Source organism: Suncus etruscus, chromosome 6 (genome assembly GCF_024139225.1).
Source record: "Suncus etruscus isolate mSunEtr1 chromosome 6, mSunEtr1.pri.cur, whole genome shotgun sequence".
Classification (NCBI taxonomy): Eukaryota; Metazoa; Chordata; class Mammalia; order Eulipotyphla; family Soricidae; genus Suncus; species Suncus etruscus.
The window spans coordinates 1340635-1481680 of NC_064853.1; the positions used below are offsets into that span (position 1 = coordinate 1340635).

The 141046-nt window shown below is 53.3% G+C and overlaps 3 protein-coding genes and 1 long non-coding RNA gene across 5 annotated transcripts; all 4 read right to left on the reverse strand.

Annotated features, from left to right (window-relative positions):
* Nucleotides 1-222: 222 nt before the first annotated feature.
* Nucleotides 223-10461, reverse strand: NADK (NAD kinase). Its single transcript, XM_049775805.1, has 11 exons — nucleotides 10423-10461; nucleotides 7079-7282; nucleotides 6422-6505; nucleotides 5532-5661; nucleotides 5327-5435; nucleotides 5128-5213; nucleotides 4954-5056; nucleotides 4357-4523; nucleotides 4020-4277; nucleotides 3827-3909; nucleotides 223-1139 (listed from the first exon to the last, which is right to left on the reverse strand). Exons 2-11 carry the CDS (start codon nucleotides 7246-7248, stop codon nucleotides 989-991), a joined length of 1341 nt encoding a protein of 446 aa, XP_049631762.1. The 5' UTR covers nucleotides 7249-7282; nucleotides 10423-10461; the 3' UTR covers nucleotides 223-988.
* A 1535-nt stretch (nucleotides 10462-11996) lies between these two features.
* On the reverse strand, nucleotides 11997-85141 carry GNB1 (G protein subunit beta 1). 2 transcript variants are annotated; one of them, XM_049775428.1, is made up of 12 exons: nucleotides 85039-85141; nucleotides 40609-40665; nucleotides 29964-30058; nucleotides 26742-26780; nucleotides 26025-26131; nucleotides 22440-22503; nucleotides 19893-20055; nucleotides 15836-15902; nucleotides 14695-14896; nucleotides 14093-14309; nucleotides 13411-13526; nucleotides 11997-13296 (listed from the first exon to the last, which is right to left on the reverse strand). In XM_049775428.1, the coding sequence occupies exons 3-11, from the start codon at nucleotides 30018-30020 to the stop codon at nucleotides 13420-13422; spliced, it is 1023 nt and encodes a 340-aa protein (XP_049631385.1). In that variant the 5' UTR covers nucleotides 30021-30058; nucleotides 40609-40665; nucleotides 85039-85141; the 3' UTR covers nucleotides 11997-13296; nucleotides 13411-13419. The 2 variants fall into 2 exon arrangements, with proteins under 2 accessions (XP_049631385.1, XP_049631384.1); XM_049775427.1 differs by having other exon boundaries at nucleotides 11997-13299.
* Nucleotides 85142-86624: 1483 nt separating this feature from the next.
* On the reverse strand, nucleotides 86625-122496 carry CFAP74 (cilia and flagella associated protein 74; the record flags this gene model as incomplete). The annotated part of the gene is made up of 38 exons (XM_049774558.1): nucleotides 86625-86726; nucleotides 86843-86977; nucleotides 87112-87263; nucleotides 87461-87602; nucleotides 87725-87879; nucleotides 87976-88114; nucleotides 88624-88779; nucleotides 88863-88982; nucleotides 89060-89115; nucleotides 89192-89301; nucleotides 89390-89515; nucleotides 89790-89960; nucleotides 90047-90102; nucleotides 90195-90293; nucleotides 91035-91284; nucleotides 93018-93151; nucleotides 94195-94368; nucleotides 94717-94804; nucleotides 95705-95833; nucleotides 97487-97608; nucleotides 101761-101883; nucleotides 102280-102356; nucleotides 106890-107044; nucleotides 107103-107122; nucleotides 108416-108565; nucleotides 110251-110340; nucleotides 110680-110746; nucleotides 112371-112489; nucleotides 113284-113457; nucleotides 114012-114173; nucleotides 114828-115023; nucleotides 115438-115595; nucleotides 116032-116134; nucleotides 116616-116722; nucleotides 117513-117690; nucleotides 119003-119107; nucleotides 120499-120597; nucleotides 122423-122496. Coding segments are annotated over 38 exons (4773 nt in total), but the record flags the coding sequence as incomplete, so codon positions are not given.
* A 5-nt stretch (nucleotides 122497-122501) lies between these two features.
* LOC126011480 (uncharacterized) lies at nucleotides 122502-125499 on the reverse strand. The gene is made up of 3 exons (XR_007496768.1): nucleotides 125420-125499; nucleotides 122680-122743; nucleotides 122502-122563 (listed from the first exon to the last, which is right to left on the reverse strand). It is a non-coding gene; the product is annotated as an uncharacterized LOC126011480 (long non-coding RNA).
* Nucleotides 125500-141046: the final 15547 nt, after the last annotated feature.

Below are 141046 nucleotides of genomic sequence, written 5' to 3' on the forward strand. Positions count from 1 at the left end.
CCCAGCCTGCTGGTCCGGAAAGCCAAACAAAGCAGCTCTTCACCACAGCTTTTTTTTTTTTTGGTTTTTGGGCCACACCCGCGGTGCTCAGGGGTTACTCCTGTCTGCTCAGAAATAGCTCCTGGCAGGCACGGGGGACCATATGGGACACCGGGATTCGAACCAATCACCTTTGGTCCTGGATCGGCTGCTTGCAAGGCAAACACTGCTGTTCACCACAGCTTTTAAACAAGTCTGTTTATTGAAAGAATCAGAAAATAGTGATAAAGCTTTTCAACATCGAACAAACTTTCGAGATATTGACAGTGTGGGCACAGAGTGCTGGGCCGTGGACGCACTGGGGGCCTGCGCACTTTCTGGGCGAGGTGCAGGCAGTGGTCGGCACGCTTGGAGTGGGGCTGGCTCTGCTGACCCCTGACCTGTCCACCCGAATCGGGCGAAGACAAGGGCCCTCCTGGGGCACCCTGCCTGCAGACCCAGGGTCACTGGTGGGTAAACCCGCCCGGCGGGGCCCACAGCAGCTCTGGAAATGTGGTCTCTGCTAGGCCCCAGGACACATGTGCAGACGTGTGCTCCGTGGGACGAAGGGAGCCCCAAATACCTAGCACCCGGAGAAGAGCATCACTGACCAACCAGCCTTCAGCACATTGCCTTTCCCAGGAGCCCTTGGGGCAAGCAGGCGGCAGCCATAGCCCCGGACCTGTCCACCTCAGATCGCTCTGGTGTCAAGTCCTTCAGCACCCCTCGAGTGGCACGAGGGGGGTGCAGGTTTGGGGTATCATCGTAGTGGTAGGAATTGAGGCTGAGTTTATTCTCCCACCACAGACAGCCCGAGCCCTCAGATTCAATAGACTGATTCAAAGAAAAGACTCTGGGGGGGTGGGGGGCACAGAAGCTGCAGCTCCTGCTGGCCTGACCCCTCACTTAGAAACGCAGAAAGTCAGATCTCAAGTGCTAAGGAGCCGCTGTGGAGATGGGCAGCCTCCAGCTAGGCCTCTTCCTCCTCCTCCTCCTCGAACTGCGACTGCTTCTTGCGCACGTTCCAGTGCAGACACTGGGCCAGGCTCTCGAACCAGTCGCTCACAGGGTCCCGCACGCAGATGGAGGGCAGTGGGTAGCAAGACGTGGTGATGCTGATGCTGGGAAGACAGCGGGCAGACTGGTGACCCTAGACCCTCAGACTTAAGGTGGGTGGGCTGTGTGGTGGCCCAAGCTGCAGTGTCAGACCAAAGGACGTGGCCTCCACAGCCTGTTATTCCCTGCACAACCGCTCCTCAGACTTGCCTCCTCACGTGGCGACCTCTGTGTAAGGAGCCCTAACCTAGAGCCCATGGCTAAGGGAGGGCACTAGGCTCAAAAAAGTCTTTGGGTGCCTGTACCCACAACTGCCAGAAGATGTTTAGGGTAAAGGCGATATTGACAGAGGTCGTGGCATGAATTCGCCCCTCTCATTTGAGACAGTTTTCTAGCATCCTAAGGACATCTCTGAGCCCCTCTACAGACCAAGACTTCTGTAAATCAAAACCGTTTCAGGGTGGCCAAGTAAATGTGCCGAGGCCTGGTTATTCCAGACCTTCCTTATCAGTAAAGGAATGCAATAGGGCAGTGATGGCTGCTAACCTTTTTGAGCCCGAGAGCCCAAACTGCCACACAAATCCAAAGAATTTCCTCAAAGTGCCAGCACGTCAATTAAACCTTAATAACAAGATTTTAGTATCTGAAACCACTTTATAAATTTTGTAAATTTATTAATTGTGGACCTTCCTACGTGCCAGTTGCAAGATCATCGTGTGCCACTGCTGGCACGCATGCCATAGGTTCGTCATCAAGGCTATAGGGGATAAGAATGTGAAAAGTGGGGCCAGAGAGATAGCATGGAGGTAGGGTGTTTGCCTTGCATGCTCAAGGGCGGTGGTTCGAATCCCAGCATCCCATGTGGTCCCTGAGCCTGCCAGGAGTGATTTCTGAGCCTAGAGCCAGGAGTAACCCCTGAGCACTGCCGGGTGGGACCCAAGAACAAAAACAAAAAAGAATGTGAAAAGTGGGGCCGGGCGGTGGCGCAAGAGGTAAGGTGCCTGCCTTGCCTGCGCTAGCCTTGGACGGACCACAGTTCGATCCCCCGGCGTGCCATATGGTCCCCCAAGCCAGGAGCAACTTCTGAGCGCATAGCCAGGAGTAACCCCTGAGCATTACCGAGTGTGGCCCAAAAAACCAAAAAAAAAAAAAAAAAAAAAAAAAAAAAAAGAATGTGAAAAGTATTGATGAATCAGAGCATCGGCCCTGAGCTGTCTTTTTTTTTGGTTTTTGGGTCATACCCGGCCACGCTCATGGGTTACTCCTGGCTCTAGGCTCAGAAATCGCTCCAGGCAAGCTCAGGGGACCATATGGGATGCCGGGATTTGAACCATCAACCTTCTGCATGAAAAGCAAACGCCTTACTGCCATGCTATTTCTCCGGACCCCTGGCCACTTGGTTTTAAAGATAATCTTTTGCGTTGTGTGCACGAGTCAGAGAGAGCACAGCGGTAGGGCGTTTGTTTGCCTTGCATGCAGCTGACCCGGGTTTGATTCCCAGCATCCCATATGGTCCCCTAAGCCTGCTGTGATTTCTGAGCGCAGAGCCAGGGGTAACCTCTCTGTGCTGCTTGGTGTGGCCCAAAAACCAAAACCAAAACCAAAAAAAAAAAAAAAAATACCCTATGCATCAAAACTACACCCAATTTAGGCATGCAGTAAACAGCTGCACAAAAGTCCCCCTTCCCCCCAAAAAGAGGAACTGGGCATTCAAGTCACAAAGTAGATTCAGCAGACTTAGAAGACTTTGGGAAATTACAGGACTGTTAACTCCTAGGCCAAAAATAAGTCTCTGGCAAAAATCACTAAGTACTGTGATCACTGAATTCAAGAGGATATCCATGAATCCTATAGAATGTTTTGATGATTCCACCTCACAGAAGGCTCGTTTTCCTGTTGTGCAAACGATGGGTCACCTCCTCCTTCCTTGCTAACTCAGCATGACTTGCTAAAGTAAATGTATAAAAACCCCGAGACACTCTTTTGTGTGTGTGTGTTGGGTCACACCCAGCGGCACTCAAGGGTTACTCCTGGATCTGTGCTCAGAAATCATTCTTGGGGCCTGGAGAGATAGCACAGTGGCATTTGCCTTGCAAGCAGCCGATCCAGGACCAAAGGTGGTTGGTTCGAATCCCGGTGTCCCATATGGTCCCCCGTGCCTACCAGGAGCTATTTCTGAGCAGAGAGCCAGGAGTAACCCCTGAGCACCGCCGGGTGTGGCCCAAAAACCAAAAACTAAAAACTAAAAAAAAAAAAAAAGAAATCATTCTTGGCTGGCTCTGGGGACCATATGGGATGCCGGGATTCGAACCACTGTCCTGGATTGGCTGTATGCAGGCAAACATCCTATGGCTGTGCTATCTCACCTCTCTGGCTCTGCAACACTCTTTGAGTGAATAAACGGGCTAGAGCCAAACTTCTCTCCTAGTGTGTGGTCTAGTCACAATTCGCCAACTCTGGTGCCCTCTCTCCTAGAGCAAGTCACAGCTGTTTCTCTGTTCATTCAGCGCTCCTGCCCAGCCCGAGTGGCCCGTGACCACCTCAGACCTGCTTCCCCTGCCCACTGCCTTCCTCAACCTGTCCCATCACACCTGCCTCAACACTTGGCCCCTCAGACACGTCCCTTAAGTCTCTTTCTTCAGACCTGCCCCCCCACACCAACTCTCTCACCTGCCTCCTCTTGCCCTGTCATACCTGCATTGTATCCTCACACCTGTCACACCTCACCCTCGTCCCTGGCCCTGCCACACACCTGTCTCCATGGCGTATCTCCTGTCGCTTCCGTCCGTCAAAGGACACCCAAGCAGTGTTCCTTGCTTCTGGGGACAACATGATCTGAAAAGGTCGAGCAGAACAAGTGTGGGCGCTCGGCTGCCGGGGACTATGTTTACATACGTGGCCAGACGGGCCCAGGCGGGGACAGCCTAGTGGTGGTTCCAACCGACCTTAAGCTCCACACCGGCAGGGACCACGATGGGCCGGAAGGATAGCGAGTGCGGGCAGATGGGAGTGATCATGATGGCTGGCACGTTGGGGTGAATCATGGAGGCACCGGCAGCCGCCGCGTAAGCCGTGCTACCCGTGGGCGTAGACACGATCACACCGTCGCCCTGTACTGTGGTGATGAGGTGCCCATCCAGGTAGACGTCCACATTGGACAGATAGGAGGAGGGGCCCCTGTCGATCACCACCTCGTTCAGCACCTGAGCAGGGAAGCGAGAGGCTCAGGGATGCTGTCCAGCATCACTGGGCCCCTAGCTGTCCGAGGCGGAGCGTACGCACCTGGTACTGCATCACCTGCTTGCCCAGCTCCACATCCAGGGTGGCCGCCAGCGCCCTGTGATCACCAAGGTGCTCGCCCAGCCCATTGGAGACGGCTGCGGGCTTTGCCCTGAGCTCTTTCACCACACGGACCTTCAGGCGGCTCCGCAGAACCACTGCAGCATTCCCTGGGGATCCACAAGGGGAGTTCAGTCAGCAGGGCTTGGCCCACTTCCACCACGCAGGACCCTGTGATTCCCCCAGAATTTCGTTTTTTTTGTTTGTTTGTTTGTTTTTGTTTTTTTGGTTTTTTTTTTGGTTTTTGGGCCACACCCGGTAACGCTCAGGGGTTACTCCTGGTTATGCGCTCAGAGGTCGCTCCTGGCTTGGGGGACCATATGGGACGCCGGGGGATCGAACCGAGGGGATCGAACCTCGGTCCGTCCTAGGCTAGCGCAGGCAAGGCAGGCACCTTACCTCCAGCGCCACCGCCCGGCCCCTCCCCCAGAATTTCAAAGCCTCCTGCCGAGCGCAGTGTGAACCAAGGCAGCCAGGAAGTGCCTCGCATGGCCACAAGCGGCCGACGGGTAGTGCTAACGTGTAGGTAGGGTCACTCACCCTGGATGACCTGCATGACCTGTGGCTGGAAGTCATCGAAGCTGAAGGGCGTCAGGAAGCCCAGGGAGCCCAGGTGGAAGGCCATGACGGGGGGCACACTGCCCTGTGGGATGGGGGTGAGGGTCAGGCTCTTGACCGCACCCCGGACCCCCAGCCCCCTGGGGCTCCCCTCACCTGGAAGAGGGAGGAGGCGTAGAGCAGGGTGCCATCGCCGCCCAGGCAGATGATGAGGTCAATCTGGTTGGAAATGTCGTCGTAATCTGAGGACACAGGTGTGCGGGAGTGACGTGACCGCACCTACGCTTCCCGAGAGTGTCCCACAGCGCACAGCCCCGGGGAACCTGCCTTCTCGGGCAGCCCCGGGGGAACCTGCCTTCTCGGAAGGTGCAGAACTTCTTCTTCACTGGCCCAAAGTGGTCGTCGCTGACGATGGCGGGGTCCTCGAGCACTTTCTTCTCTACATACACGATCATGTCGTTCTCCTAGAGCGAGGTGACCTGGAGCATCCAGCCCGGCCCTGCCTGCGGCCCGGCTGTGCGTTCCCCACTCCTCCCAGCCTGGGCCTGGGCCTGGCATACCTCCGTCAGGTAGGCACACAGCTCCTTGAAGGGCTGCAGCAGGCTGGAGTCATGGAGCTTCTTCACCACCAGCACGCTCTTCGGGGGCTTGTTCCAGGCCAGCCGCTGGCTCGCAGGGTCCTGGATATGCCTTAAAGGAGAGGGGTGCTCAGCGGGTCTGGGCCTCCTCTGCCCTCCCAGCCACGAACAAGGCACCCCTCAACGACACCCGTCCTCCCCACTCTGAGCTTCGGGGATCTGGGGAGGCCACGCTGGAGAGACAGGGCAGCAGGGAGGGCGTCTGCCCGTGGCTGGCCCAAGTTCAATCCAATGGGGACCCCAGCCCACCACCTAGGAGTGATCCTCCATGAGTGCAGCCAGGAGTCTATCCTGCGCACAGCTGGGTGTGGTCTCCAAAAAAAAAAAAAAAAAAAAGGCCAGGGAGCAGGGCAGGGCAGTGAGTGTGTGTGTGGGTGGGGGACCAGCATACCCCTGACAATACACGAGACAGGGGTCACAAGTTGGGCGCCAACGGCACTCCCAGCCCCGCCACCCATGACTGGAGGTGTAGGTGGGTGCCGGTCACCCTGCGGGACTTCAGGGAGCAGCTCCCTGGGTGGGGTGAGGTCACTGGGTAGCGGCCACTGATCCCGGGCCAGCAGAGGTCACTGGTTAGCAGAACTCATGGGGAGGGGCCAAGGCACGCTAGTACAAACAGGAAACAGGTCCGGCCCCGCAGGGCAGCAGTGTCAGGGGCACAGGCAGGTGGCCCCTGTCCGGTCAGGAGGACAGACAGGAGCAGTACCCACACTCAGCCAACCCGTCCCCCCTCCCCCTCAGTCATCTGGAGTGTCCCGGAAGAACAAGCAAAGCCCCCGAACCCTAGTAAAGCCCAGCTTGGGCCAACTCACATGATGGCCTGGGGGTTCTGCAGCACACAGGCCTTTGGTCCAAACGTGGTCACTGGGCTGGGCCCGTGCAGCGACCGGGTCCTCCTGGGGGAGGGGAGCAGACGGCACCAGGGATCAGGGCCGGATACCAGCAACTGCCACCTGTCTGCCAACAGTCCCCGAACACTCTGCGCCTGGGGGAGGTTGTGGTCCTGTCCTGAGGGTGGTGGGACACTTGCCCACATGACCAGCAGCCGGAGTCCAACTCCAGGAAACGCTGCCCAGCTTGGCTTCCACCCCGTCACCAGCTCACACACGCCCCTCACGGAGCCTGCTCACACGCCCAGAACTTTCTTCGCAGCCACAGACAAGGCCCCCAACCGCCCCTATCCCTCGCTGGCCTGCGTGGCCCAGAGACATCCACAAGCACTCACCGCAGGACAGCCCCAGGAAGCGGAGTGGCCCCCTCAGGTTCCATCCCGCGCCTCGCCAGGCAGGCAGGCGGCTCTCAGGAGCTTACTCAAGCACGTTGTGCAAGAACCCGCACGGCTGGTGGCTGGGAGGGGCCGGGCCACACGGGTCCTGTGACCGCCCACCCCTGCACCCACGGCCCTGTGAGGTGAGGCAGCGGGACACTGGGGAGCCAGGGAGAGGCCTGGAGGGAGGGGCGGTGCCTACCTGAACTCCTTGGTGCCAGCAAGGGCGGGCGAGGCCGACAGACTGCGGCACTTGGGCCGGCCGCGCACAGGGTGGCCCAGAGCCCAGTCCTCGGCCCCATCGCAGGCGGAGCAGCGGTAGGCAGTGGCCGCACTCAGCTCTTTACTCCCGCTGAGCCGCTCTCGCTCCATCTCTGCAGCCGACGTTTGGGAGCTCAGGGGAGACCTTGAGGGATAAAATGGGGGTCAGCATGGATAGGGAGACAACCCAAGGCCCTGATCCCACAGAACTGGGCCAGATCCCCAGTACCCAAGAGGCCCAGCACCACTAGGGGTCAGTCCTGAGCACAGAGTCAGGAACAGCCCCCTGCACCCCACCCTCCCTCCGCCCCTACAATGAGCCTAGAAGAGGTTAGTGAGGCCCCGAGACTCCAAGCACCACTCCAAATTGCCTTTGTTTGTTTGTTTGGAGGATTTCGAGGCCTAGTTGGGGGCACTGGAGTACATCTGGTCTCCTGCCATCTCCCCACGGCCAGTTCCCAACAGGAAGGGGCGCTGGGGTCAGGGGAGGACAGGAGGCCCTTTCCTTCAGACGAATTTACTTAAGCAACAACGACCACAAAGCACGGAGGCTGGAGAAACGTATTTTCTGTTCAAAACAGTCAAAGCAGAAAAAAAAACAAATGGCTGTCTGAGTGTGGGGAGGCTCCGAGGGGATGCAGAGAGGCAGGGGTGGAGATACAGGGCCGGCACTGGCTTCGAGCGAAGTCTACGCTGCTATAAAAGGAAGAAACATGCCTCAGAAAAGCAGAAGAGGCGATAAAAATAGCCGCGAAACTGGAAAAAGCAGAGTTTGGAGAAGACGGAGACAAAGAACTTTTATTTTGGGGTTCATATGCATTTCCATCTGCGAGCCCTCACCTGCATTATGACACCCCCCATGGAGCAAAGTCCAGATCTCCAACCCAGCACTGCAGCTGGAGGGAAGGGGAGGGGCAGACCAGGGGCTCGAACCCATGACTGCCGCCCAGAGACCATTAGACTGTAAATTCACTGAGCTACACACAAGCTGAGAAACTGGGAACACAGAGCAGCTCACTCTCCCACGCTCTGTTTTTTTAGGCCATGCCTGTGGTGCTCAGGGATCACTTCTGGGTCAGTCAGCCACCTGCCAGGCCCATGCCATCTAACAGCCTCAGAGGACAGGTGACCCGCTGTGGGCTGACCACACCGGCCTGGCGTCCCTGGGGGAGGTGTGGCTCCCGAGGGCTGAGGCGGCAGATCAGGTGCCCAGAAGCAGCAGATGGTGGCAGGAACAGGTCAGTCTGAAGCAGGTGACCCTGACCCAAATGCCAGCCACTTCACCAGGCAGCACCTGAGCACAGAGCTGAGGTGCCCTCGAGCATGTCTGGCGTGGCCCCAAGCGCAAAGCAAAAGCCACAGAATAGGAGAAGGGCAGACGGAGTGACACTGGACAGAAGAACCGCTTTCAACCCAACACACGCAAACCAGTGAAACTTGGGACCCAGCTCGGGACAGGCAGGGCTCAGACAGGGCAGGGGACAGACCATGGGCTGAAATCTCGGGCTGCCAGGAGCCCACGCTGTCTACCACGTCCCGTGCCATAACTGAGTGGCAGTGGCCCACACTCGGAGGTGCCTGGGACTGGCCCCGGGTGGGCTGCGGTCCCTGGCCCCCCTCCCCCCACCCCAGCTCAGACTTCTACGGCCACAGCGGCAGAGCGCTGGCCCTCAGCTACCAGACAGACACCAGGTACGGAGCAGAGGACCCAGAGGTCCGAGCAGGATCTGAGCTGTCTCTGCAATGGCCAAGTATGGAAGGCTCTAGGTAGGCGTGCCCCCCAACACCTCCTCCATGTGGTGGGCCAGTGACTTCCGGCCAAGACACAGGGGAGTGTGGGGCCCAGCACTGGAGGAGCCATCCAGCCTGAGAAGGGGGTGAGACAGAGCCTCGGGCCGGGCGGTGGCGCTAGAGGTAAGGTGTCCGCCTTGCCTGCGCTAGCCATGGACGGACCGCGGTTCAATCCCCCCGGCGTCCCATATGGTCCCCCAAGCCAGGAGCGACTTCTGAGCGCATAGCCAGGAGTAACCCCTGAGCGTCACCGGGTGTGGCCCAAAAACCAAAAAAAAAAAAGAGACAGAGCCTGCAGGAAACAAACATCTGCCGCCACAGTCCCTGGTGATGGCCGAATTCCATTCCCTTCTCCCCCTACCGGTCCCCACGCAAATGAACCAAGGAGGAGGATGCTGGACGCCAGCAATGTAGTTCCTTCTGGGCGTTCGGTCACCCACAGTCCTGGTGTCACATGTCCCTGTCTTTGCTGCCTGTCCTTGCTAAGGGACCCCACTGTCTACAGCACACACACGCTTTGTCCACTGAGCCGAGGGCTTCAGGGCCCAGGCGAAGTCAAAGTCGTGGGGAACACGCCCCAGCAAGCCTGGCCCTGAGAGCCGGAGCAGTAGGGCAAGGGAGGGGGGGCGCGTTTGCAAGCTGGTTGGCCCTCTGCAAGGCAAGTGCCCTACCCTCTGTAGCACCCACCCAACCCCCAGGACTCACTTTTTAATTTTTTTTCGAGTCATATCCAAGTGCTCACGGGTCTATACTGGTGGTTCTTGGGGGAACAGATGGGATGTGAGGAGCCAATCCAGGTCCGCAGAGCGCAAGGCCAATGCCCTAGCCTAGACCCTATCCTCTCCTCTGTGTTACTTATCGCTTTGGCCCCCAGGACTCATATCTCATTTAAATTTGGCCGGTATGTCTGGCATGCTCTGGGGCCACTCCCAGTGGTGATCAGGGGTCACTCCTGCTGGGCTCTAAGGGGTTTGTCAAGGGCAAATGTTTGTCAGGGGAATGTCCTACTGGATAAGCCTAAATGTCTTGCTGACTTACTTATTTCGGGGCCACACCTAGCGGTGCTCAGAGGACCTTGGGTGGTGCTGGGGACTGGACCTGGGCGGGCCAAGAGAAGCCGAGCACGCCGCCTTCCGCCCCAGGCCGTTCAGCTGCCGGGAAGGAAGGAGGAAACCGAACGGCCACAGAAACAGACTCCGAAGGAGAACAAGCCGCCCCGAGCCAGGCGGGTGCTGCTGCTAGGACCCGGGGACAGCGGAGCACTGGGCAGGGGGGACGGGAGGACGGGCACGCCAGCAAGCGCGCCCCGCAGAGCCCGGGGACCCCGGGGACGTCGACCACGAGCCGCGCGGGGCCGAGGGCAGGAAGGGGCCTGCGGGCAGTCAAGACGGTCGGGCAGGTCCGCGGAGACGCCAGTCGGCCCAGACCCGCGGGGCCCGGAGGCCACGTCGCCCGGACGGCCCGGGACCCGCTTCCCCGGCCCTCCCCACTCACCGCTGGCTCTGGCGGGCGCCCGCCGGGCCGCCCCCGGGCCGAGTCGCGACCCCCAGGGCCGCCGCGCCGCCGCCGCCGCTCGCCGTCCTCAGCCGGGCCCCGCCGCCGCGGCCGCCCCCCGCCCCATGGCCGCCCCTCGGGCCCGGACCGCGGCGCCGGCGCCGCCAGCGGAGATGCGTCCCAGTGCGCAGGCGCGCCCCGCCCCGCCCCGCGCAGGCGCCGTCCAAGGCGCTCCGCCCCCCGGCACGCAGGCGCCGCCGAGCAGCGCTGCTAAGTAGTGCGCAGGCGCGTCGCACCCACGCAGGCGCAGCTCAGAAGCGACGTCTCCCCGCCGCTCCCGTCCGCCCGCCCGCGCCGCCGCCGCACGGGCGCGTCCTGCCGCTAGCGCGCGCTGTCGAGCCGCGCCGCCGCCCAGGGCGCAGGCGCCGCTTCTGCTTCTGCTTCTGCGCCGGCGCCCTGCCCGCGCCCTCCGGCCCGCGCCCTCCGTCCCGCGCCGCTCCAGGGTCCCGCGGCAGCAGCCCCGCCCGGACTCGGGACGGACACCCACGCGGCCGCGTCCCTGGAGCGGCCCCGGCTTCGGACACGGGACGGCGCCAGGAGCTGGCCACCGCGCGCGGAGGGCCTCTTCCTCCCGCGTTCCAGGCCAGCGCCCCGGCCACCGACCAACACCGACCCGTCGCCTTTCCCGGTGCCCGGCAGCGCCTGGAAATGAAATGGCACCCTTGCTCCCCGGCCCCGTTCCCCGCCTCCCGCCTGCAGCGCCGAGACACGGGCAGGCGCCCTGGAAGCCCCTGGGGCGGCCCCGCCAAGGGGAACTTGCACCTACCTCCCTGCCCCGGCCTCCTGCGGAGCTGCCCCTTCCAGACGAGGAAACGGCGCCCCGCCGTTGCACCCATTGTGCAACTCCTCCCGGCAGGCCCCGGGGCGGGCCGGCTCCACACCCAGCCACCGGGGCCACTGGGAGTGGACTCCCGGAGCGAGCTGCCGGGAGGGAAAGGCGGGGACGGCTCTGCAAAGGGGGTGCCGACACTTGTTGGCAAAGCTCTGGCCCCCAGCACCCAGGGTGGAGACGGGACGGCGGGGTGGCGTAGAGAGCCAACACTCACCCAGGGCTGAGTGCTCGGGCAGATGCTGGCCCGTCCACTGAGTGCCCTGGCCCTTCCCTTCCCACCTGCACTTGCGGGGCTGCGTTGGGGGCCGAGAGCAACAAGTCTCCCAGCCAAGTGCCAGATGCAGGGGAGCCCTGCAGAAAGGTGGGAACACCAGCTGTGCCCTGGCCTGGGCTCCGTGTGAAGTTAAGCACAGGCCTCTGGGAAGGGAGGCAGGGGAGCCATCAGGCAGGGGCAGGGGCGAGGCCCACCACTAGGCTCTTGGCTCAGAAGGCTGGCACAGCACTTTGGTCACTTGGTCCCTGGGTCTGGGGGCAGTTGGTAATGACTGGAGTGTGGAGGCCAGAGGAAGTAGGTGGTCATGAGCTGGAATCCAGGGAAACTGGCGTTTCTGGCTCAAGCAATTTGATGCAGCCGGGAGACAGGGGCCCCCGCCACCCCCCAAGAAGCAGCCGCACCAAGATCCCTCATGTCAAACTGCTTTATTACGTCTTAAATAACAGTACAGTTTTATATAGATTCTATCCGGCATCCAGCTTCCTTGAAGTACACTGACTTTAAAATTAAATACCAGAGTGAAAGGGACAGGGCGCAGAGCTACAGAGGGAGGGGTGGGGTGGGGATGCGACGGCTTGGGCGGTTCCTCCCTGCCAAGTCCAGCACAGTTCACAGACGGACAGAAGCCACTACTGTTGCTGCTAGGGAGAGGCCAGGGCTCCCGGGAGCGCCACCTGGTCTCCACACCCCTTCCCAGGGTCACCGGGACAGGGCTTGTCTGAAAGGAAAAGGAGGTGCTGCACAGGGCAGCTGTGGGTGAGCCGGGGTGGCTGCGGCCTACAGGGGGTTCAGAAAGGAAAGAACATCAAAGGACTGAGTCCTATATGCACTTGGAGCATTTCTACAGCATGCGATTCTAAGAATAAACCCACCCATATGGTAAATGATCCAATTTGTAAAATTTAACTTAGAAAGTGTGAGATTGTTATTTCCAAAACATTGATTTGTACATGGTTCCATACACAAGGACTGACAACCAAGCACAGGAAAGGCGCCTCCCTTCAAGGCAGAGGCTGGGGGGTGGGTAGGGACACCGCACCACCGAGTGTCAGGCTGTCCCTGTTCACTTCCTCTGACTGTGCAAGGAAGCCCCAGCAGAGACTGAAAGGGAAGCGTGTGGGGAGGTCGGAGAGACGGGGCTGGGCGCAGTGGGCACCAGCATACAGGACCCACAGGCCCGGCGTCTCCGGGACACTCGGCAGAGACCAGGCTATTGCAGCGAAGACCATAGGGCGGCTGCACTGGTTTCTCTGCTCACTACACAACAGAAAGGGTCTGTCTGCAAAAGGAAATACGGGGGCTCTGCCATACTCCCACACGACCTGGAGTGGAGACCCTCAAAGGCTATAAAGCCTTGGCTGTTAGCAGGAGCATCAGAGCAGGAGCGGGATCCCAGTCAGCTGACTAGTAGTAGAGAGGTGTGTCTCTCGCAAGCACACTCCGGCTACCTGCTGGTTAACATGTTTATTATAGTATTTCCTTTTCAATTCTTTCAAAACAAAAAGAAAACAAGACAATGGTCCCGGAAGGAATGCACAATTTTGAGTTGACAGCACAGAGATTCTTCTCGTCGTGGGAATTGTGCTCTTGGTTTCAGCAGTAAGTGGAGGAGAGGGCGGCCCTTCGGGAGTTGGAGGAAGAGCAGGTCGGCCACGTTAGTAGGGGTGGAAATGCTATCATTGACGCTTCGGGTCGTACGGTCCTCCAGCTGCTGTGTCAGAGGCAGAGAGGGGTGAGTGGGCAAGTCGCCAGGCAGGGCGCTCTCCCCACACCCAGACACTCACAGGGGAACTGCAACATGGGGCTGTGGCTACTCTCCTACCTGTGGGCCTCAGTTCCAGATCTTGAGGAAGCTGTCCCAGGACCCCGTGGCCACAGCCATCCCATCATCGGTCACACCGAGGCAGCTGACACGGTTGTCGTGCCCAGCCAAGACACCTGGAGGGACCACAGTACAGGAGTTACAGGGGCAGAGCAGGGAGAAAGAAAAGTTTCTGAGGAGGAGTGTGTGTGTGCATACACCTGCCTGTAGCAGGGAGGGGAATATGATGGATGGTGCTGGACAATCACCAGCCAGAACAATCTGCAATTCCCCCAGCATCTGAGGGCCACTTTGGGGAGCTGCTCAACTTCCCCCCTCCCAGGACAGCCAGGCTTGTTGAATGCCTAGTAGGCTTCATCCAAAGTGAGGCAATATGGCCATAACTAATGTAGGTCCCCCCTTTGGGACCAAGAAGAATCAGAGAACGTGACAGGAGAAAGATAAAGGAGAGGATGTGCAGAGATTAAGGCAGCAGGTTCAGATCCCTTAAATCCCCAAAGGCTTCCTAAGCCTCCCTCCCAAAGGCAATGAAGCTGGGGAAGAGAAGAGCAGGTAGGGTGCAACGCCTAGCAGGCATCCTTGAGCCTTGGGCAGACTCAACCCAGAGCATGTCAGATGGCCCGGGAGGGCACCCCCAGGCCCCGCAGGATGGTACTCATACTCCCACAGGACAGACGCTCACCTGCCCGGTCAGCCTTGAGTGCATCCCAGACGTTGCAATTGAAGTCGTCGTACCCTGCGAGGAGGAGGCGGCCACTCTTGGAGAAGGAGACGGAGGTGATGCCACAAATGATGTTGTCGTGGGAGTAAGTCATCAGCTCCTGGTCAGCGCGGAGGTCAAACAGCCTGCAGGTGGCGTCATCCGAGCCAGTGGCAAATGCATTGCCATTGGGAAAGAACTGGAAAGGAGGCAGGCACAGGAGTGGGCCAGCGGCCAACGAAACTAGGACTGCAGACCCACTGCAGGCAAGCACTGGCTGGAGACGAGCCAGGCTACGACCCCTAGTCCAGCCACGGGGAGGGGCCCCAGTCACAGGCTGCCACCACTGGCTAGGGGTCAAGAAAAAGGAATTTTCCAGCCTTGTGGGGCTTGGGGGAGAGGAGGTATGCTCAAAGTCAAACCACAGAGAACAGCAACAACCCCAGAAAGGAAGGGGACTGCTAGGATGCGGTTATGAAAGGCAGGGGCTGGTGGGACTTGGCAGAATGCAGGTTCTGGGCTGCTGATGAGACCCCTTTTTGAGGGCGGGGCTGGCAACCCTGCAACCATGCTGCCCAACTCACACAGATGGCGTTGATGTCCGACTCGTGACCGGTGAAGGTTTGCCGGCACATGCCTTCCCGCACATCCCAGAGTTTGGCCGAAGCGTCACAGGCCCCCGAGACAAAGAGTCTGGTGTCAGGAGCAAGGGACAGGCTCATGACGTCCCCGGTGTGGCCAGTGAAAGTGGTCGTCTGCTGGCCTGTCTCGATGTCCCACAAAGCACTGCAGTGGGGGCACAGGACAGGCCCAGTGAGGGGACACAGCATCTAAAGCCACAGGGATCCTCGATGTGTCCTTACAGGACACGGATGGCAACATCAGGGCCTCTGGTCTCAGGGGTGGGTAAAGACACACTACTAAATGGTAGAGTTTCAGGGGCCTGGCAGGGCCCAGAGAGCAACGTCTAGGATGGCCTTTCAATGCTCAGAGTTGGGCCCAATCTGGGGCTCCATCCAGGGGCTCCAGAAAAAATGCCAGTAGAGTGGAGACTCGGGCAGAAACCAGCTCAGAAGTGGCCACAAATCTAAGTTCAGCTTGGTCAGAGCATAAAAGTGCACACTGGAAGGGTGCCTGAGCACCCTGAGGCTGACTGAAGAGGTGGGACCCTCCCCCCAGTACTCACAGAGGCAACAGTGCCCGCCAGTGTTCGGCTTTAAGTCACCCAGTTCTGTCTCGAGAACAAGAAACCACATGTGGGCTGGAGACAGGACATTGGGGAGACATTTGCTTTGCATGCAATGCAGCTGGCCTGGGCTTGATCCCCAGCATCCTATGGCTGTATCTGAGTATCACCAGAAATGATCCCTGAGAGCAGAGCCACATGTGTAACCCCTTGCGCAGCACCAGGTGTGGCCCCATGAAACAAAATGAGATGGGAACCCACAAGGACCTCTAAGCTCGCCGAACGCACCACTGATCACCGTCAATCAGGAGCTTTGGAAAGTGTATGGAGCTGCCTCAGATTTGTGACCTGGCGTCTACGGTGAGGCCAATGGGAGGATAACTCGGCCTGTCTAGCACAGAGCTTCCCTCACAACATTCTAGACCGACTGGCAGATCAATGTGGGGAGGCCCATTTCCTGGGCTATGGACAGGGGCCAAGAAGCCAGACAATGATGGCAGGTACAGGCCTGGAGTCCATCCCGGGGCGCAGGAACTCACCAGGTGGTGTCTCCGGAGCTGGTGACGATCTGATTGTCATCCAGGAAGCGGCAGCAGGATAAGTAACCTGGCAAGGACAAAGCCCCTCCATGAGCCACCTCCTCTGTGGCATGACTATGAAGACTACATGGAGGCTACGGGCACACCTACAGGGTCTGCTGCAGTGACCCATATCAATCAATGATGGCATCTGATGATGGCCCACATGAATGTGCATGCATGTGCAGCAAGGTGGACATGGAGAAGGGGTGCTCGCCTGGGCATATTAAATTCTAATACCCAACCCTGACACACGGGGCATCTCGGAGTCCCCCAAGGCTGCCTGCAGCCAGCACAAACTACCCAATGGCCTGTTCAGGATGCCAGGACAGAAGGCCATCCCCAGTCGGCACATCCACATGGGCAGAAACTGGGCGGAGGGGTGGTCCGAAAAGGTTCTACAGAAAACGTCTCACAGAGGTGACATGAATGCTCAGCTCAGCTAGGAAAACCCAGAGGGTGGACAATGAGCAACAGGACTCACTCAAGCTTCTAAAGACAATGTGAGGTCGGGATCTGAGTCCCACCTGGATGCACAGGTAATGCAAGGCCAACTGACTGGATATTGAAAAGCCGGTGATGGATGGGTCTGAAGGGAGCCACAAGACATTTTTTTTTTCTTTTTTTTTTTTTTTTTTTTTTTGTGGTTTTTGGGTCACACCCGGCAGTGCTCAAGGGTTACTCCTGGCTCCATGCTCAGAAATTGCTCCTGGCAGGCACGGGGGACCATATGGGACGCTGGGATTCGAACCGATGACCTCTTGCATGAAAGGCAAATGCCTTACCTCCATGCTATCTCTCCAGCCCCACTTTTTTTTTTTTTTTTTTTTTTTTTTTTTTTTTTTTTTTTTTCAATCCCTACGACCACATATGGTACCCCAAGAACCATCTTGGGCACAGAGTCAGGAGTAAGCCCAGAGCATTACTGAGGTGTGTGCCCCATACAAAACAAAAATCTTTTTTTTTTTTTTTTTTTTTGGTGGTTTTTGGGTCACACCCGGCAGTGCTCAGGGGTTATTCCTGGCTCCAGGCTCAGAAATTGCTCCTGGCAGGCACAGGGGACCATATGGGGTGCTGGGATTCGAACCGATGACCTCCTGCATGAAAGGCAAACGCCTTACCTCCATGCTATCTCTCCGGCCCCACAAAACAAAAATCTTAATGATATAAGGGGAAACTATTTCTCAAACATTCCTCCTAACACTGATGTTATTTTTTGTTTTGACAAATTAATTTTCTATCTTTAAGCAGGTGCATCACCTAGAATGCTCAAGCCAGAATATGATGCTGCAAATCCAACTCAGGTCTTTCCAAGTGCCAGCTATGTGGGAACTCAGGTTGGCTGCATGCAAGGCAAGCACCTACCTGCCGTACTATTGCTCCAAGAGCCAAAAATAATTTTTTACCCAAAAATTTAAGCTGCAGGGCCGGAGAGATAGCATAGCAGTAGGGCATTTGCTTTGAAGAAGATTCGATTCTCTGCATCCCATATCCCCAGAGCCTGCCAGGAGTGATTTCTGAGCGTAGAGCCAGGAGTAACCCCTGAGCACTGCCAACAGTAGCCCAAAAGGCAAACCAAACCAAACCAAAACAAAACAAAAATCTGAGCTGCAAAGAGAGCATAAAGATTAATGTGCTCCCTCTGCATGTGCCTAACGGTAGCTTAATCCAGAACACTGCCATGGTCCCCCAAGCACAAACAATAAGCCCTGAATATTAAGCAGGAGCAGCCTTCAGCACCACAGGAGAGGACAGCCAAGGCCTGTCCACACCCACTGCTTACTGTGACAGGGAAAGAGCTACCTAGTCTCCCAGCCCCTGGGGAGTGACCACTCCACAGAAATCACTGCTCAACCAATGAAAAAAATTGGACATGATTGACAAGAGGATGGATATGGCCCCAGAACAACGTAAACCACGCTGGACATAGACAGGGGGTAAGACACCAGCCTCACATGTGGCTGGGCCACACTCTACCCACAAATGGGCTCTTGAGCACCACCTGCAGTGATACCAAAGTGCAGAGCCGGGAAACAGCCCTGCTGGGGATGATACCAAAAGAAACAACATAAACAAGCAAAATCTTCACCAATCTAAAAGCTAAAGTCAAGCTTATGAGGCAAATTTATGGGTTACCTGATGCTTAGACCTGAAATAGAAGACTAAAATTCCAAGTTACATCATTAAAAAAAAAATAGGTTTGGGGGGCCGGGCGGTGGCGCTAAAGGTAAGGTGCCTGCCTTGCCTGCGCTAGCCTTGGACGGACGTCGGTTCGATCCCCCGGTGCCCCATATGGTCCCCCAAGCCAGGAGCAACTTCTGAGCACATAGCCAGGAGTAACCCCTGAGCGTTACCGGGTGTGGCCCAAAAACCAAAAAAAAAAAAAAAAAAAAAGGTTTGGGGCCAGAGACAGGATGAAGATAAAGCATTTGCCTTGCATGCAGAAGGACAGTGGTTCAAATCCCGGCGTCCCATATGGTCCCTGGAGCCTGCCAGGAGCGATTTCTTTTCTTTTTTTTTTTTCTTTTTTTTTTTTTTTAGTTTTTGGGTCACACCCGGCAGTGCTCAGGGGTTACTCCTGGCTGTCTGCTCAGAAATAGCTCCTGGCAGGCACGGGGGACCATATGGGACACCAGGATTCGAACCAACCACCTTTGGTCCTGGATCGGCCGCTTGCAAGGCAAACGCCGCTGTGCTATCTCTCCGGGCCTTCGATTTCTGAACGTAGAGCCAGGAGTAACTCTTGAGCGTTGACAGGTGTGACCCAAAACCCAAAAACCAAAACCAAAACAAACAAACAAACAAAAAAGAACTAGGTTTGGATTAAGAAGGTATTTGTCCTCATGGGCTATAGGTAGTGATCCTGGTTTGAACCCCACCATCTCACAGGGGCCACACAGTTAGGGGTTACTCCTGAACACAGAGGCAGAAGTACTCCAAAGCAGGGTGGTGGCAGGCCCCAAACCAAACCAAAGTCAGAGGGTGAAAAGCCAGAAAATTCAGAAACACCGGAAGGAAGGAAGGAGCCAGGCCGGCGTGGATGCAAAGAACCCTCAAGGAACACTGCTCGGAGGAAGTGTGGTGACTGCACTCCAGCTCAAGGCTCAGCTGGCACCTGGTGGCAGGAGTCGAAGTGAGGCTTGCTATGTTTCTAGCAATGAGATCAGCAAGAGTGGGGAATTGGGCTGAGTCCCTGAGTGGGCCTACTCCATCAGAACCCATCCGGAGGGGAACAACTGAGTAGAGCTGTTCAAGGCGGTGATTGTGGGGCCGAAGGTTTAATCCTCGTCTCTGACAGTCTCACTGAACAGGCCTTTAAGGCCTTGCCTGGACTACTAATGCTTACAGAAACTGGCCATTGCTGCCCCGATCTCATTAACAGAGATGACTGAGAAGGAAATGACCCTTGTGTCAAGCCACATGGCCACCATGCCAATGACCCAGCTTCACTGCTTTACCACAGAGATGCCTAACCGAGCAAAACTCTAGGTATGCCAGGATCTGGGCGAGAAGCCCTGCACCCAGACATCCCACAGTGACTGCCCTATCAGCCACAGAACCTGAAATTCCTGGAGTGTGTGGCCACATGTGACCATATGACACCTTCAAATGGTTAAATTGACACCTCAGGAGGAATGCATCTAGTAAGATGTCAAAGGCTGACAAACACAACAGTAACAATGATCAACTAGCAACAAACTTAGTAAACCTCCAGAGAATGACTTAATGACCCCGGTGTGGGATATCATCATTTCCACAAATTCTTTTGTGCTAAAGTTTGTTCTTCTTTTCTTGTGTGATAATACCATGACCACTTAGTTGTACCTATGCTATATAAAGTAAGATATTTTGTACCTGCCAAGGGGAAGACTTGGGGGTGGTTAGAATCTGGGGACAATGCTGTGTAGGGTATTTTACAATGATGGGACTGGTGTTGGAACACTGCATACCAGAAACAGATGTTTTCTGAGTAACTATGTAAACCAAAATAGTAAAATAATTAAAAAAAAAAAATTACCTGTGTGTCCGGCCAGCTCACGACTCACACGTACATTCCCTTCACGAGTCTTCAGGTTGTAAATGGAGCAAATGTTGTCCAGACCACCACAGGCCACATAGTTCCCAGAAGGTGCATATGCACAGGTCATGACCCACGAGGAGCGCAGGGGGATGGCATGGACCTGGATAGAACACAGGCGATGAAAACTTGCACAGTTGCCAACGATCACAGCCAGGGCTTCTACTTCCAGCCTCCAGCCCTGGCTACAAAGGTACAGAAGATGAAAATCACGGCCAGAATTATCTTAGCATCACTTCCTTTTTCTTCAGTACTGGGAGTTGAACCCAGGGCCTGTACCGCGCAAGATAAGAGATATGCTGAACCACATCTCTGACCCTCAGAATGACTGTGTGAAATCTCTGTGTGGCCACTTGTGTGAAGCAATCAATTAAAAACAGGGTTGCACACCGATGTAACATGGTTTCTTTAAAGTAACAAGTTACAATTAGGTAGACACCCAAGCAAAACTTCCTCACCCAAAGAGAAATCTTCATCACCTGATTGTGATGGCCAGAAATGGTGTGAATTCATTCACAAAACAAACCTTCCTTTTCACTGATGGTGCTGAATCTGTTGCAGGTGATAACTGTGGTTTCTGCTTTCTGCACAATCAGCAATTTCCTGTCAGGTGCCCTGCCACAGAGTTGGCACGAGGCCTGAGCTACATAGTTTGGGCAGCTGCGTCTCGAAGCTTTCTACACACTGAGCTGCGTGTCTCCATCTCAACCTCTCACACAGCAGGATTTGCTCTTTGAAGGAGCCACTCCAACAGCCGATGCCCATTCCCCCCAGGGGCCAAGCCTGGTGGCCATGTCGCAGCACGGATCTCTCAGTAAGGAGGCCTCAACAGGCTCAGTGGTTCCCTGCCCTGGCCTGCATCCTCACCCTGGTCTTGAAGTTTGTGGTGAAGTGCCAGCAGCCTGAGGAGGAGGTATTCAGTGCCAGGTACCAAACAAGCTCACTTGCCCTTGAACCCAAAATATTTATGGGGGAGGGGGTCACAACCCAGCTCAGGTATTACTCCTGACTCTGTGCTCAGAAATTGCCCCTGGCAGGCTGGGGACCATATAGGATGCTGGGATTCGAACCACTGTCCGTCTGGGTCTGCTGCATGCAAGGCAAACGCCCTACCATTGTGCTATCTCTCTGGCCCCTTGAGCCCACACCGCTGTGCTATCTCTCTGGCCTCAAAATAAAAGTACTTTTATTTACATAGCCAAACTAGACTTTTTATTGTGAGGCTTATTTTTGTTTGTTTGTTTTTGGGTCACACCTAGCAGCGCTCAAGGGTTACTCCTGGCCCCATGCTAAGAAATTACTCCTGGCAGGAATAGGGGACCAAATGGGATGCTGGGATTCGAACCACTGTCCATCCTGGATCAGCTTCTTGCAAGGCAAACACCCTACTGCTGTGCAATCTCTCCAGACACTGTTTTGTTTTGTTTTTGAGCCACACCTGCAGTGTATACAGAGCTGACTCCTTGCTCTGTGCTCAGGGGGCCATAAACACTTTCAGGATCTAAACAGGAAGTAGCAACAAGCATGGCAAGATCCTTAACCTCAGTGCTATCTCACAGGCCTTCAAACTAGATATAAAAATGAGAACTATTGGGGCCAGAGTGATGGCACAGCAGGGAGTGTTTGCTTTGTATGCAGCTGACCTGGCTTTGATCCCTAGCATCCCATATGGTTTTCCAAATCTGCCAAAAGGGGCCAGAGCGATAGCACAGTGATAAGGCATTTTGCCTTGTACACAGCCAACCCAGAACAGTGGTTTGAATCTGGCCATCCCATATGGTCCCCCGAGCCTGCCAGGAGCGATTTCAGAGCAAAGAGCTAGGACCGCGGTTCGATCCCCTGGCATCCCATATGGTCCCCCAAAGCCAGGGGCAATTTCTGAGCGCTTAAGCCAGGAGTAACCCCTGAGCATCAAACGGGGGTGGCCCGAAAAAGAAAAAAAAAAAAAAAAAAAGAACCAGGAGTAACTGCTGACCCAAAAACAAACAAAAGAAACAAACAAAAAACCAAATCTGCCAAGAGTAATTTCTGAGCAGAGCCAGGAGTAATACCCGAACACTGCCAGGTTTGCACCCCCCCCCAATAAACTAGAACTATTTTTTTATGTGTTTTTTTTTGGGGGGGGGTCACACCCGGCAGCATGCAGGTATTACTCCTGGCCCTATGCTCAGAGGTTGCTCCTGGCAGGCTCGGGGAACCATATGGGATGCCGGGATTCAAACCACCGTCCTTCAGCATGCAAGGCAAATGCCTTACGTCCATGCTATCTCTCCAGCCCCAAATTAGAACTATTATTTTAAACATAATTCTGCTACTGAGCACCCTGAATTTTAGATAGAGTTGGTTCACAATGAATGATGCTCAGCGACTTGTAATCCTACTCATTTGCGGCTTTCACAAACCAAATACAACAGTCCGTCCTAGAGAAGCAGACATGAACCCCATCTTCCCAGGGTGGGTTTAGAGGAAGGGGGTTCTGTGGCCTACCTTGTTGGTGGTGTAGCTATCCCAGATGATCAGTTTACCATCCTGCGAGGCACTTACGAGAAGCCTAAAGGGAAGAGACACGAGCTGCTTAGTAGGCCTGACACCTGCACACAGGAATCAGAAAAGGCCCAGGATGGCAATAGTAGCCACTCAAGCTCTGTTCCTGTCTCACATACCTAAAAAAGGGATGCTCACTGGATCAAAAGTAAAGATTTTCTTCTCAGAGTAGACTGGCAAGTGAGAGGGAAAAAAAGTGGGGAACATGTGTGCGCGCGTGTGTAAGGGGGGGGGTGAACGGGAAGGGGGCAGTGGGGGGACGGACGGACGGACAGACAGACAGACAGACAGAGACCTCCAAAGGGCTGGAATGGCAGTCAGGGGCTTGCCGTGCATACTCCACACATGATTCCCCAGAATGACTAGGGGTCGCTCCTGAGCAGCCCTGGGAGGAATCCAAACAGGACACACCCTACCCATAGCACTGAGTTCCGGCCAGCAGGGGCCTCACATGGGGACCACACCACACTCAGAGCCTCTGACTCACTCATACCAGGGGCCTTCCCATACCTTGTCATAAACTGCATCTCTGACAAACATGGCCTTAGTACAGCAGGCAGGGTGTTTGCCTGAGGGACATGAGCCCAGGTTTAACCCTTGAGCACAGAACCAGGAGTCAGGCCTGAGCACTGCCTGGTGTGGAGCAAAACAGAAGCCAATCAATAAGCAAAGTACCATTCTGATATTTAAAAAGTCCAGATACAAAGGAATGACAATATTTCTAGACATTTCTCACAAAAGTCCACCAAGTGCTACATACTGAGCTGAAGCTGCAATCCAGGGTAAGAAGATGACCCATCCCTCCTCCCACTGCTGGATCCAAGGGCTGGGCAGGGCAAGGCGGGCCGGGCCTATTCAGGGCGGTCAGAGAAGGTGCAGCGTGGCACCTCCTGAGACAGAGATACACAGAAGGAAAGCCAGAGCCATAGCACAAGTTCGGTCCCAGCATCCCACAAGGTCCCTAAGGTCCGCCAAGAGTGATTTGTGAAAAAGGAGTAAGCCCTAAGCACCATGGGCATAGAAAAGGAGGGTGGCATGAAAAGGTTCAGGACCCCGAAGGGACAGTGGCCTGGAAATACAGGACAGGCCTGTCTGAGACCCACACGGCTCCACAAGAGAAAAGATGTGGTGGTGAAGGAGAGTGGGGCTTTAATTTCCCAAGACTTCTCAGAACACATTTCCACCACAGCACATCTGCCTTGGAAACTGAAGAAAAACCTGGGGCAGCACTCAGGGGCCAGGCCTGAGGCAACTCAGTATACATAGGAAGCCAGGCTCGGCCACCCAGCATCAGCAAACCCAAATTCAACTCCCTAACATGGCCGGACGCCTTTGATCCAGTGTCTTTGAGAGGGCACCCAGCGCCCAAAGCTCACGGCGCAAAACACAGCAAAGCACAGGCCCCAGAAAGGCAGGTCTCAAGATCCACTTCTCGGTGCCAAGCTGAGCTGAACTGCGAATAGCTGTGGGCAGAGGCTGGTGCCAGGATTGCGCTGCTGTGGCCAGCCCCCCCCCCCCCCGCCCCCGTAGACTCACAGCCCCTGAGGGTCACCTCTGGAAAGGCTCCTGTGAGGACTTAAGAGCTGCTGACTCGCCAAGGAGCCAGGGAGTGCTAAGCCGGTCACTGATCCCTGGGAAGGTGAGAGAAGACACACCTCGTAATCTCAGTCAGGAGGCCCTGCGAGCCCCACGGAATGGGGACCCACTGCTCCTACAGACTCCCAAACTGAGCGGAACAGAGCCTAGCAAACATCTGACAGTTGAGCCCTTTTCATTTTTGTGACTGCAAGGTCCTCATGTTCCAGAAAGAACTTCTGGTGGAAGGACACTTCCCAACACGCAAGTCTGGAAAGAAATTATGGCTGTTAGCTGCGGCAGCCTGGGAGCGGCCATGGGTGGGCAAGCAGAGGAGCATCAGGGTCTTTCCTCCAGAAGAAATGTGAAGGGCATCGGTGGAAGTGCACGCAGAAGTGCTGCAGAGACAGGTGGTGGGTAAGGCGAGGAACAATAGATACAGAGCACGTGCTTTTCCCAAGGAGGTTGGTTCAACTTTCCAGCACCATCCATGACAGAACAAAACCAATAAAGACGGGTGGGTATAAACAATGATTGTGCTCAAGGCTTACTCCTGGCTCAGGGATCACTCATGGTAGGCATGGGGGACCATGCCTTGGCACTCGAGTGCAAGGCAAATGCCCCCCCCCCCCACTGTTCTATTACTCAAGACCTGCTTTAAATACATAGGTTTTTGAGTCAGACCCAGGGGGTGGCTCAGGGATTGTTCTTGGCTCACAGAAATGACTCCTGGCAGGTTGAGGGACCATTTGGGATGCCTGGAATAGAACCTGGGTCACCCATGCAAGGCTGAATGACCCCACTGCCCTATCTCTTGGGCATGTATGACTCTTGAAACACTGATGTGCCTACACAGCAAACACGTGTGTTGAGGCATCTCAGGAGAGGACAGCTAGGGTGCTCTTTCCCGTTTCGGCAGACCTTGGAGCCTGTGAGTTGTGAGCCTTGCGCACAGCCCCCTTTCATCCACTCACCACTATGCTGCCCTCCTGCAGCAGTGAAGGGCAGGGGTTCATCCCGAGGGACAAGAACGCCCCAAATGCAAGGCTGTCAAGGGTCTGAGACCCAGAGGGAGGAGAGCCTCAAGGTGCTGAGATGTACTTTCCCTGGCTGGACACAGCACTTGCCCATGCATTATTCTTGTTTTCCTATCTCTTTTGTGCTTGTTCTGATTATTGAGCTAATTGAAATGCTTGGAGCTGGCTCTCATTTGCATCTGGAATTGTACGGGATACTGTATAGAACAAAACTAAAGATAGCATCCTTTGTTCAGAGCTGTTTACACCCTAAAGCACACAATTTTACGAACAAAGAAAAAAAACCAAGCTGAAAATTCCTCTCAACAAAGACAAAAAACATACTACTCAAACAAAGGCGTCTGACAATGCCAGGGCAGGACTCAAGAGGACACAGGAGCAAAGTCACTCACTGGGCATTTCCGTTCTTGGCGGGGGACCTCAGAGGGACCAGGAATCTGTGCAGGGGCAGAGGGGAAGGGAGGCCAACCTGGCAGGTGAGACCAGGAAGGCAAGAGATGCCCCACGGGATCCAGAGTCCAGGAGAGTGAAGTTCGGGAAGAGGTGGAGGCAGAGAATTATCGTCTGTGGGCACTGCTCATGCTTGCCCAGCATGCATGCACCTAGCTCATTTCTAAGTATTTTGTTTTTTTCCTTTTCCCTTTTTTTTTTTTTGCCACACCTGGGGAAGTTCGGGGGTTACTCCTGGCTCTGTGCTCAGTAATCACACCTGGTAGTGCCTTGGCCTTATAAGATGCTGGTATGGAACCCACGTTGGCCGCCAGCAAGGCAAGCACCCTCCCCATTGTGCTACTGCTCTAGACCTATCAAGGCTTTTCTTAATAAGCCATAGCAAAGCAGCTCAGATTAGTTCCTTGAGAAAATAAACCAAAATCAGATGCAATGTACGAAGCACCGGCAGCTCGTGCCCACACACCTGGAATCTGTGCCCCAGTGCATGGCATAGATCTTAGCCAAGTGGCCCCTCAGCGTCCTCCTGGTACGCATCTGGATTCTTCCCACTGGGTCGATGTTGTTTGTGATCTGGAAGACCAAAGAAGCAGGTGAGGGAACTCCCAGTGCCAAGAGAACTCGCCGACCTTGGCCTGACCTCATTACAACCCCCCTGCATATTCCACTAAGCCCACCACAAGCACCTGTTCTTCGAGGGCTTGTTACTCCCTCCCCCAGCCCTGCAGCCAATGCAGAGGCCAAAAGCTCCTGGCTGGCAGCCCCGCACTCCGGATCTCAGAAGTGGTCTCAGGTGGTCGCAGCCCGGCCCAGGAAGGCTCCCTAAGGAGTCTAGAGCATGAGGTCTAGCACATGAAGATTCAAACACAAGAACTCTGGACAGCGCTTTTCTAGAACGAACTGTTCACCCCAACAGCGCTGGAGAGGCACCACAGGCGTAGGGCACATTTCTCTACCTTCCTGTGAGCTCTGCCCAAAGGAAGACACTGCGCCTTCACTCCATTAGCTCCTGTAATGACCAATTCCCAAGAAGCCGGCTTTCCTGTCTGCCTTCCTTCCCTGAGCTCAGCCCACTTTGGGTGTCTCCAAGGGAAGCTTGCAAGCGCCCTGCCCCCACCCACTGGCACCCTTTGCCCTGAGGCCCTCCCCCCACCCTTTGCCCTGAGCCCCTTCCCCTGCCTACCTGAGAAAGAGTGGCATCTGCGCAGGCTTTCCTGGCATCCTAGGGCACGAGAAGAGACAAGCGGGGAGGGAGCCATGAGAGGTGCTCTTGGACCCTGGCATGCAGCCCACAATCCCATGGAACAGGCAGAGAAGCCTACCAGCTGTATACCCCAAGTCATGCAGCCAACCCCCAAGGCCTCCTCTTCAGGCCTCCCTGCACTCTACACTCTGGGCCACCAGGAGGAGTCTGGGCAGGACAGGTGTCACCTCAAGCCTGCAGGGACTGGGATGTGGCGTGACAGTGCTTGCCTCTAGCCTCACATGGTGTGAAGCCCTGAGCTCCATCCCCGGCATTGCCAACAATGAAACAAACAAATATCACAGAGTGCCCTTGATGACTATGGACCAGGAACTAACTAATCCTAACACCAAGCTCCATGGGAAGCAGCAGGAAGCTTGCCGTGGAGACAAGCACATTCTTCCAAGAAGTCTCAGCCACTAAGCCTATTCTCTTACTTCTTTCCTATCAATCCTGATACAAGATAAGGGTGTGTGAAGCAGGTAAGAACTATTAATCAACAGACTACATCTAATCAAAAAGCTTTCAGCGCCCAAAAATTTCAAGGTTACTAGAAAATGGGCCAGAGCAGTAGCACAGCGGCTGACCCAGGTTGGACCACGGTTCGATCCCCAGAGTTCCATATGGTCCTCCAAGCCAGGAGCGATTTCTGAGGGCATAAGCAGGAGTAAGCTAAGCGTCACTGAGTGTGGCCCAAAAACCAAAACCAAACAAATAAAAAAGGTTACTAGAGGGGCCGGAGAGATAGCATGGAGGTAAGGCGTTGCCTTTCATGCAGAAGGTCTGTGGTTCAAATCCCGGCGTCCCATATGGTCCCCTGTGCCTGCCAGGATCGATTTCTGAGCATAGAGCCAGGAGTAAACCCTGAGCACTGCAGGGTTTGACCCAAAAACAAAACAAAACAAAACAAAACAAAAAAGAAAAATAAAAGAAAAGAAAAAGGTTACTAGAAAATGAACCTTCAAGTTTCAAATAAGCCCCTTTGTTTTCACAATAGTGGCAAATTCTGAGAGAAAGGAGACAACAGCTGTTAAGCAGGGTTGAAGTTAGAAATAAATGCAAGAGGGGCCGGGCGGTGGCGCTGGAGGTAAGGTGCCTGCCTTGCCTGTGCTAGCCTAGGACGGACCGCGGTTCGATCCCCCGGCGTCCCATATGGTCCCCCAAGAAGCCAGGAGCAACTTCTGAGCGCATAGCCAGGAGTAACCCCTGAGCGTCACAGGGTGTGGCCCAAAAACCAAAAAAAAAAAAAAAAAAGAGGGGCCAGAGTGATAGCACAGCAGTAGGATGTTTGCCTTGCACGCGGCTGACCCAGGACAGACCTGGTTTTGATCCCCATGTCCCACATGGTGCGCCGAGCCAGGAGCAATTTCTGAGCACAGAACCAGGAGGAATCCCTAAGCAGTACCAAATGTGGTCCAAAACTAACTAAATAAATAAATGCAAGAGTCATTTTAAAGGACATGCTTCCACTGTACAGTTCATCTGGAGGGACTAGAGCAATAGAACAGCGGGAGGATGCCTTGCACATGGCCGATCTGGATTTGATTCCTGTGTGAACTTACCAGGGTAATTCCAGAATGCAAAGTCAGAACTAACAACTCCTGGGCACCACCAGGTTTGGCCCCAAACAAAACAAAACACAATTATAGTTCATTTGGACACATCCCTTTGCCTTTTGATTTTTGGGCCACACCTGGTGATTCTCACGGATCACTCATGGCTTTGCTCTTAGGGCTCACTCCTGATGGGGGTGAGAGGACTCTATCGGGTGCTGGAGATAGAACCCAGTGGGCTGAATGTGAGGAAGCGCCCTACCTGCTCTCCGATGGCTCTAGCCCTGAATCTTTTCAAAATGGCATGGGTCATTTTGAAGACTCTCCAGGGGAATGGACACGTTCTGATGATCTGTATCTTATGAAACTGCTGGAGATGTTTACCAACAGGCAACAGAAGGGCCAGAGATGGCTCAATGGGCTGGAGCACACACCTTGCGTGCAGGAGAGGCCCGGTCTGCTGAGCAGCACTGCGAGATCCTCAAGCGCAGAACTGGAAATAGCCAGTGGGGAATTGAGGGGACTCTGAGGTGCTAGACATGGAACCCAGATTGGCTGTGTCCAAGATAAGAGCCTGGAGCACACAACTATCTCTCCGATACCCTGGCCAGATAGTAAATTCTTCCAGTAAAAGGGTGTTCGGGGTTCTTCTTTGATTGCAGATTTCTCAGAAATCCACCACTTAAGTTCAAAGAAAATGATGCTGATGTTTTCCCCGCCCATTCGATTAGACTTGCAGAACAGAGAGTCAGTGATTTAGAAGGACATAATAAAACTCTGTCCTTATGGTGAACTCAGAGTAAAAACACTACTTGCACGGGCAGAGGATGAGGCGTGTGCAGACCACGTAGGTCAGAGATGCGCTCAATAAGGACAGGCCTCGGGTGTCCAGGACCCGGCTGTGAGGGGAGGAAGGAAGTTGCTCCCAGTACCTGTGTGCACACATCCCTAGGGGATCCCTCCTGCCTCCCCTGCCTGGGGCACCATCTTGGCCCATCCACCCAACCTCAGCCACTGGGCAAACGTGGACAGTTCAGAAGCCAGTGATCCTCTGCACCAGCAGTTCACTCACCGTATCTCCTCTAGCTATTTGCCTGTCAAGCAATCAAAACGACATACAAGGGGCTGGAGAGCTAGCATGGAGGTATGGTATTTGCCTTGCATGCAGAAGAACGGTGGCTCGAATCCCAGCATCCCATATGGTCCCCTGAGCCTGCCGGGGTCGATTTCTGAGCATAGAACCAGGAGGAACCCCTGAACACTGCCGGGTGTGACCCAAAAACAAACAAACAACATAAAAGTGTACAGACACAGAAATCTGTACATTTTATATACAAATGTATAATAAGCACAACCCTGAAATCACGTGCTAGGAGAAATACCAGGGTCTATGATTAGCACGTGCTAGGCCAATGGCAAATCCTTTATTAGTTGTTCTTGTTCTGGGGCTAAACCGAATTGGCACTCAGGGATCCCTCCCAAAGTGCTCGGGTGGGGCCCTGAAGATTTCTTTTCAATCAGAAACACTGGAAACCTTGTTGCCGCTTTTCCTAACCAATCTCCTCTGACTGAAAGGCCAAATGGTTCTGAACCAGGGAGAGTCACATACTCGGATTTGGTTTTTCAGCTGCTCCGCCTCCTGCCGTAACTGGTCGAGTTCACTCATCTTCTGGTCTCAACACTCTTCAATGCCGCCCCAAGAATCTGAAATGAACAAATAGGAACAAACATTAACGACCGAGACCAATAGGGCTGTTGTGAGAACGAGCAATGCTGAAGCCTTAGAAAAAAGAAACCAAAGAGGGGCTGAAGAGATAGTGTGGAGTAAGGCGTTTGCCTTACATGCAGAAGGACGTTGGTTCAAATCCCGGCCTCCCATAGGGTCCCCCCATAGAGCCTGCCAGGAGCGATTTCTGAGCAGACAACCAGGAGTAACCCCTGAGCGCTGCCGGGTGTGGACCCCCCCCCCCCGCCAAAAATAAAAGAAACCAAAGGATCTGGGTTTCGGCAGAGCCCAAGAACAGCTCTCAGAGGATCCAGGGGGTAGTTTGTTCAGGAGCAGAGGTACAGTGGCACCCAGTTTGCCAGTCAGCCTCCCACAGCCTTCAAGTTCAGTGATCCTAACCCTGTGATTCTAGGACTTCCTGAGTGAGGGACACAGACACCCCCCCCCCCAACTAACACTTCAATTTTGACAGGCATGGTGGCGGCAGTGTCAACAGTTGCCGGCAACCCTGCCCAATCCCCAGGAATCGGAGTCTAAGCGGAAGCAAGGGCCAAGCTGGGAGTGACATTTCTGGAACTATGTGGCCCAGCTGCCAGGAGCAAATGACCAGGGGTGGGAAACAGACAGGTTCTGGCTTACAGCGCTTGTCTTGCACATGACCCAATGCCCAGCACCTCTAGGGTCCCACCACCACATCATGCCTGAACACAGGAATAGCCTGAGCTGTGCCAATGTGGCCCACCTGCCTCTACCACCCCTATCCCCCACAGAATACAACACTGGAGCGATGGGGCGGCTCAGGGAAGAAGGGCAGAACTCAGATTCGATACTTACAGGGGCTCCCCCAGCTCTGCTGCGAGTGGCCCCTGAGCACTGCCAGGTGTAGCCCGCAAATATATTTTACTATAAATGTAAATGTTTAATAGCATCTGCCCCATGCAAACACCACTACATTTTCTATGCAAAACATAGGGAAATTCGGAACAAGACAGATTTTGTGTAAGTGTGTGCACATATGCACACGCACACACAAAGTGAGCCCAATTGTTTGAACTGGGAACCAGAAGCCCAGAGAGCTCCCAGAGCAGCTGCAGCAGGAGGATGAAGCTCCAAATGAGGAAAGTGAGGCTCGATCCCTGCACTGCCTAGTGCCGAACCACTAGGAGCCCCCAGCACTGCCTCCAGCCCGTGTGCCCAAAACGCATGAATTCCTACTCAGTGAAGGGACAGGAGTGATCAAGCAGCAGGCGTGACCAATCCAGATGGTCAGAGTGAGCCCTGAGCACCAACGTAGCCCTAACACTAATGAAAAAAGGGTGGAGTTCTTTGCCAGAAAGGCACCCATATCCACCCAGACACCCTCCACAGGATTATCAGACTGCTCAATAGGTCCCCTCAGCAACCAGTAAGTCAGCTATGGAAGCCAACAGGAAGCATACGTCTCTGGCAGAGGCCTTGGCTCAGGAGAATCCTGTTGGCACCTGAGGCTGGGCAATGCCCAGGTGACCATGGCAGAAACCCCTTCTGCCAGCTACTACGGTGTGAAGCAGAAACAGTGCTTGGAGAGTAGGGGCTTTTAAAATAGGAAATTGGGGGGGCCGGAGAGATAGCACAGAGGCAAGGCATTTGCCTTTCATGCAGAAGGACGGTGGTTCGAATCCCAGCATCCCATATGGTCCTGTGTGCCTGCCAGGGGGTGATTTCTGAGCGTAGAGCCAGGAACCCCTGAGCACTGTCGGGTGTGGCCCAAAAACCAAAAAAAAAAAAAAAAAAAAAGAGGAAATTGGGAGTGTGGTCCCTGAACCTTGCCCATACACTTGATGTTCTCACCCACATGTTTGGGTTTACTTACATCTCACATCAGAGAACCCAGGATGCAAGGAACAATTGTATTCAGTCTTTGTAAGACTGTGAAGAATTTACAACCGTTACTTTTATAGCTAAATTAAATGGCTTGTTCTGATCTAGACCTAACTTCTGATCTTAACAAGAACATGAAAAAATAAGACTTATTTTTGGGAAGGGGGCCCATACTCAGCAGTGCTCAGGTGTTACTCCTGGCTCTGTGCTAAGAAATTGCTCCTGGCTGGCTCGAGAGACCCCATGGGATGCCGGGATTCAAACTTCCATCTCTCCTATGTTGGCCATGTGTGAGGCAAACGCCTTAACACTGAGCTCTCTCTCCAGACCCCAAATCAGGCTCATTTTAAAGGATATAACACCAAAAACAAATAAAGATAAAAAAAAAAAAAAAAAAAAAAAAAAAAACCACCACTCCAGGCTGGAGAGATAATATAGCACTTGCCTTGCACATGGTTGGCTGACCTAGGTCAATCCCCAGTGTCCCATAGGGTCCCCCAAGCACAACCAGGAGTGATCCCTGAGGGCAGGGCCAGGAGTAAGTACTGAGCACCATTGGGTGTGCCCCAAAATTAAAACCACGCTTGCTCCTCAGATACAAAAAGCAAGCGCTTTTTTGGAATTTTCCAAATTCCAGTATTAGAAGAGATAACCCGAGAACTTAGATATAATTAAGTCTTTTAAGGATATCTCTGATGCATGAGGGCCGAGTGAAGAGTGTTATCAGTGTGCCTAGGCACTTGCCTTGCACGAGACAGACCCAGGTTCAATACCTGGCATCCCGTGCCCCATGGGAGTGATTCCCGAGCACAGAACCAGGAATAACCCTAACCCATGAGCACTGTTAGATGTGGTCCCAAATCCAAACCAAATCAAACCAACAAACAAATAAATAAAAAGGAAAAAAAGTACATGAAGTGATTTTAAATTTAGAAGCTCCGTTAATTTAGTTATCTCAGAAAATATACTATCAACCCTCATGAACTTCTTTTTTGTTTTTGGGTCACACCTGTTTGACGCTCAGGCGTTACTCCTGGCTATGCGCTCAAAAATCAACCCTGGCTTGGGGAGACCATATGGGACACCAGGGGATCAAACTGCGGTCCATCCGCTTGCAAGGCAGACACCTAACCTGTAGCGCCACCTTCCCGGCCCCAACCCTCATGAACTTTAAACTTTCCTCAGTAAGAAAGCAAATCTGGTCAGTCCATTTCTTACCCATCAGTAAGGAAATGATTGTCAGTGTGGCCTTTGGACAGATTGTCAGAAGAATGGATAGGAAGGGTTCAAAGGGCTGCACAGCACAGCACATGAGTGCCCCAGGAGGCCCAGGGTCGCGGCAATCACAGGCACCACAATGTCTCCTAGAGCAGCAGGGAAACTGCTGACTCTCAGCACCGTGGGGCCAAGATGCCTGTCTGTACCAGGGCCACATCTGAGCCTCAACTAGAGTTCATCACTCTCAATGAAAAGACCTTATAAGACCTAATTCAACCTACAGAGAAAAGTCCTGTGCATAAGAGGGGGAGGGGGCGGGGCATGGTGGAGAAGGCACTCGCTCTTGCTCTGCACATACGATCCACTGAGCCCTCCGTGAGACCCTTGAACATGGAGTCAGGAGTCAACTATGAGATGAGCACAGCCCAGTCCACCCCAAAACCAGTCACAGGAAAAAGAACTGGTTTGGGGAGTCTGTTGGGCATGAATGTGCCTACTACGCTGTGAACACAGCTGTGGTTTAATCCCCACACCATGTGATTCCCCCCAAATAGTGCTGTCAGGTACCGGTGCATGGCTGGGATCCTAGTACCTTCATGCTGCAGTGAAGGCTCCTGACTGTTTGGCCAAGAACCAATAGGAGCACCTGCAAAGCCTCCAGAGTACTGCCTGGGAGTTCTCCCACCTCCAAAGCATCTTTGCACTGCGAAATCATCTTTTTTATCTGTTTGTTTTTAGGTCACACTTGGAAGCTCTCAGGAGACCCTTTGGGATGCCGGGGATTGAACCTGGGACAGCTGTGTGCAAGGTAAATGGCCTTCCCACTACATTATCACTCTGGCCCCACGTGAAAACATCTTTTTCATGTGAGACTGTCACTGAAGCATTGCCTATTATTAAAAGTGATAAAGGAGCCAGAGTGGTGGCGCAAGTGGTAGGGTATGCACGCACTAACCTAGACCAGATAGAGGTTCGATCCCCCACATTCCCATATGGTCCCCCAAGCAAGGAGCAATTCCTGAATGTATAGCCAAGAGTAACTCCTGAGTGTCACCTGGTGTGGCCCAAAACCAAAAAGGAAAAGGAAAAAAAAAAAAAAAAAAAGAATGATAAAGACAAACCTGGTGAAAACCTGGATCACAGTTAAATGAAAAAATTTTTGTTTATGGGGCCAGAGCAATGTACAGCAGGTAGGGTATTTGCCTTGCACTAACCTAGGTCCCCCTAACCCACTAAGAATAATCTCTGAGTGGCGCCAGGATAAACCCTAAGCACCTCCAGAAAAAATGTTTATAATTCTTAGTTATTTTAGAATGTAAGCAAGTATAAAAAGATATTTTAAAACACCCAAAGGCATTTTTGTTAAACGGTATCCTGACTCTGAAAGAGGCAAATCTAAAATTTATATAATACCACTTTTTTTTTTTCTTTTTGGGCCACACCAGGTGACGCTCAGGGGTTACTCCTGGCTATGCGCTCAGAAATGGCTCCTGGCTCGGGGGACCATATGGGACACTGGGGAATCGAACTGCGGTCCATCCTAGGTTAGCGTGTGCAAGGAAAACACCCTACCACTTGCGACACCGCTCTGGCCCCAATATCACATCCTTTTATTAAAAAATAACTGGCGGGGGCCGGCGTGGTGGTGCTAGAGGTAAGGTGTCTGCCTTGCCAGCGCTAGCCTAGGACAGACTGTGGTTCAATTCCCCCGGCGTCCCATATGGTCACCCAAGCCAGGAGTGACTTCTGAGCACATAGCCAGGAATAACCCAAACGTTACCAGGTGTGGCCCAAAAAACAAAAACAAAAAAATAAACAAATAAAATAACTGGCAGGGGCCGAGATAGCATGGAGGTACGGTGTTTGCCTGGCATGCAGAAGGACGGTGGTTCGAATTCTGGCATCCCATATGGTCCCCCGAGCCTGTCAGGAGTGATTTCTGAACGAAGAGCCAGGAGTTACTCCTGAGCACTGCTGGGTGTGACCCAAAACCCCAAAAACAAAAACCTGGCAATATTCTCTTGACTTCTCAAGAGTTTTCCTCGTTTTGTTACTAGAACATCCATTTAAATCGTACTTACATTAAACGAACACTCTTGGCTCCTGTCTTCACGCTATGGGACCCACTACCACCCAGGCTGCCCAGGCTCCTATCGGGCAGCACCCAAGTCCCTGCTAAGCTCCGGCCGTGCTGACGCGGGCCCTTCACTGGCTTAATGCGCTAAGACAAGCCCTGTTAAGAGCCCTACATCTGCTCCCTCTGACCCGCACCTGGGTCAGATGGTACAATGCTGCCACAGGGGAGATCCCAGCACTGCATGGGCCCCCAAAAGTGGGGTGTCCCCTCACCACACGCAAACAAACCACATTTCTATTGAAGTCAGGGGCAATCCTCCTTCTACACACCATCTTTCCTCTATATACCATCCCTGTCGAAGCTCCAAGCCGATGACCTAACAGACCCCTAATCAGCTTTGAAACAGGGGGGATGGGACAGTGTTATAGGACAGTGGCTAAGGCACTTTCCTGGCAAGCAGCGAACTGGGTTTGATCCCCCAAGATCTTCTGAAACAGAGCCAGGAGCATTAAGTTTTGAGCACATCCAGGAGGGATCCAGAAATAAAAAAAGAACAGAAACCTAAATGCATATAAAATACAACAAGAGACCGGAGAGATAGCATGGAGGTAAGGCGTTTGCCTTTCATGCAGAAGGACGGTGGTTCAAATCCCGACATCCCATATGGTCCCCTGTGCCTGCTAGCGGCGATTTCTGAGCGTAGAGCCAGAAGTAACCCCTGAGCTCTGCCAGGTGTGACCCCCCCCCCCAAACAACAACAACAACAACAACAAGAAAATGCTTATTGGACCAGAGAGATAGCACAGCGGTATGGTGTTCACCTTGCATGCAGCTGACCCAGGACAGATCCTTGTTCAATTCCCGGCATCCTATATGGTCCCCAGAGCTTGCCAGGAGTGATTTCTGAGTGCAGAGCCAGGAGGAACCCTTGAGCGCAACCAGGTGTGGCCCAAAAACCAAAAATAAAATAAAATAAAATGTTTGGGGCCAGAGCGGTGGTGCAAGTGGTAAGGCCTTGCGTGCACTAGCCTAGGATGGATCGCAGTTCAATCCTCTGATGTCTCATATGGTCCCCCAAGCCAGGAGCAATTTTTGAGATCCAGGAGTAACCAGGAGTAACCCCTGAGCGTCACAGTGTGGCCCAAAACAAACAAACAAACAAAAAAACCACCTTATTGTGTTATTTGAAAACATGATGTAGTTAAGTGACTAGGGTGCAGACAGTTCAACATTCTGTCTTCAAGGCCTACAAAGTCTCAAGATTTTCCTTCTGTTCAGTTTCTGATAGAATTTGGTTTGTTTTGATTTTGGGGGCACATCCGGCACCGCTTAGGTAGGCTGTATGCAAGGCAAAAAAGCCCTACTGCTCTGCTATGCTCAGACCCCTCTGATACAATTTGTTTCTTTTGGTATTTGGGCCATACACAGCTGTGCTCAGGCGACATTATGTAGTGTTGAAGATGGAATTCAGCCCACAATACTTTATTTATTGGGGGGGGGGGCCTAAACCCAGTGATGTTCAGGGGTTACTCCTGGCTCTGCTCAGAAATTACTGGTGTGCTTGAGGAAGGCCGTACAGAGTACTAGGTGTTGGAGTAATCAGTTTTTACTTTAATCATGATCATTCTTCTTTGCAAAAGTGTTACTCCCACTTGGGCAAAAAGTACCTCTGGATTGGCCCCCACCCCTCTCTGTTCTCACCCATGGGGTTGGTCCTACTCTTCCCAATAAAGACCTCAGTTTTCGGTTTTCAGTCCCACAGCTAGCCTATCTGCCGACTGTACTTTTTGCCTTTTTGCAGAAAGCTTGTGATAGAAATTCCTGAACCTGTTTTTATCTCCCACACCTGTGTGGATTGTTCCCTGTATCAGCGTTGCTTCCTAACCCAATCCACTGGCACTGGGGCTTGAAACTTCCACTACAGCTGGGGACCAAATGAAGGTTGGTCTCATGCAAGATAATTGTCCTACCAGTTGTATCTTTCAAGCACACTGGAAGGATTTTTTTTTTTTTTTTTTGGTTTTTGAGTCACACCCGGCGGCGCTCAGGCTCAGGCTCTACGCTCAGAAATTGCTCCTGGCAGGCTCGGGGGACCATATGGGATGCCAGGATTCAAACCACCATCCTTCTGTATGCAAGGCAAAATGCCTTACCTCCATGCTATCTCTCCAGCCTTAGAAAGAATTTTTTATTTCAAAGAAGTTCAATGTAAATTCCAAGACATACAAATAGCCAAAAGCATATAAAAATTGCTCTACTCTAGAGCCAGAGCAAAATAGCAAAAGAGACTTGTCCGGGCCCGGAGAGATAGCACAGCGGTGTTTGCCTTGCAAGCAGCTGATCCAGGACCAAAGGTGGTTGGTTTGAGTCCTGGTGTCCCATATGGCCCCCAGTGCCTGCCAGGAGCTATTTCTGAGCACACAGCCAGGAGTAACCTCTGAGCACCGCCGGGTGTGGCCCAAAAACCAAAAAAACAAACAAACAAAAGAGACTTGTCCATGGTCAATCCAGATTTAATCCCTTGCACTCCATTTGGTCCCCAGAGCCCCACCAGGAGTGATCTTTGAGTGCAGAGCCAGGAGTCAGGCCCGAGCACTGTTGGGTGGGGTCCAAAAAATGCTCTGCAACACTAACCATCAGGGAAACAAATCCTATCAACTACAAGCTGCCTGGTGCCCAACATGAGGAACCACCACCAAATGTGGACATAGATATGGAGGAGGAAATGGGATGACCCTCATTCACTGCTGTTGGAAATGTTAACTGGTCCATCCTTTCTGGAAAAACATATGAACAAACCTAAAAACAAAAACAAAGAAAAACAAAAGGGGCAAAGAGATAGCGATAGAAGTAGGGCGTTTGCCTTGCATGCAGAAGGACCCCCCAGCCTGTCAGGAGCAATTTCTGAGCGTAGAGCCAGGAGCAATCCCTGAGCGCAGCCGGGTGGGACCCCAAAAAAACAAAAAACAAAAAACAAAATTTCCCTAGGTGTTAAGCTCCTATTTGAGCCAGCAATTCTACTTCTAAAATAACAAGATCAGGGGCTGCTGTGACAGTATAACAGGTAGGGCATTGCACGTGACTGACCCAGGTTCAAGCTTCAATCCTTGGCATCAGTTTGGTCCCCCAAGCCTGCCAGAAATAATTTCTGAGGGCAGGGCCAGGAGAAACTCCTGAGGACTGCCAGGTGTGGCCCAAACAACCCCTCCCCAAAAGAAAAAAGAAAAGGCCCAGGGCCCAGAAGCTTGATGCAGAAAGATGCCTGCATTCTGACGTTTTACAGCAGTCACCAAAATCTAGAAACAGCCCAAGTGCTGAGAACAGACAAGTGGATTTAAAACCTGCACTGTACATACACTGTGGACTACTACTTGGTCAGAAGACAGAATCATGCAATTTGCCGCTCCATGGAGGGGTCTAGACAGTATGAGTAAAGTCATACTCAAAGAAAGCAAGACCGGCACAGAATGAATCTTTCAGATGCAGGATATGAAGGAACATGATGGAGTAACAAAGGCAACAGAAATCAAGAACATGAGAACGGTTCTCCAGTAGGAAGCTTAGGGGAGGGGTGAAGGGAAGAAAACACAGTGGCCAAGAGGGAAGGAAGAGGGCCAGAAAGGTGGTCAAGTGTCACTCAGGCAACCATATCACTAACAGTTCTGGAGGTTACAGTGCCAAAAAAAAAAAAAAAAAAAAAAGCCCTGTGGTTGAAGCAATAGAATAGCGGGGAGGGCGCTCTTCCTGTACAGGCAGACCAGGATTTGATCCCCAGCATCTCATATGGTCCCAGAGCCTGCCAAGTGTGATTCCCCGAGTCTTGCCGGGTGTGGCCAAAAAAAGGTCCATCAGAGGGAGGCAGGTGGGTCGGAAGGTAACAGGAGACAGGGGAAGAAGAGGTGGGCAAGGTGAAGTGACCGGTATTAGAACACTGTGTGCCCGAAACCCAATCATGAATAACTAACTCATGGGGCTAAACAAAATGTTTTTTAATGTTCAATGCTAGATGTCTGTCTTTATAGATAAGACACGATAACTAAGGAATTTGCCTAATTCAAGGTCTCAATGACTTGTTTTCTTTTAAATTTTCTGCTTTTAGATCTTTCCCTAAGATTCAGAGTTAATCTTTGTTTATGATGTAGAGTTCACCGTTTATTTATGGACACCCAACTATTTAAGGACATAATTGCTTCAATTTACTTCACTTTTCCTTGGGTGTGTGTGTTATTGTTGTTTTTATTTTTATTTATTTATTTTTTTTAACTTTATTTACAGATTGATTGGTTTTTGGTCCAGACCCAGTGGTGCTCAGGGGTTACTCCTGGCTGCAGAGTAACTCAGAAATCGCCCCGGGCAGGCTGTGGGACCATATGGAATGCCAGGAAACGGGTTCCTCTGGGGTCAGCTGCATGCAAGGCAAACACCCTACAGCTGTGCTGTCTCTCCAAGCCCGGGTTGTTGTTTTGATTTTTAGGTCAGGCCCAGTGGTGCTCAGACTTATCCCTCACCACTTGGGGGGGCCATATGTGGTGCCAGACGGCTGTGTGCCAGGCAAGCACCTTTACAAGTACTATATCTCAAACTCAAGTTTACAGAGTCTAAAACTGTTTCAAAATTAAAAAGAATAACAAGAGTCCAAATGTTGAGGGATCTCCTCTTGGAGGCTCACACTAGCAATGTCTGTCAAAGGCAGTGCTGGGTCCAAATCCTGACCCTCACACATACAAGCCAAAAGCTCTACCCAACAGAAACTTCTGCCCCAAAACAACAGGTTGGAATGTTTTCTTAAATTACAGGCTTTATCTTTTGACATGTTTGATTTTGGCTACACCTGGCAGAGCTCAAGGGTTATTCCTGGCTCTGTGCTGACAGCAGGCTCGGGGGACCATATCGGATGCTGGGGATCAAACCTGGGTCAGCTGCTACATGCAAGGCAAACACTCTCCCTGCTGTGCTATTGCTCCGGCCCCTCTTTTAACATCTTTTAAAAGTATTCCATTTAGGACTGAGCTTGGGAAAAGGGCTCTCCTGGCTGCTAAAGAACACAGTTGGAGAAATTCTCCAAACCATAATCCGCTGAACATTAATTAGCTCAGTGGTAAGGCACTTAGTCTTGTATGTCATGGATTTTATTCCCAGCACCATAAAATACAAAGCAAGACAAATCAAATTGCCTGTGGAATCAGAGACAGGACAGGAGGGCCCACTTGCCTTGTGGGCAGCCCAGCCATATTTTATCCCTGTAACCCCACATGGGTTCCCCAGCACGAAGATAGGAGTAAGCCCAGAGTACCACTGGGGTGTCCAACAGACCAAACAAAACACAAACAAAAAATAAACTGAAATACATTTTAAAGACTGAGAATCCCTTACCAAATTGCCTTTATTCAGGAGTGCTTCTGGTCTGCTCTCCACTTCATGTAAAATTGTCTGCAAAATAAAGAGGAAAATGTTTCATTGGCACCAAGCGTCAAGTGAGCTCCATCCCAGCCTTTCAAGCAGCATCCCCTGCCTGTAATCCTTTAGGACTTGTTATCAAGCTTAGAATTTAATTGGGGGAGGGGGGCTTACAGCAGGGATTATCTGCTCTTGACAAGCAACAGGTCAGTAAACCCTCAACTACTTCAGGTCCCACTGTGTAATGATTTTCAGATTTTTGTTGTTTTGGTTGTTGGGTAAACACCATGCAGTGCTCAGGGCTTACTCTTAGCTCTATACTCAGGAATCACTCCTTGGGACCATATAGGATGCTGGGGATGAAACCCGGGTCAGCCATGTGCAAGGCAGCACCTAACCCACTCTACTATCTGTCCCTTGGGCCCTTGAAGTATTTTTTAAGTAATTCCATTAGCCATTTAATTGCAACGAACAATAATCAAATAAATTATTTTTAATGGTCAAGGGGGCAGGTTTAAGGAGAGGTGGGAAGCTGGGACAATGGTGGAGAACATTCCACTGATGGTGGAACACTGACTGCCCGAAACAACTATATTATGAACGATTTTCAAACTACAGTGTTTGTTTGTTTCTTTAGTTTTTGGGCCACACCAAGTGATACTCAGAGGTTACTCCTGGCTATGTGCTCAGAAATCGCTCCTGGCTTGGGGGAACATATGGGAGGCGGGTGTGGGGGTTGAGGTGGGGGGAAGGATCGAACTGTGGTCCATCCTAGGTTAGTGCACATAAGGCAAATGCCCTACCGCTTGTGCCACCGCTCCGGCCCAATCCAACCACAGTGTTTAAATAAAAAGAAACACCAGGGACCAAAGCACTAGTGCAGTTGGTAGGATGTTTGTCTTGCACATGACAGTCTGGGTTCATCCCTGGCATCCTATATGATTCCTCAAATACCAAAGGAGTAACACCTGAGCACCACTGATGTGGCTGCTTACGAGCCCAGTAGAAAGCACAAAGACTCAGCTCTGCATAGTGCAGGCCCAATTGAGATCCCCTGAGCATTGCTAGGAGAGACAACCACCCCAACGCATCTACAGAGGTGGCTCCCCAAAGCAAACCAAAACAGAAAAGCTTCAACACTGGCTGCAGAGCAGCAAGCCTGAGAATTGCCCACCCGGCCCTGTACCGATTCCTGCTCTGGCTCTAGAGGCCACCTCCCCTGCAGCCCCACCCCCAGGGAGCCTCGATTGTGGTCTAAAACAAGGCACACCACAAGGCCCTGCTCTCCCTCCCACCACTGCAGTCAGCATCAAGTATGTTGAATTCCAGGTTTCGTCAAAATATCTGTTCTTCCCCAGAAATGAAGTCCCAAACGTTTAAAGGCATTTTTACAATCTCTTCCAAAAGAAACATTGCATAAAAAGAGCACTTTGGAGGGCCAGAGAGTTCAGTGGGTAGGCTGTGGCCCTATTGTCCACCAACTCCCACCAGGAGTGATCCTTGAACACGTATCCGGGAGTAAAGGCCAGGGCACACTGAGGTGTGGCCCTAAAACCAAACCTGATCTCTTTGGGGTGAAAGGAGAGAACAGTGCCACGGATAAGTCAACTTCCAATCCAGGTTCAAACCCCAACATCTCATGATCCCCCAAGCCCCAATAAGTGACCCCTGAGTACATCCAAGAGTGGACAAACTCCGTCCCCTAAAAAGGATCACTTTGGGATGATTCAGGTTCCATCGGCCTAGCTAGTGCAGACTGATGCACACACATCCATCTGGCAGGCAGGAGAGGCATCGACCAGCGGAAGTGTCCTCAATTGAACTGGGAACCAGAGGGTATTTATTCAAGAGAATATTTTTATTTTTGATTTATACTGCTTATGTTATAAGGAAGCACACACTTCTCTGGCAACAAGTCTTGTGGAAGAAAACAGCTGGGTGGTTCCTCAAAATTTCTGCAGGCCAGAGAGATTGTCTTGCATATAGCAAACTGGGTTAATCCTTGGTACCCATCTGGTTCCCCAATCCTCAGTAACTCCTGAGCACAGAATACTGACAACTATTCCAATACCTCTCAAGACCTAGCAGCTGGGGCCAGAGCAACAGCACAGTGGTAGGGTGTTTGCTTTGCACACGGCCAACCCAGGGGATTCGGTTTGGTTCCTGGCATCCCATATGGTCCCCTGAGCCAGGAGCGATTTCTGAGAGCAGAGCCAGGAGTAACCCCTGACCACTGCCAGGTATAACTCAAAATAACAACAAAGACTTAATAAATCCTGGAGACTTAGAGCTAGTTTCTCCCATCAGGCAAGGGTGCTTTTGCTGAGGTAGGTTTCGGGGACCCCAGCCCTCCCTGCCAGCTCCCAAGTTCACCACAGGCTGCGTCAGGATTAGGCGAAGCCACTGGGCCTGCTAGCTTGACACAAAGGCATACATGCCTTTGCCTCAAGTCCAGAATATACCCTTCCCTGACTGGCAGTAACTCAATTTCTCTACTACGAAGACATGCTGAGCAGATCAAATGAAAAGTACAATAGGAATGAGGTCCCCGGGATCAAATTTAGGAAAAGTTATGGGTTAAAGGGACTGTTACATAATAGAGAGGCTGGCCCAGCACTAATCACAGCCCAGTCAATCCTCAGACAGACTTTCGTGAACGCTGTGGAGAGACAACAATCCTTTCAAATGGCCCGTGTGGATCTTGATCTAAGTGCTGACGAATTCCATTTGCTTTTGTGCTATAATAACATGAAGAAAATTTGTGTCTGTGATAGTGCAGGGTGAAGGGTGCTTGACTTGCACAGTCTACCCAGGCCCAATCCTCAGCTCCACATACGGTTCTCCAAGTCCCACAAGGAGCAATTCCTGAGCATAGAGCCAGAAGTAAGCCTTGAGCCCAGCTAGGCATGGCGCCCAAAATTACAAAATAAAACAAACTTAACACAGTACACATTGAGGCTGGATAGTATAGCGGGAGGGCATTTGCCTTGCACTAGGCAGATGCCGTTTAATCCCTGGCATCCCAAATGGTTCCCTAAGCACTGCCAGGAACATCCCCAAAGCACTGAGCAGGGAGCAACCCTAAGCAGTACTGACTCTGGCCAACCCCCTTCCTCACCCACCGGAAAGAGCAGAAAGAAAACCAGCTGGTGGTCTTTAACCCACCAACGTGGGTCAGTGCTCGTCACCAACCAGCTGCTGTTCCCAAGACCTTCTAGGCGTCGCCTTGCTGAAACCCTTGATCATCACCCAGTGTGGTTGTTCCTTCTCATAACTGTGATTCTACGAACTGCAGCAGGATGCCTGTGGCCAACCAAGTACTAACTGAGAGCTGGGCTGAGAGGAAAGGGCAGTAACCCTGCATTGGCCTGACCTGAGCCCAGGACTTGAAGCAGTTCCGGGGGCCTCATTCTCACTAGCCGTGTCACACACACCCAGGCTCTCACCCAGTGGTGCCAAGGGTGGAGGATCTACTGGTGCTGGAGCCATATTCCCAGCTCTGTCCTCTCCACCCTGCTCCTCCCCTCCCCAGGAAACACCAGTCAACCTGAAACATAGGGACTGACCCGGTGCCACGGCTCCGCCCAGGCACCCCACCCAACCCAGAGGGAGAAACTGTCACTGGTACAGCTCCTCCCAACCTTAGCGGCTCCCACAAGTCACATTTCACAGTGAGAACAAGGACCAGTCCCAGGGAAGTACCGGGAGTGGGCCCTGAAGCTACAAGCAGAGCTGGCTGCCCTCTCTAACCATCCCATCCCAGCCCCTTCTAGGCTGGGACACCCCTGTCCTCCCAACCACTGTTCCGGTTCTTCTGTCAGCTAGAGCTTACAGCAGCTGTTTCCTGCCATCAGGGACTCAGATACAAGCACCAAGACATCAGAGTACACAGTAGCAAGCACATCTGCCCTAGTGCTGATGAGATACTGAACCTCCTGGTTCTGTGTCAGCACAGGCCCCCTAAATACTGCACCTGCCCTGCTCCTGGCTTGGCATGCGGGAGCCCACGGGGGCTGAGGGGCCCTGACTTTCTGGCCACTCTCCACCTCAGCCTTCCCTCAGCTCCTCCTGGAGCCCCCACAGGCTGAGGCCTCACTCCTGTGGCACTCACAGCCTTTCCCTCCTCAATCCCTTGCCCTGGCCCCCTGCCCAGCCCCCTTCCTCTGCAAACCAACCCGCTCTACATCGCTGCCACATTCATCTCCCTGACGGGCAGCTGACACCTGACTCCTCCGCTGCAAAGGCTCAAAATAGTCCCACCTAGAAAAAGGGAACTTTCCAGCAATGGCAGTCCCCAAAAGCTCCCCCAGGCCAGCTCCTGAGTGAAGAGGCCCCAGGACATACACTTGGGGCCTCAGGAGCCTTGGCTGCTCTCTGTCCGATGTCTGTCTCCTTGGGGTTGACACCCCTCCCGCTATTCACTCACAAAAAATCCTAGAAGCATGTGGCTTTGACCTAGAATGAGAATGTTTTTAAAAAGCTGCGGTACCCAGTCAAGAAAAGGACGTGTGGGCTGGAGAAGCGGGGAGGGGAGGCTGCCTCTCACGTGGGTGACCTGGTTCAATCCCAGCACCACAGTGTACCTTAAGCACAGCCAGTAGTGATCTCTGAGCACCACCGGATGTGCCCCCTCCCCGAGAATGTTCATGTCCCCAAACTCACAGATCAAAGATCTGATTCTCTACACAAAATTAGATTCCTGGGGCTGGAGAGCATGGACGTAAGGCATTAGCCTTATAGGCAGAAGGACGGTAGTTCAAATCCCTGCATCCCATATGGTCTTCCAGTCTGCCTGGAGCGATTTCTGAGCAGAGAGCCAGGAGTAACCCCAGAACACTGCCGGGTGTGACCAAAACAAAAACAAAAACAAAACAAAAAAGGATCCTGCTGCAGGGCCTGGGCTGGGAGAGCTTGGGACATCCTCGGGCATTCACGAGAAAAAGGACTGACCAGACTGCCTCCTGCCCATGCAGTCTGAGCCCAGATGCACGGGTTTACCTTCACGGAAAGACCTGCAGCAGACTGCCGAGCACTCACAGAAGCCACCCAAGTGGTTCCCAGCAGGGCTAGGCAGACACACGGCACGGTGCCCAAACCCAGCATGCATCAGCCTCACCACTGCAAAGCAAATCTGTGTCGTTTGTAAAGCAAATCAGTTTTATTTAGGAAATGAAAATGGGGTAGGGGAAGACACCCAGAAAGAAATTATGCACCCCAAGTTGGGATGTGGCCAACTCCAAAACAAAACATCTTAAAAAAAAAAACACTCCAGCCCCTTTTGAGGGCAGAATGATAGCACAGAGGGGATGACATTTGCCTTGCACACGGCCGTCTCAGGTTCAGTCCTTAATATCCCATATGGTCCCCTGAACACCACCAAGTGTGATTCGCGTACAGAGCCAGGAATAGCCAAGTACAGTGCTACTAGGTGTGGCCAAACCCCCTCTTTTTTAAAGGGGTGCAGGAGGAAACTAGTACAGTAGGGAAGACACTTGTCTTGAATGTAAGATCCAGATTCAATCCCTGGCACCACATATACAATCCCTGAGCACAGCAAATCCGCTAGGAATGGTCCATAAAAAGAAAACCAACAAGAAAATCCCAGTCAGTTCACCCCTCCTTCACTCACTCAACAGATACTTCCAATCCCAATGCTGAGCCTGGCAGCTCAGGTGCCTCCAGCAAACCTAATGCAGGAAACAAAGGATCCCTCAGGTGCTGTTCAGTGCTAAGATGGGAAAGAACTGTGAGAACAGGACAGGCGGTGGTGAAGGTGCAGGGCACAGCAGGCCCAGGCTCATCTGCCCCCGTGTCTCTGATATATCAGAGTCCCCAAGAAGACGGTCAGGCAGGTACCTGCAAGCAAGACCTGAACTGTCTGTCTCAGCTGCTCACACTAGCCTGGCATTCCTCCAGGGCAGCACAGGGGCTGACCCAGGAGCCCTATTGTGTCCATTCCGAAAAAGCTGCGCCCATCTGCAGTTCCTTCAACCTGTCTCTCCAGTGAAACCTTGTTAGGACAAAGCTCCAGTGGGCCTAGGCCCAGGGCAGGAGGCAGCTCCAAGCGCTGTGCACACACTTCTAGCCTCAGGGGCCTTCCTGAAGCCACATCCAACACTCTGGGCATCCCTAGGTGCAAAATTATACCCACTAACCTCAGAATAAAGAGCCAAGGAGAAGCAAGATCTCCACCCAGGCCTCCCCAAGTGGTATGGGTACTCTTAGGCACAGTGCCAGGAGCCCAGAGGACCAGTGTCCCCGTACCTCTACCCACATCACATAAACCAATCTCTTCAAATGCCACCAGCACTCACCCCAGGCAGCAAAGGGTGTGGCCCACACACACCCTTTAGGGTGCCCTCCCTTCTTCCCCCCTTCTTTCCCCCTCCCTTAACAAGGGATCCAATCCAGGCCCTTAGAGGCAAGTACTTCACAGCTAAGTTGCATCATCGCCCCTTTTCTCTTCAATATATGGTTTTTCCCTAGCTCCAGTTTTAGCTGATTATTAGCAATTTCACGATGTGTTGGACAATCAAGAGTGTAGGGGCCGAAGCCATAAAGCAGTGGTAGGGCATTTGCCTTGCACGAGGCTGATGCAGGACGACCTTGGTTAGATCCCCAGCATCCCATATGGTCCCCCAAGCCAGGAGCGCTTTTTTTGGTTTTGTTTTTGGGCCACACCCAGTGATGCTCCTGGCTATGCGCTCAGAAATCGCTCCTGGCTTGGGGGCCAAATGGGATGCCAGAGGATCAAACCGAGGTCAGTCCTAGGCTAGTGGGGGCAAGGCAAATAAGATGCCTTATTGCTTGCGCCACACCACTTGGACCCCAGCAAAGGTCAAAAAAAAGAAAAAAAGAGTGTAAATTTTGGGACAGGAGAAAGAGCACAGCAATAGGACATTTGCCTTGCACGTGGCCGAGCCAAGAAGGACTTGGGTTGGACCCTGGCATCCTGTATGGTCCCCCGAGCCTGCCAAGCGCGATTTCTGAGCACAGAGCCAGGAGTAACCCAAGTGCTTCCATATGTGGCCAGAAAGAAGATAAAAAAAAAAAAAAAAGAACTTAAGTTTTTAGGCTGGTGTGATAGCATGCAGTAGGATGTCTGTCTTGCATGCAGCTGACCCAGGTTTGATCCGAGCCTGCCAGGAATGATTTCTGAGCACAGAGCCAGGAGTATGTCCTGAGTGTCACTGGCTGTGGCCCAAAATACAAAAGCACACACAAAAATGTAGGGGTCAGAGAGTACCGAGGAGGAGAGTCTCCCTTGCATGTGGTCAATCTCAGTTTGATTCCCAGCACTGCACGTGGTCTCCCCAGGCACAACAGAAGTGGTGCCCTCCGAGCACCGAGTGTGTCTACCCTGAGAACCAAAAATGTTCTGCGAGAATACAAACAATGATGACAGGTGACAGTCCTTTTATTTTATTTTATTTTATTTTTGAGGTTTACTACTGACTCTGCACTCAGGAAATTACTCTTGGCAGTGCTCAGAGAGTCTTAGGGTTGCCTAGGGTTGAACAAAGGTCGGCCACATGCAAGGCAAACATGATTATCTTTTTACCGTCAAAAATAAGGGCTGAAAAGGTGGCAGAGTGGGTAAGGTTCTTGCCTTGCACATGGCAGATGGCAGAGTTTGATCCCTGGCACCCCATATAGTCCCCTGGGCACCAACAGGAGTAATCACTAAGCACCCATGGGTGTGACACAAAAAAAAAAAACCCAAAAAGATAAAAAGTCAGACCAAAAATAGCATCAATTCAGGAAAAAAAGAAGTTTCTGTACTGCTGAGCTTTCTGGTGAACGACTGTCCAGAAAACAATGAGTGAAAACACTCTGGCACATTCTGACTTGTAAGCACTTCCTCAATCAATGGATCAGGGCTACAGAAGTCCACTCCCTGACGGTCATCTCAGCTCCTGACCTCCTTGGCTCTTTGTGACAGCATCAAGGAGACCAGGGCCCAGGAAACTGGACAAAGAGCCTAAAAGCAGGACAGAATAGCTGGACTGAGGAGCTGAGGACAGGGTTCACGATGGTCCAGCACTAGCTCTCTCCCCTCCTCCACCTACAGAGGCCCAGTAGGAGAGTGACAAACATGCCCAAGGGCAAGAGAAAGAAAAGGCAGAAGAGGAGGAACAGGTCTGAGACTTGAGCAGACACTGGTAGATGGTGCGGTCTATTGTCCGCCTCCTGATAGTGAATACTATGGAGCGCTGAATTCACAGTGATTCAATTAAAAAATATTTTTCAGAGCCTGACCCCCACACCCACGGGCTTGTATTCCAGGTCAGCGGCACCAGAGACTGGCAACGAGAACGAGTGAAAGGCCACAGGTGTCCCACCCATGGAACACGCAGACCAGAGAATGATGGGTGTCTCTGCCATGCTCCCAGACTTCTCTCACAAGGTAGGTCACGAAACACCCCTGACTGAGACCTGGCACCACTTTGCTTGAAAAGGATGAGTCATCAAGTATCACACACATGAATCCAAATACATAAATCAAGCAATAATTCAGCTTCCAGAAACATATGGCCGACAAACACATCAGCCTCAAACAAGTTCCCAGAAGACGGCAAGATTTTGTCACCCTGCTTGGCTCTGCTTTCTTGCCCTTTTTTCTGAGGACGGGGCCCACAACCTGCCAGTGCCAGGCCTGACCCGGCTCTGCACCAGGGACCACCCCAGGGGGACTTCGAGATCACAAGGCAAGCGCCCACCCATTGCCCTCTCTCCTAGTCTTCTCAACTATTCCACATGGCACCCACCACTGTGTGTCCAGGTTAACAATGGCAGCAGGGGCCAGAGCAATAGGATAACGGGGAGGGCACTGACCTTGCCACCCAAGGAGTAACACATGAGTAGCACCGGGTGTGACCCCAAAACAAACCAGACAGAACCAAAGGGCACTTTTTGTCACCCAGACACTCAGGCTTGAGCTTACCTGTCCCCTTACAACCATAACCCTTATCTCATGCCCCCATCCAGCACCTTCTCAGCTGCCCCAGTTTTCTGCTTCCATGGAGCCAGTAAGTACTGTGGGACTGAGGCCCCCAAATTGTAGTGCTGCCAACTCAAACTCCTGCTCTCCTGCCTGCACTGACAGTCCTGGGACCCACCCCCCAAGTCGGGACCATTTTTGTTTTTTGTGTATACTATTGCAGCTAAACCTGGGCTCCAGCATATAAAGTATGCACCCCAGACTTTTGAGCCATCTCATCAGCCCATTTTTTTTGTTTGTTTTGGTTTTTGGGTCCCACCGGCAGCGCTCAGGGGTTACTCCTGGCTGCTCAGAAATCACCCCTGGCAGGCACAGGGGACCATATAGGATGCCGGGATTGGAACCACCATCCTTCTGCATGAAAGGCAAACGCCTTACCTCCATGCTATCTCTCCAGCCCCCTAAATTTTTTTTGGCTTTGTTTTTAGGGTGGGGGCAGAGATGCCCAGCTTTGTGCTCAGGGCACTGCACCCAGCCCAGAGAAAGCTGGCTGAGCTCCCCTCTCTCACCAGCTGCAGTCAGCTTGGAAGCAGAATCCTGAACTGCTAAACCACTTTCTACCAAAGTCAGGTAGCAATACTTGGAGTGCTGATGGAGGCTCCCTCCATGTCTCCCTGTTTCTTCCCATCTACTGACAGAACAAAAACTACTGCCTTTTGGAGAAGCCAAGTAAGTCTTTTGGGGCAGGCAAAGAGAGGGTAAGCCCTGAGTGCTCTACCACTCTGGGTCAACTAAGGTTCAATCCCCCGGCATCCCATACGCAGGATCACCGAGCCCGGCCAGGAGTCATCGCTGAGCACTGCTCAGTACAGCCCCAAGAAGGAAGGTGGGCTAGTGGTCCCCACTGCTGTCAAGCTGGGGAGGGGCAGCACACACATACACACACACCCTCAGGGTGACAGACAGGGCTGGTGAGTCACTTCCAGAGGCTCAGGTGGTGCAGAAGCAGCAGCAGGCTACCGCCAGGGTGGGGATGCAGGCCTGTGGACACTCAGCCTGCACAATCTTCCCCATACCACAAAATTTCCTCCGGGGCCAATGCCCAAGGTTTGCAGATGGGAGGCGCTGGTTCAATGGCAGGCACGGCTCCCTGAGCACTACTGAGTGAGACCTGAGCAGGGTCAGGAGTAACATGGGGGGGGTGGGCCCGGAGAGATTAGCACAGCGGCATTTGCCTTGCAAGCAGCCAATCCAGGACCTAAGGTGGTTGGTTTGAATCCCGGTGTCCCATATGGTCCCCCGTGCCTGCCAGGAGCTATTTCTGAGCAGACAGCCAGGAGTAACCCCTGAGCACCACCGGGTGTGGCCCAAAAACAAAACAAACAAAAAAAAGTAGTAACATGGGGTAAGGCCACAAACCAAGAATATTTTACAGTGCACAAGTCTTCATTTTATCACAGGATTTCCACGGTGTCCTCATTCCAGCCACACTATCTTGAGTTCAAACAGAAATGATTCAGTTTTCTCTCTACTAAAATGAAAATGCAGAGACAGGGAAGCGGAGCTATCCTTCAAGTGGGGGTGGTGTTCACCTAGCACAAGGCACACAGAAGTTTGATCTCCAGCAACCCATACCACTGGGTGGGGGAGGGGGGAAGAGACAGAGACAAAACTGCTAACAGAACAGACCCTACGTTTCTTATTTTTGGGGGAGCGTCACACCCGGCAGCGCTCAGGGGTAACTTCTGGCTTTACGCTCAGAATTCGCTCCTGACAGCTGACAGGCTCAGGGGACCATATGGGATGCCGGGATTTGAACCACCGACCTCCTGCATGCAAGGCAAACACTCTATGCTATCTCTCCGGCCCAATCCGATGTTTCTTAAATGGACACCACCGATTCCCCATCAGGTTCAAGATGCTACCCCAGCCATGAAGGAATTCCTGTGAGCTTATAGACCATTAGTCTACTTTATTCCACCTACCTATGCCTCATACTATTATTTCATTTGTATCTAACAATACTCTCCCCCTCATCTTTCTTTGACATTACTCTGTCCTCTCAAATCCCATCAAAGCGAAGTGACAAATTTAAAGTACTCCAGCTTCGGGGCGGGGCGGTGGCGCTGGAGGTAAGGTGCCTGCCTTGCCTGCGCTAGCCTAGGACGGACCTCGGTTCGATCCCCCAGCGTCCCATATGGTCCCCCAAGAAGCCAGGAGCAACTTCTGAGCGCATAGCCAGGAGTAACCCCTGAGCGTCACAGGGTGTGGCCCAAAAACCAAAAAAAAAAAAAAAAAGTACTCCAGCTTCAGTGAATGCTTTACATATGGGAGCCTCGGTAACCCCATACACTGAGTAAAAATTAGCCCCAAAGAGCCACTGAGTGTAGCCCAAAAACTAAACTAAAATACATAGGCATGTAAAACAGGAAAATTGCATTTGTGTTTACTTGACTTTTTGTTTGTTCAGGAACCATACACCGCTGTGTTCAGGGCTGGGTGGGGGGGCAGGACATACAAGATTCTGGGTATGTTCCAAGTCAGCCGCAAGCAAGTCAAGTGCCATTCATACCACTGCACTTTTTGAGGGTAGGAGGTGGGCAACCATTTTACTGGGGGTGTTCGGGGAGAATAGAAAGCTGACATCCAGGCCCGGAGAGATAGCACAGCAGAGTTTGCCTTGCAAGCAGCAGATCCAGGACCCAAGGTGGTTGGTTCAAATCCCGGTGTCCCATATGGTCCCCCGTGCCTGCCAGGAGCTATTTCTGAGCAGACAGCCAGGAGTAACCCCTGAGCACCGCCGGGTGTGGCCCAAAAACCATAAACCAAAAAAAAAAAAAAAAAAGAAAGCTGACATCCTCGGCTGGCCAGGATCTCTACAGCACAAAGCTCACACATTGTGGTTTTTTTCTTTTCTTTTCTTTTTTTTTTTGGGGGGGGGGGGTCACACCCGGCAGTGCTCAGGGGTTACTCCTGGCTCTATACTAAGAAATCACCCCTGGCAGGCACGGGGAACCATATGGGATGCATGAAAGGCAAACAATGCCTTACCTCCATGCTATCTCTCCAGCCCCGGCTTTTTTTTTTTTTTTTTTAATAAGTGTTTTAGTCTAATCACCATGAGAAAGTGACAAAGTTGTCCCTGCTGTCTTTCTATTCCTTAATCTACCTCTTCAATACATCATCTAATGGTTTACCAAAGAAATCTTATAAATGACTTCAACTTTTTTTGGTTGTTGTTTTAAATACAGTCACCATGAAATTACAAAGTTACTCATGACTGGGTATCAGCAGAAACCTTCAACAGTGCCCACTCCTCCACCAATACCCCCACGTCAGTGGCCTCTCCCGACCAATCAGATCCTGGGAGCTAGCGGCACTTTCTTGATCTTTTTCTAAGTTCTTGCACTGTGCTTTGTAGCAGGGTTACTGATAGGGTTTCAAACAAACACGTCACCACCTTCCAGCACCCTTCTTCGTCCTGGCACCCAGCCCCACCAAGCACCAATTCTCATGGCCTCTGTTCCCACGGTCTTTGGGTCCTGTCCCTCTAACTCATGCTTCTTTCTATCTAGCCTGAATATGAGATCATTCTGTGCTGCTGTATCTCCCCTCTAACAAGCTTCACACAAACTGCATGACTTTGTATTTTCTTATGGCCGAGTAATATTCAATTTTGCATACGTACAGTAGTTTCTTTATCCAGTCACCTATTCTTAGACTCTTGGGTTGTTTACAGATTTTGGCTATTGTGAATCAGGTTTTTCTCTTGTTAAAAAGGAAAGTTTTAGGGGCCAGCGCAACAGCACAGCAGTATGGTGTTTGCCTTGCACATAGCAGATCCAGGATGAACCCCAGTGTCCCATATGGTCCCCTTAGCCAGGAGCAATTTCTGAGCGCATAACAAGAGTAACCGGAGGGTCACCAGATGTGGCCCCAAAACAAACAAACAAAATAAGAAAGTTTTAGGGGGCCAGAGATAGTATAGCACATAGGGTGCTTGCCTTGCAAATGGTCTATCCAAGTCTGCTAACCATGTATATCTCCCAAAGTGCACCAGAAGTGATTCCTGAGCACAGACCCAGAAATGATCCCTGAAAACTGCTGGGTATGACTAAAAAAATAATTAAAAAAAAAAAAAAAAAGGGGCGGGCGGTGGCGCTAAAGGTAAGGTGCCTGCCTTGCCTGCGCTAGCCTTGGACGGACCGTGGTTTCGATCCCCCAGTGTCCCATATGGTCCCCCAAGCCAGGAGCGACTTCTGAGCGCATAGCCAGGAGTAACCCCTGAGCGTTACCGGGTGTGGCCCAAAAAAAAAAAAAAAAAAAAAAAAGATAAAGGGCCAGAGCCCTGAGCACTGCCGGGTGTGACCAAAAAAGAGAGAGGGGAGAGAGAGAGGAGAGGGGGGGGGGGGCCGGGAAGGTGGCGCTAGAGGTAAGGTGTCTACCTTGCAAGCGCTAGCATAGGACGGACCGCGGTTCGATCCCCGGGCGTCCCATATGGTCCCCCCAAGCCAGGGGCGATTTCTGAGCGGAAAGAAAGAAAGAAAGAAGGAAGGAAGGAAGGAAGGAAGGAAGGAAGGAAGGAAGGAAGGAAGGAAGGAAGGAAGGAAGGAAGGAAGAGGAAGTAAGAAGGAGGAAGGAAGGAAGGGAAGAAGGGAAGGAAGGAAGGGAAAGGAAGAAAATAAAGAAAGAAAGAAAGAAAGAAAGAAATAGAAAGAAAGAAAGAAAGAAAGAAAGAAAGAAAGAAAGAAAGAAAGAAAGAAAGAAAGAAAGAAATAAAGAAAGAAAGAAAGAAAGAAAGAAAGAAAGAAAGAAAGAAAGAAAGAAAGAAAGAAAGAAAGAAAGAAAGAGGGAGAAATAGTTTTAGGGCGATGGGGAAGCCTCAAAGGGCTGGAGGACACAGTTCACACTTCGAGTGTCTGCACAAAGTGTGAGAAGAGTCTGAGCACCTCTAGAAGTGGCCCAAAACAGGCAGAGACACAAGCCTCATGCTGCCCTAGAACAGCTGTACAGAGACATGCAAGAGGGAGACATTTGTTTCTTGATCCTATCCCCCAAACCAGTTTGGTGCCTAACAACCTTCTCAAATGGGCACTGCCACAGTGAGAGCAGGGTTGAGGCACTTACCTTGCATCTGTCTACTTGTGATGTATGGTCCCTCAGGTACTAACTACTAGGGATCACTTCTGAGTCAGTCAGCAATAGCCACTCAGCATCCCAGGTATGACCAAAAACGCAAACACTTAATAAAAAAGTGAGAGGGGCCAGAAAGACAGCAGCACAGAGGTGAGGAGGTGAGGTAGCTGGCCTTGCATGCATCACATCCGAGGATTCAATCCCCAGGACCCCAAATATTGCCAGGAGTAATTTCTCAGTCTGCAGAGCTAGGAGTTCCCTTGAGCATTCTGGGTGTAGTCAAATTGTCTTTATTTTGGTTTTGGTTTTTGGGTCATACCAGCAGTGCTCAGAAGGGTTACTTGTGGCTCTGTGCTCAGAAATTATTCCTGGGAAGGCTTGGAGGAGACCGTATGGAATACTGGGAATCTAAACCTGGGTCATTGGCTGCATGGAAGGGCAAAACGCCCTACCCCTGTGCTATCACTCTGGGCCCCCAAAATCTCATTTTGAGGGCCATATTAGTGGTGCTCAGATGGGGTGAACCCTGGTCTCTGGCCATGCAAAGCAGTTGCTACTTCCTTTGAGCTCTTTGACCATTCCACAATACTATAAGTTAGTTCCTACTAAGGAATAAGTCAACAAAAGAAGCTGATGCATGTATGCATGAAGCACTGGATCCCATCCCCAGTATCCCCCCAAGGACATGTTATAAGTCCCCACCCCCATTTCCCCAGCAAGGGGCCCAGTCCAGCCCCTCGCCTCATTTGGCTCCTACGCCATGGGACTCGGATCCATCACTGGTTTCTTTCACAGTGCAAGCTCCCTGCAAAGTGACCAGCGCTTGTTTTACCTAATCCTGGGGTAGAGCTTTAACTTGAGCCGGGGACACTGGCGGACAGGCTGACAGGCACAGCCTAGGTTTCAGAGGTGGCATGAGGTCACAGGATGGGGCAGGAGCTGCAGCACAGCTGCACGCTGCCATCTTGGTCATTGTCCCTATTTTCCTTCCCCCGTGAAGCTCTGCCATCTTCGTCACAGAGAATAATGAGCAGGAAAGACGAGGGGGTGGGAGTGAGAGGAACTATTTGTCTAATCACAGTTATTCAGCACCCTCAGAGATGACCCAATTACCCTCCGTATGTCCCTGATTTTGTAAACAGGTCAGTAAGGAGAGCGGTCACCGCACCTGCAGGGCAATGAGACAATCCATCAAGGCTCCAAGGCTCCCCCTCCCGGATGACTGCCCACCCCCCAGCTCTCCCCCCGCTACCACAAGCACTGCTAAGTACAGGGACGGCTAACACTACAGTAGTGTGCTGCTATCTCCTGGAGGCAACGCTGAAACCGTCAGAACTCTATTCCCAAATAGAAAACAAACAAAACTCAGGAATTGGAAACGCTGTGTACCTCACTGTGCTGAGCAAGGAGACTACAGGAGCTACAGGAAACAGCTCGCTTCCAGCACCACCTGAGCAACACCCCTTGTCACTCCTGAGCAGAGGAGAGGGAAGGGGAGAAAGAGAGAAGAGCCACACTGATCTATGGCACCAGTATGAAGGAAGGCCCAGCCCTCTCAGACAGTCGTCCTCTGCCAGCTGCCGTGCTCGGAGACACCAACAGAGCTGAACTCTGGAGCCAGGGACTAGTAACTCCAGAGGTGCCTAAGCGCTGGTTAGGAAAGTGGACACTGGCCTCTGGAATGGGGACGAAGCTAACAACATCCCAAGGATCCAGCTGCATAGTCAGGTTCTGAGATGCACTCAATTAACAGAGGTTGTAGCATGTCCCATTAGAAGCACACACGGGGCTGAGTGATAGCAAATCAGGTAAGGTGTTTGTCTTGCACATGGTCGAGCTGGCTTAGATCCCCAGCACTGTATGGTCCCAGAGCCTGCCATTGAGTAATTTCTGAGAGCAAGAGCCACCGCCAAGGAAGGGATGGGGGGAGGGAGGGAGAGGAAGAGGAATAGGGAGAGGGAGAGAAAGAGAAAGAGAGAGGGGGGAGGGAGAGAGGGGAAAAGAGGATGAGGGAGGGGAGGGAGAGAGAGAGAGAGAGAGAGAGAGAGAGAGAGAGAGAGAGAGAGAGAGAGAGAGAAGGGAGGGAGGGAGGGAGGGAGGGAGGGGAGGGAGGGGATAAACAGCAATATCACTCCAGCAATTACAATTATATTGGGGTGGTGGGTCGGAGAGGCAGCACTTGCTTTTGCTTTTGCTTTGATGGCAGCTAACCCAAGTTCTAATCCCTGGGTACCCACCACATGATCCCAAGCCTGCCAGGAATAAGTCCTGAGGAGCCCCCAGGTGTGGCCCAAGAAACCAAACAAAGTGCACAACAGCCACAACAGCCTCTTTCAGACACATATGCCCTCTGTGTCTACTCAGGAGGCAGCCTCCTTCCCTATATCTATTTCCAACAGTCCAGTCACTTCCCAGCACCGACTTCCTTCCCCCAGCACTTTCCCCACTGCTGTACCCCTAGTCCCCACTGAGGAGCCTCCAGACCCCTCCGCTTCTCCTCTGGAAGGCCCAGCCCTTGGGAGCATATCAAACTGGCACTTCGAGATTGGGCCCAGGGTGGCATGGGTCCTGGAGGCCCACGTGTACCAGGCCCGTCTGTCCACACTGCACATTGAACATTCACAGCACCCACCACCTTCCTTCGTGCTCCAGGACAGTCACCATCAAAGTACACTTCTTCATGACTGGGTCTCAAGCAGTCAACATTTCAACACTGACGCCTACCCCTGTGCCCACTTCCCTCCTCCAGCACGCATCCCCACTGTGCCCTCCCATCCATCTACATCCCTGAGCCACAAAACTGCCCCACCCATTTGCTCTCATCTTAGAGCTGATTCAGTGGCCAAGGCTGGCGAAGACAGCCCTAGTTCAGTCAGTGTTGCAGTATTTTGGAATTTTGAACCCTGAGCCTTCTGGAAATAACCCCTTAGCACCACCAGCTGTGCCACCCAGCCCCACCCCCCAAGAAAAGAATAAACATCAAATTGCAATTACACCCTATGCGTCTGCCCAGGAACTCTGAACAGCCACCGTAAAGAGGGGCTCTCTAAATCCAAGATGGAAGGGGAGCAACTGGAATGGGCTTGCCCCTCCTGACAGTAGGGGGAACAAACGTGTCTTCCTGGTTTGAGGAGCGGGGTTTATTGTTGGGTCACACCAGCTGTGCTCAGGGGTCACCTCCTGGTAGAAAACGAAATGGGTAGTCAGGGATGGAACCCAGGTAGGCCAGCTGTGTGCCAGACAAGCACTCTGCCATAGTTCTAACTCCCCACCACACCCATTGTTCCCCCCCCTTAAGGGCCTTACTTCCACACAGGTCAGTTCTCCTGGGCTCATCTAGGCAAGACTGTAACTAGGTAGGGCCAATAGAAGTCAGCAAAGACGGCCCTGGGGGGACCCCTAATCATGGCTCCAAAAGACAAGCAACTGTGCTCCTGACATCTAGGAACATACACCCACACATCATCCCTACTCACAGCCCCACCACACAATCCCACACCACAAGCACTCCAAGCTGGCGTGCTGAGGGACATTCTTACTTGGGGCCAGTGATAGTCCAGAGGCTTGTCTTTCCCTTTCCCTCCCCTCCCCTCCCCTCCCTATCCTTTTCTTTCCTTTCCTCCCTCCCTCCCTCTCATCTTCTCTTCTCTCTTGCTTTCTGGGCCACACCTGGTTTCCCGGTAACGGTGACACTCTATGCCTTAGAAATGGCTCCTGGCTTGGGGGATCAATATGGACTCCGGGGAATCGAACTGCTGTTCATCCTAGGCTAGCACATGCAAGGTAGACAGACGCCTTACTGCTTGTGCCACCGATCCAGCCCCAGAGGTTTGTCTTGATGTGACGAAGCCAATTTCACAAACTGGTGTATATGAGCTGAGCAGCAACCGTCCCAACAAACAAACCACTGTCCATCAATAAATTCCTTCTTGTGGCGTCTCTCCCCAGCAGGCGGCTGGAGTAACTGGGGATCCCAGTAGGGCAGTTGGCCTATGGCCTATCCACACCGCCTTGGGTTGCAAGCTGAGTACTGGAGCTGACGACGCCCTGGGTGATGACTACCCATGGCCCGCCAGGGAGGGAGGGAGAGACAGAGGGAGGCCCAGTATTGGGGGTCGGCTCTCTAATGGCACCTTCCTCTTCTTCACCACTGGTCCCCCTGAGACAGTGAGGAGGGAAATGCCCTGAACTATTGCTTAGTCCAATGGAAACATCTCACAGAGAGATCCACTTCAACCTCTGCTTCCACCAAAACCCCAACAGGCCAGATACACAGGACAGGAGGAAGACTTTTTTTTTTTTTTTGGTTTTTGAGCCACAGCCCCGGCATTGCTCTGGGGTTACTCCTGGCTGTCTGCTCAGAAATAGCTCCTGCAGGCATGGGGACCATATGGGACACCGGGATTCGAACCAACCACCTTTTGGTCCAGGATTGGCTGTTTGCAAGGCAAACGCGAGCTGTTGCTATCTCTCTGGGCCCAGGAGGAAGACTCTTGGTTTGTATGCAGCTGACCCGGATTCAATCCTCAACAGTCCTTATGGTCTGCCCAGCACTGTCAGGAGGATCCCTGAGTGCAGAGTTAGGAAGAAGCCCTGAGCTCCAACCCATGGTGAACCCCAAAAAACTGAGCAGGTAATGGGGGAGGAGCTCAACACTGCCAGGTGTGACCCCAAAATGAATCACACACATAATTTTTTGCCCAGACTTATAAGTCTCGACAACTTTAGGGTCCAGAGGAATAGGGCAGGGGGGTAGCCCACCTGCCTGGCAAGCATATAGTTGTAAATCCAAAACCTCAGTCTACATGCACCTGAGCACAGTATGAGGACTAAGAACCATTTCTGGCAACACGAGAGCAGGTACATATGTAAGCGCATCCAAAATGGGGAAAGACTCTGGCAAGCACCCCAAATAAAAAGATACAGTGATACCGCAAAGTTTGCCTTCTGACAAGCACATGTGAGCCTAGCTCAGAGGCAAGGAGACCTCCAGCTGGTGTGTAATCTTGGAAACAACACAGCTGAACAGGCAAAAGCCACCTCAGCCACCTCCGAGAGTGGAAATTAAGGAAACAATAATCAAAAAAGCAACTAAGAAACATTTTTTTCAAGTAAGCTTTAGAAAGATCTCTAGATTGGGATTTGGTATAAATTAGGATTTGATTCCATGCCCCATATATGGCCCCACGACTCATCAGGAATGAGTCCTGAGTACAGAGCCAGAAATAAGCCCTGAACAGGAGGGGAGGGAGGGAAGGATGGAGGGATGTGTGAAAGGAGGGGAGGGGGAGGGTAGGAGGACAGAGCAAAGGGAATGGGGGGAGGGAGGCTGGACTAGCATACATACTACTGATCAAGCACATTCTTCTCCCTGTCCCATCCCAGATGCCCTGAAGACTCCCCCACTTCCCTTCTGAGCTCTCTGGGTCCACAACAGACACCCCAACCCACAGCAAGCCCCAGAACCAAGTGCTCCTGCACTGTGGCTAAAGCCCTGACTGTGCTTCCCGCTCACTGGGGAGGCCGAGGGGAGAACCCCGGGTGCAGCAACTGCCAACAGGTGGTGATTAGAAGGTGGGAGCGGGAGGGTGCACAACAGCTGAGGCCCAGGACCAAACACAAAAGCAGAAGGAAGAGCTGGCATTCAACAAGTCAGGACCCAGTAAAGGACAGCATGGTGGAAAGCAGCACAAGGGGACAAGGCGTTTGTGGTAACCCACCCAGCCCAGTTGGGATCCCAAGCACCGCTTAAGTGCTCCCAAAGAGATGGGGGCCTGCTAAGCAGAGCAAGGCCTGACTCAACCACCTCCCCAACTAACAAAAAGCAGCAAAGGAAACCAAGATATGGCTGGGCCCCTAGGTCAGTGAAGCGGGGCTCAAGAACAAGCTCTGATGCACATGGCAACGCAACATAGAGAAAATGGGGGGGGGGGGGAATTACACCATCACCAACAAGGAGCACCAAATCAGAAAATAAAAGCAACAGGTCAGGCATGGGAGCAGACACAAAAGGCATCTCCAAAGAAGTGAGAAGACGGTTAGGGGCTAGGCAGGGAGGAAGAGGAGCAGGAAGAGGGCTGTAGAGAAGGTGGAACTGGGTGGGGCAGGAGCTGGGTCCCCAAGGCCCTTCTCCTGAAAGCTGCAGTTTGTTTGCTTTGGGTTTGCCTTTGTTTGTTTTGTTTTTGGGTCACACCCTGCAGCGATCAGGGGTTACTCCTGGCTCTATGCTCAGAAATCGCTCCTGGCAGGCTCATGGGACCATATGGGATACCATACAGGATTCCAACTACCGACCATGCTATCTCTCTAGGCCCCGGATTTTGCCTTTTTTAACTCACTGTACTATCTATCACTCTGGTCCTTCTCCCTCCAGTACTTACTTCCTTGTCTCTTCAATTTCGCTCCGGAGAAGCTTGTGTGCTCTCTCTTGAACATGTACTTCCTCTCTCTCTCCCCTCACATCTTTCTAAGTTCAATAAAAATGGTCTTGCTTGGCTGGCGATATAGCATGGAGGTAAGGTGTTTGCCTTCCATGCAGAAGGGCGGTGGTTCGAATCCCGGCAACCCATATGGTCCCCCGAGCCTGCCAGGTGTGACCCAAAAAACAAACAAAAAAATGGTCTTGGGGCCGGAGAGATAGCATGGAGGTAAGGCGTTTGCCTTTCATGCAGGAGGTCATCGGTTCGAATCCCGGCGTCCCATATGGTCCCCCGTGCCTGCCAGGAGCAAGCAATTTCTGAGCCTGGAGCCAGGAATAACCCCTGAGCGCTGCCCGGTGTGACCCAAAAACCACAAAAAAAAAAAAAAAAAAAAAAAAAAAGGTCTTGCTTTAGGGGCCAGATAGCATGGGGGTAGGGCGTTTGTCTTGCACGCAGAAAGATGGTGGTTCGAATCCCGACATCCCACAGGGTCCCCTGAGCCTATCAGGAGCAATGTCTGAGCATAGAACCAGGAGTTAACCCCTGAGCGCCGCCGGGTGTGACCCAAAAACCAAAACCAAGACAAAAAAAAACAAAATGAACTTGCTTTAAAATAAAAATTAAAAAGGCAGAGAGAGCAGTACCACCTTGAAACCAGCCAGAGAAACGGCAGCAAGATGGGGACACGCTACACCTGAAGCCAGCCCTTTCCCACACCTGGTCCTATGGTGCTACCAGGCTCCAGACATTTCTGCTGTCATGCGAGGGATGGGCAGAGGGGCACCCAGAGTGCTCAGGCGTGAGTCCTGGCAGAGCTCAGTGGACAATCCAGACAAGCTTCACAAGCTTGGCCACAAAAGGACCGGAGCAGCCCTGAAGCTCTCCATCCACCTGGGACCTGTAATGTAATGTAAGTGACTGGAACAAAGGTCTCTGCCCGGGGAAGTACGACCTAGGAGCCGACCAGGGCAGCCGCAGGGAGGGACACACTGAGATAGGCAGGTGTGGCCGGAACAGGCCACCAGAACCTCGGCAAGGGGGAGGAGCTACTAGTCAGCCTTCCAACTTCCAGCTCTGAAGTCTACAGTGGGGATGGCCCCTGCCTTGTACATGGCTGACCACAGGGTTCAATCCCCCTCCCTGATGTCCCAGAGGGCTGCCCTACTCCATCAGGAGTGATCCCTGAACACTACCGGGTGTGGCCCAAAACCAAACACTAAAAATGAAATGGGTGGGTCGCTGAAGCACACTCAAGCGGAAGGGCCCTCTAGGGCGGGAGAGGGCGACCACAAGGAGGAAGGAGGTGTCATAACCAGAGTCGCAGTCGCCACTACACCTGAACTCGACAGCCGCGAGTGGACCGTTAGGCGTCGGTCGGATTTGCACAACCTCACTCAATCCTCAACTCCTCTACAAGGAGAAAAGGTGATGCCAAGTCGGGAGCCACTTGCTCAAGCTGTAAGAGCAGGCAAGACAGGCAAGACAGTTGTTGCAGGTTAATGCATTTGATGTGCACACAGCCGACTCAGGTCCAATCCCCAGCACCCTACAGGGTCATCTGAGCCCACCAGGAGAAACTGCTGAGTGCAGGGCCAGGAGTAACCCCTGAGCACCACCAGGAGTGGTCAAAAAAGACAGAAAGAGGGGCCGGCACTAGAGATAAGGCGTCTGCCTTGCAAGCACAAGCCGAGGATGACAGAGGTAACCAAGCCAGGAGCGATTTCTGAGCTCATAACCAGGAGTAACCCGAGTGTCACTCGGTGTGGCCCAAAAACAAAAATAAAACCAGAAAGAAAGAGCAGGCAGTAGGGCCAGAGTAAAGCGGGTAAAGTGAGCAACAGGCCCAGTTGAAATGTTGAAAGGCAGGCGGCATTCGGCCTGGGTCTGTCAGCTCCAACTCTGCCAGAACTGAGCCCCAAGCAGCAAAAGCAATGGATAGGGGACAGGGAGAAAACAGCAAGGAGGGACCTTGTCTTGCCTGTGGCTCCACCCCAGCTCAATCCCTGAGAGTCAGGATTAAACCTGGACCACTGCCAGAAGTGTTCCACAGGAAAAATGGTGTTGGCAATAGAACTCAGGCCAACCTCGTGCAAGGCAACTCCCTACCCCCTTGTACTATCTTTCCTGCCCCCACAATGTTTTTGGTGGAGGATCTGGTTCACTTTTGTTTGTGTTCAAGAAAATAGCTGTTTGGGGCCAGAGAAATAGCATGGAGGTAAGGTGTTTGCCTTGCATGCAGAAGGTTGGTGGTTCGAATCCCGGCATCCCATATGGTCCCCTGATCCTGCCGGGAGTGATTTCTGAGTGTAGAGCCAGAAGTAATCCCTGAGCACTGCTGGGTGTGACCCAAAAACCAAAAACCAAAAAAAAAAAAGCTGTTAAAACCCTATCTATAGTGTTTTTGTGGGGAGGGTTGGGCTACATCCAGCGGTGCACAGGGCTTACTCCTGGCTGTGAGCTCAGGAATCGTTCTTGGTTGACTCAAGGGACCATCTGTAATGCTGGGGATCGAACCTGGTCGGGCACATGCAAGGCAAGCATCTTCCCAGCTAAACTACCACCAGGCATCACAGGCTGGAAAGGAGTCGGAACATGGGCCTCACGCACAAACTTGGTCTGGGCTCAGTGAAATGCATCTAAAAGACTGCTAGACCTGTCCTTTGAGCACTGAGTCAGGGAGAGCCCAAGTGCATGGGACCAGACCGACTTGAGCTCGATCCCCGCATCCCATAATTTCCCCCCAAGCCTGCCAGGAGCAATTTCTGAGCTCAGAACCAGGAGTAACCTTTGAGCGCCGCCAAGAGTGGCCCCAAAAAAAAAAAAAAAAAAAAAAAAAGAAGTAGCCCAAGTGCAGACTCAAAACCAAATGGGTTAGAGCAATAGTACAGTGAGCAGGGCATTTGCCTCATACACCAACCCGGGTGCAATCTCCATCATCCCAAAAGGTCCCTCAACCGCAACAGGAGTGATCCCTGAGTAGAGAGCCAGGTCTAAGTCCTGAAGAAAAAAAAAAAAAAAAAACTTGTTGGAAAATTAGTTTTGGTTATTATTTTTTTTTTGGTTTTTGGGTCACACCCGGCAGCGGGGGTTATTCCTGGCTCCAGGCTCAGAAATTGCTTGCTCCTGGCAGGGGGGAACACGGACGGACAACGACCATATGGGGCGCCAGGATTCGAACCGATGACCTCCTGCATGAAAGGCAAACGCCTTACCTCCATGCTATCTCTCCGGCCCCAGTTTTGGTTATTTTTTGGTGTTTGGGCCACACCCAGTATTGCTTAGAAGTTACTCCAGGCTAAGCGCTCAGAAATTGCTCCTGGCTTGGGGGACCATATGGGCTCCAAGCGGATAGAACCTCCGTCTGTCCTAGGTTAGCACGGGCAAGGCCTTACACCCTGTGCTACCACTCCGGCCCCTAGTATTTTTTTTAGATGTGAAGAAAAGTAAATGTGAATTCAGTTCCCGTACATTCTTGCTGTTCAAATTAGCCTACAATCATTTTGTACTGTTTCTTCTTATTTTGGGTTAACAGGGAGTAGGGGCCACACCTGGCAGTGCTCCGGGATCAGCCCTGAAGGGCATAGGGGAGCCGGGATTGAACCTGGTCCAGTCATGTTCAAGGCAAGTGCCCTCCCAGCTGTCCTACTGCTCCAGCCCCCATTTCATCCTTCCTAAAGAAAGTGCGTTCAGCCTTCAAAGAGTAACTAAAGACATGAACCAGTAGCAGCCACTCACTCAGCTGCAGCCAGGCACAGCTGCCTCCCATCAAGTGCTCCTGCCCTCAAGCCTCCAGGGACAGGTAGGCACTCGGCTGGCCTAGAACTAAGCAGTTCTCACCTCACCAAGGCACCCAACTAACAAACTGCTGGTGTGCGGCATGGGGGCTTCAGTCATGGGCCCAGCACAGATGCACCCAGACTACTCTGCCCAGAAGCACAGCCACCAGTGTGTGTGTGTGTGCCCCGGCCATGCAACATCCAAGAGGGAGAGCCAGAAACAAATGACATGACTAAAGTTGTCAAGCAGCTCTAATGGACCCCCAAGTCTAGCTTGTGGTCACACTTGCAAGAATCCAACTCCCACCTGAACAGCAATAAATCTGAAAAACCTTGCTCTATTCTGAGAGTCCCCTCGCCCCCAGAGTACGGGGCTCAAGGCACTTGCCTCGCATGCAGTCTATCCTGGTTTGATCATTGGCGTCACATTCTGTACCCCGAGCAGTGCCAGGAGTAATTCCTGAGCACAAAGGTGAGAGTAATCCCTGAGGGGTCACCAGAGTGACAGTACAGCAGGAAAGACAGGGAGGGGGCGCTTGTGGCAGACTCAGGTTTGACTTTCCAGCATCCCATATAGTGCCACAAACCACCAGGAAAGATTTTTGAGCAGAGTCCAGGAATAATCCCTGTGCATCATTGGGTAGGCCAGAAATAAAAGTCAAAAACAAAATAAAACCAACAAACTTTGGGGCCAGAGCGGTGGCACAAGCAGTAAGGCATCTGCCTTGCTCACGCTAGCCTAGGAGAGGCCACGGTTCGATCCCCCATTCCCCGGTGTCCCATATGGTCCCCCAAGCCAGGAGCGATTTCTGAGCACATAGCCAGGAGCCAGGAGCACACAGCCTGAGCTCATAGCCTGAGCGTCACTGGGTGTGGCCCAAAAACAAAAAACAAAACAAAAAACCCACAAAACAAAATAAAATCAACACACTCTGGGTGTGGCAAAAAAATCTTTTAATGAAATAACAGGGCTGGAGCGATTGCACAACAGGTAAAGCATTTGCCTTGCACATGGCCAACCCAGGTTAAATTCCTAGCACTGGGCGGGAGCGGTAAGGCATTTGCCTTGCACACGGCTGACCTGAGCCAGACCTTGGTTCGATGCCCCGACGTCCTATATGGTCCCCCAAGCCAGGAGCGATTTCTGAGCGCATAGCCAGGAGTAACCCGAATGTCACCAGGTATGGCCCAAAACCAATAAAATAACAAATTCCCAGCACCGCATATGGTTTCCCCCGCCCCAGCCTGCCAGAAATGATCCCTGAGCACAGAGCCCAGATGTAGCTCCCAAAGAAAAAAGAACCAAAGATGAACACCATTGGGCATGCTTGCCACTCACGCCCGGCGCCCCCACTCCAGGGCCTTAGCAGCAGCCAGAGTATAGACGGCTAGAGGAACTTCAGGCCTCCTGAGCATCTTGTGGAAGAGGCTCTTTCCCCTCAGTAAGGACAGTGCATTTGGGAGGATATGGTGCCTGCCTTGCACACGGCCACCCCAGTTTAAATCCCTGGTACATGGTCCCCAACAAGGCCAGGGGTCACTCCTAAGCACAGAACCAGGTGCCCCAGAGCTCCACTGGCCACAGCTCAAAACTACCTACCCGTAATTAAACAAATTCAAAGTCTCTCCACCAACAATGATTCAGTAAATGCAAAACAGGATGCCTGGGGAAAACACCTGTGCCATCTCCTTCTTTCTGTCACAGCATTGCCATCACCATGGCCTTCCTCAGAACCCCAGACCATCATCCTGGTCCTCTCAGAGGTCCAAGCACTAACAAACACCCAACAACGTCCAGAAGGGTCTGGACAGATCCTCTTTATTTTTTGGGGTTTTTTTTGGGGGGTCACACCCAGCAGTGCTTAGGGGTTACTCCTGGCAAACTCGGGGGACCATATGGGATGCCAGGATTCGAACCAATACCTTCGGCATGAAAGGCAAAGGTCTTACCCCATGCTATCTCTCCCGCCCCAGACCCTCTTTATTAAAGCACTTGGAAGCAAAGGTTTCTTCCTGGAGTTCCTGGGTGGCAGTGAAGCTCTTCACGAGTCCGACCACTCTGCACCTATTGTTGCTTCTTTTTCAGGGACATATTAGTGATGCTCAGAGTTCACTCCTGTTAGGGATCAAGAGACCATGGCCTTGGGGTGCTGGGATTGGAACCTGGGTCAGCCGCATGTAAGTAAAGTCCCTATCCCCTACAGTCTCCAGTGTCTCTTCTTTAGTGTGTGTGTGTGTGGGGGGTGTGTGTGTGGATATTTCTTGATTTTTATGGATCTAAATAGATTTTAGAAGTCTATTGATTTTTAGTGTTTACTGCCTAACTTTTCTCTTTATTCTTATAGTTAAAGTGCCAAGTTTGCTCACTTATTCCAGTTGTTGGGCCACACCTGGCAGCAGTGCTCAGCACTTCTTCCCGGCTCTGTGCTCAGGGACACATTATTTATGTGTAAATAGTGTAACACTTATGGTTCTGATGCAGTTTGTGACCCAACTTTGCTGTCCTCCTTCGTCAGACTTACTTCACTTAACATGCTGCCCTCTACTGCCATTCCCCAGTCCCGCTCCATCGAACCGCACAATTCTGTCCCTTCTCACGGCCACTTGTACCCCACAGTGCGTACACAGCGCGCTTTATCCGCTCATCTGTCACTAGACATGTATCGTTTCCATATTCCAACGATTGAACTCAACATCTTTCAGAACTAATGTCTTGGTCTTTGTTGTTTTGGGTTTTTTTTTTTGGGGGGGAGGGTTTTCCCCCCTTGGTCTTAAGAGACAGATGCAGAGTGAACTCAAGAGTCCTGTGGGACTTTGTTTCTTAATCGATTGTCTTCTGGGATGGCAGACCCAGCTGCCCCTCCCAGCAACAGTGGCAGCATTTCTGCCCTGGGATGAGCTGGGCAGTGAGTGGAGGCAGCTCACGGGCTGCTGCTGCATGTGCCCTCACCCCAAGCATGACCTAGCCACCTGCACGCCTTTTGTAAGCAGACAGATTTCAACTGAAGGAACCTTCAGCCCCAAGTTCAGACTCTGCCCCAAATTCTACAAACAGGTGAGGAGTCCCAAGGGTAGGATGTCCCTGCACTCCTCTCTGCATTCTTGTAAGGCCCCTGTCAAAGTCTAGACCAGACCAAACCAGGGCAGCATCCTTTCTACAATAATTGCACATCGGGCCAGAGGGGTTAGGGCACTGCAGAAGACCCAGAACAGTGCCAGAAACAACTACCAAGTACTCCCAAGTGAGGCCTAATACCTACATCCATAAAGATATAGAATTGAAAGAATAATGACAAGTCTGTCCTTCCTCCCTTCTTCCTCCCTTCCTTTCCTTTTTTTTGGTTTTTGGAACACACCCACCAGCACTCAGGGGTTACTCCTGGCTCTGCGCTCAGACACCCCACCCCTAACACCCCCAAATAAAAAAGAAAGCCGAGAGACATGGCTCCAACCACTTCACACAGCTGACAGTACACAGTCCTGGCTCAAACCCCAGCACACAGGGCCCCCTCCCTTCAGCAGGGTAAGGCTCTTGTCTCCCATGACCAACAGCAGCAAGGAAAGAAACAATGGCGGGGACAGGGCTTTGCAAAGGAAGCTGCTGCCTCTGTCTTCATATCCTCAATCATTGTTCCATGGAGCTGAAGGAAGAAAGACCCATTTTCCACAGAACATCCGAGACCCGCTCTTTGCAGACCTGCACCTGCTAAGCAGAACCCAGCCCCGGGAGCAGAATCCCCCACAGGATCAAGATGGGTCCTTGGAAACAGGAGATTCTCTCCTTCTCCCTCCAGGATTTCAGGGATAAAGTCACTAAGGTTGCTGCAGAGTTAACACTTTCTTACCCAATTAGAAAGTGCCTAGAATTTTTTCCAGCTTCATTAACTAGAGTACCTGGACAGGTGATCAGAGAACCAGCCATCCTCTCTGGGAATATGTAATTGCCACGGGGCTGAAGCAGAAGACTCAGATCCACGTAAAGATACAATCAAGCACAAATAAACAAGAACATGTTTAACCATGTTCTTAGCACCGCAGTCCTTTCAGATCAAAGAATATAGTCTTGGGGGTGTGAGCGACAACACACCGGGGTCAACCTGGTTGTCTCCAGCATCCCAAATGGTCCCACAAGCACCATCCAGTGATTTCTGAGTACAGAGCCTGGAGTAACCCCTGAGCATCTCTGGATGTGGCCCAAAAAGCAAAAAAAAAAAAAAAAAAAAAGGGGGGAGGGATGATGTAAAGAATAATAAAGTCTTGAGCAATGACAACCTGGTTACTGTTTTATACCGAGGCCTGAGTATGCTTCCGGCACTGCCTGGTCCCCCCCCCAAAAACAGCCAGGGGTGGCCCCAAAGCAGCGCCACCTGCCAAGTATCTCCTCTCGCTGGAAGGCAGCAGGGATCTCTGGCAGTCATGGTGGCACAGCAGGCTCTGCCACAGGAGCCAGAGGCCAAAGGGCTCAAAAAGCTCTCATCACCCAGATCACCAACTGGTGGAGATCTGCAGCCCATCCGTCCATACAGCTCCTCTGCTCCCTTCTCGGTGGCTAATGTGATGATACTGCATTTCTCTCCTTTATCATTCTGGCCCTGCATCTCTCCACGTAGACACAGAATTCACTGCTTTTGGTTTGGCTGTCGGGCCACACCTAGCAGTGCTCGGAGCTTTCTCCTTCTGGCTCTGCACACAGGAGTCACTCCTGGGGAGGCTCGGGAGATCAGGTGGGGCGCTGGGAGCCAAAACCAGGTTGGCCACATGCAAGGCAGGTGTCCTAACCGCTGTGCTCTCTCCAGGCCCCTCAAAGTTCCTAAGAGTTATAAACTCCAGGACCAGAGAAATGCCCAAGTGGCTGGTGCACACGCTCTGCCTGTGTTCAACCCTTGAGCACTCAAGGCCACTCATGATCCGCGAGCAGACGACAGACACCGAGAGGCACCAGATGTGGCCCAAAAATGTAGACCAAACCGAAAAATAACCCTCCTGGGGCCAGAGCGATAGTACAGAGGAGAGGGTGCTTGCCTGGCAATGCAGCTGGCCTGGGTTGGACCCCTGGGTCGGACCCTCTATGGTCTTCACAGCTCACAAAGAGCGATTCCTGAGCACAGAGCGAGAAGTGAGGCCTGAGCACTGCCGGGTGTGGCCCAAAGCCAAATAAATAAATAAGCCCATATAAAATCAGTGTTCATCACTTTCATCCAGTATTCTGGAATGTCATCTGTAAATTTTGCCCCCCTCATCCTCTACCTACTTCATCAGGCCTTTGGGCAAGTGCATCGGTGATGCAAGTGTGACATCAGAACTTGTAAGAGGGACCTGCGAGGGTTCAGCGGGTGCGGCACCCGTCTTGCAGGGCAGAGCCGGGTTCGATGCCCAGCATCGCACAGGGTCCCCCGAGCCCCTCCAGGGGCGATTCCTGGGCCCCCCAGATGCCAGCACGTGCAGTCCGGCGCCTCGCTGGGCCGACGCTCACTAGGGGTTTCAAACGAGAGGACAGGCCTGTCATCGGGTCAAGCCCGGCTCAGAGAACGCAGACAATGACCAGCCACTCGTGCTAAGGGCCAGTCTGCGGGCAGTTGAGCGTTGAATGCCGTTCAGAGACCGGCACGAGCCAAATCTGAGCAGGGGGGAGGAAGGTGAGAAATAAAACAAAAAGCAGAACGACCCGAGGAAGCGTCTCACAGACGCCGCTGCTTCGGGCCGTCGAGCACAGACGGCGGCGTGGCTCTTGGCTCGGGGGCCGCCGAAGCCTCAGCCCGCTGCGCAGCCCGCCCGGCCGGAGACGGAGCCCCTCGGGCGTCCGGGCTGGGCGGGTGTGGGCGCCGGGAGGGCCGGAGGCGCGCGCCGTGTGCGGGCGGGAACGGAGAGCGGGGAGAAAGCCGAAGCGCGACCGCCGGGGCGAAGGGGGGCTGGCGGCGGGGCCGGGCGCGGCGGCGGCGGCGGACAAAGGCGGCGGCGACGCGCCATCTTGGAGCGCCGGCTGGGGCCGCCCGCCCGCTCCGAGGCGCCGCCGCCGCCCGCGCCCTTTGTTCTGGCCGCGGCAGGAAGGCGCCGCGCGGTCGTCGCAGCCCGCGGCCCGCAGCCCCCGCCCGCGCCCGCCCGCCCGCTCGCCCGCCCGCCGCCGCCGCCGCTCGCCGCTCACCGCCCGCCGCCGGCCCCGCCCGCCGCTGCTCGCCGCTCCGCTCGCTCCGGCCGCCGCCCGGGAGCTCTGGCGCTCGGCCCCGCGCGGCGCTGCTGCGGCAGCTCGGCGACCCGCTGCGCTCGGCTCCGCTCCGCTCCGTGCGCCCCGGCCCCAACGCCGCCGCCTCGTCCGGCCCGCGCTCCGCCGCCCGCCGCCGCCGCCGCCGCCGCCTCAGCCTCAGCCCGCGATGGGCGCGCCGGCCCCTGCCGCAGCCCCGGGAAACCCCACGCACGCCGCGCCACGCACGCACGCACGCCGCCGTGCGCGTGCCCGCGCCGCTTAAAGGGGCCGCGCCCGCCCGCCGGGCCCCGCCGGAGGCTCCGGGCCCGCCGGGGGGGGCGGGGGGGGGGCGCGGAGGGAGCCTGAGCGCCGAGGGAGCCGGGACGGACCCAGCGGACGCCCGACGGGTGAACGGAACGCACAGTCCGCGGAACGTCCCGGAAGCGGAGGGGTCGCGCTCCCGGGGAGACTCAACGGACGCTGGCCCAGGGACCTCCCAGGCCCCGCACACGATCCCACACACACACACACACGATCCCACACACACACCCCAACACACACACATACACACCCACACACATACACATACATGAACCCACACCCCAACACACACACACCACACACACATATAAACACGATCCCCCACACACACACCCCCAACACACACACACACACCCCAACACACACACATACACACCCACACCCCAACACACACACCACACCCACACACATACACATACATGAACCCACACCCACACCCCAACACACACACACCAGACACACATATAAACACGATCCCCCCCACACACACCCCAACACACACACACCCCCCAACACACACACACACACACACACACACACACACACACACACACGGGCTCCTGCTCACAGCACCTGCCCCCCCACCCCCCGCAGCCCCGCAGCCCCGCAGCTCTCCTGCCCTTCCTTCCTTCCTTCCTTCCTTCCTTCCTTCCTTCCTGCTGGCCAGCAAGCCCTGGAAACCCATCCATCGTGCCTCTGGCCTAGGACAGCAGGAAGGCCTGATCCACACTTGGGCCTGAACGCTCCCAGCCACGCACCCCCAACTCTGGGCACAATCCCTGCCACGTACCCAACTCCCTGCACCACACTCCCGGCCACACAATCAACTCTGCCAAGCCCTCCAGCACAGAGGACCACCTTGTCCCTCTGAGCCAGCACTGGGGGCCACTGCATCTCCCCATGCCCCACCCTCTGCTCCACAGCAGTGGCCACAGCCTCCCCCTATGCCGTCCACCCACACCTCCCATCTCCCCAGAAATCGTGGTTCTCCTCTACCCAACATGCCCTAGGATCCCCAGGGCCACGGAGAGCACATATTTAGGGCATTCTGGGATGGTGTCAGGGCCCTCGACCAGGTGCTGTGCAAGCAGTGGGCCACATTACTGGGGGAACCTGAGACCGGAAGGGGGCTCCCAGACCCTCCCATCCCGCCCTCCTGTGCCCTGGATGTAGCCGGAACACCCTTACCAGGCCCCGCCACCCGGGGTGATTCCTATCCCCAGTCACAGTGGCAGCATGGGCAGTGCCATCAGGCCTCAGAGAGGTGGCCAGGCCTTCCTGGAGTTTGCCCTCGTTTATGTGTTTATAGGCCGGGCAGGGCTCATTCATGGAGCGTGGAGCGAGGCCTGCCCTCCGGACCCCACTGTGCATAGCCCCTGACCCGGGCCTTGCCGGCTCCCTTCCTCCCTCCGGGCCCAGCGTGTGGGCAGGAAGCACAGCCGGGCCATAGAGGCCCCAGCTGGGCGTCCAGGGCCAGCCCTCAGCAGCTCCCCTTGGCAGGCAGGGCTGTGCCTGTGATTTCTGGGGAGACTGCCTGGCTCTGACCAGGGAGCCCCCGAATGAATGCATAATTCAGAGGCTGCCTCCTGCTGTTCATGGCCCTCCAGCCTGCTGGGGAAGCAGAACCCCCAAACCTGAATAATTCAAACCCTTGCACCCGACCCAGCTCTGAGCTCATTCCAGGTTGGCTTTGAACCACTGGCCAGGGGGGCAGGCAGAGGGGGGCTCCTGAGGGTGGTAGGCACAGGCCTAAGCTGCCTGTGCCAATGTCCCCGCCTCCAGTCCCGCCAAGACTGTGCCCAGCCCCCACAGGGCAGGAAGGCTGAAAGTAGGTGATACAGCAGGCTGCTCTAGGCCTCCACCCCTCCTTCCCTCTCTGGCCATCAAGGCACCATGAGGGCCAGGAAAGCACCCACAGGCCCAGCTATGCCCACAGTAGGGCAGAGGACAGGGGGCGAGCCAGTGAGAAGGTGACTTTTTCCCAGAGGCCCATCCCACGTGAATGAACCCAGCAACCGGTCCTCTGCCTCTCACAATCAGACCAACCTCTTGGGGTACAGAGGGGAGTTCCCTAATGAGGGGCTCGGCCCCAGGCAGGCTGCAGAGAGATCCTGCAGTGCCTTCCAGAATTCAAACCTTAGGGTTCCATCCTCGGCACCCCATATATAGGGCCCCCTGAGCCCCACCAGGAGTGTTTGCTGAGTGCAGAGGAAGGAATCCTCCCCGAGCATGGTTGAGTGTGGCCCTCGCCAAAAAAAAACAATACCTCCCCCTCCACATTATAACTCCAGGAGAGGAGAGGAAAGTGTTGCCTTTCACCCCTTCACCGGCCCTGATGGCCCCCTGAAAGAAAAGGCAGAATCTCCAGAAGCATCAGACAGGGTGGTGGGATCGAGCCCCGGCAGGATGGTCAGCGGCCAGCTCAGTCCTGGAAAATGCTCAGACTATGGGAGTAGATCCAAGAGATAACCTCCAGGGGCACTTTCTGTGGGTTTTTCTTCTGGGGGGTGGATGGGGTGCGAGAGCCACACCCAGCCCTGCTGGGGCCTTACTCCTGGCTCTGCACTCTAGAATCACTCCTGGAAGTGCTCAGGAAACATGGGGTTCAGGGAATTAAACCTTAGTCAGCCTCATAAAAGGCCAGTGCCCTTCCTGCTTGCAGCACTCTCGCTTTCTGTGCTTTTTGTCCATCCCTAGGATATGGGGTGCTGCATAACCAGGGCATCCAGCAGCCCCAAGGCAGACAGCTTACTGAAGGCCAACGCCTTAATGACTGCACTTCCTCTGCCCAAGGTCCATTATTTCTTGTTTTGTTTTCAGGCCACACCTGGCTCTGCAGTCAGGAATCACTTTTGAACAGCTGGGGGAACAAGAAAGTAAGCCTGGGATTGAACCTAGATCAACAGCAATGTGTCAGGCAAATGCCTTGCCCACTGAACTATCCCTACGGCCCAGCCCACATTTTCCTAAAAATCACAGTGGGAGGGTGCTCACCTAGCACCTGGCTGATCCCGGTTCGATTCCCGGGAACCCAGATGGTCCCCTGAGCCTGCCAAGAGTGATTCCTGAGCCCAGAGCCAAGAGTAACCCCTAATTGCAGCTGGGCGTGGCCCCAAATAAAAAAAATTTTCAAAAACTGGACTAAACAGACCAAAGGCTGGGCCAAAACCATAACACAACAGGGAGGTCATTTTGCCTTGCATGCACTCAACCCAGGTTCAATTCCTGGCATTCCATAGGGCCCTCTGACCGCCACCAGGAGTGACTGCTGAGCAGAGTGACCTCTGAGTGCTGCTGGGTGTGCCCCCAAAACAAACAGCCAAAGGCTGCCAGTGGGGCCCCACCTCCTCCTTCAGGGTCCTGCCTAGCAGCCAGAGCATCCAAGCCTGGAAACCTGAACCAGCCAGTGTGGCTGGACCCACTGGAGCTGGGAACAGATTGCCTGGAGGGCAGGTGGGCTAGAAGGCAGTGGCACTAGGGCAGGCAGTGGCACTAGGCGCTCAGGTGTCTGCTATGGGGCACAAACAGGACATGGCAGAACAGAGACGCTGGGAGGAAGGGAACTGCAGGCAGCAGCCACCAGGCTGGGGTCCAGGCTCCAGGCCTAGGAATGCAACCGGATGTGGGGGCTGAGCCAGACCAGACCCGTCACCCCCCACCGCCCCGCCCCCCCCTCCCCACTGCCTGCCCAAGGCAGCTTCCCGTTTCCTGAGCCGCCCTGGCTCCAAGGCCCCAATTGTTCTACGGGACCCTCAGAAGCTCCAGGCCTCAGGCCAGCTGTGTGGGCCTGGGAAACTGGGGAGGCGACTGGGGAAGCGGGTGCCAAGAGGTGTACCTCCAGGTCCCAGCAAACCCACACACAACGGGAAACCAGCTGGGTTCTGGCCACGGCTCTGGACATTCAGTCCCCTTCCCCAAGCCCAGCTCTGCCCTCAGCTACCACCAGAGGGTCCCCGGGGCCTCCCCCTTGGGTCTCCAGTGCCAGCTCAGCTCCTCCTAGGGGACTGGAGCTCGGCAGCATAAACAGCAGCTGGAGCCAGGGGATGAGCTGGAGGCTTTCCAAGCTCCCCACTGCTCCCGCTGGACCCTGAACCCTAAACCCCGGCCAGGAAGGCGGCCTGCACTGCCCTTTCTCGCGGAAGCTGCCCCAGGGCCTCTGACCCCAGCTGGTTGGGCCTCTGCCAGCGGACAATGGGCACCTGGGCACCCCACCCTGGCTCCTTCCCACTGAAGCCCCATCCTTCCTCCCCCACACCAGGGCTGCAGGTCACACCATGTTGCACACAGTAGGGCCCGTTCTGTGGAGGGCTGGGTCTGGGACTTGAGCACCACCAGGTCTCCCGAGTTTCCTCAGGGCCTCACCTCTCTGTTCCACCCCGGGTTTAGGAGCTGGAAACATGGCTACACTTAGGGCATCTTGGTGATTATTCTGTTTTGTGCTCAGTTTTCTCAGTTTTGTGATCAGTGCCATGGTGTGAGGTCTCTAGCTTGGAGGAGCACATTCAGCCCCGTCCTCTGCTCTGTCCATTCCAGCCTACAATGGATTTTGTTTGTTTTTGTTTTTGGGCCACAACCGACGGCGCTCAGGGGTTCCTCCTGGCTCTCCGCTCAGAAATCACTCCTGGCAGGCTCGGGGGACCCTATGGGATGCCGGGATTCAAACCACCGTCCTTCTGCACGCAAGACAAACGCCCTACCTCCATGCTATCTCTCTGGCCCAACCTCTTCATTTTTTTTGGGGGGGGGCCACACCCGGCAGTGCTCAGGGGTTACTCCTGGCTGTCTGCTCAGAAATAGCTCCTGGCAGGCATGGGGGACCATATGGGACATCGGGATTCGAACCACCCACCTTAGGTCCTGGATCGGCTGCTTGCAAGGCAAACACCACTGTGCTATCTCTCCGGGCCCCCACCTCTTCATTTTTAAGAAAGTTTTATTTTTTGTTTTTGGGTCACACCCGGCAGCGCTCAGGGGTCACACTCCTGACTATGCTCAGAAATTGTTCCTGGCAGGCACAGGGGACCATATGAGATGCTGGGATTCGAACCACTGTCCTTCTGCTGCAAGGCAAATGCCCTACCTGCATGCTATCTCTCTGGCCCTGCAATGGATTTTTTGTTTTACTTTGGGGCCACAGTGGGTAGTGCTTGAGAACCACTCCTGTTGGGCTCTGTGAGATACTGGGGATTGATCCCCAGTCAGCTCTCTGCTATATGGTCTCTTGGGTCCTACCTGCCAGTTTTGGCTTGAACATCTGCTTTCAAGTATTTCCCAGTGTGCTGGGATCAGACCTTGGCCAGGCACATGCAACCCAGCGCTTGGCCAAGTAGTGGTCCACCCTGCTCCAGGTCCAGCTGTTCTCTGACTGTGTGGCCTCATCAGGCCCTGCCTGGGCTCTTTGGAGGAGACATGGCCTGTGGTGTGGGCTGCAGGTGACAGCAGGAGCAGCAGGGACCTGGGAAAGCTCTTCTCATCTTCCTCTTCCTCTTCTGCTCCCTTGTGTTCCGTCCAGGCCCTGCGGTACCTCCTCCAGTGTCCTCTGGCTCTGCTCCTCCTGGGCCCGCGCCGTCCTACTCGCAAGCTTGCTTGGTCCTGAGCTCACTAGCATGGGGCATGAGGTGGGGTCTTGACTCTCCCTTTTATTTGCTTATTGGGGGATAGCAAGGCCTGGGCATCCAGGGGCCACTCCTGCAGCCATGCTTGACCTGGTGATTCAATGGTGCTCGGAGCCAACGGCTTGATTCAAGGCAGGCTCGGGCCTTGCAGTGCAGAGTTCCGCCGAGGCATCCTTATTTCTGCAGTGTCACTTCATTGTTCCATTGTTCCTTCTGTCCTTCATTGTTCCAGCTGTCCTTCCTTGCTGACAGTGTGTCCAAGGGCCCTCAAAACCACATGTGGCCTCTGTTGGGGCCGTGGTAGATCCTGCGGGGGCCCCAAATGGGTGTCAGGACAGAGTTGCTGAGGCTTATGCGTGCCTGTGAGGTGTAGGTGAGGAGAACCAAGTTGGGGAGCAGCTACGGGGAGGACCTTGGTTCTGGAGCTGGGACAGCGTGACCAAAGAGGGAGGCACAGGATCCCAAGAAAGGGGTCTTGGCTCTGCAGAGCTTCTCACCCCCAGCTGCCTCTCCGAGGGGTCACATGGGGCAAAGGGAGCTTCTGCAGCTCCAGCATTTGGGCCACACTGTGTGGGGACGATGCTGCAGCCCTGCACCCCTCTTATCAGGCCCAGGGAATTTGCCCACCCTCACCTGGCCTTCACCTCATCCTATATGAACCCGAAGAGGAGGGGCTGTCGGGGAGCTAGGGGTCCCTGACTACAGTGAGCTGAGTCCCACCAGGGACTCCGGGCAAGTAGGGATTAGGTGGGCACCAGGGTCCCTTGGGCCTGAGGCTATTTGGCAGAATGTGAGGACATAGCCCTGCCCCCTCCCCAGCTCCTGCGGGCTGTGCTGTGGAGAGGCAGCAGAGTGCAGGAGAGAGCCCGGGCTGTGGGTGAGCTGGGGGCACCCAGGGACCAGGGGCCTCAGGGAGTCAGAGCTGCAGGTGTTTTGGAAATGAACTCGGTTGTCCAGGGAGCCCAGGGCCTGGGGCCCTCCCAGTGACGCACCTGGGAGCAGCAGTGCCCAGGGCTGCTGTCTCTGGGGCCCCGGTGTGCCTGGGGATGAGGTTTTACACGTTTTCCGTGGAGGGGCAAGAGCGACAGTAATCAGGGAGGGTGTTTGCCTCACACGCAGCTGACCCGGGTTCGATCCCCAGTACAATACCCCTGAGCACTGCCAGGAGTGATTCTTGGGTACAGAGACAGGAACAATTATTGAGCATTACAGGTTGTGGACAAAAAAATCTCTTACACACACACACACACAAATCTTACACACAAATCTCTGTTACACACATCTCTTATAGAGACATAAAGCTTACACACACAAACGCACACGCGCACACACACACACACGCACACAGTGGGGAGATGGGCCAGAGATCAGAGAGATCAGAAAGCAGTGAATAAGGCATTTGTTTTGCCCGTGGCATACCAGGTCCCATCTTCAGAACCACAGGTGGTGCCAGAGCACCACCAGGAGAGATTCCTGAGCCCAGAGCCAGGAGTAGCCCCTGAACACCACAGAGTGTGGCCCAAAAACCAATTAAAAAAAAAAAAAAAAAAAGATTCCCGCAGCTACAGAATGATGTGAAGGCTGTGCGGTCTCCTCCCGCGCTGCACGCCCTGCACGGCTCCCTGCCCAGCGGCCTCTCCAGCCTCAGCTTCCCCGTTGCACAGGCCGGGCACTGCCAGTCCGGAGGCTGGCGGCCTTGTTGGGCGGGGGCGGCTCGGGCCGATCTGGGCCGGGTGCAGGGGTGGGGCCGCTCGCCAGCGCCACCTGCCGGGGCGCCGAGGGGTCGCCGGGCGTTTCCAGCTGCCGGCGGGGCTGCCGGGAAGCGGAGGCCTGCGGATGGGCAGGCCCTGTGGTGGGTGAAGTTGGGGCGCTGGGTGGCGGAGGCCCGCTGGCTCGTAGATCCTGCCGCCTAGGTGCCATGGCTTTCGGCTGCAGCAGCAGCAGCACCAAATCCGCCTCTGGGTCCCTGGGTCCCCTTCTCTGCCCCTCCCAGCCACCCCCAAAATGTATCTGGAAGCTTTGGAGGAGCCGCACCCAGCGGTGCCCAGGCTCAGCACGGGGGCATCGGAGCCCATGGCGCCCACCATCCACATACGCCGGGCACAGATGCAGCCAGCCACGCCGCCCACCTCACACATACACCAGGCCCCAAGGGGTCATTCCTGGAGCAGCTGTCCAGGGGTGCTCTGGGGTGCCAGGGTTGGATCCGGGAGGGCCATGTGCAAGGCACACGCCTTCCTCACGGCTGCCCCTTCAGCCAGGGTTCGAATCTTGGTTCCCTGGACATCTGCAGCTGTCTGGAGTCCCTTGACAGGGCGACGGAGGCTCCGCGTGCGGGAGGCCTGTGTCCAATCCCTGAACATCATTGAGCGTGCCCCCTCCCAGACAAGAAAAACAAGTGATAACTGTTCTTTTTGGGGGGGGGATTTGGGCCACACCGGAGGCGCTCAGGGGTTACTCCTGGTTCTCCGTTCAGAAATTGCTCCTGCCTGGCTCGGGGACCATCTGGGATGCCAAGAATCGAATCCAGGTCCGTTCCTGGGTCAGCCGCGTGCAAGGCCAATGCCCTACCACTGTGTTATCGCTCCAGCCCCCATGAAAACTGTCCTAGTTCTTTGGGGGGGGGTTGGGGCCACACCCAGTGATGCTCAGGGGTTATTCCTGGCTATGCGTCCATACGGGACGCCGGGGGATGGAACAGTGGTCCGTCTTAGGCTAGCACGGGCAAGGCAGACGCCTTACCGCATGCGACACCACTCTGGCCCCTCTAAGTGCTTATTTTGTTTTGTTTTGGGATCATACTCAGCGGTGCTCAGGACTCACTCCTGGCGGTGTTCAAAGCACCGTGTGCCAGGGCCAGAACCCAGGTCAGTCGTATGCAAGGCAAATGTCCTCCCACAAGTGCAATCACTCCAACCCACTGCACTTATTTTTATTATTACTAGATTTTTGTTTTGGGCCACACTGTGTGACGCAGAGTTTACTCCTGGCTCTGTACTCAGGAATCATTCCTGGCAGTGCTTGGGTGGGGACCCTATGGAATGCCTCGGACTGAACCCGGGTCTGCCACATGCAAGGGATACAAACACCCTACCCGCTGTGCTATCACTCCAGCTCCCCTGAGCTTTTTTGGGGGAGCCACACCTGGCAGCGCTCAAGGGGTTACCCTGGCTCTGTGCTCAGAAACCGCTCCAGGAAGGCTTGAGGGATCATACGGGATGCCAGGAATCGGACCCAGGTCCGTCCTATGTTCGAGTCAGCTGTGTGCAAGGCAATCACCCTACTACTGTGTGACTACACAGCCCCGTTTCTGGGAGGGGTCTTGGGAACCGGATATTACAGGTAACCTTACCTGCAAGACCCCTCCCATTCGGGGAGTGGTCTTGGAAGGTTATATAAGGCCTTTGACCCAGGGGATTAGGCCTTTTGGTCTTTCCCCAGCTTGGAGGTCAAAGGGAAGATGGCTGAAAGGAGTTAAGATGCAGGGCTAGCTAAGAATGGCTGAATGCTTAATTGGTTATGATATAGGCCACACATGTGGTGGATAGTGTATGAATAAAGCAGATACTTCCTGAAGCCTGACTGAGTGAGATTTCTACCCGCTGCTCTCATGAACCTCCAGACCCGCTGGCTGAAGGGGGTTGCAGAGCCACATGGCCTGGGATGGCAGAGAAAGGTCTCTCCATCCATCCATCTCCATCCAGCATCATTAATTATTTAACACTACACTACTGTGCTATCGCTCCGGTCCGGCCTGAACTTATTATTTTTTATTTTTTGGTTTTTGGGTCACACCTGGCAGCACTCAAGGGTTACTCCTGGCTCAATGCTCAGAAATCGCTCCTGGCAGGCTCATTCAGGGGACCCTATGGGATGCTGGGATTCAAACCACTGACCTTCTGCATGGAAGGCAAAAGCCTTACTTCCATGCTATCTCCAGTCCCTGAACTTATTTTTAATTAGGTTAATTTTGGAGTCTCCCAAACAGTGCTCAGAGGACTCCACGGTCACTCCTGGTGACACCTGTGCCCTCTAGGCCAGAGTTTTCAGTATTAGGACAGAGGATGTGGCTGCCCCAGCCCCTGAGCTCCCTACAGGCCCCTCACATTCATCTTTTTTTGGGGGTAGCACACCCAACTGTGCTCAGGAGTTATTCTTGGCTCAGAGCGCATAAATTGCACCTGGTATGCTCGGGGACCATATGGGATGCCGGGAATTAAACCCAGGTCTGTCCCATGTCTGCCGTGTGCAAGGCAAAATGCACTACTGCTGTGCTATCACTCCAGCCCCTCCCCTTTTAACATTCATCTTTATTGTTAGGGAGTTTGGGTCACACCAGGTGGTGCTCCAGGGTTAGTCCTGGTTCTGTGCTCAGGAATTACTTCTGGCAGTGCTGGGACTCCTATGGGGTGCCATGATCGAGGCTGAATCAGTTACATGCGATACGATCTCTCTCCCCCCCCCCCCCCCCCGTGCTATCACACTAGCCCATCACTTTTTTTTTTTTTTGGCCACACTCAGTGCTCACTTCCCTGGCAGTGCCCATGGGAACATATGGGATGCCAGGGATCAAACCCAGGTCGACCACTTGCAAGACAAGCTCCCTCCCCACTGTAGTTCAAGCTCTCTGTTTCCTCTTTAAAGAAATGAGAACTTGGGCCGGAGAGATAGCATGGAGGTAAGGCGTTTGCCTTTCATGCAGGAGGTCATCGGTTCGAATCCCGGCGCCCCATATGGTCCCCTGTGCCTGCCAGGAGCAATTTCTGAGCCTGGAGCCAGGAATAACCCCTGAGCACTGCCAGGTGTGACCCAAAAACAAAAAAAAAAAAAAAAGAAATGAGAACTTGTTTGTTGTTTGGGAGACGCACCTAACAGTGCTCAGGGATCACTCCTAGCTGGGCTCAGGGAACAACAAAGAGTGTTGGAAATCTAATCAAGGGCAGTCACTGGCAAGGAAAATAAATGCCTTGCCTGCTGTACAACCAAGAAACGGTATTTTTAGATTAGCTTTAGGCTAAGGAGGAACTGATGAGTTCCTGGCCCCCTCGTGGGGGACCCTCTTCCCCTCTTCCCTCAGCTGCTTCCCCTGTGGCCTCGGCCCTGTCTCTAGGGCCACCTGGAGTCTTTGGAAGCTATTTGCAGGCTGCAGGGCTGTCACCCTGGCCATCACCTCTGCTCAGGTGCCCCAGAGCCCACAGCCCACTGAGGCTGAGCAGGGGATCCTTTGTCTTCTCTTGGGGTCCCAGTAGCTGAGCCCCTTTATCCTCTCTGCCCTGCATGACCACTCTGGGCTTCTGTCCAGCCCTCCTGCTCCATCTGGACTGGTGGGCCTGGGGGCAGGGCCAGCGCTCCTCAGAGAATCAGCCAGTGACAGGGAGAGGCAGGCCAGAACCAGGGGTGCACCTCTGGGGTGCTGGGAGCAGCTTCTCTTCATACCTTCAGCCAAGGACACGGCCCCCTTCATAGCAGCAGTGCATGCTCCTGGGTTCATGGCCGTTCCCCAGTGTGGGGGTCTAGTGCAAACTGGCATCAGTGCCCCGAAGAGGGGCTTCCAGGCCAAAGGGCAACACATGGTCATGGAGCATCGCTGGGAGGAGACGCTGGGGGCTCCAACACCGACCGTCTGGTGTCACTGCCCTCTCAGGCCATAGCCTGGACTTGCTGGTCTGCCAGGGAAGCACCAGGGGGCTCAAACCCCACAAAAAAAGGGGTGGGGCTGGAGTGGTAGTGCATCAGTAGGGCTTTGCCTTGCACACAGCTAACCTAGGACGAACCCTGGTTCGATCCCCCAGCGTCCCATATGGTCCCCCAAGCCAGGAGCAATATCTGAGCGCATAGCCAGGAGTAACCCCTGAGCGTCACTAAATGTGACCCCAAGCCCCCCCAAAGAGAAGGTAGAGGGGGGTATGGGGAAAATAAAAAAGGCTCCGACCCAGCCCAGCCTGGTAGACGCACATGGGTACTGTGAGGGACAGAGTCAGACCCATGAGGACAAATCCAAGGCAAACCCAGATTAGAGCCCAGCTGAGGGAGGCCTCTGCAGTCCACAAACCTAACCGACAGGGATGGGGGAGGCAGAGGGCAGTGGCAGGAAGAAAGAGGACGTGCAGGGGGGGGGGATTTTGAGGGGCTGTGCAGGGGCGGGGGACGGGGCGCAGGAGGAGACAGGGTCGGCCCTGGTAGGGGGAGGCTGGGACAAGCTTCTTCCACACAGAAGCAGAGAGAAGCCCCACTGGCAGCCGCCCACCAGCGCCCTCTGGGGGCAACTCAGGCAGCGCCGCAAACAGGCACACAGCCGTGCACACACAAATATGCTCAGACACACAGAGACACAAGCACCAACACACTGTTGCACACACAGAGAAAAAACACATGTACACACATACACGTACACAGACAGCGACTCAGACTGCACGGCAGCAAGGTCAGACCCAGCCTGAGTGGCCAGTGAGGCCCTGTGAGGGGGCCCGGCCCTCTCTGGGCCTTGGATGTGATGCCACCTTCCTTCCCCTGCTCTTGGTGCTTCACCCCACTGCGGTGCATCCTGCACACACAGGCACTTTCGCCAGAAGCAGGTCGCAGAACCTTCCCCAGCTCAAGGGCAGCGGGCATGAAGGGGGATCCCCAAACCCAGGTGGGCTTCTGCAGCCGAGCCAGACAAGACCCAGAGTGGCCTCTGTGGGGATGGGGCGCAGGGTATCTGTGGTGTCTGTCACTCATTGACTATCACTAGGGGGTCTTAGCTGTTCTAGGGGAAGAAGACCCGGTGCCTGAAAAAAGGCCCTAGAACCCCAAGAGCCCTGTCCTGCCCTCCACTCGACTCTCCACGCTGTCGCCCCTGGATGCCACCAAGTGCTGTGTGGGGTGGCAGCTGGTGGCCAGGTGGCACGAGGACCACCTCCCTGAGTGGGCACTCTAAGGGCTGAGGGCAGCAGCTGGGTACAAGCAGGACCTGGCATGCTGCCTTTGGTTCCAGCAAGCCTGAGTCCCGAGGGGCCCTGGGCAAACCAGGCCCTGCCGGTCCTGGGAGAAGAGTCTGTCCTGAGAGAGGACACGGGCTGCCCTGGTGTGTCCACAGGCGAGAACACTTGAGGGCTGAGCCTCCAGTTAGGCTCCTGGATCCCGACTCGCCTGCTGCTGACCAGCCTCTGCCCACCAGGACCCACAGTCCTTCAGGGGTCCAGCGGGAGTGGCAGAGCAGACAACAGGGGCACGGGACTGCTGCACCCCGAAGTCCACCTCCTCCCCGGGCTGCTCCAGCCTCTCGTGTGCATGGTGCTGGGCCCAGAGGTGGGAGAAGGTTCCCGCAGGTGCATTTGCGCTGGGCGGCCTGGGAACTCGGGCCCTGACTCGGGCCTGCGAGCCAGGAGCCTCTGGAACTTTCCTTGCGGTGGGGTCGCCGGAACAGCCAGTTCCAGTCGCCCGAGAGGCGCCTCTGGGCCTGTGGCCTTGCCCTGGGCCGGGCCGAGGCTCCGCCAAGTCCCTCCTGGACCTGACAGGGTCTCCCTCTGATGGGCCACTGGACGGGCGCAGGTAGCCTCTCCCCGCCTGGGCACCTGGCTGCTGCGGGCCTCGAGGGCAGCGGGTCCTGCCCGGGGCTGTGGGCGCAGGAGAGGCCCGAAGGCGCTCCCCCTCGCCCGGCCGCGCCAGGCCCCAGTGGGCGCGCTGAGCTCTCCCTGCCCACCGGGCGGCGGCCACTGGCTCCGGGGCAGCCGACGCGACGGAGCCGCACGCAGGAGCAGCAGCAGGGCCCGGGGGCAAGAGCAGGCGGCGCGCCCCTCCGAGCGAGGCCCAGCGCCCAGGCGCGGGGCAGGCAGGCCGAGCCGGGCTCCGAGCCGCCCGGCGGGTCCTCGCTCGCACACACGGGCTGCCCCGCGGCGGGCACCGGGCGCGGAGGAGGGGCGGGAGGGGGCTGGGCGGCGCCCACTTCCCGCGCCACGGCCGCTCCTCCAGGCCCGGCCGGGAGACCCCTCAGCCGGGCCCGGCGCCCCCCGAGCCGGTCGCGCGTGGTACTCACCGGCAGCAGCGGGAGCAGCGGAGCCCGCGGAGGGCGGCGGCCCCGCACTCTCGCTCGGCGGCGCCCGGCACTGCGGCCCGTGGACGGGGAAGCCACGCCCCGCGCCGGAGGGCACGCCCACCTACAGGCCACGCCCATCGGGCGGCGCCGCCCTCTCACGAGCCACGCCCTCGGCGCGATCCCCGCCCCTCCCGCCGGCTCCACCCCTCATCAGCCATAGGCCACACCCACCGTCATGTCCCCGCCCACCGGTCCCGCCCCTAAACTGTCCCCCTGCCCCTCTCCGCCCAAAGATTACGCTCCTCCCCTCCACAGGCCCCGCCCTCTCAAGGCCCCACCCCACAAGCCTCTTCCTCAGCAGTATCCCCGCTCTTCCCTCCCACAAGCCCCGCCCCTCCCAAGGCTCCACCCTCACCAGTTATAGCCACACCCACCGCAATAGCCACGCCCACCGTCCCCCCCCCCGTCCCACATGTCCCGCCCCGAGGCAGTGTCCCCGCCCCTCCTTCCCCTGACCCCTCCCCACGCAGATAGACCTGCCCCTCCCCGCCCGAGGCTCCGCCCCTTCATCCTTTAAATGGCCACGCCCCTTCCATATGAAGCCACGCCCATAAGTCAGACCACGCCCCCGCTAGTCACACCTGTCTGTATTCCCGCTAGGCCCCACCAACCGCTGTGCTTTCTCTCCGGCCCCTGCAGGATTGTCTTAAGGGTCCAGATGCTAGAGCAGTCAAGTAGGGTGAGCTGGTGGGCTGTGCTGGGAGGCAGAGCGGAGGCAAAGCGTAACTTCCCAGGGCTGCTCTTCTCTGCACTGGGTCTCAGCTCCTGCCTGGCCCTCCCGGCTCCCCTCTCCTTTGCAGGGCAGGGCCCAGTTGGCCTGGATGTGATGCACCCTGGAGTGCTCAGGGCTGACTCCTGGCTCTGCATTCAGGGATCACTCCTGGCAGGCTCAGAGGACCCTGTGGGATGCCAGGGATTGAACCCGGGTCAGCTGTGTGCAAGGCCAGGGCCCTCCTCACTGTACTATGCTCCAGTTCCCCAGCAGTGCTTTCTGGTGGGAGCTGCAGGCCAGGGGTGGTCGAGGCCACTCTCCTGCCAGCCAGCCTGTGGGTAGGCCAGGTCCCCAATACCTCCTGCAGTCTGGGCTGCAAGGCTGAGGTTGTGGCTGGGTCCAGTGGACAGGCCATCACATCTGGACAAACCCTGGGCCGGGGACTCAAGGTGGACAGCAGGCTCCTGGGGGCACCAGGGGAGGTCCAGGCAGTGAGCAAAGTGCTGTCAGAGTGACTGGGGCCATTGGCTTGGGCTGGGGGCACAGTGCCCATCCCTGGCCAGCAGGTGGAAGGGCATTCCTCACACCGGCCTTACCTTCCTGAAGAGGCTTCCCAGAGTCTGGGGTCTTGCACCTGTACCCCAGCACTATGTCCGTAGGGGTCACTGTCCCCTCACAAAGAATCATCTGGGCCCGGAATGGCTGACTGGACACAGTCACAGACTATATTAAAGGTCACTGGGCTGGAAGTTCTGGGGGCTGGGTCAGCAAGGGGGTAGGGGCAGTGACGCCCAGAGCTGGGGTTCAGGCTGACTCAGGCATTCGTCAGCACCTGAGCCACGAAGAGGATCTTGTAGGTCTCCTTGATGTCCCCGCGGAGCTGCAGCAGGGCTGACACCATTAGAGGGTGGTCTGACTGTGGGGCCAAGAGGGGCACTTAATCCCTGGCCCCTCAGCTGCCCCTCACCCAGGGCTCTGTAGGGAGGCCTTCCCATCCACCCTAGGCTCTTGGGGACTTTTCAGGGCACCTACATCAAAGTTGGGGGGCGGCACCCAGGAAATACTGATGGTCTTGGTCTGGCCACGCTCCACGGAGCCCTTGACAGGCTCCACAGTGAAGCCTTTGTGCTGCAGGGATGAGACACTGTCCAGGCTGAAGTCCACCACCTGCAAAGCAGGCAGGTTCTGGGAGTACAGGGCAGGGAGCGGAAGTCAGGAAGCATGGAGAGGGAGAACACAGATGGGGAGTCCCAGGGAGTCCCAAGGGTTGACCTGCCTGGCTTATGGGGGTGCGCACTCACCTTCTTGGAGGTCGGCTGGCTGCTCCGAATGCAGCCCACCAGCAGCTCTCGAGTGGCCGGGAGGGCCGGCGTGTCCTCATCCAGCTGGATGTAGTCGAGGGTCACCAGGATGCCCTTTAGCTCCTCGGCTTCGTAGGGTAAAGTGCCTGGGGCTGGGGGAATCAGTCAAGTTAAGGCACAGGGAGCCCGGAGAATGTCTGAGCAGTGCCTAGGGGATGAGAGGACACAGGGACTCCGAGTGTCAGAGCAGTGCCTAGAATCAGGGGTAACATGGGGGCCCAGGAAGTCTCAGGCAAGGCACCCCGAGTGTGTCTTGAGCAGTGCCTGGGCCCACGGGGTGCAGGCTCACCCATGAAGAACCTATCTTCTCCGTGGTCCAGCATCGGGATGGTCGACAGGGACTCCACGGGGACGTCGAGGGGGTCACCCCCCTCCACGAACATATTGTGCTCACGAGCACAGCCCTTAAGGAGGATCTGGTGGGAGACATTCTGGAGACAAGCCACACCGCCTGGTCAGGCTGCCCCTCAGTTTTCTAGGAACCCTGAGCCCAGCAAGGGATGTAGGGAAGTGGGGAGAGAGGAGATGGGGGCAGACCCTGCCTGGCCACCACCTTTTTGAAGAGCACGACTCGCAGCTGGTCGGAGAAGTAGAGGCTCTCGTGGTCTGGGCTGAAGGTGACCGTGAAGTCCTGCGTCTGGCCAGGCTCCATGACACCCTCCACGGGACTCACGCTGAACACACTCTGCCCGCCATAATTCTGCGTGCCTGTGCAGTGTATGGGGAAGGGAAGTGGTAGGGTGGAGGGTGGGCCTTACCCCTGCCCGTCCCGAAAGGCACACACGAGCCTCTGCCCCGCCTCACCTACCACCTCCGTGCGATGCAGCCCCGTGGCCCCCGAAGTCAGGAAGCGTGGCAGTGGCACCTGCACGTTGGCCGGGGTGGGGGCCAGGCTGTCGAGCTGCATGAAAAACTCGATGGGCAGCGATGAACAGTTCTGCAGCTGTAGGCAGGTGGGTCACCTCTGGGCCTGGGCCTCTCACCTCTGTCCTCGTGGAGTTCCCTCCTGTCCCCGTCCCTCGCTCCTGCCTCAGCTCTGGGCTCTGTCCTTTGTCCCCTGTCTCTGTCCCATCCTGTGTCTCTGTCCCCTGTCCCCTTGTCCTCTGTCCCACAGGCCACTGTCCCATACCAGGTCCTCTTTCTCTCTTTTTTGGGGGGTGGGGGTTGGATCACACTAGACACCGCTCAGGAGTTACCCCAGGCTCTGCACTCAGAAATTGCAACTGGCAGGCTCAAGGGATCATATGTGATGCCAGGAACCAGGGTCCATTCGGGGTTGGATGCGTGCAAGGCAAACAAACACCCTATTGCTATGCTATCATTCTGGCTCAGGTCCCCTTTCTCACTGTCTCCCTTGAAGCACCTTGTGGCCTCTGCCTTCCCTTCGAGGCTGGGCCAGGAAAGGGAAATGCGGAAGGGACACAGGTAGCCATCCCGCACCCTCCTGGACACCTTGAAGCCCGTGGACACAGATTCTCTGGCCAAGACATAGCCCAGGTGCAGAACGTCCCCCTGGATGGAGCAGGAGATCTTGGGCTCCACACCAGTGCCCTTGAGGGTGAGCGTCAGGGTGCCCCGCTTGGTGATGATGTCCAGCGCCTCCTGGGCCTACAGAGGAGATAGACCCAGGCAGGTATCTATGGGGCACTCAGGCCAGGCAGGGCTGTCGCTGTGGCTGGGCCGGGACTCACCAGGATACTCTCGTGGGGCGAAAAGGACAGCACTAGCACATGGCTCTCGCCCGAAGCCAGCTTGCTGACAGGGTTCAGCAGGATGAAGGGGCCATCGGGGTTCAGTAGGGAAAAGTCCACCTGAGGCCCCATGTCAAGGAGCATCGACGAGTCAAATGGCAGGGGCCTCCCCTACTGTCCAGGCCAGACAAGGATACATCCAGATCGTCGGGAGACACATTCTGGATTGAGATCTTCCGTAAGGTGCTGTGGCCTAGAACAGGGGTGGGTTGGGGGGCTCACGGTAAACCCAGGCGGGGGGGCAGGGGACCCGACCTCTTGGGACTCACCAATTGCCACCTCTTCAAACTCAGCTACCATCCTGCCTTTGTTGGATGTCACCAGGATGGATGGGGCCACCGTGGGACACCACAGCTCCAGGTACAGAGTGTTATGGGGACTGTAGAGGGGACACATGCTGGTTCGGGGGTCTGTGCCTGGCCTTGAGCCCCGCCCAGGAGACAAGAGTTGGGGCTCAGCTCCTGCACCTGAAGCTCAGGGTCTCTGTCCTTTCATCTCTGAGGTCGCCGCTGGCCATGACACAGGGGATCACAAACTTGTCAAACTTGCCCTGGAAGGTCCTGGCCAGGGTGACCTCCATAACTGGGTCAGAGCTGGAATAAAGCAGCAATAGAAAGCCTCCAGCCCCCAGGCCCAGCACTGCCCAACTGTGGCAGGCAAGAGGCTGCATGGCCCAGGTTCTCACACGCTCTCGGGGCTACTCTGGGACTCCCCACCCTCACCAGGCTGTTTCTGTTCCCTCCCCAACCACATATCTGAGGCTGAGCAGGCCCTGTTGAGGCGAGGCCAGGCGGGGCTACTGCAAGGGGCAGGGTCTCCAGCTCCCTGCCCTGCTGGTGCACAGGGCCCAGGGGTTCAGATACCCACCTGGGTAAGGGAGTGAGCTCTTTGCTCTGGGGCTCTGGTGGGGGCACAGCCTGGGCATGCTGGGCACGGTGGTCCTGCTCATGGCCCTGCCGCAGCAGCATTGAGACTTTGTGTGTGGTCTCCTTCTTCTGGGTGCTCTTTCGGTGGGAGAGGCCAGCAGGACCAGCCTCCTTCCCAGGGGAAACCAAGGCATGAGGCAAAGGGGCTATTTCTCATGTCCCTGAGCATCCCCGCTTCTGCGCACCTGAAAGGCTCACCCGGGAGGCTGAGGAGGATTTCCTCCTGGGGCAGGCCCTCTCTGCAGGTTTGTTCCCTGGGCAGGGGGGCAGAGGGCAGCCACCTGCTGACTGAGCTCCGTGGCCCCAGAGCCCCTCTCACTGCCCTCTGGCCCCTCATTTCCCTCACCAGCTGGACCTCCGTGTCTGTGTCTTTAGCCTTGGAAGTGTCCTGTTGTCTGAGCTCCAGGGGAAGCTTGGGCCGGAAGGTCACCTGGACCAGGCACCTCTGCGGGGAGTCAGACAGTGGCCCTGGCTGGAGCCGGACCCAACTCCTAATACTCCATCTTCCCTGAGGTGCAGCTCACGACGGCTGCACAAAAAAAAGCTTCCCTGGCCACCTTTCCTGCAGGATGAGAGCTGCTGCTTAGCCATCAGGGGTGTGCGGAACCCACCCCACCTGAAAACAGGAGCTCAAGCTTCATTCCTGATTCTGTGTCCTAGGGGAACTTCTCTACCCTGCCTGGCCTCACCACTGGGTCACATATGTAAGCACATTAGTGCTTATGTAGGAACAAGCAGGAGACAGAATCCTGGTCTGGCGTCGACTCGCCCCTGGCAGCTGGCTAGCAGTTCAAGTGATTAGAAGGAGGGGCATGGTCGTGGCCTCGTAGCTGGGCTCCAGGGCTGTTGATGGCAGCCCCCCAAGTCCTCCCACCTTCGGTTTTTTGGAGGTGCTAAGGACAAAAATCCCTGGCCTCGGGCATGCACATGTGAGCTTTCCCATCCTGGACAGGAAGACTGTGGAGAAGGAGGGAAACAGGTGACCCTGTGCCAAACCCCCTCCTGGCTCTCAGGATGATTTGGGCCTGGACCGGGCGGGGGACACCCTGGCCTGTCCCCTGTCCCATGCTTATTGGACATGGGTCTTTTTATGCCTAATGGGAGGTCAGGGAGTGCCCCATCCTCAGGCAAATGGTCAGGAGTGGTCAGCCAGATACTGGGGCTGCCCTGCCCTCAGCTCACCCACCTTTCCTGGCAATACGGCCCCCACACAGGGAGAGATGGTGATGGGTGAATCCTCCGGCACCAGGAACTCAAAGGAGGTGGGGCTCATGGGGGCAGCCTCCTTGGAACTGGGGGGTGCACAGTGCGTGCTGATGACATACAGGCTGGCTACAGAAGAGTCGTACAAGGAGGTGGCCGCAAACTTGATCTGGTAGTGGGACAGCGCCAGGGGCGGGGATACTGCCACCGCATGGCACGCCAACTTGAAGCACCTGGTAGGAGCAGGGAGGGGGTAGCTGAGGCTTCTTGGGCCCTCTGAAGGTGCTTCCTGAGGGCACCAGCAGCCAGGCAGAGCCAGCATGTGGAGGATGCCTCCTTCTGGCTTGATGCAGTGAATGTAGCTGTTCTTTCTATGCCTTCTCTTAGGGCCCTGAGCCTCAGTGCTCTGGGGCCCGGGGCCAAAGCTGACAGGACTCATCCAGGTACCTGACCGCTCAGAGGCTGGCTGGGCTTGGTGCTCGAGGGTAGAGTCAGGTTATATGACTGAGGGTGCATGTGAAGTTTCAGCTGTGACATCAGATTTCTGGCCTGCAGAGAGTTGACAAGCAGACTCTAGACAGGAAGGGATGACAGCAACAGTAGAGGGTCTGCTTTAGGCAAATCTACCAGAGCTTGAGACCGGAGAGATAGTATAGTGGTAGCGCGTTTGTCTTGCACGCAGCTGATCCAGGACAGACAGTGCCCGGCACACAGAAGAGTCACATTAAAAAGTGTAAAGAAGGGGCCGGGAAGGTGGCGCTAGAGGTAAGGTGTCTACCTTGCAAGCGCTAGCCAAGGAAGGACAGCGGTTCGATCCCCTGGCGTCCCATATGGTCCCCCCAAGCCAGGGGCAATGTCTGAGCGCTTAGCCAGGAGTAACCTCTGAGCATCAAACGGGTGTGGCCCGAAAAAACAAACAAAAACAAACAAACAAAAAAAAAGTGTAAAGAAAAAAAAAAGTGTAAAGAGCCACATGTGGCTTGTTAGCCACGGCTTGCCAACCACTGGCCTAGAGCGTGGAGTTCACTCTGCGCCAGCTCGAGTCCAATTCTGGGCTCCACACAGCCCACTGAGATCCTGGGGGAAGCCCTGAGTATCTAACTACAAGCCCACACTGTCAGGATACATGCCAGCACGAGTGCTCAACTGGGCCACCCCTGATCCCCAAGTGGGCAAAAGAACCGAACATACCTTTCACCACACAGGCTACATAAATGGGCGTGAGACACACGGCTGGCCTCCCTGCCACCATGGACCTACAGGACGATGCTACCCTAGACTCTGGGAGGTAGATACAGGGAGGGAGAAGGCACCAGATGAGGGTGAGCTGGGGGCACTGCTTCAGGGCTCTGCAGTAGGGACAGGAGCAAGGCTCAAGGACAGCATTTCTGCCTCCTGCACAGGGACACAGACGCTAAAGTGCAGCTTTGCACAACACAGCAGGCGCGCACACACATATTCCACTTAGCTCGTCCATTCCAGCCATTCACACGTGCTCCTGACATCACACAGGGGGCTGGAGAGATAGCACAGCGGTAGGGTATTTGCCTTGCACGCAGCCAACCCAGGACGGAAGATGGTTTGAATCCTGGCATCCCATATGGTCCCCCAAGCCTGCCAACATCACACAGTTGTGTCCACATGCACCCTCACACCTGCACTGTTCTTGTACTCATGTGTATGTCAGGTGTCCTCATGTGTCCAGACATAACCTATCCATGCACCATGAGGCTCTGACAAAGCACACCCTGTCTGTCCGCTGTCCACACAGCACAAGCCACTCATGGCATATGTGTGCAGATCCATGGAGTCATGGAGCATAGTGCAGGCACATGGGTATGTGTGAGTCCTTAGCAGGGCAGTGGACCTGGTCTGAGATTCCTGCAACCTGCAGTGCTGCCTGGCCCAGCCCCGTGTCACCAGGAGGGAGAGAGATGGGGCCCTGACTGGGAGACACCGGGCTCACCGGCCGATCTCGGACTTGCAGATGAGCTCGAAGCTGTATTCCTTGGCCTTGGTGGGCTGGAAGATCACATCGAGCTGTAGAGTTTCCAAGGGCAGAATCGTCCCAAATCCATCAGCGGGCTGAATATCCACGAACTGACCAGGAACCAGGGATACAAAGCAAAGACACGATGACCTGCTTAGGCATGCCAGGGCTCCGTGCACACACAGGGCAGAGCTCATGAGAGCAGATGGAGTGCAAATACATGTGAATACATGTCCTGGGTATCTGTGCAAGCATGTGTGTGAGCACACATGTGCTGTGAGTTTGCTCGTGTAAATATGTGTTTGAGTGTATGTGAGCAGACATTTCATGAGTACTTGCGAAAGCCCTTAAGCATGTGACCACTCATGTGCCATGCTGTGTGAGCATGTGCGAGTATATGTGGTACACATGTGTTACAAGTACTCTAAGTGCATGTGTGTATGTGTCATACTTGTGTGAACATGCATGAGTATATCTGAGCATGCATGTGTCGTGAATACTTGTGCGAGCACGTCATGAGTACTTATATGAAAACTTGAGCACAAGTGAACATGCATGTGCCATACTTGTGTGAGAATGTGTCATGAGTATACTTGTTTGAGCTCTGTGTGAGCATGCATCCTGAGTCCTTGTGCAAGCATGTTGGAGTGTATATAAGCACGCATATGTCACAAGGACCTGTGAGTGTGGATGTGCCAGTAGGTTACCCGTAGAAACACCTGTGTGTGTGAGCATGCATATCATTGATACCTATAGGAAGATGTGTGTCTGCAAGCACAGACCATGAATCTCCATGGGAGCACGAGTCTGACTGCGCAGCTCCATGAATACTCGTGTTTCTACCTGTGTGTGATGTGCCTGTGAGCCCACATGCATTAGTGGATGGGGCAAAGGGCCCCTGTTCCAGGATTGCTCTGAAGAGGCATGAGGGCTGGAGGTCTCTGAGTGTGCCAGGTTAGAGGGTGAGGGGAAAGGGGAGCAGGCAGACCTGGAGGGGAGAGCACTGGGAGGGTGGAAGAGGTGGGAAGAGCAGTGCTGGAGATAGCGGGACAGAAAAGGACTAAGTGGAGCACAGAGGCGGGGATGGAGTGAGGATGCAGGCCTTGCCCGGTGCTCCCTGGCTCCACTGGCCCATCCCTGCCATGGGGGGCACCTCAGGGCGCTTGACAAATCCAAACTCCTGGGGCAGCAGGGAGCAGTTGGAGAGGTTGATCTGGGCCCGGATGGCCTCGTAGATGGTGCAGTGGCCAAAGTTGATCACGGAGGGGCTCAGCTCCAGGTCCGAGGAGGTGACAATGGCATGGACGGTGAACTCCACTGGGCGCAGCTAAGGGCGAAGGGAGAACCTGACTCACCAACAGCCACGTCATATCTCATGCACTGCTGCTAAAAGTCAGCTCCCTGCGCCCAAGGGAGATGCCAGAGAGGAGGGGCTAGGTGGGATACATGTACCCTACACATAATCACGCACATGAGAGTGCTGAGACGGGGACTGGAGAAGGGGTCGGCTGCGTGCGTGTGCTCATGCAATGTGAGGCACAGGTACTGGAGCACTGGCACACCATAGACTATTCACTGTGCAGGAAGGGGGGAGGATTGGCACTAGGAGAGGGTCAGGTCTGCCTTCTGGGCATGGGGGTCACTCCCAGAGCCCTCAGAAAAGGCTGATGCACACCTGGTCAGCCACCCTGATGGTCATCGGGGCCTCCAGAACTCTGTTCTCCTTGTCGAAGTATTTTCCTGCATCCTCTGGGAGGGAGTGTCTGAAAGAGGCATGTTTGGAGCTCTGGACTTCCTTGTCCTGGCTACACTTAATGGCAGTGCGCTTTTGAAGCAGAGTCCAAGCCCATTCCCGCTCGCCCACATCTGCCTGTGCTCCTGGAGAGCCACTGTGTGCTCGCATGTGATGTGCTTTTCAGCAGCGGGGTGTGCGGGCACTGTGAAACTGGTACTGGGGTCCTAAAAGGACGTGAGCACTTGGAAATAGTTTCCTTTCTCTGCTGTGAGGTGGAGGAAATGTCAGGAAAGGGGCCGAGGAGAGGCTGAGAGGGACGGGGCCACCTGGCATGGGGGTAGTGCTGGGCCCAATCCCTGGAACGACCTGGTCCTTGGGTGCCCCCAGGAGTGCCCGAGTCCCGAGAAAAAGAGAATCAAAGCAAGCCAGGAAAAGACAAGAAAGAAGAGATGCAACTCAGGGTTGAACCAGTGGGATGCTGCCCACAGCCACCGCCCGCAGTGAAGACTTGGTTCACTCTGGCGCTGACCCCAGGCTGACTTGGGATAGACAGTGGTGCTCTGGTTGGGGACCAGCTTCAGAGGTCACTCTCAAAGCCTGTTACAGGCTCCAAGGGGGCCAGAGTCCCCCGATGCAAATAAGAGATGGAGGAGAGTGCCCTGGAGCCAGGGAACCAGGGAGCCAGGGCCTGGAGAAGGGGCGGTCTCCAGGAACTCAAGTGCCACAAAGGGCCTGAAAGGTGTCAGCACAAGGGGCAAGGCAGAGGGCAACAGGCCTGAAAAGAACTTCACCCACAGCATGCACACACATGCAGGCACACAGATACGCATGCAGACATGCACGCATGTGGACACCTGTGGATGCAGCACGCAGACACACACACACACACACACACATGCAGACACAGATACAGCCCGGGTGTGCGCACCGAGGTAGAAACTTGAGCTGCACAGAGAAGGATGACAGGGCCTGGATGTAGCCCACCTCGGGCAGAAGCTCGAAGTGAGCCCGCAGCTCCTTACACACTTCAAGCTTCAAGCGCAGCGCCACCTTGGACCTGAGGGACGAAGGACAAGAGTCAGAGCCCAGGGCTTTCTTGGGAGACCCTGTCCCTGTCCTGGGAGCACCTCGGGAAGCTTGACAAATCCAAACTCCTGGGCAGCAGCGAGCAGTTGGAGAGGTTGATCTGGGCCGGATGGCCTCATAGGTGGTGGCAGGTAATTGTTAGATTATACCTTGTTTCACCCCAAACAAAGATCATCCCGGTTTCTTTGTGTTTGTTTACAATTTGGTTTTACCCAAAAACAGAGATTGTTTTACATTTTGCAAGCAAATCTGGATGGGACCAGCTCAGGATAGGCCTTCTATCCTTACTCCCTCACCCAGGTTAGTCTCTGTATGTAATAAAAATGACAGTTCTGTCAGGTAGTTCTCTTGACATGAGGTAGAAGATTGCCAGACTACATGTATTTCACCCTTAGCCTGGTTTGGATTACTTCGTGCGGAGGCCCTGCCCTGCTTCAGACCAGCTCACCTGGATTTGGAAGTACAGTGTGTGGATTTATTTACAGGTGCTGGACACCGGGGTGGAGACCATCCAGGCTCCTCATAGCCGGGGTGGAGGCCATCCAGGCTCCTCATAGCCCACAACAGTCGCTCTGCCTTCACTAATAGTCCCCCTGGCAGCCAGGCCAGGGCTGTGAACGCAGCAACTCTGAGTCCCTGCTCCCAATTCAGCCCTGACTGGGCACCTGGAGGCCCAGCTCATGGGGCTCTGCCCTGGCCTCCAGCACGGAACTCTCCTATTCTTTAGGACATCTGCCGGGCTCCCACTAACCCGGGGCAGACCCTACCCAATGCTAACTGAGCTATAGGAAGGGAGGGAGAGATGGAGGATGAAGGAAGAAAAAAAGGAAGAAGGGTGGAAGGAGGAAAAGAGGAAGAGAGAGGGAGAAAGAAGGGAAGGAGGGAGGGAAGAAGAAAGAAAAGTAAAAAGGAAGGGAAGACATAGGGAGGAAAGAAAGGAAAGAAAGGAGGGAAGCATAAGGGAAAGAGGGAAAGAGGGAGGAAGAAAGGAAGGAGGGGGAGAAGGAAAGGAGGAAATGAGGGAGGAAGGGAAGGAAGGAAGAAAAAAGAAGGAAGGAGGGAAGAAGGAAGGAAAGAGGGAGAAAAGGAAGAAGAAAGGAAGGAGGGAGGGAAGGAAGAAAGGGGGAGGGAGAAAGGACTGTTCTTTCTTACTGGGCTTGAGGCTCCTCTCCCAGGGCCATCCAAAACCCTGGGTCCTGTGGCCCCACGTCTGTACTAGCTGGTCTGGGTCCAGAGAATGGGTCAAATCAAGCAGAACCAGAAAATCACTCCACAGACCTATGGCATGAAGTATGCCTTGGGAAGAGCTGAGAAGCAAATGCACCATCCCAACCCCCCACCATCCCCCGGCCTTGCCCCCACACAACAGAAGCATTTGGAATGGAAGAAAATGAGCCAAGCCTGGCAGCCCAGCAAGACCCACTCCAGTTCCTGCTTCAACCCCTGTTCCCCAGTGCGGTAGGCCTACATAGGATGATAGGCCCTCCTGCTCCAGGATGTCAGCCCTGCTGACACTGGAGTCTCAGAGACCCCTCCAGCACAGTGCATAGTGCTGGGACCCTGGGCAGGTTCTAGCTGAGCGCCTCACTGCAGTTGGACTCGCCTTCAAAAGGCCCCAGCTCACCGAGTTTGGACCAGGATGGAAGTCTGGTACAGCCGGTCATACATGCAGATCTTCAGATCCACTTCAGAATCCAGCACCCAGACGGGAACGTCCACTGCAGTGCCAGTGGCTCTGAAATGCAGCTGAGGGGGACGAGCTTATTCAGCACTGACCCCGTAGGTGGGGAAGCCCATGTCCATTATGGACCAAATCTGGGGGCTCATCAGGCACTAAGCCACCAAGGTTTAGAGCCCTGCAGCACTACTAGGACTAGGACATTTAAAATCAAATCTGGGGGGGAGGGACAACAACGAGGGTGTTTGCTTTGCACAAAGCCAACCAGGGGTCGATCTCCAGCATCTCATATAGTCCTCCAAGCCAGGAGTAATTCCTGAGTGCAGAGCCAGGAGATACCCCTGAATATCGTTGGGTATGACCCCCTACCTATCCCACCTCCCAAAAGAATCCCGAGACCAGAGATACAAGGATTAAGGAGTTAACCTTGCAGTTGCTGACCCAGGTTTGATCCCTGTACCCCATTGAGGTCCCCAAGCCTCACTAGTGATCCCTGAGCACAGCTGGGGTTGGTCCAACAAACAAATAAAAATGCTTTTGATCACCGGCTTTTCCAAACAACAAAGTTGAACAGCCTAACCAGCCTCATGTGTGTATATGCAGCTACGAAGCATCAAGAGCTTCCTCTTGAGATAGCACAGCGGCGTTTGCCTTGCAAGCAGCCGATCCAGGACCTAAGGTGGTTAGTTCAAATCCTGGAGTCCCATATGGTTCCCTGTGCCTGCCAGGAACTATTTCTGAGCAGATAGCCAGGAGTAACCCCTGAGCACTACTGGGTGTGATCCAAAAACCAAAAAAAAAAAAAGCTTTCTTTTATGGGATTCATAGTGACCCCACATTCCCGAGCTCTGACCTCTGACCCGAATGAATGGAAGTGCAACCCCATTAGCTCCTCCAGGTCACTCTATTCTGATGGAGGCAGGTGAGGCCAGTCTGTGTCTTGGAGGACTGGATGGAGGACGTTCTTATGCATCATAGCTGCCCTCAGGCTGCCAGACACTGAGCTGAGAGAGCTGCTCAGGAGGGGCCGCAGGCCAGGCTGAGACTCAGAAAGACCAGACCCCAGGCAGGCACCACCACCCACAACCCCCCAGGGTAGGCCAAGCCATTCCCTAAAATGCCACCAAAGAACATTTTTCCTTTCTGAATTGAGAGCCAACACCTCAATAGCCAGACCCTCAGGGCCCTGTGAGCCCTGCAAAGAAGTGTAGGGCTCAGTGGGCTGTGGGGTACAGAGGGACTGTAAGCGTTGTGGGTTATGTGGGGTACACTGGGGCACTATGGGCTGTGCGAGTCTGCAGGGTCATGTCACCTGCTACCTAAGGGAGAATGAAGCCAGGGTGAGCCAGAGCCAGGGTGGAAGGAGGTCGGACATCGGGCCCTGCGATTGGGTGAGGGGAACTGTGACTGTGCTGGCCCCAAGCTGTGGGCTCTGCTGCTGCCCATACTGTGTGTTCCCAGGCAGAGAGGGAGCAGGTGGTGTGCAAGGAAGGGGTGAGGACAGGCACTTGCCTTTACACCACCATCTTAGGCCTCTCTGGCCATGGCTCAAAGAACTCCTGAACAGACTTATCATTTGTTTTTCCAGATACTCTGGCTCAATGATCAGGATCACATCTGGGAACTGTTCGACATTCATGTTTAGAGCCTGTTTCCAGCAATGCCTCTGTCCTTAACACATCCCTAAACCAGATTCTCCAAGTCGTGTGTGCATGCGTGCCTGCGTGCGTGCGTGTATGTGTTAGGCCTGTGGCTTGCTCTGAGTGAGTGTGTGTGTATGTGTGTGTGTGTGTGTGTGTGTGTGTGTGTGTGTGTGTGTGTGTGGCATGTGGCTTGCCTTCCAGCATCACCAAGAAATAAAAACACACAATGGAACGTGCTGTCTTCTTCTTCTTCTTCTTTTTTTTTTTTTTTTTTTTTTTTGGGCCACCCGGCAGTGCTCAGGGGTTACTCCTGGCTGTCTGCTCAGAAATAGCTCCTGGCAGGCACGGGGACCATATGGGACACCGGGATTCAAACCAACCACCTTTGGTCCTGGATTGGCTGCTTGCAAGACTAGGTAGCTCTTTCCCTGTCACAGTAAGCAGTGGGTGTGGACAGGCCTTGGCTGTCCTCTCCTGTGGTGCTGAAGGCTGCTCCTGCTTAATATTCAGGGCTTATTGTTTGTGCTTGGGGGACCATGGCAGTGTTCTGGATTAAGCTACCGTTAGGCACATGCAGAGGGAGCACATTAATCTTTATGCTCTCTTTGCAGCTCAGATTTTTGTTTTGTTTTGGTTTGGTTTGGTTTGCCTTTTGGGCTACTGTTGGCAGTGCTCAGGGGTTACTCCTGGCTCTACGCTCAGAAATCACTCCTGGCAGGCTCTGGGGATATGGGATGCAGGGAATCGAATCTTCTTCAAAGCAAATGCCCTACTGCTATGCTATCTCTCCGGCCCTGTAGCTTAAATTTTTGGGTAAAAAATTATTTTTGGCTCTTGGAGCAATAGTACGGCAGGTAGGTGCTTGCCTTGCATGCAGCCAACCTGAGTTCCCACATAGCTGGCACTTGGAAAGACCTGAGTTGGATTTGCAGCATCATATTCTGGCTTGAGCATTCTAGGTTGTGGGAGACGGAGCCTGATTCAAGCCATAAGTTTGCTTAGCCCCGAGCCAAAAAGAAACTCTGCAAATAAATTTAGCCCGACACACAGAATCTGGCTTAAACCAGATTCCTTAACCTTTCCATGGAACCTGTTTTTGTAACTGCTCTCAAAAACGTAATTATAGATAGGTTTTTGTAAGGCTTAAACTGTAATCCCTATTGCTTGCACAAAAGAAAGATCTATTAAGGATTTGCTTCCCCTCCCCCCATCCTGCCAGGTTCCTCCTTATCCTTCCCGCCATCAAAATGTGTCTATGCTCCCATTGGTTAAAATCGTTGTACCTGTACAAATCTGATTGGTTTAAATTTCAATCCTATGTCACTACCCCTCCCACAGGAGCAGGGCATAAAAACCCTTCTCTCTCTCATTAAACTCTCTTGACTGGTTTACGTCACCAGGAGCCATTCTACTAATTTCTACAGCTTAATTTTTCAGGTGTTCACAAAAGAGCTTAACACTTGCGAATTATTTGTATTCGCCTTCCACCTTCTGTCCTGGTTGAGAGAAAGCTGCTGGCCGGAAATCTCTCCCATTAAAGGGCAGAAACGGAGGCTGCACGCCGCTGTGCTATCTCTCCAGGCCCACGTGCTGTCTTCTTGAACACAAACACCTGTATGCATGGAGTAGGGGTCCTCAAACTTTTTAAACAGGGGGCCAGTTCACTGTCCCTCAGACCATTGGAGGGTCTGACTATAGTAAAAACAAAACTTATGAACAAATTCTTTTTTTTTTTTTTTTAGTTTTTGGGTCACACCCGGCGGTGCTCAGGGGTTACTCCTGGCTGTCTGCTCAGAAATAGCACCTGGCAGGCACGGGGGACCATATGGGACACCGGGATTCGAACCAACCACCTTTGGTCCTGGATCGGCTGCTTGCAAGGCAAACGCCGCTGTGCTGTCTCTCCGGGCCCGAACAAATTCTTATACACACTGCATATATCTTATTTTGCAATGAAGAAACAAAACAGATACAAATACAATATGTGGCCTGCGGATCATAGTTTGAGGACCACTGGTTGGCTCTAACAGTGCCTGGTGGTTCTGTGCTGAGGCCTGGAGACACTGAGCCCACCTATGCCATATGGGATGGTGCTCAGGGGACCAAGCCCTGCAGGGGGTGAACTTGGGACCCCATGCTTACATAGATGTGCTTCCGCACTTAGGCACAATGTCTTGAAGTTCAAAATAGATGCAGGGGGGCCCTGAGAGATAGCACAGCGGCGTTTGCCTTGCAAGCAGCCGATCCAGGACCAAAGGTGGTTGGTTCGAATCCCGGTGTCCCATATGGTACCCTGTGCCTGCCAGGAGCTATTTCTGAGCAGACAGCCAAGAGTAACCCCTGAGGACCGCCGGTGTGGCCCAAAAACCAAAAAAAAAATGCAGGGAAGTAGCAGTGCCTGAGACCAACACTTGGAAGTGAGAGAGAGAATTCTAGAGACAGAGCAGGGCTGTGTTCCAGGGCTGTGTAGCCACCGTCTGAGCACTACATAGGGACACAGCAATCACCTCCCAGGCTTGTGGCCAGAGAGACTGTGGGTGCCAAGATGGCGTATAGGAAATGGCCATGGATACTCACTGCTGGGCACTGCTGATTCTTGAATATGACTGTGAAGTCGGCTTTCACCTCTCCAGGGATGACTGGGCTAAAGATGACAGGCACCTTGACTGAGCAGAAGGGGTCAATCTCACCCTCTTGAACCTGCACAGCAAGAGAGAGGCCACAGTGCCCCAGCCGCTTGGCTGTGTTCAAGCACGGATCTAGTCTGGGCCTGCAGGGGCCTTACTGTCCCAGTTCTGGAGGGAGATGGGAGTGGGGGCAGGGCAGAGTACTTCCCCCTACCCGAGTCCACATGTGAGGCCACACAAGACATGTGTGTGCCTGCACTAACAGGGCCACACAACCCTGCTGTGGCTTCTCCGGAGGGGCTGAGTGCCAGGCTGGGGCTATGAGCTGCTGTGGCTCTCCTAGGGAAGGAGAGGTCTGGGTCAACTGAGGCCATGCCAAAGCAGGGGCTTTTGGAGCAGGGCCTGCATAAGAGAGAGGCCCAGTCAGCTGGGGCCATGCCCCGCAGGGTGAGTGCGTGGGCCTGCAGACCTCTCCCAGGAAGATCTCAGGTCGGTCCTCAGTGCTGGGTGACATCATGAAGGTGGTCCCAACTATTCCATCTGATTCTGCAAGACATGGAGGCCCACATGAGGGTAGATGCACAACCCCTCACCCTGGGATGCCAGGCATGTTCCTGCACTGTCTGGCCTCCCCACCCTCTCCTGGGCCAGTTACGGCACTTGGAAAAGGAGCTCAGGCCCTACCCCAGGAGGAAGATTACAGCATCATGTTTGTCTCCTCCCTCTAGGAGAGGGGTGGTGGGGTCCTGGTGTAGCTGCTCAGAGCCCAAGCAAGGGGAAGGCACATCTTTGGGGCACTGCTGGTCTGTGGGGGCTGTGGGAATGAGTCCCCGGGCAGGAGACACAGTCTGAGGCTGAGAGGCCATTCCCAGGGTCAGCCAGGCCCTGTGCCCAGAGCAGGTGCTACAACTGCATCCCAAACACCCTGGAGCTGTGTTATCTTTTCAGGACTTTTCTTGAAGGCCAAAGTGGGGACCCCCTCACTCCTACCTCCTCATGGTGGGGTGGGCTCTGAGCATTTCTTTGGGAACACTCCAGAGCCAACAGACACCCATTGGGGAGGCAGTGGGAGGGAATGACTAGAATTAACTGCCCATAAACCATAAGTCTTCCTTAGTAGTTAATAGCATGTGATGGCCCCAGACATATGGACCTTGGCACTTAGAAGATGCTCAGGGGGCTGAATTATGTGTTCTGTTCTGTGTAGGGGGCAGGTTTTATTACCAACATCTCATGGTCCTGAGTATTGCTAGAAGAGGTTCCAAGCACCACTGGATGTGTGTCACACCCTATCCCCCCCTAAAAGGAATCATGGGGCCGGACTGATAGCATAGCTGGAAGGGCACGGCCTTGCACGTGGCCGACCTGGGTTTGATCCCTGGCATCTCAAATAGTCCCCAGAGTACTGCCAAGAGTGATTCCCAAGTGCAGAGCACTGCCAGGTGTGGCCCAAAAACTTAAAAGAAAAAAAGATAGAAATGACATAGGAGCAGAACAATAGTAAATAAAGCACGTCCTTGCATACAACCAAACTGGGTTTAGTCCCAGCTACTGCAGATGGTCCCGAGCCCCACTAGGAGTGATTTCCCAAGTGCAGAGCAGGAGTAAGTTCTGAGCACTGCCAAAACAGTACTAATAATTAATATGGCCCACACAGGACCAGAATATTTTGTGATGGACCAGGCAGTGCCCATGGGGGGTGGGGTGCATCCCTCTGCTCTACACATGTGCTCCAAGAGCTGAAGGGGTGCAGTGCTCATGCAGAGCAGGGGAGCCTGGGCCATGTCTGGAAGCACTGGCAGCTGCAGCCCCATGCGAGGCAGGACCTTGCCCTCCACTATCTTTCTGGTCCACAGCCAGCTGTGGAAGAAATGACAGTGGATTTCTCTGTGCACAAATGCTATGGGGTTCTCCGATTTCTCCCATCAGAGCTTCAGCTCTCAGCACGGACCCTCAAGCATTAGCCTCAGCTATGAAACTTGGCAATTCACACAGGTGACTTTATAAATGGTACTTATACAAATTCAAGTTTGTTTTGACTTTTGGGCCACACCCTGCAGTGTTCTGGGGTTGTTGCTCCTGGCTCTGCACTTAGGAATCACTTCTGAGTGTGCTTAGGGGACCAAATGGGATGCTAGAGATTAACACAGATTAATTTTATCTGCTATATTATCTCTTCAGCTCAAAAAAAAAAAGTTAGGGGCTGGATTGATAGCATAATGGTAGGGTGTTTGCCTTGCACGCGGCCAACCTGGGACGGACCCAGGTTTGATTCTTGGCATCCCATATGGTCCCTCAAGCCTTCCAGGAGCAATTTCTGAGTGCAGATCCAGGAATAATCCTTGAGCGCCACTGGGTGTGAGCCCCCCAACAATTCAATTTTCAATATTTTGTTTTTATTCTCTGGAAATATGCTTATTTTTTAATTTTTCGTTTGTTAATTCAATTTTCAATATTTTGTTTTTATTCTCTGGAAATATGCTTATTTTTTAATTTTTTGTTTGTTTTGGTTTAGGGGCCACACCCTGTGGCACTCAGGGGTTACTCCTGGCTCAGAAAGCGCTCCTGGCAGGCATGGGGGACCATATGGGTTGCCGGGATTCGGACCACCATTGGTCCTAGGTCGGCTGCTTACAAGGCAAACACCCTACCACTGTGCTATCTCTCCAGCCCCAATTATTTTATTTTGTTTTATTTTATTATTATTATTATTCTGGTTTTTGGGTCACACCCAGCAGCGCTCAGGGGTTACTCCTGGCTCCACGCTCAGAAATCATTCCTGGCAGGCTTGGGGGACCATATGGGATGCCAGGATTCGAACCACTGACCTTTTGAATGCAAGACAAATGCCTTACCTTCATGCTATCTCTCCCCCCCCCAATTTTTTAATTTCTTGTATCCTATAATCGCATGCAAAATTCACTTAATAGTTCTATAGCTCTTTGAGGATTCTTCGGGATTTTCTAGGTGGACAAGCATGTGGTCTGTGAATGAAGATCATTTCGTTTCTTTACAAACTGTGTTTCTTTTGGTTTAGGGTCACACCTTGCAGTGCTCAGCAGCTGTTCACAGCACAATGCTTGGACCTGCTCCCAGGATGCCGGGCAGACCATGCAGAATGAGGCAGGCAACTCAGGGGCCTGTGCTCTGGCTCTGAGTTAGCTCCCAAGTCCAAACTGTCTATAAACAACAGGGAAGACTGCTAGGTGTCCCAGGTGATGGTTAGCACTGGGAACGAAGTGGGCAGTATTCACTCACACCCGGGCCTCCAGCCTGAGTGTCCTTCCACATGAGTCACAATCATTCCCAGCCTCCTCAGTGTTGGTCTGTTTCTTCCTCGGGCCTCTGACTCTGACATGGAAAAGGGCATGCATGTAGGCAGGGCACCATGACTCTTTGGGGATATATACACCATCAGCTCTGAGCAGAGAGTCAGACCGAAGTCTGCTGCTTTTGTTTGTAAGGTCCGTCTCTGGGCAGAGGGAAATTTCTAGCTAGCTGAGTCTGACTGTGCCTTTCCTCGCTGGGAGAGGATGTGCTCCGCTACAGGAGTTGGAGCAGACGGAGACTCCTCCCACACCCGCTGGATTCACTCCCTGCTGACCAAGTGTTCCTGCTCCTGAACCTCTATCATGCAGTTCATTGGCTTCTGTGCTGCAGCTGGCTGAACTTTTCCGAGCAGGGATCACTTTCTCCCCCAGCCTCGGCCTGAGGTGTGGACAGTATAGGTGGATGCAGCTACCAGGGGAAGAGTCCGTCCCTCCAGGGCCCAGGGAGGACTGGATCTTATTCCAGGCCACCCTTCTCCAAGGCTTGTCTTGTCTCCCCTGACCCCCACAGGTGCAGCCTCTGAGGGTTCATTCACACCAGGGACTCCTGGCAGACTCTCCTGTAGGAACCTAACACAGCTCCATGCTGAGACGTCCAGCTGGAGTTGATCTGTGACCCTCTACAGACCCCCAGAAAGAATGTTTGAGAAGCTCTGCTCAGAGGGTTACTGCATGCACCTGGGGGTGGAGATCAGGTCATCTGAGCCCACTCAGTGCCCTGGGAGAACATCAGGAGCCAAGTCTATTCTTCCTGCCACAAGATTCTGTCTAACAAAATCACTTGGTGACAGTCATTTTCTGATTTGCTGTTGTTGTTGGGGAGCCACATTCTTTGGTGCATGGGGCTTACTCCTGGCTCTTTTCTCAGGGATCACTCCTGGCGGGGCCTAGGGGACCATATGAAGTGCCAGGATCAAACTCAGGTCCAATTTACCAGCTGTACTATGACTCAGCCCCTTTGAGTTTTCTGTTTTGCTTGCTAAAACATCAATTTGTGGGGCCGGAGAGGTAGCATGGAGGTAAAGTCTTTGCCTTGCGTGCAGAAGGTCATTGTTCGAATCCAGGCATCCCATATGGTCCCCCAAGCCTGCCAGGAGCAATTTCTGAGCGTGGAGCCAGGAGTAACCCTTGAGCACTGCCGGGTGTGACCCAACCCCCTCCCCCCCAAAAAAAAAACATCTATTTGTATTTGTTTGTTTGTGGGCCATACCCAGTGATGCTCAGGAATAAGTCCTAGCTCTGTACTCAGGAATTGTTCATGGTGGGACTCAGGAACATTTGGGGCTCAGGTAATAAAGCTGGTCAGCTGCTTACAAAACAAGAACTCTGCCTGTTGTGCTATTTAACTCCAGTTCCTCAAACGATGTGGGTTTCTATGGGTCTTGTTTCGGGACCAGAACAAGTGGCACTCATTTTGCCAGCCAATCCTGTGCTCAGTCCACTGAAGCCATCGCTTGGTCCTGATCTTTCTTTATAGATTGTCCTGGCAGGTGAAAACCACTCCAGTGGTCACACCTGTGTCACACAGCTGTCTGTGGCCATTCTGCAGCCCCAGGCATGTAGTCCCTATCTTAGGATCTCATCAAAGGCCAGACATTCTGTTCTACTCCGTCACCAGCACATACTGCACACATATTTGAAATTTCCCTATGTCCTGTCACCGAAAGTCAAAACCCTAGAACAACACTGGTTCAGCAGGTCCCAGTACTGCCTCCAGGAGTCCCCCACTGCCCAGAGGCTGCGCTCTCACCGGAAGAGCTCTTCTCCATCTGGTCCTTGCTATCCATCTTCCCCAGATCCCTGTGGCTCAGCAAATGGTCTGTGGAGAATTCAGGGATTTCCAGATAGTTCTCGGAGAAACTGGCAATTTTATCATAGAAACTCCTCTCATCATACGTGATCTGGCTCCTCTGCAGAAGAGAATAAAGTCCCTTGAGTTTGTGGGTCTGACTTTGGGCTACACCTGGTGGTGCTCAGGGCTGACTCCTGGCTCTGAGCTCCTGCTGGGGCTCAGGGGACCATATCTGGTGCTAGAGATTAAAGTCAGGTTGGCCTTGGGCAAGGTGAACTCCCCGCCCATTGTCCTCTGGTTCTGGCCTGAGAACATGGTCCTTTCTAGGTGGCTGCCTCGATGGCAGTGCCAGGAGGGCCCCATGGAGGACCTTGAAGAATTGGGCAGGGGCTGCAGGCCTGTTTTCTGTCCTGTCCACACCACTTCCGGCCTATCCCAGAAGCTCAGGGCTGATCCTCTGCCTCCCTCACTCCAGCCCAGATAGGATCCTCCTACTCTGTCCTGCCAATACTGATGCTGGTCAAGACACCTGCTGTTGCTGGGCCAAGTCACTGTCTATGGTCCCATCCTACTGATGCTGTCCCCATCGTGTGCCCCAGATGGACCAGTTTCTATTGCTCATCTGCAAGCCAGGTTCCTCCGGCCCCAAGGTAGCTGACACAGGTTCTGGCATATGCCTCACTCTGTTGCCTTCAAGCCCCAGCACCACTTTCACTCCGCCCACTGTCTTCTCTCCTGTGTAGTCGGGGGACCAAGGAACTGCCACATTTACTCAGGCCTGAGGACAGTCAGGCACTACTGAGGTGGAATTTGACCCAATAGACAGACACCAACTGGACACCTGGCCACGTTCACAGGCATCAGAAGGCACCATAATCACCCTTAGTCAGCAGCAGCCCATGGTCCCTCCTGGCCCCCTGCTCCAGCCTCCGCCCCCGCCCCCGCCTTCTGTTGCTCCTCTACTGCCTGCAGAGTCCATTCAGGGATGGCATTGAATTTTGTGTCTGAGCCAGGAGGGAAGAGCCTAGGCTGGCTACAAGTCCATCATCATCACCAAATAACTGACAGGGCAGAAACCATGTCATGGGTTTCTAGGGCTGTGAGGCCATTTCCACCCACTGATTTAACATGCAACAGACGCAACAGAAGCAGGTGTGAGGTGGCCTTGAGGTTTTCAGGCCACACCCTGGTCTTTCTGGATTTCAGGGTGTGCCCTGGGGTGCCTTGGTACTCGGGTTTGTTTTGTGTTTGGTGTGTGTGTGTGTGTGTGTGTGTGTGTGTGTGTGTGTGTGTGTGTGTGTGTGTGCTTTTAGGCCAACACCTAGTGCTCAGGGCTTACTCCTGGCTCTGAGCTCAGAAATCACTCCTATCAGGCTCAGGGGACTATATGGGATGCTGGGATGAAACCCAGGTCCACTGCAGGCAAGGTGAACGCCTTGCTGCTGTGCTATTGCTCGGGCCCTAGCACTCACCTCTCTCGGGACACAAGGAGTCCCCAGCTCACAGATTTTGGACTCAGGAAGGACGCTAAACTTGGTGGCCAGAGCCCCGATGTTGCTCAATGTGATGTAGCGCGTGGTCGTCTCACCCACCACGTAGCTGCCAAAGTCGACGAGCTCCTTGTCGAGTTTCAGCTGCCAAGAAACCCCAGTGAGCAGGCAACCCAAGTTCAACATTTAAATGTCAGGCCAGCTACAAAGGAATAAGCTAGCAGCCCCAAACCATGAAGACCTGTAAGCTATAAGCCATGAAAACACACAGACAAATCTTAAGTGTGTTAAAATAAGTGAAAGAAGGTGGTCTGGAAAGGCCATGCACTGGGGGTGTCCAACTAAGGGCAGACCAAGGAAAGAAGAAATAAGGGAGGTGTGGCAAATGGCACAGAGGAAGGGTGAGGAGAGAAGCCAGGTGACTGAGGAGGATGCGAGACTACAGGGGCACATCAAACAAACTTAACGTTGACAGATGCTTGTGGACCCAGCACACATCAGTCTAAGGATACACAACACATTCTCCAAGATGGACATATTAGAAATACAAAACACAGGAGCCAGAAAGAGAGGACAGTAGGTAAGGTACCTGCCTTGCACATGACTGACCTGGATCAAACCCCAGCACCCTGTATGGTCACCCAAACAGTGCCAGGTGTGATCCCTGAGAACAGAGCCAGAAGTAAGCCCTGAGCACCACTGCATGTGGCCCCAAAACAAAATAAGAAATAAAATCCAAAGTCTAATAATTTATGGAAAAAGCCTTATATAAAGCGTTATCATTTAAGCAGTTAGAAAGACGATAAACCTGGGCCGGAGAGATAGCACAGTGATAGGGCATTTGCCTTGCACACAGCCTATTCAGGACAGACGGTGGTTCGATCCCTGGCATCCAATATGGTCCCCCATGCCTGCTAGGAGTAGTTTCTGAGTGCAGAGCCAGGAGTAACCCCTGAGAGCTGCTGGGTGTGACCCAAAAACCAAAAACAGCAACAACAACAACAACATCATGAGGATAAACCAAACCCAGAGCTCCTAAGCAGGAAGGAAATGACACAGACAAGAACAGTGGTCTCCATGGATGTAAGTTATGGACGTAATGCCAGGTCATGGATGTAAACTATGAACATAAACTGGATGAAGACTGAAGGCAGGACAGTGGGCCAGTCATAACTTCACAGCCAGGTGCAGAGATAGAAGCAGGCCTGCAGCTAGGAACAGATGGAAGAAAGTGGACTGGAGCACAGGTTCATAAAATAGAAAGGGAAAACAACTGAAATATGCAGTAAACCTAAAAAGTGATTTTCTATCAATATAAACCAAGCTGGGGCCAGAGAGATAGCACAGCCATAGGGCATTTGCCTTGCAAGAGGCCGACCCAGGACCAATGGTAGTTCGAATCCTGGCATCCCATATGGTTCCCCGTGCCTGCCAGGAGTGATTAAGGATAAAGGGGACATTCTGCTGCTATCGTTCTCAGACATGAAGAGGAGAAAGTGGCCCCATGGTGGAGGTGAAAGGAGGACAGAGTGAGAGAAGATGGGTAAAAGACACAGACTTTGTTAAGAGAGGATAGTTCTGAGAAGGAACACAGAACTATCAGTGTGAAATTACTCAGTGTGAAATGGAGGCCCAGCCTCCCTTGACCCATTACCTGTCTAGGATCCTAGGGCCCTTGCCAAGGAGCCTCCCACTGCATAGTATCTCTCGGGTCACCCCAGCACCACTGAGTGCTCATCTTAGAGTAGCCACACACGCACACACACCACACTTCCGGAAGTATGTGGACACTACCATGTCCCCAGAAACCCAGGTAACTCAGAGCTTACCAGACATTTCTTTGTTGAACACTTGAGTGGAACAGAAAATCTGCCAGTCTGAGCCAGAAACGAGACACTCCCTTCCATATCTTTGTTGATCTGGAACAGCAAGACCCCGGCCCATGGATGCCAGTCAGCTCACCCAGAGTCCTAGGGAATACACAGGACCACAGCCTGGACTGGGCCACTGCCTGTCTGCCACACTGGGTGGCTCTGGGCCCTGTTGGCTGATCCTAACAGCTTCACTGAGACTGAAGGGCACACATAGCCCAGGACCCAGAGGGCTTTGAAGGTCTCAGGAGTGTGCTGAATACTTTTGAGAAGGAGCCACACAGAAGCTCTGGGACCCTCCCAAGGCACCCTCCCCTCTTCTCAGTGTTCTGCAAAGCCTGAGCAGCAAAACCGCCCTCTCATGAGACATGGAACCCCAACACTCACCAGGGGCTTGAAGGTGACAAGCACTTCACAGGACATCCCAGCAGACATGGGACCAGGAGGCTCAAAGCTACGGGCACAAAGGTCATAGCACTGAGCATACCCCAGATGCTGAGTGCTGGCTGTTGATGATGCCTTGGGTGAGGGGTCCCCTGACCAGAGTTCCATTGCTGCAATGGGCACAGAACTACCCTCAGGACTCCCTCTCAGAAGGTGACCCCCTTCAGTAACTGTGCTTGGTGGTGTCGGAATTATAACACAGGGTGTAGGGATCTGGCCTTGCATATGGCCAACCAAAGTTCTATCCCGGGCATCCCATATAGTCCCCAAACACTTCTAGGAGTTGCCTATGAGCACAGAGCTAGGCATAAGCCCTCAGCACTGCCTGTTGTGGTCCCCAAACAAACAAAAAGAAACTGTGCTTGGCAACACTGGCAGAAGCAGACCCTCAGGAAGGGCCTTCAAATCAAGACTTCAATGTACTGCTTGAGATCAGAAAGGCGAAGAACAAAACTTTCTTAAAAATGAAGAGGTGGAGGACTGGAGAGACAGCATGGAGGTAAGGCATTTGCCTTTTATGCAGGTCAGTGGTTCGAATCCTGGCATCCCATATGGTCCCCTGAGCCTACCAGGAGCGATTTCTGAGCATAGAGTCAGAAGTAACCCGAGCGCTGCCGGGTATGACCCAAAAACCAAAAAAAAAAAAAAAAAAAAGAATAAGAGGTGGGGCTAGAGAGATATCATGGAGATAGGGCATTTGCCTTGCATGCAGGTCAGTGGTTCGAATCCTGGCATCCCATATGGTCCCCCCAGCCTGCCAGGAGCAACTTCTGAGCGTAGAGCCAGGAGTAATCCCTGAGTGCTGACAGGTGTGACACACACACACACACACACACACACACACACACAAAAGGGGGGGGGGAGGGACAGGAATGACAGCACAGCAGGGAGGGCACTTTTCTTACATGCAGGTGACCTGAGTTCCATCCCCAGTACCCCAAGTACTACTAGGAGTGATTCCTGAGTGCAGATTCAGGAGTAATCCCTGAGCATTACCAGGTCTGGCTCAAAACAAACAAACAAACAATGGGACCAAAATGATAATTGCAGACATATAAAAAAGATCCAGCTTCTGTTCATGTGAGGTCTTCAAAAAGAAAACTAAAACACTGGATGAGAATTTCAGAGCTAAGTGCTCCTGGAATCAAGGATAGCATTGAGTTGGGGAAACAGCTGAGAGGAGCAAAGAAGTAACCTGAGTTTGGCTCCTGGCACCGAATGGACCACTGAGCATCACTGAGTGTGGCAGGAGCAGTACTGATGTCAGGTCAGCACTGCAGCACTGCTAGGACAAGAATTGCTAAAGGGGCCCTAGATTTTGAACTCTGGAAACGCTCCCCCAAAGAAACACAAAAAGAAAGATGGCTTCAATCTTCAAGGAGAAAAGACATGGGGCTACCAGGGAAGTCTTAGCCACAATGGTCAATAACACACTGACCAAAGACATCTAGTAGCCAGGCATTCATGAGGGCAATATCACAGAATCTCTGGACATGGCACTGGGTTCAAACTAGGCCATGGTGCTGGGTTCACACCAGGCACAATGTTGGGATCACACCAGCATGGTGCTGGGTTAACACCAGGGGCAATGCTGAGTTCAAACTGGCACTGGAAGGAGCTGACTGGGCACCTACTGGACGCTGATGAAGTCCTTCAGGTGCTCCTCCACGCCCTCCAGTCTGCAGTAGTTGATGGTGTAGGTGGCGTTGATCAGTGTGATCTTTTTCTTGTACACTTTGCCAATGTCAAAGTCCTAGAAAAATCACTCTCAAAATCAGACTTTCTTGGGGGCTGGAGAGATAGCATGGAGGTAGGGCGTTTGCCTTGAATGCAGAAGGATGGTGGTTCAAATCCCAGCATCCCAAAGAGTACCCTGAGCTTGCCATGAACAATTTCTGAGCATAGAGCCAGGAGAAAACCCTGAGCGCCGCTGGGTGACAAAAAAAAAATCTTTCTTATTTGGGGGGGGGGCACACCCATCGGTGTCAGGGCTTACTCCTGGCTATCTGCTCAGAAATAGCTCCTGGCAGGCACAGGGGGCCATATGGGATGCTGCGATTCGAACCAACCACCTTAAGTCCTGGATCGGCTGCTTGCAAGGCAAACACTGCTGTGCTATCTCTCGGGCCCCAAAATCAGCTTTATTAAGGCCTCTGTTGAGTCCATCAGGGTAGGTGCGGCTGTGAGGAAACGGCCTCCATACACTGGGTGCATAGACGAAGGTCAATGCCATTGGAGCAATCCTGAGGCACCACTGAAGATCAGAGTGTGAATCAACCCACCAAGGCTGGAAGGCACTTCTGGGACCCAACACTGGGTTTGATGACCCAGGGGCTAAGTCAAGGGTTGGAAAATTTTTGGGATCTCTCCTGCACAGTCTGGCTCACATGGCCAAGGACACCCACCTTCTCAGCTACTCACCCCTACAGAGCCCCCACAACCCTGTTCCTGTGTGAGAGCCTCAGGCCGAACCTCTCAGCTAAAGGCACAAGAGCATGGTTTCTCTTGCACCGTTATCATAGGAACTTACTCCAGTCCAGGCCTTACCTTGAAGTGAATGATCTCGGGCTTGCTGTTGAAGGGGCGACCTTTGAACTCTCGCCCAGACACCACCTGCTTGTGGACCAGTCCACTGCGCAACTGCCTCAGGGTGCGGGCCAAGATGTCCTTTTCCATCTTAGTGCCACCCACAGGCTTCCGGTCCATGTCCTCGTTGGGCACCTGGCTCAAAAAGGGCAGCGTTGTGATCAGATAAAGCCCAGGCCACTGAGGGGTGAGGGCCTCCTCCAGGACCATGTCAACACAGCACAGTCAAATGCTATAGCAATGAGGGTGAAGGGAAAGTGTAGGCAGGCTACTAGTCCAGTCCAGAGTCAGGATGGTGGGCAGCTCTTACTTCAGGGCCAGGACTGTGAATAGAAGACAAGTGACAGGCCCAGTGTGCAGGTTCCCAGAACCAAGAACAGAGAAAGTTTTATAGGTTTCTCAATCAGACTAAGTCAAAGTCTTTTTGTTTTAGGGCCACATCCAGCAATGCTCAGTGGCAGGCTGATGGGGCTTTTTGGGGTTGGAACAATACTACAGAGGTAGGGTAGGACATATTTATTTTACACATGGCTGATCAGCTTCGATCTCTAGTATCCTATAAGGTCCCTCAAGCCTGACAGGAGTGGTCCTAAATTCAGAGCCAGGAGTCATCCCTGAGCACTGCCAGGTGTGGCCCAAACAAAGAGCAAAAGAGAAAATCAATAAAATCAAAGAACCAACACTGGTACCTGGTAGAGTTTATAATCTTCAGTCCAAAGCCCAGGGATTTCTGGTTCTGCCAGTGTTTCCTCCTCTGTGTTCACAGCCCATAGGTCAGACTCAAACTCACTGGAGACAGCTTTCATTAAATGAGAGGGTTGAGAGGCCACAGGAATGTTAAACTCCTTTTCCTAGAGAAAGGCACAATATGGCTGATTATGGCAGAAAGAAGGCCCTGGAGGTAGGACAGGAAGGTCACACTGTGGCTCACAGCAACCCTTTCCTCTTTGTCTTCACACAGAACAGAGATACACCGGTCCTTATTGCTTGGTCTCTGTACGCTGCTACACAAGGGTCTCTGCACAGCACTCAATAAACTCCATGCTGCCAGGTCTCTCAGGGAGCCTCCTCTCGCATCCTGCTCAGGATTCTGTGTCTGCTGATGGCCTCAGCCCTGAGAAAGCCTGGATTTTGCTCAGCCTGGGCCTGGTTCTCCTGCAGGTCCTTTGTACATGTGCCCCCTGTGCCAGCAACAGGGTCGGTAGGGGGACTAACAGGGGGACCAGTAGGGGGGACAGCATGGGAGCAGCCAGACACCCCTGGACCAGAAGTGAGGAAGCAGACAGAGGGTACCGCTCCTGAGAAGGGTCTGGAAAGAGATGGGGTGCTGAAGCAGCAAAGTAAGGACCAGGGAGAGACTCTGAGACTGTGGAGCGGAACACACATTCCTAGACACACACTCCCACACTCCTTCCTGCAGGAGACAGCCCAGAGCAGGGGGGTCCTTTTCCTGGTCCCCCTTCGTGCTTCTCCACAGTGAAGGCACCAGGACTCACAGGGGGGACGAAGGGGCCGGCAGCCGTGTCATCTGCTGTGGTGAAGTCAGAAATATAATCCCACGTCTTGTCTCTCAGAGTGTGGCGCCGCATAATGTGGACAAGCTTGGGCTGCTGCTGCTTCCTCTTCTTGTCCTTGCTCCCCTCCTTCAAAATCCGACTCACAATTTCCAACTTCCTGAGCTTCTGCTCTTCCTCAAAGGCCCTGCGGAAACGAGAGTCTGGCAGCAACTGCCTGAGTCTGCGGACTGAGGTGATGTAGAGGTAGAGCTGCAGGCTCTGTTGACTGAGGGGCAGGCAGGTATGTGAGTGTCTATGTGTGAGAGTGTGTGTGTGTGTGCTTCTGCATGTTAGTGTGTATGAATGTGTATATGAGTGTGTGAAATGTGTATGCATGTATGAGTGTGAGTACCTTTGTGCATATGTGTGGATATGTAAATGTGTGTATGTGAGTTGTATGTGTATGTGAACACATGTGTGTGAGTGTGTCTGTATATGTGGGTGTTCCATATGTGTGTATGTGTGTGTGAATGTGTGTGTGATGCAGAACTCCAGCTGCTTGAGCCCCAGAGGACCAGACACGCCTCTAGTGACCCTAGTGCCAGCACCCAGGTCTCACTTTATCTGGGCCTCCAGCTCCTGGTTCTTGCGCTGATGTATGAGGTGCTTGAAGGCATCTCCACCTTGGGCCAAAATATCCTTCTCCTCGGCTTGGACCTTCTGCTGAATGGCGTTGGCCTTGGCATGGTCCCAGGCCTGAACCTTGCGGAGCAATTCCTGGGGCACAGAGAAGGATGTGGTGACCTGCCTACACACCCGTGGCATGAGCATCACAGACACCTGAGGTGGCCCGTGTTGAGCACCGTGATGCCCACTCCCGCCGATGGGCCTTCCAGTCAGGGTCTCTTCTCTGAGAGGAAACAGTCTTATGCCTCTGAGCCCCTGCAGTAGTGCTCCCCCTCCATTGTTTCCCAGCCCAACTGCTGCCCCCTGAGCAGCAGACCCTCGTTCACAGCCTCAGGAGCCCTGGTGCCAGGGAGAACTTCCCTCAAAGTGTTTTAGTCCGTGCTGGAAACCCAGTGAAGGGCCAGGAGCTGGGAGGACTCAGGACTTGCTTTCTGAGACTACGAGGCTCTGAGGACTGGCACTGCAAGCACACATGGCCTCTGTGGGCACCAGCAGAGACTCAAACAAACGTGGTGTGGGCACCTACCCTGTTTGCAATGATGCTGTTCTTCAGGGCCAGCACAGCATCCATGCGCTTCTGCAGGTGTTCCTGCCACTCCAGTTTCTCCTCCCTCTCTTGCTTTCGAATCCTATAGAAGGTTCAACCAGAAAGTGCCAGGGCCTGAGCTGGTATGGCCACAGGGTCAGGAGGAGTTTCGTGTGTGTGTGTGTGTGTGTGTGTGTGTGTGTGTGTGTGTGTGTGTGTGTGTGTGTGTGAAAAGACTCTGGCAATCCCTTCAAAATGGAAAACATAGCCCTAATCTTTTGGGATAAGGGGAGAATTTATTATTAGTTTATTTTTGGTTTTTTGAGTCATACCCGGCAGCAATTAGAAGTTACTACTGGCTCTGCACTCAGAAATAGCTCATGGTAGACACAGAGGCCCATATGGGATGACAGGAATCCAAAGCAGGGTCTATCTGGGGTTGGATGCATTCAAAGCAAATGTCCTACTGCTATACTATCACTCTGGTCCCAAGAAGGGGAGGATTTAATAGTAAAATGGAGGTTCTGAAACAAGGTGAGAGCCTCTCAAACATAGGGGCCACAGCAGCACTCTGGAAGCGTCACCTGCCCAGCGAGGCCTTCAGGAACTTCACAGCCACCACATGGTTCCTCTGTGCATCCTCCAGCAGCTTCTGATGCCGGAGTCCCTGTTCCTTCTGCCAGTTCATGGACTTCCTGTGATAACAAGTAACACAGCACAGCCCATGGCGTATCTGCTCTCTACCCATCCTGTGGGATCCTGGCACACAGGGCACAGTTGGCACCGCAGGCTGCTCTCTCATTAAACCAAGAAAGCCACCAGAGGGCCACTGGGAGTCTGGGAGAAGCAGGGCTAGGGCATATGAGTTAGGAGGGCAGGTAGGAGCTGAGGGGTCCAACATGGTCTGACAAGGCAGGAAGTTGTGGGGAACTGAATAAGATGGGCTGCGACATGAGATGGGGGCAGAAACAGGAGGGCATGTGTGGGGACTTAGAGGAGGGGACTTTTCAGGTGTTCTGCTCAGTGGAACAGCTGGGAGTGTCTGCCCATCCCTGTCCTGCCCCAGAGGGAGCACACCCGGAAGGATCACAGGACAAGGGTGGGGCCAATGGAGGATACAGGACAGGAAGAGAACAGGAGAGAGGGTGAGTCAGAATACAAGTGAGGCAGGAAGAGAGAACTCAGGACTCTGAGAAAGGGCACAAGAAGGGCCTGGATGGGGCCGGGTAGGTGGCGATGGAGGTAAGGTGTCTGCCTTGCAAGCGCTAGCCAAGGAAGGACCGCGGTTCGATCCCCCGGCGTCCCATATGGTCCCCCCAAGCCAGGGGCGATTTCTGAGCACATAGCCAGGAGTAACCCCTGAGCGTCAAACAGGTGTGGCCCAAAAACCAAAAAAAAAAAAAAAAAAAAAAAAGAAGGGCCTGGGTGGGCTGACAGCAGCAAGAGCAGAGAGAGTGTATGCCCAGAAGCAACACTGGCACTTGCCTGGTCCTCAGCAACTTAACCCTTGCCCTCCTGGCCATGGCCATCTCCTCCTGTCGCAGCTGCTTGGTGGCCTTGGCCTGGAGGCACCTGCTGGCAGCCATGGCCTTCTCTTGAGCCAACTTCTGGATGTCCTCAAACTGCACCTTCTGGATCTCAATGTGCCACATGTCAGCCCTGTAAGCAACAGGTACATTTGGTTATGCTGCCATTGGAACTGGCATCTGAGCTGGGCCTTCTGTGGAGCATCCATTCTGGGGCCCTGGGTAGAGAGTCTCAATAATCATCAGGCAGACACTGAGCACTACTTACAGAAGCCCCAGCCTATAGTCACCAGATGGGCTATCTCCTTTCACCCCACAATATGTGCCCATGTGGAAGGTCATAACAGGCATGAAGGGAGGTGACACTGAACTGGGAGGGAGGTGATCTGTTCCTGGAAGGGATAATGCGAATGGAGGATGTGACACTGGGAATGGAGGAGGCCCAGGGCCATCATGGGGGCAGGTCCAGATTCTCCCAGATGCACTGAACCAATTCCCAGTGCTTAGTGCAAGAATCTCAAGTCCCAAGAATTTGCACTGATCTATGAGAGTCAGAGAGAAGGGGAAGGACCAAGGATGACAAGAGGTGCCTCCCACCGACAACTGAGAAGTCTCTGAAAGCTGAGTGGCAAGGAAAGGACCACCCCCTGGGCCTCCTCCCCAGAAAGGCTGCTCAGGTCTTTAGGTCTTAGGTCTTTAGGTCTTTAGATCTTAGGATTCGGAGCTCTAGCACTAGCTTGGACAGTGTTTCTGTGGCAGAGAAGTGCAGCAGCGCCCCCTGGGGTCCGTTTCTAAAGTGCTGCTGGTTTGCCTGGGACTCAGGCTTCTAGGGGGCATGACCCAGAGAGGGGCTGGCAGCCAAGGCCTGAAGGGGTCTGCAGGCCAGCGGTACCGCTGGACTTAGGGCTGCTCACTCAGACCCCATGTCTATTGCCCAGAGGTTTGCACCGAGGGATGCAGCTCTGTGCGGGGAACTCTTGGTGCCTCCACACATCCCATGACCATCCTGCTTACCAACACAGCTTCCACACGAGGCACCAGAAAGGAGAGCTCAGGGTGACAGACTCCCTGGAGCACTCCCAGTACTCCTGTATACGTGGCTGCTTGTGCTGGGGTACAGCCTCACACTGTCCGTGTGCCCTAAGATGATTGTGCTCCAGACCCACCTTCCCAATCCTGCCCTTGGGAGCTCCCACCTGCTGAGGGTGGCAGGGTAGGGGCTTCCCAACACACACTGGCTTGGCTTCTGCTCTCTCCCCCACTCCCTTTCTTCTTCTTTCAGGGCAGTCTGGTGAGGAGGCCACACCTAGGACAGCTCGGATACTGATGCCCCAACCCAAACTCGTAGTTCTCCCGCTGGCTCTCCACCATTACATCACGAAAGACTGGGGGCCAAAACCAGTGCCACTACTCCTGGAAGTGCCCAACTCCTCATGCCCACTCACTCGCTCTGCCTCAGCATGGCCATGATCTGGGTCTTCTGCTCCTCTTCCTTCTCCAGCTCAGCCCACAGGCGTCCGGACACAGCCTGGAGGCGGCCCACAGCAGCACTGGAGACAAGAGAAACTGAGAATGTGTCGGGTCTGGCTCACTCAGAGCATCCCTGTCCCCTTCATAGCCACTTCACTTCTGAGATCACCCACAGGGTTGAACTGCACCCCAAGTGCAGTTACAGGTGCTCAGTCCTCCTGATGGGGGGGAAGAAGTGGGTTATCTTGTGGCCGTCCAGTCACAGCTCAGCATTCGCCAGAGACTGCCCTCAGCCACAGAGCCCACTGTCTCACCTCTGTCCAAGGCCACTTTCTGTACAGTCTCCCTTCCCCTCTCCTTCATGGAGGCCTTGGAGCCTCGTGTAGAGCCTGGTCAGACCCCACGGTCAGACCCTCCTCATGGGAACAGTATGAAAGAAGGTTGGACATTGTTTTCAGAGACAGGCAAGTTTAAAAATCCTTTTGAGGGGCCAGAACAATAGAACAGAAAGCAGGGTACTTGGCTTGTCTTGTATGCAGCTGACTCACATTCAACCCCCAGAACCCTATATGGTTCCCTGAGCACATAAAGAGTATCCCTGAATATATCAGGAGTAAGTCCTGAGCATTGCCAGGTGTGACCCCAAGAACAATTCTTCCAGGAGACAGAAGGATGTTACCTTGCATACAATCATCCCTGGTTTGATTCCCAGCACTACATGGTCCCTGGCAACACGAGGGGCAAGGCCCGAGCATAAAACAGAAATAGGCACACACACACACACACACACACACACACACACACACACACACACACACACACACACACCCGCTCTGAACATGGCCTCCAATCCCGAGCATAAAACAGAAATAGACACACACACACACATACACACACACGCTCTGAACATGGCCTCCAATCCTACCAAGCAGAGGAGCCTGTGCTCCCTGGACTGTCCTACAGCAGCAGTAAGTGGGGTGACTGCTCCCAGAGCGCCACCTAGAGGACCAGGACCAAGATCCCTCTGCCCCCTCTGAGCTGGGTGGCCTTGGGAAGGCCAAGGATGTCACTGCAACCTCCAGAAACAGGTGGACAAGAAGTCACTGTAGAAGAGCCTAGAGCATGGGGTGAATGACTATGGGCTGCCGTGTCCACAGAGTGCTCTCCCTCTTGCCCTCAGCCTTAGCACCACCATGTCAGGCTGTCCCCCACCAAGCCCAGCTGGAATTGCACTATTCCCAAGGGGTGCTCCTCATCGGGCTCAGCATGCTTCTGACCAACCACATTATAACTCAGCACCTTTCTTTGGTTCGATCAAGTAACCAGATCTCTTCTTCCTGGGCCACCCACTCAGTGATGGCTGCCGTCTGTTTCTGGCCGTGAAGACAGATGCTTGTGTTTGTTCTTCCACCCCACTACAATGGTAAGCCATGGTCACTAGCCCTTCCTGAGCCCAGAGTGGGCCACCTACATGTTGTTGGCCTCTTTCTCTACATCCAAGCTTTCGGACACACTGGCCTGCTGCTTGGTGATGAGATCCATCCTCTGGCGGCAATCATGCAGCTCCCTTCTGAAAGTTGAAACAAGAGTTCAGAGTAACAAAGCCATCGCTTCTGAATGCTAGAACCAGAGTTTAGATCCATATTTCCCTTCCCTCTCCCCAAGGAATCTCCACCTGCTCCACCAGCCCAGAAGAAGGCAGTGAAATGAAGTGACTTCTCACCCAGCAGGGCTTCAGGAATGTTCTAGTATAATCCAGCACACATCAGGGTACCCCTTTGCTTTCTAGAAACCCTAGCAGGTGACATCGGTCTAAAGGACACATGCCCAGATGCTGAGAACCCAGGAGCAGAATAACTCGGACCTGCCCAGGTCAGAAGGGACAGAGTGAGAGGTTCCAGAGGATCAGCCTTGGTGGGATTCTGCTTCAAAACAGTTGACTTTCACCTCAACCATACCCCACAAACTCAAAACACCAACTCTAGAGGGCATCTGGGGGACCGGCCACGACACAAAGTGGCTTCATGATGATGGTGGGGAAACATTATTGGCTTTGTTGGACGAAATAAATGCCAGATCAAGCAGAAGAATATTGGATTTGTTTTAGAAAACACTGAAGCATTTAGATAAATTGCTTGTCTGTTTTGGGTTTGAAATAAGGACCAGGCCTGGAGTGGGTATGTGGGGGTGGATATGTGGTACCAGGGATGGAACTAAGGGCCTCACATAGGTATGTGCTATATTGTGAACCACCAGGTCAACATTGAAATATTTCAGAGTCAATGGGGCCGGCACGGTGGTGCTAGAGGTAAGGTGTCTGCCTTGCCAGCGCTAGCCTAGGATGGACCGAAGTTCGATCCCCCGGCATCCCATATGGTCCCCCAAGCCAGGAGCAACTTCTGAGCACATAGCCAGGAGTAACCCTGAGTGTCACCGGGTGTGGCCCAAAAAACAAAAAACAAACAAAAAAAAAAAAGAAATATTTCAGAGTCAAGTATCATGATGTCTGAACTTGCTTTCAGACAATTCCTGATGAAAATCATGGATGTTAACACAGAATCACAGATTAGAGAGTAAGAAAGGATGGAGCCACTGTTCCCACTGTCTCTGGGAGTTTCCTTCACCAGCATCAGTGAGTGCCAAGCATCCTGAATACTTGTGCTCCTGTGTCTGCCACACTAGTGCCCACAGGAATGGAAATAGAGCAGGGTTGTGTGACCAGAGCACATCCCTCCACAGATGGGCCCAGGCAGAGTCAGAGGTGGAAGAAGCCTATTCAGGGTTATGAAGTGTGTGGGCTATGATGGCCACTGACTTAGGGACCTCAAATATTACACCTTTTTTTTTTGGCCACACCTGGTGACACTCAGGGGTTACTCCTGGCTATGCCCTCAGAAATCACTCCTGGCTTGGGGGACCATATGGGACATCAGGGGATCGAACTGCATCAACCATCCTAGGCTAGTGCACACAAGGCAGACTCCTTACCGTTTGCACCACAGCTCTGGCCCCAACTCACTCTCTCTCTCTCCTCTCTCCTCTCTCCTCTTTCCCCTCTCCCCTCTCCCCTCTCCCCTCCACCTCCCCCCCCCTTCTCTCTCTCTCGTTTTGGGCCACACCTGGCAGCGCTCAGGGGTTACTCCTGACTCTGTGCTCAGAAATTGCCCCTGGCAGGCTCTGGGACCCTATGGGATGCCGGGATTCGAACCAGTGTCCATCCTGCATTGGCTGCCTGCAAGGCAAATGCCCAGCTATCGCTCTGGTCCCTCTTTTGTATTTTTTGGGGTGCCACATCTAGTAATGCTCAGGGGCTGCTTCCAGCAATGCAAGGGGTCTATGCAGTGCTGGCACTGAACCCCTAGCTCCAGCATGCAGAGCTGCACAGCAACCCTCACCTCATCTTCTGAATGGAGAGATCTTTCTCCTCTTGCAGCTTTTCCAGGGCTTGCAAGTCCTTTCTCAGACGTAGCTCCCGGATCTTCGCCTGGACATCTTTCTTCCCTTTATTCACAGCAGCATCCTCAGCTTTCTCTAAACTTAACCGAGAGAAGACACAGCTGCCCACCGAACACACCATGCCTGTGATCTGTCCATATGCCAGCTTTCCTGGCTGTCAGAGAAGGAGACACAGAGGCTGAGGCAGGTCCATTACCAGTGGGCTGAAGCAGTCATCTCAGCAACTTCTGGAGAAGATACAGAGTCTGGCGCATCTCTTCCTAGAAAGAAGGAAATTTAGAAGCACAGCAGTTCAGAGTTCAAGATAAACCCTGACAAGCTCAAGCTTCAGGGGCACTGTTGACATCGAGGGCAAAGGATCTCAAAGCATGAGGCCCAGGACCCCAAGGGCTCTGTGACTCTCCCAAGGTCTGCAGAATCAAGGCTATTTTCATAATAATTAAAAGAAAAACATTATTTGGTTCTTCCACTTTCATTTTATGTGTTAAGTGGGGTTTTCCAGAGCACACATGGTAGGTGCTTGCAACAGACTAAGCTTGGTGTTGAAAGAGAACCCAGCATCTCATTAAACCATACTCTTCTTTGTATTTCCCTTCTTCCCTTCCTTCCTCCCCCCTTTTTCCTTTCTTCCTTCTCTCCTTCCTTTCCTTTTTCTATTTTTTGGGGGGCTTTTTTGTTTTTTTGACTCACACCTGGCAGCATTTAGGGTTTACTCCTGGCTCTGTGCTTAGAAATCAGTCCTGGCAGGCACAGGGGACCATATGGGATGCCAGGATTTGAACTACCATCTGTCCTGGATCTGTTGCATGCAAGGCAAATGCCCTACCACTGTGCTATTTCTTCAGCCCCATGGGGGAGGGAGAATATTTAGCTGTGCTTACTCACTTACTCAAGACTTACTCACCCCTTGCCATGTTCAGGGGACTATATGTAATATCAGGGGTTGAACTTGAGTTAGACACATATAAGATCTCACTCTCTCTACAATCTCTTTGTCCCACTCATTATTACTATCTTTTGTTGTTGTTGTTTTGTTTTGGAGTCACACCCAGCAGTGCTCAGGGGTTACTCCTGGCTCTGCATTCAGAAATCACTTCTTGTAGACTTGGGGGACCATATGGGATGCCAGGGATCGAACCCAGGTCCATCCCAGGTCAGCCGCGTGCAAGGCAAACACCCTACCACTGTGCCACCACTTCGGCCCCTCATTATACTATCTTAGGTGATTATGTGAATATATATTTCTTCAGCTGATGGAAGCAGTGGCAGGGATCTAATCCCTGATTAATCTCTAATCACAGATATGAGGTAGCCAATCACTAGGGGCTGGAGTGATAGTACAGCAGTAGGGCATTTGCCTTGCACACGGCAGATCCAGGACAGATCTGATTTGATCCCCAGTGTCCCATATGGTTCCCCTAGCTGGGAGCAATTTCTGAGCGAAGAACCAGGAATAACTCCTTCTTGTCACTGGATGTGTCCCAAAAACCAAAAAAAAAAAAAAAAAAAGAGCCAATCACTGCTCCCTCAGTACTAATTTAACACAACAAATATTGAATATATAACCTATAAAATCCTTTGGTCTTCAATCATTTTTGTTTTTTGTTTTTTTGGGTCACACCCGGCAGCACTCAGGGGTCACTACTGACTCCATGCTCCTGGCAGGCTTGGGGGACCATATGGGATGGCAGGATTCGAACCACCAACCTTCTGCATGAAAGACAAACGCACTACCTTCATGCTATCTCTCTGGCCCTGGCTTCAATAATTTTTTTTTTTTTGGTTTTTCGGGCCACACTCGTTTGATGCTCAGGGGTTACTCCTGGCTAAGTGCTCAGAAATTGCCCCTGGCTTGCGGGGACCATATGGGATGCCGGGGGATCAAACCGCGGTCGCGATCTTTCCTTGACTAGTGCTTGCAAGGCAGACACCTTACCTCTAGCGCCACCTCGCCGGCCCCTTCAATAATTTTTAAGACTGTAAAAGAACTGTATAATTTAGAAAGCCTGGGAATTGCTACATAAGAATGACTGTACTATTAGTAAAATGGAGCAAAGAGAACAGTTAGGTTTACCTTCATGTGTGCACTGAAACTCGTAAAGGTGGCCAGAAAAGGATTCTAAAAGGAAGCAATTAACAGACATAGGAAAATGGGAGAGAGAAGGCAGTGGTGAGAGGAGTCTCTATGTATAGACAGTAGCAGTTGACTAGTCACACCACACTCCAAAAACTCTGGGTGGGGAGTGAAGGACCACAAAACCTGATACTATTTTTTTTGGGGGGTGGTATACTAGGCTGTGTTCAGAGTTCACACCTAACTATGTGCTCAGGGCTTATTCCAAGATCCGAGCTTAGGGATAACTCCCAGCTCTGCGTTCAGGGCTCATTTATGATTCTGTGTTCAGAAATCACTCCTAGTTGGTTCTGTGTGTGTGTGTGTGTGAGTGTGTGTGTGTGTGTGTGTGTGTGTGGTGTGGTGTGTGTGTGGTGTGTAGGGGGCATATGAGGTGTTAGGGATCAAACCCAAGTCAGTCATGTGCAAGGCAAGTACTATATTTCTGGTCCTAGAATCTGGTATTCTGACTAGAGTGTCCTCGTGGCACTCAGCAGATCTTAGAAAATTTTGGATCATCATGTTTTTTTTAATCTAAAAGCTTCCAAGAAAAGAAAATAAAAATAGGTCACATTCAAAGGACTGGGATAAAAATAGCATTGGATTTTTAAATAGATGCTAGAAACTAAAGAACCATGTTCTGCCACTTTCAAATTTTTTCTTTCAACTGAAAACAGAACAATTTAAGCTCCCTTTCTGAGGAAAATAAATGAATTGAAAAGATGCAGTCTTCCTGGAGAAAGGAACTGAAGGACAACTCTGACGCATGTCACTTGTGCCCCTGGATCTGGAAGGCCACCGTCCAGGGAAAGAGCCTCATTACCATCTTCCACAAGAGGGACTTTGTCCAAAAGACCCTCCTCGGGTAACGGGCTGGCATCTTCTTCCATAATGAGAAGCAGAAGTCAACTGAAAAAAAGAGATGAACAAAATCACAGGTTTAAAAAAAAAAGCCCTAAAATTGAATTTTATAAGCATAATTTATCTTGTAAAAAGGCATTATGAAGATGGATGGAAAAAGGCATATGAGCAGTAGCTCAGTGCCGATTCTGTCCCTCAAATTTATGCAGCCCTCGCAGAAAAAAAAAAAAAAAAGAAAGAGAAGAGAAAATAAATAAGCTACAGACTAAAAAGAAAATCAAATGTGCTCGCTTTGGCAGCACATATACAGAAGGAAATCAGACACAAAAGAGTATGCATTCAATCCAAACCCTGTAAACTGTAAAACCAATAGATAGCCATAGAAATCAGTAGCTGCAGCAGTAGGGAATGGGACCAGCGACAGAGGGCCCTTGGAAATCGCAGGAGTAGAAGGCTTTATACCTTGCTTTGGGTAGTAATTATATAGTGAGGGCAACTGTCAACATTCATCTAAGAGCTGGAGCAATACTATAGTAGGTTGAACAATTGCCTTGCAGTTTTAATCCTGGCACCCCATATGCCCCTGATCCCAGGAGTGATCCCGAAGAGCAGAGCCAGGAGTCAGCATTGAGCACCGCTGTGTGTGTGGCCCAAAAACAAGAGAGAGAAAGAAATGAAGGGAGAGCTGAGGGGGAGGGAAGAAAGGAAGGAAGAAAGGAAGGAAGTGAAGGAGGGAGGAAGCTAAAAAGGAAGGAAGGATGGAGGTATAGCTCAGTGTTAAGGTTAAGCCTTAATTGCATGAGACCTGTTTTCTATCCCAGGTATTCCTTGATTGAAAAAAAAAAAATTAAAGAAGGGGGCCGTAGAAATAGCATGGAGGTAAGGAGTTTGCCTTTCATGCAGAAGGCTGGTGGTTTGAATTCCAGCATCCTATATGGTCCCCTGAGCCTGCCAGGAGCGATTTCTGAGCATAGAACCAGGAGTGGCCCCTGAGCACTCAACCAACCAACCTACCAACCAAACAAACAAACAAAAACCTTTCAAATAAATTCGAAAAGAGAAGAAAAAATTCAAAACATTAGAATTAATGCAATAGAAACAAGCATGATAAAATTTGATCCTCAAAGTCAAAAGTTTATGTACTGGGGCCAGAGAGGTAGCACAGCGGTAGGGCATTTGCCTTGCAAGCAGCTGATCCAGGATGGACGGTGGTTCGAATCCCAGCATCCCATATGGTCCCCAGTGCCTGCCAGTAGCAATTTCTGAGCGCAGAGCCAGGAGTAACCCCTGAGCACTGCCAGTGTGATCCAGAAACCAAGAAAAAAAGTTTATGTATTAAAAATTCTTATTTTATTTATTTATTTTTGTTTTTTTGGGACACACCTGGCAGCGCTCTGGAGCCACTCCTGACTCTATGCTCAGAAATTGCTTCTGGGGGCCAGAGAGGTGGCACTAGAAGTAAGATGTCTGCCTTGCAAGCGCTAGCCAAGGAAGGACCGCGGTTTGATCCCCTGGCGTCCCATATGGTCCCCCAAGCCAGGGGCGATTTCTGAGCGCTTAGCCAGAAGTAACCCCTGAGCATCAAACGGGTGTGGCCCAAAAAACCAAAAACCAACCAACCAAACAAACAAACAAACAAACAAAAAAGCAAAAAAAATCGCTTCTTGGGGCCGGGTGGTGGCGCTAGAAGTAAGGAGCCTGCCTTGCCTGCGCTAGCCTTGGACCATATGGTCCCCCAAGCCAGGAGCAACTTCTGAGCGCATAGCCAGGAGTAACCCCTGAGCGTTACCGGGTGTGGCCCAACACTCCCCCAAAAAAACAACAACAACAACAACAACAAAATCACTTCTGGCAGGCTCCAGGGACCATATGGGATGCTGGGATTTGAACCACCGTCCTTCTACATGCAAGGCAAATGCCCTGCCTCCATGCTCTCTCTCTAGCCCCTATTAAAAACTTTTATAGGGGGGCCGGAGAGATAGCATGGAGGTAAGGAGTTTGCCTTTCATGCAGAAGGGCGGTGGTTCGAATCCCGGCATCCCATATGATCCCCCAGTCTGCCAGGAGCATAGAGCCAGGAGTAACCCCTGAGTGCTGCCGGGTGTGACCCAAAAATCAAAAACCAAAAAAAAAAAAAAAAACTTTTAAAGGGTCTGGAGCAATAGCACAGTCGCAGGGCGTTTGCCTTGCACATGGTTAACACAGGATGGACCCCAGTTTAATTCCCGGCATCCCATATGGTCCCCTGAGCCTGCTAGGAGCGATTTCTGAGCACAGAGCCAGGAGTAACCTGAGTGCCACCAGGTGTGACCCAAAAACAAAAACAAAACTTAGGACCGGAGCAATAGCACAGTGTGTAGGGCATTTGCCTTGCATGCAGCTAACCTGGGTTCGATCCCTGGCATTCCATATGGTCCCGCAAGCTTGCCAGAAGTGATTTCTGAGCACAGACCCTGGAGTAACCCGAGCGCTGCTGGATGTGCCCCCCCCCACCAAAAGCAGAAATTTGGAAAGTTCCATAGCATAAAATAAATTCAATCAGGAGCTGGAAAGATAGCATGGAGGTAGGGCATTTGCCTTGCATGAAGAAGGATATTGGTCCGAATCCCGGCATCCCATATGGTTCCCCAAGCCTCCAGGAGCGATTTCTGAATATAGAGCCAGGAGTAACCCCTGAGCGCTGCTGAGTGTGACCCAAAAACAACAACAAAAAAATTCAGTCAATGGTCAAAACAAAACAGCATATTCTTAGCTCAGAGGCTCCTTCACAATACACTCGAGGTACAAAACATTCTATTTGCACACACACTCATCCAGGCAGAAAAAGCACAGGACACAGCCTAGCATACCTCATGGGCCTCACTGAACATGTTCAGTTCTCAAGCTTGACAAAAGTAGAGAGAGGAAAGTCATATCTGAATCTCACTCAAGAGGATAGAGCTCCTTCTGTTAAAGAGAAAATGATAGAGTCCCACTGGGTCAAGTTAAAGAAGACCGAAATAGAAAGTAAATGAAGTAAATGACCCAGTTTCTTCGATAAATGAATGTCATAGGGAGGGGAGAAAGACTTTGAAATTAAAAGGGTCTAAAGAGACAAGGAGAGAACAAGTGGCACGGGATCTTGATTCAACCAGGCAATTGTAAAATACTTTTTTTGAGATACTTGGAGATAATGAAAGTAAATTGGTATTAATTTTATTAAGTCAATATTAATTTTGTTTGGTTTATAATGATTGTGTTTATGTTAAAAATAAGTATTAGAGGGCCCAGAGAGATAGCACAGTGGCGTTTGCCTTGCAAGCAGCCGATCCAGGACCAAAGGTGGTTGGTTCGAATCCCGTGGTCCCATATGGTCCCCCGTGCCTGCCAGGAGCTATTTCTGAGCAGACAGCCAGGAGTAACCCCTGAGCACCACCGGGTGTGACCCAAAAACCAAAAAAATAATAATAATAAGTATTAGAAGGCCGGAGCAATAACACAGCAGGTAGAGCATTAGCCTTGCATGCAGCTGATCCGGATTTAATCCCCAGCATTCCATATTGTCCCTCACCCTGCCAGGAGTGATTCCTGAGTGGAGAGCTAGGGGTAAGCCCTGAATACTGCTGAGTGTGGCCCCAAACCAAAAAGTATTGATCAGGGCTGGAGAGATAGCACAGCACATTTGCCTTGCACGCGGATGACCTAGGTTCAATCCCTGGCATCCTATATGGTCCCCTGTATGGTGCCAGGAGTGAGTGATTTCTGAGCACAAAAGCCAAAAAATAATAAGTACTTATCTATTAGAATTGTATACTGAAGTATTTAAAGATGGTCTTTTTTCCCAAAGCACACGGACTCTCTCTCCTCTCCTCTCCCCTCTCCACCTCTCTTCTCCTCTCCCCTCCTTCCCCTCCCCTCCTCTCTTTCTGGGGCACCCAGCTGATCCCAGGTGCTCAGGGTTTACTCCTGACTCACTCTATGCTTAGAGATCACTCTTTTTTTTTGTTTGTTTTTGGGTCACACCCAGCGGCACTTAGGGGTTATTCCTGGCTCTGCGCTCAGAAGTTGTTCCTGGCAGGCTGGGGGACCATATGGGATGCCAGGATTCAAACTGGGGTCCATCCTGTTTTGGCCAAGTGCAAGGCAAATGCCTTACCACTGTGCTAAGCTCTGGCCCCAGGGATCACTCTTTTTGTTTTGTTTTGTTTTGTTTTGGGGCCACACCCAATGGTGCTCAGGGGTTACTCCTGGCTATCAGCTCAGAAATAGCTCCTGGCAGGCACAAGGGACCATATGGGACCACGGGATTCGAACCAACCACCTTAGGTCCTGGGTCAGCTGCTTGCAAGGCAAACACCGCTGTGCTATCTCTCCGGACCCCAGGGATCACTCTTTTTTTTTTTTTTTAAACACCTTGATTACATACATGATTGTGTTTGGGTTTCAGTCATGTAAAGAACACCACCCATCACCAGTGCAACATTCCTATCACCAATGTCCCAAATCTCCCTCCTCCCGGGGGTCGGGTGGGCAGGGATCACTCTTAAAGATGCTTGGGTAACAGAGACTGAACCCAGATCAATCACATATAAGGCAAAGACCTTATCATCTCATTGGTACCATCTCTCCAGTTTCCTCAGTTTCTCTCTTGAACATTTCTCTCTCTCTCCAAAGCTTTTTCCCCTCTGGAGAAGCCAGAGTTCTCTTGCACACATCTCTCTCTCTCTCTCTCTCTCTCTCTCTCTCTCTCTCTCTCTCTCTCTCTCTCTCTCTCTCTCTCTCTCTCCCCTCTCTGTCTGTCTGTCTGTCTGTCTGTCTGTCTCTCTCTCTCTCTCTCTCCCCCTCCCTCCCTCCTCACATCTCTCTAAATTCCTTTCAATAGGGCCCGGAGAGATAGCACAGTGGTGTTTGCCTTGCAAGCAGCCGATCCAGGACCAAGGGTGGTTAGTTCGAATCCCGGTGTCCCATATGGTCCCCTGTGCCTGCCAGGAGCTATTTCTGAGCAGACAGCCAGGAGTAACCCCTGAGCACCACCGGGTGTGGCCCAAAAACAAAAAAAAAAAATTCCTTTCAATAAAGCATACTTTTGCTTCACTAAGTAAGTTACAGGTGAACTAATATTGTGTCTATAATTTTCTTTTAAACTACATCAGTCAAAACAAACAAGAGAGGGGGCTGAAGAGACAGTACACCAGGCCAACCTAGGTACAATCCTTAGCACCCATATGGTCTTGAGACCACTAGGAGTGAATCCTGAGTGCAAAGCCAGGAGTAAATCCTGAACACTTCTGGTTGTGGCCATTAAGACAAAACAAAAATTAAAAATGAGAAGAGAAAAAAAAAGCAAGAAGAGGAAATTGGTGGGGGAGATGATGAAGAGAGGGAGGTATTGAGCATCTGAATGGCGGGCAAGGAAGGACTGTCTCGAATCCACATGCTGCTACCTAAGTATTCATCAACTCACACTCATTATGGATATCAGATTATCAGGTGCAAAGAAAAATGGCAACAGTGAAAAGTGGAAGGAGCTTCTTTATTTTTTTCTTTTCCTTTTTTTTTGGTGAAGGCCATACCCAAAAATCAAACCTGGGTCTGTCTTGGGTCAGCTGTGTGCAAGGCAAACGCCCTACCTATCTCTGTGCTATCTGTCCGGCCCCCAGAAGGAGCTTCTTGATTTCATGGCTTCCTAAACACCAAAACAGTAGCCACATGAAGAATATAAATATTTAAAAACGTGTTTAGGGGGACGGAGCGATAGCACAGTGGTAGGGCGTTTGTCTTGCAGGCAGCCAACCCGGTATGGACCCAGGTTCAATGCCCCGCACCTCCTATGAGCCAGCCAGGAGCGATTTCTGAGCGCAGAGTCAGGAGTAAGCCCTGAGCGCTGCCAGGTGTGGCCAAAAACAAAGCAAAACAAAACAAAAAATACATGTTTAGATGTCAATCTAAGGTTGTTCCAAAAAACCCTCCAAAGCAGAAGATAAAAGCAACATTTCCCTCTCCCTAAAATGTATTAGTGGTCTCCATGAAATATGTGAGAAGATAGTCCAGCAGCTAACTGGGGACCCAGAGGTAGTACAGAGTTTAAGGTTTTGGCCTTGCATGTGGCTAACCCTGGTTCAATCCCCAGCATCACATATGGTTCCCTGAGGACTGGCAGGGGTCACTCCTGAACAAAGGAAAAAACCAGTATCACTAGCTGTGGGCCTACAACCAAGAATAATTAAGCCCAACAACCAAATGGCAAAACTCTTGACAGTAAAGGACGTTTAGGTGCCCAATGAATAAAGTTGCTACAGAGTCAGTCTGCCAATAGTATCTCCCAGCTCATATGTTTTCCTGGCTTTGTTAATTATTTTTATTATTTTAATCAATCAATTAATTAATATTATTATTTTAATTTATTATTTAATTATATTTATTATTATTTTGAAATTCTTAAGAGCCTAGTTGTTTTTTGTTTTGTTTTTTTTGGTTTTTGGGCCACACCCGGTGGTACTCAGGGGTTACTCCTGGCTGTCTGCTCAGAAATAGCTCCTGGCAGGCACAGGGGACCATATGGGACACCGGGATTCGAACCAACCACCTTTGGTCCTGGATCGGCTGCTTGCAAGGCAAACGCCGCTGTGCTATCTCTCCAGGCCCTTAAGAGCCTAGTTTTAAGGCTGGAGTGATAGCACAGTGGGTAGGGTGCCTTGCACACGGCCGACCAGGGATCAGCCCAGTTTCAATCCCTGGCATCCTATATGGTCCCCTGAGCCTGCCAGGAGCAATTTCTGAGCACAGAACCAGGAGTAACCAGAGCACTGCTGGCTGTGACCCAAAAACAAACAACAAATATAAAGGAGTCCTAGTTTAGAAAAATTATTTTTTGATAATGCATGAAAAACTCAGCTCCTCTGTAATTAAAAAATGCAAATGAGAACCACAACAGACTATTATCACACAGCTATCAAACATAAGTCATAGTTGGCAAGACATGAAAAGGCTGACAAGAACAGCTGCCCAAGAGTGTCAGGCAGAGGGCAGCCTGCACTGAATGCATGAATGGATTCTGAGAACTGAGTGTGTTGCCCTTACTGGAAAACATGGAGATTCCCCCTGTATCAGCTCACTGTTGTCGCAGGAACAAGCTCTGCAAACCCAGGGATTCCATACAGGTTCACTCTCTCATAGCCCAGAGGTCAGAGGTCTGACATGACTCTCACTGAGCTCCAATCTAGGTGTGAACTTTCCCCTCTAGCGGCACCTAGAAGACTCCCTTTCCCTGCCTTTTCCAGGTCTGGGAATTTGGGGGGGGTTAGTGCCACCCTCGAGGTACTTGGGGGCTACTTCTAGTTCCATTATCATGGAACTAAGCAATGCCAGTGCTGAGAATCAAACCTGAGCCTCCTGCATACAAAACATGCATCTCAGGTCACTGAGCTATCTCTCAGCACATCTTTTGTAGTGTCCAGAAGTCATCCATATTCCCTGCAGCAACAACAGGTAGACCTTTTCATCCTGTTATCTTTGTGGTTTTTGTTTTGTATTTGGGTCATACCTGGCAGTACTCAGGCTCAGCACTCAGAAATTATACCTGGCTGTGCTTTGGGGACCATAGGGGATGATGGGGGATCAAACCTGGGTTGGTCACATGCAAGGTAAGCATCCTAATACTGTGCTATAACACCAGCCCCTTTGTGGTGGCCAAGCACATCAAACAAACCAGGAAAATTTCCCCATCTCAGAGATAGCTGATCACAACCTTAGTTCCTTTGACACTTTCCTTAATTTTCCCAATGCTGTATAACCTACTGTGCCTGGAGATTCCAAGGATCAGGACATGAACATCACTGAGGGACACTATTCTATCTACTACCTCCTCTGATTCTTTGATTCCTTTCCTTCCAGGTACTGTAAAGGAACTCTTGCATGTTCTAAGTTTCCAGGGACTGCCATAACAAAGCAGCACAAAATGGGTACCTCAGAATAACAGAAATGTATTCTTTCAAAGTTGGGAGGCCAGAAATCTGAAAATGAGTTCATGATAGGCAGCTAGCTTCCTCTGAAGTACTAGGGAATGATATATTCCAGGCTTCTTTCCCAGGTTCGGATTGTTCTCTGGCTTGTGATAAATACAGCCCTACTCATTACATGATCTTTTCTGTGTGTGCCTATGCCAAATTTTCTTTTATTAAAGATACCTGCCATACTGGATTAGGGCCCTCTTAACTAATTAACTTTCCCAGTGAGTGACCCTATTTTCAAATGAGGTCACATTCTGAGATGATGTGAATTAGGATTTCAATATACTATTTTTTAGAGAATACAATATGACCCAACATACATAAATGCCAAGAAACAATAGCCCTGGGGCCAGAGAGATAGCACAGCGGCGTTTGCCTTGCAAGCAGCCGACCCAGGACCTAAGGTGGTTGGTTTGAATCCTGGAGTCCCATATGGTCCCCTGTGCCTGCCAGGAGCTATTTCTGAGCAGAGAGCCAGGAGTAACCCCTGAGCACCGCCGGGTGTGGCCCCAAAACCAAAAACCCAAAAAAAAAAGAAAAGAAAAAAAAAAAAGAAACAATAGTCCTCCATAGAGTAATGGCCATTCTGGAGATAATCCCGATGGGCATCAGCAGAGAATGATGGAATTCAACGACGTGATGCAGACAAAGAGATGAAATTCAGCTTCCAGAGTGTGGAAGCATCTCACCATTGGGGTGGGGGGAGGAAAAGAGAGAGCATTATTAGTGCTCTTTCTCTCCCCCACTTCCTGTACTTTCAAAGAAGTGTTCCCAGTTAGGCAGATGAGGCAAAAGCAGATAATGTATCAATGGGGGAGGACAGCCCTAAGAGGGCAGTCCAGTGAGGGGGGGGTCCACTGTAAAAGTCACGTGCACAAGAGCAGGCTTGATGACATCACATGGCTTCAAAGTTTCCCCAACACAAAGCTCCTCAATTCTAAAAGGAAAGTCCCTTCCCTGAGAAGAGCAGTTGGATCAATAGCCACCTGGATCAATAGCCAAAGTGAGTATTATGAATAATATGACAAGTGTTTGTGACAGAAATGTTTGTGAATTTCCCATGAAAATAGAAAAGGGAACTGAAGCAGAAGCAAGCGCTGACAGAAGGCTTTGCTACAGTGATTGGCCTTATAAATTTCAAAGTCAGAAATAAGAAAGTTTGAAAATACCGAGAATGCTCTGTACTGAAGGACTAGAATAACAGTGAGAATTCAGAACGAGGTGTGATCCTGTACTGAGCCCTTTGGCAACTTATGGAATCAACTGCCACAAATTGCTTGGTTGGGGTTGGGCTTAGCCATAGTGACCCTGCATGCTACTCTTCACTGGCATGCTGTGACTGTGTTGGAGAAGGTCCTCATGTGAAGGAAGCACACTGTAAAGCATCTCTAGGTGATAGCATGTCATGTATGCAATTTACTCACACACACACACACACACACACACACACACACACACACACTTCCAGGAAATAACACCATTTATCTGGTGATAAATCTGCAACTTCTGGGGGCCACCGGGTGGTGCTCAGGGCTGATTTCTGGCTCTGTGCACAAGGATCACTGGATGTGATCCCCCCCAGACGGGGGGGGGGGGGAATGAATGCTTGTGGGACCATATGTGGTGCTACAGAATGGAAACTGGGTTAGCCGTGGGGAAAACAAGTACCTTCCCTTCTGTGCTCTCTCTCTTGGACCTGATTCTTCAACGCTTATATAAATTAGGATTGTTCCAGAAGTTAAACAAAAATTACAAAGCATTTTTCCATTTACACTAAGTTTAAAAACAGGGAAGAGGGCCAGAGCAATAGTACAAAGGGGTAGGGCAGGGTGTTTGTCTCGCTGGAGGCTGACGGGAACCCTGGCATCCTAGACTACCTGCCTAGCCCCACCAAGAGTGATTCCCGAAAAACAAAGCAACGGGGAAGATTCTTGGCACTGTTTCCGGATGCAAAAGTGATCAGACTAAGGAAAGTCAGGACTTCCATGCCAAGCCAGCTTACGTGCACGGAGGAGAGGGGTGCACAAGCGGCAAGAGTCAGGTGGGGTGACTTCTGGGCGCTGACAACGTTCTGGAAAAAGTTGCTGCCGTTGCAACTTTCTTCAGTCGCTTTGTGTGTGCCCTTATTTCTCCTCGAGGGTAGAGAAGCCGCGCGACGGCTGAGTCCAGCACCCGCTGCCCAGCGAGTGCCCAGGCTGATGGCCCGCAGCGGGCAGAGACGGAGCAGGCTTGGGGAGCAGGGGCTGGGCGCGGCACGAAGCGCACGAAGGGGTCGAGCCCGCAGCCAAGACTACGTGAGAGTCGCAGCCTGAAGCCTCAAGCCCTAGGGTGGGGGTGAGGGGCGCGCAGAGTGCCACGCCCGACACCCGAGGACTTCTATGAGGCGCAGAGGCCCTGGGGGGTCCCCAGGGGGCCCCGCCACCACAGACCCCTTTGAGACCCCGCACCTCAGGCGCTCACCGGGGTCCCAAGCCTGCCTGAGGGGACCCAAGTCTGAGGGGACCCAAGTCTGATGGGGTCTTGGGCCTGAGGGGGCCCCAAGCCTGGGGGGACCCCAAGCCTGAGGGGCCCCAAGCCTGAGGGGACCCCAAGCCTGAGGGGACCCCAAGCCTGAGGAGACCCAAGTCTGAGGGGACCCCAAGCCTGAGGAGACCCAAGTCTGAGGGGACCCAAGTCTGAGGAGACCCCAAACCTGGCAAACCTGAGGAGACCCAAGTCTGAGGGGGCCCCAGGCCTGAGGGGACCCAAGCCTGAGGGGACCCCAAGCCTGAGGAGACCCAAGTCTGATGGGGTCTAGGTCTGAGGGGACCCCAAGCCTGAGGGGACCCAAGTCTGAAAAGACCCAAGTCTGATGGGGCCCCAAGCCTGAGGGGACCCAAGCCTGAGGGGACCCAAGTCTGAGTAGACCCCAAACCTGGCAAACCTGAGGAGACCCAAGTCTGAGGGGGCCCCAGGCCTGAGGGGACCCCAAGCCTGAGGAGACCCAAGTCTGATGGGGTCTAGGTCTGAGGGGACCCCAAGCCTGAGGAGACCCAAGCCTGAGGAGACTCAAGCCTGAGGAGACCCGAAACCTGAGGCAAGATCACTCACAGGGACCCCTCACACAGTCCTTCACGACGCCCGCGGCCCGTCACCCGTCGCTAGGCGGCGCGACGAGCGGTCACCCAGGGGACGGGCGCGCTCACAGCGCGGAAAGGGGGCACGACTCCCCGCCCGCCCACCGCCGTTGGTTCCGTCCGAGTCCGCGCAGGCGCAGTGTGTGTGGAGTGGGCGGGGGGGGGGCAGCAGCGCGGCGCGAGATGCGAGGCAGGAAGGGGCGGGTCTGCGCAGGCGCAGGGTGGAGCCCGGGGGTCCTGGCGAGCCGGGCGTGGCCGTCGCTGGCGTTTGAGGCGCCGGCCCCGGGGTGCCCGCGTCGCCGTGCCACGGACGCCGAGCCTGTCCGGGAGGCCGCTCTGCCGGCTCCGACCGCGCCCTAGTGGTCGAGACCCGCGAAGGCTTCTCCCAGGCGGCGCCGCGGACACGCCCCGGGTCGGAGCCCATCCCGCCCGCGCGGGCGTCCGCCCAGGGAGGCTCTCGGGTGTAAGGAACCCCTGGGCTGTCATGGACCCGCAACGGGACCGGGGGAGGAAGGCACGCGGGAGCCTCTCGTGCGCTGGGGCTCCCGCCTCCCACACGCCTAATCTCCCTCCCCCGGGATTTCTAAACAAGCCCTGCTTTCACCTCGTTGCTGAGTCTCCCCGACTTCTTTTCTGAGGGAATGGAGAGGCGTATGGAAAGGGCCCGATAAGTCCAGGGCTGACCTTCCTGCAAAGAGCCATTCCTCCTGCAGCCCGAGTCCCGGCTCCCCAAGAAATGGTTGGCGGGCGTTACCTCACGCCTGGCAGACCAGGGGAGGTGTCACGGTTTGAGGGGTTCACCACAGACCACCTGTCCTAGGTCTCTAGCTGTTCCTGGTGGCCAAGACCAAGCTGTCATTCCGTCTTGTGAGGCTCCTTCCCCCACTTCACATAAGTCACCTGGGGACACCTTTTACCCACTGGCCTCAGAAGGGTCCATTGAGCCTCGGGACACAGGTGGCGAGTGGACAAAGACATGAGGTTCTCGGTCCCTTTTCTGAAATCTATGATGGGGTGGGATTTGTTGACTGGGCATAGGTGGGTGTAAGGGCTTTGGGCACTGTAGAGGAACACTTTAGCGAGTCCCAGGTTCCATATAGAAAGCTGATAAAATTCTAAAATGCGGTAACAGTTCCACAATAGTGTGGATGTTATTAAGCAGCACATTCAGAAATGGGAAATAATGGCCCCAAGGGCTAGAGTTAGTATTTGCACAAGATTTGGTTCAGTCCTTGGCATTGCATGGTCCCCTAGCACTCCTGGGCATAGCCCCCAAACAAGAAAAGAAAATAGGAAATTTCATATTATTGTTTGCCACACGAACAGTTTAAACAATATTAAAACTCCAGCCACAGTTGGCGGAGTTTCAGCTGCTCAGTAGGCTGTGTCACTCCAGCTGTTGTGTTGAGTGGGGCTGATAGAAAAAGTGCCCGTCGCGGTCTTAGCTCTGGCCTAAAACAATCAGCCATGCAGTAACAACGAACAATCAATATTCAGGTTCTGCCCCTGCAAGCCAATTCCCCCTCAAAGAGCCCATAGCTTCTTAGAGATTACACAAGGATTCTGGACTTTCAGAACTGCTGGAAGCAAGGGAAGGATCAAAGCACCTACCATTGCCCAGGAGGATGCATAAGCCAGTTTGAAGGGGCCCTTACTATTTAAAGCACTAAAGCTAGTATCAGCGAGAGGGATGCACATAATGCAATCCGTGCTTTGGTGTTGAAAATAAAATCCTGCTGGGTCACCTCTGCTGGGTCGCAGGACATCTACTATTTTGAGGACAGGGAGCTGTAGTCCCTCTAAGAGCTGTGCCCTTTCTATGAGGTTGAGGTAGCCAGGCTGTAGAAGTGTTGGCTGAGCCGTGCTCTGTTGGCCCTGGCCAGAGACCTCGGGATCTGACCCCATCCACCAACATTGGCCTCTGATATACTCTCAAGTCCTACCACCGTCCCAGTGGGCTGTCCCAACTGTCTGAATCACACTCGGGTTCTTCCTGCCTGTGCTGTTCCTTCCCAAGTATCACACCACAGGCCAGAATAATAGTTCAGCTGGTAAGGTGCTTGCTTGCCAGGTTTGATCCCGGCACCCTATGTGGTTTCTCAAACCTGCCAGGAGTCAACCCTGGGTGTTGTATCAAATAATTAAGGATTGAGCTGGATGGTGATGGATGGCGAAGGATGGATGGATCTTTCTCTGCCATCCCAGGTCACGTGGCTCCGCAACCCCCATCAACCGGCGGGTCTGGGGTCCAGGAAAGCGACAGGTATAGAACTCACTCACAGGCAGGCATCAGGAACCATCAGCTTTATTCATGCCCTATTCTCCACATGTGTGTGGCCTATCTCATAACCTTTTAAGCATTCAGCCATTCTAGGCTACCCTGTGTCTTAACCCTTTCAGCCATCTTCCCTTTGGCCTCCATCCTGGTCCAAGACCAGAAACAGAGACCCCAAAGCCAGCGAGCTCAGCAGGGCCGAAAAGGCCCGAATTCCCTCAGTCCAAGGCTTATCTAACTTTTCCAAGACCCCTCCCAGGAATGGGCCGGGTCTTGCAGGTAAGGTCACACCTAATATCCGGTTCCCAAGACCCCTCCCAGAAATGGGTGGGTCTTAGGTATCTACACCGAATCCAGGGTCTCACACCAACACCTGGGCGCAGCTGGATATGGCTTAAAGAGTCAAATGTGACAACCTGACTTGCTCAGCCCAATTGTAACCACTGGCAAGGAGGTTCTGGGTGCGGAACCAGGTAAAAATATCACCTGTAGCAGATAGGAAGATGAGGATTAGAGAAAACAGAGGAGTTAAGGCACTTGCTTACACACAGCCAACCTGGGTCTGGTCCCCAGCATCCCATAGGGCCCCTGAGGGTACAGCTTGGAGTAAGCCTTGAGCACCACCAGGTATGTCCCTCCCCCACAAAGTTCGAGGGCTGGAGCCATAGTCCAGCAGGTATGATGCTTGCCTTGCTCGTGACCAATTCCTAGTATCCCATGTGGTCCCTGGAACCTACAGGGAGTAAGCCCTGGGTACTGCCAGGTGTGTCTCCCTCCAAAAACTGGCCTGAGTAACAGTCATGGTGGGTTTGCTGTGGGTCGGGGCTGGTTGGGAAGCCTAGACAGAAGGTGCTTGTCTTGTTGGTGCTCCCCAGTCTCCTGTGATCTCATCCTACAGCGGTGACTCAGGCCTCAGGGAGAGGCAATGAGCATGGTCAGATGCACAGCCTGCACATGAGAGTGTGGAGACCCAGAGCCTAGTCTCAGGCCCTGGGATTGAACAATCTTGACCTAGTAGGGGCTGTTGCCCCAGCCCCTGTTCTTCCTGGGTAGCCATACCTGCTGTAAGACCTGCCCATTTCTGAGAGGGGTCTTCGGGAGGTATCAAAAGGTTTGCCTCGGGCAGGAAGGGATTGATGGGGAGACTGAGGGAGATTCAGCAAGAGGGATGGGGGAAGAAGCAGCAGAAGTTCTGGCAGGTTAGAGTTAGGACAGAAAGGTTGAATGCAAGGCTGATTAAGGATCCAGCGAAAAAGGTTTTAAACCTTAGAGGCCACACAGGTTGGGCAGAACCTGAATAAAGCTAATATCTCCTGAAACCTGATTGTGGACCATTTCCTCGAGGCTATCCTGAACCCTGAGAACCTCCAGCAGAAGAGAGTTGCAGGTGCGTGGCCTGGGCCGGCAGAGAAAGGCCTCACCATCCATCCCATCAGCATCCAGCCCCATCCAGGGCTGTTATTCAACAGAGGGCAAAACTGCAAAAGGGATGAAAGCACACCAAGATTCATAAGGAATAAGTGGAAGAAATGAAAAAAGAAATCTTCCTGGTGGTAGAATATGTTAGGCCCACCCAGCCTTTCACATATGCAGTGGCAGGATTGGACTGGGGTTAACCCAAGTAGCTACATGACAGATGATGGGCAAGTGTCTTATCTCACTACTTCTCCAGCCTGGAAAGGAAATCTCAGACACCTCCCAGTCCGGAGGGCAGGTTTAGGGCTTATCGCATTTGTGTAGGACCCAACCTAGGTTTGATCCCTGGCACCTCAGTTGGTTTCAAGAACCACCTAAGGGTCGCTGCTGATCTCCCCTGGATGTGGCCCAAAATCCCAAAGGAAAAATATGACTCACAGAAAAACACTCATTTGATGCTGAGAAACAAGAGTCATCAGCTCTTCTGGGGAAAAACCAGAACAGAAAGGAAGTTCTGTCATGAGCCAATAAGAAACTACCCATTAAGCCTAGAGCCAGGAGCAGCCCTGTGAACAAGCAGCTCATCCATGCATCCGCCCTGATGGGGGTCCAGCTGCTGCCGCTCCTGAAAGTCAGGGACAGGACGCTGTGCGTGGCCACTGGAGGATGTGAGAACTTGCCATGACACCCAGTGGCTTCCAATCACACAGCAAGCTCCAAGTTTCCATGGCACTGGGTTGCTCCACATTCCTACAGCTGCAGCCTCTGGGGGTAGTTCTGAGGGGGCAGCACAG

What these genes read in the sequence shown, in the direction of transcription:
- GNB1 (XM_049775428.1), bottom strand. Translation starts at nt 30,020, where the DNA reads ATGAGTGAACTCGACCAGTTACGGCAGGAGGCGGAGCAGCTGAAAAAC. An exon ending in AGCTGAAAAACCAAATCCGA is followed by an intron (nt 26,781 to 29,963) that starts GTATGTGACTCT and finishes CTCGTGCCCTAG; the next exon opens with GATGCCAGGAAAGCCTGCGC. An exon ending in ATAGCTACACCACCAACAAG is followed by an intron (nt 20,056 to 22,439) that starts GTAGGCCACAGA and finishes TGTTCTATCCAG; the next exon opens with GTCCATGCCATCCCCCTGCG.
- NADK (XM_049775805.1), bottom strand. Translation starts at nt 7,248, where the DNA reads ATGGAGCGAGAGCGGCTCAGCGGGAGTAAAGAGCTGAGTGCGGCCACT. An exon ending in GCTGGCACCAAGGAGTTCAG is followed by an intron (nt 6,506 to 7,078) that starts GTAGGCACCGCC and finishes CCCCTCCCCCAG; the next exon opens with GAGGACCCGGTCGCTGCACG. An exon ending in TGTGTGCCTACCTGACGGAG is followed by an intron (nt 5,436 to 5,531) that starts GTATGCCAGGCC and finishes ACCTCGCTCTAG; the next exon opens with GAGAACGACATGATCGTGTA.